This window comes from Telopea speciosissima, chromosome 11, assembly GCF_018873765.1.
Source record: "Telopea speciosissima isolate NSW1024214 ecotype Mountain lineage chromosome 11, Tspe_v1, whole genome shotgun sequence".
NCBI lineage: Eukaryota > Viridiplantae > Streptophyta > Magnoliopsida > Proteales > Proteaceae > Telopea > Telopea speciosissima.
Window position 1 is genome coordinate 50,554,695 of NC_057926.1, and position 127,077 is coordinate 50,681,771.

Below are 127,077 nucleotides of genomic sequence, written 5' to 3' on the forward strand. Positions count from 1 at the left end.
TAAGAGGAAATCTTACACAATTTTGGTTATTCGGTTTGATTTTTGTTAAATGGAATGGCTGGCGTTTTCCGTTGAAATAGCTTCGAATATGTTTGATCATTTGTTCTTTGAATGCTCTAAGTCGTACTTTTTTTGGGAAGGAATTATCCAAAAAATGCTGGTCCAATGTGAGGATTATTCGGGAACTGGAGTATGAATGGTGATGGGTTCAATCCACCTTTGATGGTAATTCGTGGTGTGATCCAATGGGGAAGTTAGCTTTTTGCACTACGGTTTTCCATGTCTGATATGAGAGACCTTAGAAGCTAGACTCACAAATCAAGAACTTAAAAGTTTATTTGGGACTGAATTGGTTCGAGATCAAATGTAAACTTGCCTCAAATAATCTTGTGGTTCCTGACTTTCTCAGAAACAAGCATATTGTGTCAAGTTGGTGTCTCAATGTTTCATTCTTGAGTGTTTCGTCACCTCCATAGGGTTTGCCAGATTGGGCAACGCCTTACTCCACCCCCTTCCGTATTCTTTCACCTACTTGGGTGTCTTGTATTTCCGCTTCATTGAATATAAATTTTATTCACCCAAAACAAGATTTTGGTTCAATTCAAAATTTAAGATTCAAAAATCAAAATCAAACTAAAATGAGAATAAGAACACACTTTCAAAACCAAAACAAAACTGACTCGATTTTGTCTTCATATTCAATTTAGATTTTGTCACCCAAAAAGACATTTCACCAATGTCCGGTTTTATATTCAGTATTTAAATTGTGGTTGATTGTAACCCTAGCCTTTGTTGTAGCAAGGGTAGAGGCAGAGGTGGATGCTCCTACATTATTTTAGCAATTAAAATCTTTGTAGAGTATTAAGCAATATGCGAAGTCTACATTATTGTAGCAATTAAAATCTTTGTAGAATAATAAGCAATCTACAAAGCCTGATCAAGGTATTACTCCATGGACGTAGGAAACTTGACCGAACCACGTAAAACCTGTCTCCAATGTAATTGTATCTTCTTACATATTTGGATTGAATGGTTCTTACAAAGTGGGAGTGCATACCCTGGCAGGGCTGGCTACTTCTGTGGTAGCGAAGTTGGGTTGCACACGAATTAAATGTGATTGGTTATTACAGTGAGCATTCATCAATTGGATTAGATAGCGTGACAGTCTGCATCATCGATCAGTTAACTTCATTGCTAAATTACAGCTAATCAGAATTAAGGGTTGAAATTTGGAAGAGGTTTAGAGGTCACTGATTCACCCCTCTCCTTTCACTGATAATTTGGGAACAATAATAAAATAAAAAAGGGTAAATTATACGACACCCCTTGGTTTTCAAAGGAAACTCAGATCACCCCCTGGTTTTTGAAAAAACTCAAATCACCCCCTCTACAATAACGGTATTAGCCTGTTGTTAGTTATTGGTGTGAAAGGACTATTTTATCTTTATACTTAAACATTAGAATTAAATTTATAATACTACCCTTCCTTCATCTTCAACATTGGTCAAGGGTAGTTTAGCGATTTAAATTTATTTAACTAGCTGACATCATCACTTAACAGCATAAAACTAACGGTAGGAACTAATTTGTCATATTGGAGTCTAAACCAGGGGGTGATTTGAGTTTTTTCAAAAATCAGGGGGTGATCTTAGTTTCGTTTGAAAATCAGGGGGTGATGTGTAATTTACCCAATAAAAAAAAAGGACGTACCCAATGCACTCACGCTACAAGCGATGAGGCATAAAACATCCCACCTATCGGGAGGTCGCCACGTGGCCGACCCGACCTCCCGTCAGAAACGAGTTGGGCCGAGCGGGAATGGGCCGACCCCATCTCCGATAAGTCACTGACAAAGCCGAGTGGAGCGAGCTAGCTGGTCGAGGCCGAGATTGCGGGTCAGCCATAGACTCCTAGCCGAGCTCATGGCCGAGACCAACCTCCGGGCCGACCTCCATTGCCGACCCCATGGGCCGACCTCGTAGGCGAGCCCTCCTCCATTGAAGCTCCCATAGCACCCCACCGGGATCTCGACCACGTCGGCACATCCCGAGAATCACGGGATAAGGACCGAGCCACGATCCTAGCGCATCACGAATCGCACTCTACATGGACTCTTACCTTAATAAGAGTCCGACCCGAAAATAACTCTCCACTCCGCTCCACGCGAGAGACCTTCGAAAGAAGGACTCCACCATACTAGGACTCTTCCAACCGTCTCATCTCCTCCTTACTCTATAAATACCCGTATGGAGCACTATTCCTCCTGGCTTTTGATTACGTAATTCTGCTGTCGCGTTGGAGACCGACTTGAGCATCGGAGAGTCCTAGGTCGGAGCCACACCGCCCTCTTGCCCTCATTGCTTGGTTTTGCGGTTCATCCACGGCAACCAAGCACCGGAGGTTTTCACACGCAACAACAACAAAGTTTAACGAGGATCATAGTGTACACAACCTTACCCCCGCTTCGCGGGAAAACTGGTTACCGACTCGATACACCAAACTGGCATGACTATTGTTGTCTTTTTATATTCATATAGCCAAAGGCATATGAAACAACAGTTTTAGGTCTACTTTTCTTTCCACTGATCCCGTGTAATAATAAGTCAAAATAACAAATCATCAAATATGGGGTAAGTTTTCCTTCAACCGTAGAGTAGGGTTCACCGACCGTCCTAGGGTAAAGACGTTGCGTCGACTTGACAAATGAAACTTAATTTGTAAGACTTCTTAGCCGGCCATGCTTATAAATGGGGGGCCTTTAGCTTTTTTTCTCACCATGTAAGAGCCGTTCATTGTAAGCTGGTTTATCATTCCTTTACCAGTAATATGGCAACTCTGAATCGTTTCTATTTGATCTCTTTCATTGTTTTATCAATCTGTCTTGCATCTTCTCTGGTTTCATCTGCTCAACCCAGAAGTGGATTTCGAGATTATCTCACCAGTCCCAGCATCAAACTGGATTCAAATTTTGTTAAAGTGGAGTATACCTCGGAAGCTCTGGTAATTAGAGAGTTTTTTATTCCTCAGAAGCTTTTAAATGAAGGTCCCGGGGGTAGTCCAAGTGGTAGTGGGCCGAACGGCTCGAATTGAAGAGCCCTGGCACTCACTTTTAGTCTTAATTCTCTCCCTTCTGGTCCTAAATCCTACGTAATGTTGAGCTTTGACTCATTTGCTACACGGTCGTCCATAAGTTATATCAGCTTTTAATAGGTATTTTCTTCAGTAAGAGACTCTGCTTCTACTCGATCAGAGAGAAAAATAAATAAAATCCAACACTTTTCTTCTCCGTGATCTTTTTAGTGGTATTTGTTGATAGAGATATAAATAGATAGTCAAGAATCTGTGTTGGATTTGTGTTGGTATGCATTTTGAAGAATTCTTAATTGAAAAAATAGGTTTTCGAAAATTATCTGAATTCGTTTGAAAGCTAATCAAATACGGATATGGATGTTTCGATTCCTGTTTAGATATTATCTGATCCGTTCAAGTCCGATTATAATTAAAAGTGTGATTAGATAATAGTTTTATCATAATAATTTTTAATATTGAAGAGACAGAAGGTTCACTGCCTGGTAGCGTGGCTCCTACGTCAACATAGGGGCTAATCACAGCGTGTGCGAGAGCATTATCAAGGACAACTTTTTTTTCATTTTAGGAAGGGCTCAGTGGTCATTTCACCTTGGGCTGTGTCTGAGCTTGGAAGCCACGTTGCAAGGCAATGTTGTTTTTTCCAATTTTAAAATACACTTATCAATTTAAGAAATTAATGAAAACCAAAAATTAATGAACATGTACATATATATCATTTGGATGGAGATCGAGTGCATCCAATATGGACTGAAAGACATGATGTCCGGATGAGCTGATCTTAAGGAAACAATTCAACGGTTCAAAATACTTAAGGAAAGTCTAACTATAGGTAGACCATATAATTATTAAAATTCCCCAAGCTCACTTCGTATTTAAGGAACCTCTCCTAGTTTTCCAAAGGGGGAGTTAGGAGTGTTCTCTGCATGGGACATAAGGGTCACGTCGCACACGGAAGCCAATGAGAGCCCGTGTTTTAGCACATTGAGGGTGAAATTTCCACCATTCAGAGGCACCGGTCAATTCCAACCCCATGCGTCTGGGCGTGGTGGCCCTTATGTCCCACGCAGAGAACTTCTTCAAAAGTTAAACTTAGCCAATGATATGGATTTGGGTTCCTTTGTTGCATCAAGCAACCTGGCCATGTATGCCAATTAATGCAGCAAGTCATTATGGAATTTAACTGTCACGAACAGAGACCTTACACATGTTATGATGCAATTGCTGATTGCTGCATCAAGTCAAGGAAATTCGTGTATAAATAAAGAGAAAAGGAACACTACCTGGTAATATGTGGCCAGCATGTGTCATGCGCTTAGGCACAGTTCCGCCTTGTCCCCATGAAAAATATCGCCCTACCCTCATGAAAAGATGGAAATTCTATCCAGATCAATGCTTATGTGCGCTTCCATTGGCCAACGTACATGTGCATGCTCCAGAGGCCCAGCCAATGTTCTCTCACCCATAAATAAAACAGAAAAAATTATGAAATGTTAGCCTAAATAATCCTAGATAAATCCAGATAAAACAAATAAAATGTGGAAAAATAATGGGAAAGCAAATCCATGATAAAAGATGATAAATCATAGAAAACATTAGATTTAAAGGGTTATTCTTTAGGCCATGTTTGTAAAATATTTCATTAACATGTAATTATTATTTATAATTTTTATTTTTTATATTTTCTACAATTTAACATTTTTCATTGGACACGTCCAAGAAGAACATTTAACCATGATTGAATGAGGGGAAAAAATCCAACAATTTGATGGGCTGGAAATTTTGAAGCTCCAAATAAAAGACATAATAAAGTGCTTTATGGTGCGAAGCGTACCAATGATCAATATATCATTATTATTTGGGAAACAACATTCTAAATTTTGAAATGGATGTTGTTTTCCAACTGTTTAATACTCCATCCCAATAAAATATTTTTCTCTTTCTAATCCTTAAAGTTGCGTTTGGTTGCAAGGGAAACTGAAAGGGAAGGAAAGTGAAAATTTTCAAACTTAAAAAAGAAATTTTTGTAATGATTACCCCATGTGAATGTATAAACTACTTAAATTTCTTATTATATTTAGTGATTATACATTTTACATGTAATTTCTATTTTACTTTTTAAACCAATGGGAATTGGATGCAAAGTAAAATAAAATTTAATAACCAAATATGAAATGATTTGGAGTTAGTGATATAGCTACATGGGATAATGATTACAAAATTTCTTTTTTAGGTTTAAAAATTTCACTCCCCTTCCCTTCGATTACCCTTGCAACCAAACGGAGCCTATATAATTTATGGGAAAACTACTTCCCCGATACCTACACTCTCTCATAGTCTTTATCCTCACTGACCATTCCCCTGCCTTGGAATCAAAAGGTTCTAAGATAAGTAGAATGAAGATGGAGTATATAGTTTGTAACTTTGGTTATACTAGGATAGATAATGAGACGGTGACAATTGTGAGAGGGACATTTTCTGCAAAGTGATAGTTTTAGGTTTCTAGATCAATCATAAATAAAGAAGGTGATATAGAGAATGATGTTTCACGGAGTTAAAATAGGATGGATGAAATGGAGAAGTATGTTCGGAGTATTGTGTGATTGACCTACTCCTTTAAAACTTTATAGGAATGACACACAATTAAGAAGTCCCATATAGATGATAAACTCAGTGTAGTGGAGAAGAAGATGTTGAGATAGATGAGTGGTAAAACTAAGAAGGATAAAATAAAGAATTATCATATTAAAGCTGAATTGGGAGTAGCTTTGATACATGATACGCTATTAGAAAATCATTTGAGGTGGCATGACCATGTTCAACGGAGGCCTGTGGATGCTCTAGTACGAAATAATGATTTGATTCAGATTCAAGGAACTAAAAAAACTAACAACAAACATAAAGTTAGGAAAAGTGATGAATAATGAAGAAATGCGTAGCTTAGGCTCTATCAAGTATAACCTCGAAACCTCAAATAGAGCTGTTTCGGGGCAAGGATCCAAGAGCCAACCCCATTTAGTTGAAATAAGGTTGAGTTGTTGTTGTTGAGACAAAATAAAACAACACAAAGTACTTCATATTGCCAAGACTAGCAATGATCAAGATATTACCATTATTTTCATCCAAAAAAAAAGAAAGATACTACCATTATTTTGGAAAAATAACATCCCAAATTTTGTAACGAATGTTATTTTTTTTAAAACTTTTTGTATTGCATTTCAGAAATTATTTTTCCTTTTTAATCCCTATATAATTTTGTGTGTGTAATTATATTAATGTCTTCAATTCTATCTGAATTATTCTTGTACCGTTATAGTCTCTCAATCTATAGCCAGAATTTTTTTTCCTTTGGTCGATAATACGTTTAATTATTCATTTCCAGTTAGACTTACATATCTTTTTTTCGTCCTCATAGGTGTGAACAGTTCTTGCATTTTTTTTTCTTCATAAGACCATAAAGGATTATATTAAACCCAAAAAAAAATAATTTACAAGATATTAACTTAGACATACCCAAGGATTACATGAAACAGAAAGAGAAGACTGGCCCCACCTACGGCATTACCATCAGCAGGACCAATCAAACCCCAAGATTAATTACCAAATTTGAATCTTGGCAACCCTAATTTCCTCCTTTCTATGATATGGAAAGTCGCCAATGATGGAAATTTATCGTCCCCAAATATCTGCCCCTTCATTTTTTCCAATTCCTCTAATAGAGGGGAGTGGACCCCACCCGGGCAGTGTGTTCGGGCAAAGGATGGGTGGTCATTTCCGCCCCCCTTATGAGAGGAATTGAAAGAAATAGAGGACCCGGGGCAGATAATTGGAGACGATAAAGATCCTGCTAACAACAACGAAATCCCACATTTCGCTACCTCTTTTGATAAGAAATCTCCTACAGGGATTGAAGACATGTAAGGTTGTGGAGCAAATCAATTTTACCAAATGAATCAAGGGAAACAATCTTACTGTACCAAACAATCTCTAGCACCGAATCACATTCCAACCCATAGATTTGAAACAGTTATCCCTAAAGGAAGGAAGGAAGGAAGGATTCAAAGTTTTTACTTGTATCTGAATTATTTTAGCATGGGTTAGTCTTGCGCCGTAATAGTCACCCAATCTTGACTAATTTAGCTGGAAATTTGTCTTTGGTGTTTTTTACTCGACGACAACCACTGAGACTGACAATCGAAAAAGTCAGAAGTCTTTGATAAATGACCATCCAAGAGGATTGTTTCTTGCTTAGTCACAATCATTGAGATTACACTTGGTTTCAAGGGATCAACCTCGAAGTTGTTTTACCCTTGCACCCCTCAAAAAAAAAAAAAAATTCCCTTGTAATTACCAGTTAAATCACACTTATTTCCATCCAAGGAAGAGCGGAAAATTCTTGGTCAATGATAACCACTGAAAGTATTTGTCTTCAAGCCTTTGTTTCTTTGTGAATTTTTACAGCCACTTGGTTAGACTGAAATTTGATTCGTGAGGTCTAAGTCATTGCCTAATGATGAGAGAGTGAGAGAGTGAGAGAGTGAGAGAGTGAGAGGGTTCAAGTCATAATGTTTACGGATGAGAGAGAGAGAGAGAGAAATTTATGTGCAACCCAATCTAGTGTATGTGTGCTAGATTGGACCAGGCTAAAATAGGATAGGTTAAAGGATTTGATTTAATACGTCCGATTAGTTCTGGAGTTTTTGACATATCAGTTAAGTACTTATCATTTGGTATAAAAAATACACACTACGTCACGGATTCAAGTCATAGAAAGGGATACCGGGAGTAGAGTGAAAACTGTGAAGAAAGGATTATCTGCCACCAAAAAAAAACTCTGGAGGAGAGTGGAGCCGCTTGAAAATAGCTACCTACTACCAGAATGAGAGTGAGAGTTGCTTGTAAAAAGGCCACCTAGCTGTATAGTTCATTCTCTTTAACCATTATTAGACTTCAAACCTTTGGGAGGTGGGGGTAAATGGACCCACAAAATATTAAGATTGAGAAGATAAAATGGCAAAAATATGTTAAATAAATAGTCGGTTCAGAGTTTAACATCATGGATGAAAGTCTAGGGCTCCGTTTGGTATGATTTTCGACATAGAATGCATACCAAAGGCAGCCTTGCCAACCAAACCCAATGGAAAAGGTTGAGACAAATTTCTATACACCAAACATGACCCTACAAGAGGTTGCTTTCACTTCACACAGCCAAAAGTTTCATTCCCTATATAAAGGGCTTCCTTAGCTTCTCTTTCACCATGTAACAGCTTTGAACTTTGGGTTATCTATAAATCATCCTTAATTTGCCAGTCAGTAATGGCGACTCTTAATCGTTTTTATTTTATCACTTTGATTGTTTTACTAATGTGTCTTGCTGCATCTTCTCCAGCTTCATCCGCTCGACTCGATGGTGGATTTCGCGATTATCCCGCCAGTCCCAGCACCAAACCGGATCCAAATATTGATAAAGTGAAGTATACCGGGGCTCCGGTAACTGAAATTTTGGTTTCTCGGAAGCTTATAGCTCATGAAAGTGATTATGGTCCCGGGGGACGTCCAGGTGGTGGTGGGCCAAACGGGGTTGCGCCTGGCGCACCCCGTTAATCTTAATTCTCTCTCTTGTGCACCCCGTCTGGTCGTAAATCCTATGTAATATGTTTACCAAAAAAAATAAAGAATCCTATTTAATGTTAAGCTTTGAGTTTATTAATAAATAGGTATCAATAGGTATTTTCTTTAGTAACATACTTTTCTTCTACTCTGTAAAAGCGAAGAGTTTCTTCTCTATAATCTTTGTTGTGATGGTTAGAAGTGCTTTTGATCAGTAAAGTTGCTATTCACCCAAAAAACAAAAAAATGTGCTTTTCATGTAACCATGCATAGCCCCTCACACACCGACTTCAAATTGGAGATTGGAGATGCTATCCTAAATCATTTTGGGGGAAAAAATCAAAAGGATGTGCAATTTGACCCCAGTTACTGAAAATTTTTAGCCTAAAGCATTGGAGATGGATAAAAATGTGAAATAAAAATTTGGGAGAAAGAATGGCACCTGGTCGCATAGGGTTAACCTATTCTTTCCCTGCACTCAGATACAAGGACACGTAATGATTGTTACATCCCCTCGAAAGATGAAAATGACCAAAAACCATGGTCTAGACATCAAGTTCCATCCGTCTCCTGCTTCTTCTTCCACTGCCTGTGTCTCCAGCACGAACCAAAGAATCGTAACTTCAAGAAACCCTAATTATTAATGCGATTTTCATTATGATTTACTGAACAATTTCTCTGTTATTGATCTCTTATTGACAAAATCTATGCAATTGGACCCAGTCTTTAAATGAGGATTCTAATTCATAGGTTGGTTCAAGCATGTCACCCGGTTTATGAGATGGACCAGCCCAAACCAATTGTGGAAGTAGGTTTGGGTTTTGGGACAATACTATAAGTACTATTAAGAGGGCCCCTGCAATCACGTCATTCACTTTCTCTTTTCTCCCACAAGAAAGAATGTTCTGCGGGTGAAGAACGAGAGGCTGAGAAGATCCCTTCAAAATTTGATTCATCTAGGGCTGCGCAAGGAGATTGCTTGAGGATTATATTTTATTGTTCTTCATCAACATACGAGGTGCAATGTACTTTTAATCCCTTCATTTACGTTTATGTATTCGTGTTCTAAGTCATTGTGTGGAGTTAGGGTTTCGAGTTTGAAACTCACATTTTTTCATCTAATATAACTCGGATCTTCCTCCCCTAGCGGATACAATATCTCAATCCATATCTCTTAGATCATGATTCTTTTTCCTCATATTTTATAACTTGTTGAATCTTTGAAAACCCTCAAGATCATTATTTACTTAATTTTTTATTATTAAGTCTTTGGATTTTTTTCGTATGGACTTTTATCGAAGTATTCGAATTTTTTCGGATATCTCTAAGCGAATACGGATGTCCCTAAACGGATATGGATGTGAATCAAATTTGAATTTTCGATTATCCATTTACATCCCTACTCAAAGCAACAAACCAAGGCTTGACCACCTGGAACCAACCGCTGTCTAACCGAGTGGGTTGAGTGACATTAATGTAGCAAGAATAATCCATATAATAATAAATCAAGGAAAGTAAGAAAAGCTTAGAAAGAAACAAAGACTTACAATCAACCAACAACGCCTAAGCGTGGTTGGTGAGTATGGTGCGCTTCATGTTCATGCTCTCCAAGAGGTCTCGAGTTCGAATCTCCGGCTGGTACCTTCCCCCTCCCGGTTCGACAACCCCCTCTATAGAAAATATATATATAAAGCTCCCAATTCCAAAAGAAAAAACAAAGACTTACAATCTGGGCAAAGAAAAAGTGTATTTTCGGTCGTCCTCATTGGGAAGGACCATCCACGCCACCAACACGGATCTTCTACGGCACGCTGCCCTGTCCTGCGTGCTACGCAGACGCAGGGCCTTGCGCAATGACCGCCTTACCCTTGCTCGGGCAAGGCGCTCTGGCAGGGGCAAGACTGTCAATGCACGCCGCCTTGTATCTGTGCAGCACAGCAGGACGGGCAGCCGCGCCGTAGAAGATCTGGGTCGTCACGCCTCCATGGATGTAAATAAATATGAGCCCAACTCAATAAATGTCGACTAGCTATCGGACAAACATTGGTATTAGGAAAGAAGAATTAATGGGAAGGACTTTCAGGTTAATTGATCATCCCTTCAAAACAAGTTTATTCAATTCTCAGTAATTTTATTTTATTTTATTTTTTTGGTAAACAATTCTCAGTAATTATTATCGAACAAGGGCAATCTTTTTGATGGATCCCACATTTCTCTATCACCTTTAAAAACCAAAGACTTCTTTTTTTTTCTTTTGAAACAAAGACTTTAAATCATAGAAAAATAAATGATCTTGAATGATTTCATACCTTATAATAAAACTGAGTTGGTGTGTGAAAGAGGGAAAGATGATAAGAGAGCGTTACATTATGCAAATTTTGAATGCTTTTTACATGCCACCGTGGTCGGACGATATCATTTTGGTACCATAAAGCTCCCGGCCATTGCTCTTCATTCAATCACTGAAGGCAACCAAAAACATGGCATTCTGCAATCGTACTTTACTAGATTGTCTGGATTCTCTCTCCTTCAATAATCTTTTCCTATCCTTCCTGTTCTTCACTACTTTGCTTCTTGCTTCTTCCAACTCCTCCTCCTATGCCTTGAGTTCCGACCAAGCTGATGCTCTCCTCAAATGGAAAGCTACCGATCTCAACAACCAAAGCCAATCTGTTCTCCATTCATGGAAAGTAGTTGATGATTCAAATTCCACCAATTCCTCTATGCGATCTGACCCCTGCATTAGTTGGATTGGAATTGCTTGCAATCAAAGGGGAAGCATCACTCAAATTAACTTAACAAGTATGGGCTTGCAAGGTATGATTAAGAACTTCCCCTTTCCCTCATTTCCTTCTCTTACACACCTGAATCTCTTTAATAATTCACTTCTTGGCACTGTTCCATCCAACATTGCTAACCTTTCTGTCGTCAACTACCTGGATCTGTCTGTGAATCAGTTCTCAGGATCAATTCCATCTGAAATCTGCTTACTTACCACTCTTAATATCTTGTATCTTGATCATAATCATTTCAGTGGATCCATACCTTACAATATGGGAAGATTGAAAGACCTTACTACTCTGACCATGCACTCCAACAACCTCTCTGGTTTCATACCTGAATCTCTTGGTAATTTGACCAGTCTAAGGCAGCTCTCTTTGTATGAAAACAATCTTATTGGTTCAATCCCTACATCTATAGGTAAGTTGAGAGATCTGTACTTTCTATACCTATACCAAAATCAACTTTCAGGTCCCATTCCCAAGGAAATAGGAAATATGACACAGCTCAGATTTTTAACCCTGGAAAATAATAATCTAATTGGTTCCATTCCTCAAGAAATAGGAAATTTGAAATCACTTACTGATCTGTACTTCCTTTTCAACAATCTCAGTGGTTCAATCCCTGTTTCTTTAGGTAATTTGAAAAACCTAACTATTTTATTACTCTCTAAGAATCAACTCTCTGGTAGGATTCCTATAGAAATAGGGAACTTGACAAGTCTGAGTGACCTAGAATTGACTCTCAATCAACTATCAGGATGCATCCCTTCCACTTTGGGAAACCTAAAGAAGCTCACCAATTTGAACCTACTGGAAAATCAATTTTCTGGATCAATCCCTGAAGAAATAGGAAATCTTACCAATTTGGCTAACTTACAATTGGGAGATAACCATTTCTCAGGTAGTCTCCCACAAGGGCTATGCATGAGTGGATCACTTGAAAACTTCACTGCATTTAACAACCATCTTACAGGTCTTATTCCAAAAGGCTTCAAAAACTGCACAAGCTTATTTAGAGTTCGACTCCAAAATAACCAACTTGTTGCAAACTTATCAGAAGACTTTGGGGTTTATGAGAAGCTGAATTACATTGATTTGAGCAATAATCAATTGTATGGTGAACTTTCATCAACCTGGGGTCAATGCCAAAACCTCCAAACTCTACATTTGGCTGGGAATAATATTACAGGTAAGATACCTCCGGAGCTTGGGATGTTAACCCAACTGCATGTTCTTGACCTTTCTTCAAATTACCTGGTGGGTGAAATTCCTATTAAAGAATTTGGTGAGTTGACATTTTTGCTAAATCTGAGTCTGAGTGGCAACAAACTTTCTGGCAATTTACCATTAGAGGTTGGAAGGCTATACAGCCTAACATATCTCGACTTGTCAACAAACAGTTTGAGTGGACAAATACCAAAAGAAATAGGGAACTGCTCCAGCTTATCATATCTGGATTTAAGCAACAACAATTTGAATGGAAGCATTCCCTATCAAATTGGCAATCTGGTTCACCTTCAAATTCTATTGGATCTTAGTCAAAACCGGCTCAGTGGAGAGATACTGTCTCAGTTCAAAAATTTGGGGAACTTGGAAAAGTTAAATATCTCCCACAATCAATTCTGTGGTAACATTTGTTCTGCTTTTGATGGAATGGTTAGCTTGATATCCATTGATATATCTTACAATGAGTTCGAGGGTCCAATTCCGAACAACAGAGACTTTCAAAATGCCGCTACAATAGAAGCTTTAAGAAACAACAAAGCATTGTGTGGCAATGCCAGTGGTCTGCAACCATGCAAATCATCCTTGTCCAAAGGAGAAAAGGGAAAAACAGACCACAAAATACTGATTATTGTTGTGGTTCCGTTGGTTGGTGTGCTATTTCTTCTGTTTGCCATTCATTGTATCGCTCGTGTTGTTCACCAAAGGGTAAGAATCATTGAGACAAATCAAAGAGCAACAACACGTAATACAGATTTATTTTCTGTATGGAATTATGACGGACGAATGGCATATCAAGAGATTATCGAAGCAACAGAGGATTTTGATGCAAAATATTGCATTGGAATGGGAGGATTTGGAAGCGTATATATCGCAAAGCTGTCAACGGATCAAGTAGTTGCTGTCAAAAAGCTTCACCAATCAATTCAAGAAGAATGTGATAATGCCAACATTCAGGCATTTAGAAATGAGATTTGTGCATTGACAAAACTAAGACACCGAAACATTGTGAGACTATATGGTTTTTGTTCATCTAAGCAGCACTACTTTTTGGTTTATGAGTATTTTGAAAGAGGAAGCTTGGCTAAGATCCTCAATAACAGGGAGCTTGCATCGGAAATGGATTGGACGAGAAGGGTCAATGTTATTAAAGGTGTGGCACATGCTTTGTCTTACATGCACCATGATTGTTCAGCACCAATCATTCACCGTGACATATCAAGCAGCAACGTTTTGTTGGATGAAAAATATGAGGCTTGTGTCTCCGACTTTGGTACTGCTAGGCTTCTAAAGCCCGATTCATCCAATTGGGCTTCTCTAGTAGGGACGTGTGGATATGTTGCTCCAGGTAATAAATTCATCATTTCCCTAGTTATAAATTAAGAAAGATATTTATAGATAGTACTTGTATAAAATATTTTTCTTTTAATATCATATAATTGTTTAATATCATATAATTAATTCTTCATTTCTTCTTTTTAATATTTTATTTAGTGAGATTTTACAATTGATTAGATTTTCATTGATCAATCCATTTTTATTAGAAGTTTGAACATTTTTTTTTCTTTATCATAAGCTTCAAAATTGAGTTATACAAAAAAATAAATAAATAAATAAACAAAGGAACATGGCCCATTTTCATGGTCCAAAACCAGCGGCCCAGAGTCTAGACACCCAGTTCCGCTGTTGACCCATCAGTCCAATCTCGTGCTGCTCACTTTTTCCTCACTTATAGCTTCAAGCAATCCTAACTATGCAATTGGAATATCTGGGTCAAAGGAAAAAGATCCTGATTTCTTAAAATGGTGACAAGCGTATCTGTGTCGTTGATTCTGTTGTCAGTAAGTTGCGCGTGGAGTTTCTTTCATCAATGACACTCTGTGAGAACAGAATATCCTTAGCCCTTTTTTATCTTTTTTTTTTTGCTTTTGAAATCCGATTATTTTAAACTTAGCCGATTTTTTCTTGAAGGATAGACGAATTTTAAAAACCGATTTTTAAAACGTACACGATCTTTAAAAAACATAGACTTTTTAACCGTATCCGACTTTTTCAAAAGTACACGAACCTTTCAAACCATGTGCGTTTTTCACCCGAATTTTTAATTCCATAGTACTTGTGTGTGAAGGCATATGACAGTACCAGACAGACGGAAATAGAGGAGTCGGATCCATAAAAACATACAACAGAACTGAATCATCATTCTTAATTCGGTTTGGCTCAAGATTTTGGGGACAGGTTACCCTTCTTTGGGTGACCCAAAACGCCCGTCCATAATCCTAGGAGGGTGTTCTTGTGTTACTACTAAAACTAGACATAAGCAACAATGGGTGCCTAAAGGGATGAGTTAAATTTGAACTTTATGAGAGAGGAAATCAAATGGAGTTAACGTGCGAAAGTAAATTGGCTATAATTCGATGATAAAAACATTAAATTTTTTTTCATGCATCAACAATTCAAAGAAGAGCCGGGAATCGTAGTGCTTCGTTGGAAGTTGACAATAAATGGATATTTGAGCTCCAAAAGATATTATTCATTATCACATTGTTAACTTCTATTTTGATCTCTGTTCCTCTTCAAGTCATTTAGACTAGGAAAATTTCTCTTGGATTCGAGTTTTCAAGTGCCCACATACTTTAGTATTCCAACGTCACATGGTATCTCCATAATAAGACTACTTCCTACGAAGCATAATCGAAGGAGATCTGATTTGCATCGCATTCCATGTAAATGTAGTTCTCCAACTTAGATTTGAAAATGCTTTGTCAGTTGGTTTGATCCGCATATTAACTGCACCTACCCTTTTATTACTCCAAGTATATACTGAGCCATGAGAAACCAAATCCATAAGCTGGCAACAGTCCACCATATCTCAAAATTGTAAGATATCTCTACCTCCTATATTGTTTCCTCCATCCGGCCTTCTCATACCACAATAAGAATGAGTAAACTCAATTGGATGATCTTGTCCCAAACTTGTTGCCTCTTGGATCTCACCGGATAGCGTATACAGGTCATGAAAAATGGAAGTTATAATTGTTTTTTGATAGTTAGGCCCAAGGAGATTTGAATTCATGACCGCTTATTTTTGAGTTGTTGGTCTTTGCCAATTGAATTACCCCCTTATGGCAGAAGATATAGTTGTTGTGTACATTAGATGTTGGCATTTAGGTAAAAAATCATCAATTTATATGAGTATGTTGTTGTTTTTTGAAATCCAAACGTTTAAAACCTATATTGTCCGTTTCCTTTTTTTGTCGTTGCATGTTTTTCTTATTATGGGACGTTTGTTTGATAGGGAGAATGGGGTGGGAATATTCTGGGATTGGGTCCCAGAGTATAGAACATGGGTGAAATTTTTACTTTTCCCATGAACAATATAACCGAAGTCCTTTCTTTGGTTTTTTTGTGGGACTTCATGGGGTTGGGATTTTCAAATGTCCTTTAACCAAAAAAAAAAAAAAAGGATTTTCAAGTGTCACGTTGATAAACAAAACATTTATTAATGTTGTTTCTTCCGAGTTTATGAAAATTCACATTAAACAAACAAGGTTGAGATAGGACTTCGAAGTGCCACATCAACACTTTCCCACCCCAATTCTCCCATCCCACCTAAGTCCTAGTCAAATGTTTTTTGACCATATGATACAAAGTTTGGTGACATTTAAAAATCAGATTGAGCTCCTCTCCAAGGAGCACAGGGCCCAAGGAATGCCCAAAGACGGCATCCAGCCGTTGGACTGTACCGCACAAATCCCAATAACTAACTAGGGATCCATGGCACTCCCTGGAGTGGAGCCCGATCATTAAAACCCATACCACCCGTCTCTCTTTTTTGTCATTCACATGTTTTCAATTTGAACTCAGTGGGTGGCTATGGCTATATATCAAATCAAATGCGCATCTAATGATAATCACTATAAACGTATAAAGAAGGATCATAGAGAAAAAAAGTCTTTCCTTTTATTTATTTTTTTCTCGGAGTACAAACATAGTATAGTATCTTACGAAAGAAATTAAATACCGTACCTATTGAAATGCTTAGCTAATGAACCGTGTAGCAGAGACTTTCTTCCTCCATTTTCGAGGGAGAGGGATGAACTACCAGAAATTTATTAATAATCTCAAAACTCAACCCATTATTAATTAATTATGTAGGATTTACAACCATAAGTGGGGATCAGACGCAAGATAGAATTATGATTAAAGGCGCGTGGGACTGGGAGGCCTCACCCCGTTTATTGGGCGACGCTCTGGACCACTCCCTCTCTGACCTGATTTGAGATCTTTACCGGGATTTGCACTTAAGAACTTCCGATGAATCAAAATCTCTGTTACCGGAGCTTCGGTTTTAAAAAAATCTGGATTCAGCTTGGTGCTGGGTGTGGTGAGATAATCTCGAAATCCACTGCCGGGTCGAGCAGATGAAGCTGGAGAAGAAGAAGAAGAAGAAGATGATGCAAGACAGATTGATAAAGCAATCAAAATGATAAAATAAAAACGATTGAGAGTTGCCATATTTACTTGCAAAGGATGATGATATATAAGCCAGCGTACAAAGCTGTTACACAGTCAGAAAGAAGCTAAAAGGAAGGCCGTTTATAAGCATGGCTAACAAATCTTGGAAATTAAGGTTCATTTATTTATCATCTTAATTCATTTCTTACTTCTCCGCCATGCGGTTGGTGCTACTACTTTACAGGCAATTCGATTCTTCTATTTCCGCCCGCCTCTATTGCCGTCTGCGCCTCACACAAAAGCAAGGCGGGATGTACCGCCTTACCCCTACTCGAACGGAGGTAAGACGATACTTTCCCCTACCCCACACAGGTGGCCGGAGAATAACTATTCTACTTTTTCCTCCAAACCCACTCCCCACAAAGACACCCGCGTTGGTCAAGATCGAGCAAGTGGATGGTGGGTGAACCCTTCTTTAGGGGTGAAGGAAAAATTTATCTTGTTTTTCCTCCAAACCCACTTCCCATAAAGAAAGAGATATTTCAGCATAATGTAGGGAGGGAGGCATTATTACCTCATCTCCATCTCCATAGTTGCAGCATCCCTGTGATATGAAGTTTAAAGAAGTGGTGGTTCACGTATGGATGAATGGGACCCATTATACCAAAAAAAATTTATCCCCCAAACGTAAACCAGGTTTACAAAAAAAAAAAAAAAAAGATCCCCCACCACTTGACTCTCGACGACCGGACTGAGACCAATTGGATTCACACCCTATTTGAAGAAATTGACTCAAAATGGGTTTGTCTTTTCTTTTCTTATCTTTATTTTACTTTTGATCATTGTGGAAAATCATATTTAATTTGATTTGATTTTCCTTTTAAAAGCTTCTTTCGATTCCCCTTCTTTCTTTTGATTGATTTACCTTTATTATTTTCAATGACTTTTAGCGTGCATGCATGCTTTGGTTTTATTGGAGTGGACCACAAAGGACTTGACTGAGTTTTTTTCTCTTTCCTTTTGATGACTTTAATTGTTATTGCCTTAAAAAGTTTTTCTTTTTCGGTAACTACTAACTACGAGGAAACCCCCAATGGACATGAGTGAGTTTTCCTCTTTTCTTCTTATCCAAAAAACTAAAGTTTTCTTAATCCAAAAAAAAAAAAGGGTTTTTCTCTTTCCTTTTGATGACTTTATTATTTACTTTCAATAATTGATTTAAAAGGTTTTTCTTTTTTGATAACTATGAGGAAACCCCCCAATGGACTTGAGTGAGTTTTCCTCCTTTCTTTTCAAGACTTTATTATTTACCAAAAAAATTTTCTTTTCCGGTTACTACGAGGAAATCCCCAATTCGTGGCTCATATACACTGACACTAACCAACCAAGTCTTTAGCTATCAAAAAGCAAGCTTTTTTACCATTGGAATTCTCAGCACCTTCCATCTCGTGTGAAGGACTTCGGTATCACCTTTCCTAACCTACTGGTTAAAAAAAATTGAATCATACTCAACCTAATTGACACTTCCAAAATCCAAATATCCAATATGGTACCAGTATTTCTCTCTATAAGCTCCCCCCCTCCCCCAACTCAGCCATTCTATTGTTCGTGGGAATTATTTAGCTTAATCTCGAAGGAATGTTTTGTTCATGAGGCTTTTGCTGCCTAGTGGCATTGGATAGATTAGAGAAATCCCTTGTGGAAATCCCAGTTGCCCACTATAACCTCCACTCCTCTTGCCGAGTAGCACATAAAATGACGGTATTGACACATTGATCTACCCCACTTAGGAAAGATCGACTGTCAAACATGTACGGTGCAACAGTAAGGCGAGGCATGCTCTTGCGAATTACTCACAGTGCAAAAGATGAAACTATTTAACACTAAAACAAATCCCACATGGGATTTGGATTCGTATGAACCCTACTCAACAAGTGGAGGAAAACTTTCCCAAAGTTCATTTGTCATCTTGACGTCTTACCACACCCCACTTTGTGAGGTGAAAGCATATTCAAAAGCTTTATTCCTTTCCCTTCCCCTTAATGTAGTCACTTCAAACATAAAGAGTCATTACATCATATTGTAGGGAAGCATTAATGTGAAACGTTGAAAAGTCTTTAGGGATTGTTTTAATTGCCTCTAATGTGGCACGTCAAGTTTCTTTGTGGTTCTATCATTATAGTAAAGTTGGCGGCATTTGTCCAAATGTGATGCTACCTAAGCTTAAAGGAAAATGTTACTGTTCTGTCAAACACATTATGATTGACAATATGTTGGTATATCCTTTTACAATGGCTTTGCCAGTGGGAGTGTTCAAAGTTCATGTTTCTAACATGAGTGTAATTGAATCTTGAGATGTTGGGTTAGTGAGAGCTTTGTATCCTCTTAACTATTTTATTTATATTAATTCGGAGTCTTAGCCTATAGGTTTGGGCATAGTTTTGATTAACATTGGTTATGATTTTTACCTTTATTTTATGAAGAATTATTCCATTGTTCATTTTATTTGGTAATTCTCATGGTTTTATTCAAAATTAATGTTGTCAAGGTGATAATAGCCAAAGTAATTAGGTGGTAATATAAAAGTTCAAGGAGGTAATGCCAAAGTTCAAGGTGGTAATAATCAAAATTTCAAAGCAGTAATAGTTACAGGCGGTTTGTCAAAGTTTGGTATTAACCAAAGTATATGACGGTTTACCTAAGTAAAAGTTAATATCAAAGTGTATGTCTATAAGGTTATTTAAGGCATTCAAATTTTATAATCAGGTATAGGATCTACATGAAGTTTTAACTTTGTGGTTATACATCTCAAAGAGGTTTATTTGACAAGTGTGCTTTGTTCGTGATGACAGAAAGTTGTATGTCATATATTGAGGTGTATCTTCTGTTGTTATTCAACATGGTATAATTGTTGAGTATATTAAAGTTTAGTGACATATATATGTAGAAGGATTTCATAGTCACATCAAGAGATATGGACTCTATAATTAATCTAGCCCAAGTGGGAGATTGTAAGAAATTTTCAAGGTTGTTTTTATGGGCTTAATTAATTATTGGACCCAGTCTTTAAATGAGGATTCTAATTCATAGGTTGGTTCAAGCATGTCACCCGGTTTACTGAGATGGACCAGCCCAAACCAATTGTGGAAGTAGGTTTGGGTTTTGGGACAATACTATAAGTACTATTAAGAGGGCCCCTGCAATCACGTCATTCACTTTCTCTTTTCTCCCACAAGAAAGAATGTTCTCTGGGTGAAGAACGAGAGGCTGCAGAAGATCCCTTCAAAATTTGATTCATCTAGGGCTGCGCAAGGAGATTGCTTGAGGATTATATTTTATTGTTCTTCATCAACATACGAGGTGCAATGTACTTTTAATCCCTTCATTTACGTTTATGTATTCGTGTTCTAAGTCATTGTGTGGAGTTAGGGTTTCAGGTTTGAAACTCACATTTTTTTTCATCTAATATAACTCGGATCTTCCTCCCCCTAGCGGATACAATATCTCAATCCATATCTCTTAGATCATGATTCTTTTTTCCTCATATTTTATAACTTGTTGAATCTTTAAAAACCCTCAAGATCATTATTTACTTAATTTTTTATTATTAAGTCTTTGGATTTTTTTTCGTATGGACTTTTATCGAAGTATTCGAATTTTTTTCGGATATCTCTAAACGAATACGGATGTCCCTAAACGGATATGGATGTGAATCAAATTTGAATTTTCGATTATCCATTTACATCCCTACTCAAAGCAACAAACCAAGGCTTGACCACCTGGAACCAACCGCTGTCTAACCGAGTGGGTTGAGTGACATTAATGTAGCAAGAATAATCCATATAATAATAAATCAAGGAAAGTAAGAAAAGCTTAGAAAGAAACAAAGACTTACAATCAACCAACAACTGCCTAGCGCAGTTGGTGAGCTGTGGTGCGCTTCATGTTCATGCTCTCCAAGAGGTCTCGAGTTCGAATCTCCTGGCTGGTACCTTCTGTCACGCCCCTATCCCAGACAAGGGATAAAATACATTATAAGGGGTGACTAGGACAACGCTTGTCATCCTACTAAGCTGCCAGGATCACTGACACAGTGTCCCAACGCACAGTCATAACTAATATTAAAACAATATAATATCAGAGTGCGGAAAGGGGAAATATTACATTCCAAATGATCAGTAGTTTTGCGGAAGCGTATAAAATCAATAGTTACAAGATGATCAAAGCCTAGATGATAAATCCGTAGTTAATCCATTTTTCATTACCATCTAATAATGATTAACAAGGGTATAAAATAAATGTTTTTACATGGGCCTACGCCCTAAAATAAACAAAAGGGAACAAGTCCCTAGAATTCTCACGGCCCGTAGGCACAATTGTCACAAAGACACCGTTGCCATGTTCCTCTAACACGCCTTAGGCTCCTTCGCACTGCATCATAATCTAAAAATTGTGTACACGAGGGGGTTAGCTCTCCACCGAGCAGTGAGGGGATGGGGATGTACAAACACACAATTCACATAGTCCAATGATGCATGCATATGTTAAGTAATTTTTCCACCTAACATCACAACTAAGTCAATGGCATATGCTACTGTGACAACTCGGGAGACATTGTGGGTCACTTAACTTATCGCCACAATGAAACCTCAATTGTCACCTGGGACCTACGTCGATCGAAGCCTCAAGACCACTCGGTGGCGGACCCACGATAACCAATACTACCATGACTAGCCTCTCCCACCTCCACGAGAATCCAGGTATCGATTACCCAACACCTAAACCCCTGTTGGTAAGGGTCGTAGCATAAGGGTGTAAAATCCTAGCCACGACTACATGCAAGTCCTATAGTCCCGAGAGGTAATCCGGCGCATCAACTTTTCATCGGTTTAGTGCCCGGTTACGACAGACGGCACGGCGCATACAGATTCAACATGACATTCAACATAATTTCTTCATAAATATATATATTATCCAGGGGTTCCCGACCGCACCCACCGCACCGAGACCCATCAAAGTAAAACATCTCCAATTAACATCATAACATTCATATATAAAAGTATGCAATATGCGCAAGCATGCTTAATAATTTATAATGATGACATAATATACAATGCAATAATAATATCAAGCCCAAACAACCAAACCCACTCACAATGTATATGCCAAGCACCAAGATTATAAGTTGTCGCCTCGATCAAGCAATAAGCCACAAGATGAATATATTAACCTAAACAAAGAGTGAAATAAGGTTAAACGAGCGAAGGAAAGGATCCCCAAAAGGTCTCCCATAATCACTTAGTATAAGGTTTCGAAACAAAGTGGTTGCAGGAGTGGTTTCATGCCCAAATCTCGCAACCACATGTAAATCCTAGGAAATCGGGGTTCGGGACGGTTTTAGTCAAGGTCGGATGCGGATGTGGTTTCGTAAAACTGAAACCAGTGTAAATCCGAGCTTCACGGGGCTCGGGACAATTTTAGTCAAGGTCGGATGCGGATGTGGTTTCGTAAAACTGAAACCGAGTGTAAATCCGAGCTTCACAGGGCCTTCTCGGGAAGATAATTTCGGGTGGTTTCTTGCTAGGGATTCATTTTCCAAGGGGTTTAAAGGTAGGGAGGCTTCAAGAAAGCTTCCTCCTAGGTCCATTAGGGTTCTAAGACTTCATTAGGTCCATGTAATCCCATGGATTTAAGAGGGAAAACAAAGAGAACCTAAATTAGGACATAATAGGGTAGAAACCTTAAATTTCTTAAATGGAAAGAGATTACTTAGGCTTAGGGCTTGTAATGGAGTGAAATAACTCCACTATAGTGTAGGTTTAGAGGTTCCATCGATTCCTTGGGTTCCAAGAGAACCCTAGGTCGAATTTCTCCCATTTCCCAAACCTCAAAACTCAAAATAGATGAAGAGATGTTGGTTTCAATGGCTTACCTTCCCAATGTAGAAAAGCTCCACGTAGAGGGCTTCACAAGGTGAGGTTCCAAGCCTTCAACCAAGCTTTTCCATTCCTCCTTCTCCTTTTCTCCTTCCTTCTTTCTCCTTTTCTCCTTCCTTCTTTCTTCTTTCCTTCTTTCTTCTTTCTTCTTTCTCCTTTCTCTCCTCTTTCTCTCCTCCACGATTTAGGTTAGATGGGAGAAGAAATGAAAATGAATGCTTCTCCCCCCCCTTTTGTCTTATTTATAGAAAATGGACTTGGGTCCTTTAAGTTAAATGGGTCGAAAATTAAATGGGTGGATCCAAGATAAATGGGTCATTAGGCCAAATGGATAGTTTAAGTTAAATGGGTCAAGAGGGCTTCATGGGTTGACCCATGGTCTTATTTAGGGTAAAGGAATGGGTTAACCCATCTTTGGGTCAAATAAAGTTAAATGGGCCTGCCCACAACCTTAATTAGGGAAAAGCCCATTCTTAGTTGGGTTCATAAGAGATGGGTATAAGTCCCCAATGTACTTCCTAAAGGTACGTGGGACCCGAACTTAAATTATTCCCTTCTCTCAAGAAATAGCTCGAGCGGTTCAAGCCCGGACCCGCACTTCGAGGTTACCAAGGGAAGAATAATTAATAAGACTTGAGGCTAGAACTTACTTTTCCATTGCCATGGTGTGTCAATGGTAAGCCCGTATCATGGTCAATAATTTGTAATCGGGTTTGACCACCGGTGAGAACAGCTCACCCGCATACGTGGCGGTGATAACCACACGTCACGGGGAAAAAATAAAAATTAATTATGATCCGAGTGCGGGTATAACATCCTCCCCACCTTACAAGAAATTTCGCCCCGAAATTTGAGGCAATTAGGGTCTCAGTGAGAAGGGTGTTGGATAACAACATCCCAAGTCACCCACATCTTGAACTAAGTCAAAGGTCGGGTCAAGATGAGGTAGTGCCTACGTGGCACAGCAAGTCGAGTTCCACAATTCTCTTTTCCTTACAGGGTCACATTACCACAGGGGTGTGGTTCACAATAACCCTAGAAAAACAGGGTTCCAACTACTAAGTTAAGTCTCAAGGAACAGAGTTCCCTAAATCTTCCAGATCGGGTGATACCATTCTAGCCTTCACTACTCGGTGGCCTTGGGTTACAGGATTTAACTTTGTCCATGTCCCAACATAGGGTTCACATTCGAAGGCTTTCACATCCGGTTGTCTCATTACCTAACCCAACTTTAGAATGATTTGGAATATTGATGGAATCTCCTATTGTTCACTCCTCATGACGGAGGGAACGCATTTGGTGATCCATTACCCCATTCATATCTGTCGTTGGAGAAGGTTTTGTTACATCCTTCGATTTTAGCTTTCACAACCTTTAAACCTATAACACGCTTATCCCACAGGAAAGAGTCCACATCAGTCCTCTTTCGAGAACCAACAACCATTACTAGCTTTTGTCCAAGTCAACTCTTCAAGCGAGTCTCCATAATTTAACCTATCCGGTCATTAAATTCATTCTTCATTACCCTAAGGTTTGGTCAACCAAGGTCGGGGCTCACTAGTTTCACAATAAGGTCGAGGTAAGTCATACTTGTAGTACCGGAGAATCACTCTAGTCACACAAGTCCAGGGTTCTAAGGGATATCTATATATATTTATCACACCAATATGTAGGCATAGATTCAATAATTACATTCAAATCCCTATGGACATATCTCATCATCTAGATCAATCCACGAACAAGAAGTTCTCGAGTGCACGGCTCACTAAGTCTTTTTTTTTTTTTTTGGAAAGTCAAATCACAGTGTAGGACTTTCTCTATGAGTCTAAACAAGGTTTGGATGGACCAAGTAAAGTTCAAATAGAGTCGTCACTAGCTTGAGGTGTTATGAATGACTTCCAAATACACGTGACCTTCATGGTTTACTCAAATAAACCAGTCTATTACTTTCCTTTCCTACGCACCCCATTGAGGGTCTCTACCCGTATAGGTTTAGGTTTCTCTATCCATAAGGTTCGGGTCTTTAAATTCATAGGATCGAAGGTCTTTATCCTCAAAGGTAACTCTTCTTCCTTTATGTAAGAGAGGAGTCACGGCGTTACCAATGCCTGCTACTTTTTATTAGCTGGCCCAATCGGGTACAAGTCCTAACCTCTTTCAATTCAAGGTATTGACTAGACTTAGGTGGTTCCCACAAATGGGTCACACAACGGGTGTCCGATCTAGGGTATAGGCACATAATCATCACATATAAGTGTAGTCAAAGGTCTCCAAAACAAGCTAAAAATCCTAAAAGAAATCGGGTGGACTCACGAGCGGTGTCGCACTCGGGTCCGTTCGTGGCTCCTCTGCGAAAATAGGGAAGCGGACTAACAAAGCGGATGTGGAATGCGAATCCGTTCGTTTGTCCAATCTCAAAAGTCTCAATGGCCGAGAGGGTTTAAGTCAAACGGATTTACGGACGGATGCATGAGTGTGGATCCGTTCGTTGATCCGCATGATTTATAATGATAATTTCAAGTTTTAGTTGTAGTAAAGTCCTCAATTCACAGTATTTTGGGAAAACTCTCCAAGTTCAAATCTAATTCTTTTACATGCCATAAATTCTCATAGAAAATTATCACATTGTCTTATCTTCAAGCATATTCTCTTGTACACATGATTGTTGATAAAATCCTTAAAATCTTTCCTCTTTTCCTCAAATAAATAATTCTTGTCTCTTGTTGAGGTATTTTCATCCAACAATTTGCTTGGTTGGCATTGGTTGGAATGTAAAGTAGCCAAAAGTACATGTTGTTCACATTGATCTCATTATTCACATCCACACATTAGGAATGTCACATGAATTTTACATGTGCATTGATCTTATTCATTTCTCTTCACTCCAAACATCTTCCTATGGTTATCATGTCTCATTTCCCTTATATGCTCTTGTCACAATACCATTTTCACATCTTGTATACATTTCACTTCTATACTTTTATTTGTCAAGCATAAAGTTTAAGTTACCGGGGTAAGATATGCCACAAGAGGGGCGAGAGAAACATCAAATAGAGGTAATAAAAGCCTAACATAGGTTGGTTCATCAAGACAGGGCAAGAAAATCCTTTACGGCTTGGCGGTTTAGGTGTGGTTTCAGTAAGTTGCAACCACGGGTAAATCCGAGCTTTTACAAAACCAATTTTGTTCTCGAGAAATTCGTGGATTCTCAATGGGTTTCACAAAATTGAATCCGGTGAAACCGCATGGCCCAAAAATTAAAATTTTAAAACCCGCAACTTAGGGGTTTATTTTCCTCCTTGAAACACAATCCTAATACATTTGAAGAACCAAAAGCCGTGATCGTTCTTGCTCTCTCTTCCCTCGGTGGATTTTAGTGCTCCCAATTACTCCTCAACAACATCCAATCGCATTCGGGTAAGATCTCTCTCTCTCCCATTGATTTCTCTCAAGGAGAAACCCCAAAATCGATTTCGGGTTTATAAAACTTGGGGTTTTTGTTTCCTTTTGCTTGGTAGGTTACTCACAACCTAATCTTAACCATTTTCTCATCATAAGCAACCTATACAAGGGCTTGCATACAATCTTGGCATCTAACTCAAGGATTTAGGTTGGATTTTGGAAAAACCAAAACCTACTCGAATTTTCCTCTTCTCTTTTGCCATGTATGAATCGGTCTTACTAGATAGGGCTTAGTTTACATCCTTTGAGTGGTCACAAGCCAACTTTACTTGTTTCTCAAGATTCAAACTTCCAATCACAAAATCTGAAATTTCTTTTTGAAGCCCAAGGCATACTCCATGATCGAACAAGTCTACTTCTTGTTTGAACTTACTACTTTGTATAAAATATCATGTCCTAGGCATAATATGACCATGAATCTTCATTATTTATCATGTCCTTCACATAATGGCCATGCTTTTCCTTTTTTTCCCCAACTTCTTAGATCACAATTGGATAAAATCAAAATTTTTTTAGCCTAAGAATCCTGCTGAAATTTAATTTGCTTTGGAAGGAAAATCAAGGGCTAGATTTTGAACTTCACAACCTTACATTGATCATCTACTTAGGCCTTAGCATTCAAGGTACAAATTTGCTATCAATCTTGGCTTTTACCTGCAGGTTAAAACAATCAATGGCTCCAAGCACGTGGTGTGCATGCGTGGAACAAGTTGCACCAACTGTCCTAGATCCACTATGGTTTCAAAAGATAGAGGACCAAGAGCTTTACCAAGACTACTTCCGCTTCAAAAATATAGTGGAAGGGCGGGATATAGTGTTGGATGATCTCAAAGCTTACATGGTGGGACAGAGATTCAAGGCATTGGGGTGGACCAACATTCTCAACCTTCCTGAACCATACTACCGAAACTCATTCGCCATTTCTATGCAAATCGGATACCGAGAACACGAGCACACAAAACTATCGGGTTGTTTCATGTGTCAAGGGGGTTCCTATAGCCTTCATTGCGACACGGTTGGCAGGCGTTATCAACGTGTCCATTGGAGGAGCAAGGACCTATTATTCACTTAGAAGGAATCCCTATACCTTAATCAAGTGGGAGGTATTGACATTCGACGACCATCAGCGGCTAAACCTGTGAGTGGTGGATGGCTTCGATGAGGTCACGAAGCAACTCTCCAATCGACTTGGCGCCTAGAGGGTATTGAGAGAGGGTAGATGACATCGACACCTTTCTTGGTCGTGGTGGTGGCGGTGGTGCAAATGTCAGCTCACTTTCTCTCAACAATTAAAGTTATCCCGGATCGGTTCTTCTAGTTCTTGTCTTAGGATGAACAATGGGGACTTTTAGAATTGGTAGGCTTATATATTTAATCTGAGATGAACAGAATCAAATGTTTTGAGTTGGAACAGATGAGATCTTGCATTTTGAGTTGAGAAAGACACAGCTTACGCCAAGGAGAACTGGAACAATCATGGTGTTTAGATAAGTATCTTTTGATTGAGCGGGATAGAATCATATGTCTTTGTTGGAATAGATGAAATCATGAATGTTGAAATGGGAAGGATATGATTGCCTCCCAAGAAGATTTGGAATAATTGAATATTTGTAATTAATCTTATATGTATCTCTATGTATTTGCTTAATTCTCTCTTATTTAAATCATTGTTGATAATTGTGCTTGGTTATGATTGATTCATTATTGTTTATGAATTATAACATATAGTTACCCATTTATGACCTACTTAAGGCTCAACCAAGCAATTATATAGTTGTAGCTTTACGACCTATGGTTCAAGTCCTAAGTGCCATGTTGCCTATTATCTTCTAAGTTTTTGTTTCACCACAACCAGTCTTCTCCTATGTCTGCACACAATCATTTATGTTCTTGAAGATTTTTAGTTTAGAACCTAATTGTGGAGAGTAAATCAAGAGTCCGCGAGATGTGGTCGGTGCAGCAGCATCATTGCTCGATACCACTCACATCACGCCCTATCCTGCATAAGGGATAAAATACATTATAAGGGGTGACTAGGACAACACTTGTCATCCTACTAAGCTGCAGGATCACCGACACGTGTCCCAACGCGCGATCATAACTAATATTAAAACAATATAATATCAGAGTGCGGAAAGGGGAAATATTACATTCCAAATGATCAGTAGTTTTGCGGAAGCGTATAAAATCAATAGTTACAAGATGATCAAAGCCTAGATGATAAATACTGTAGTTAATCCATTTTTCATTACCATCTAATAATGATTAACAAGGGTATAACAGTAAATGTTTTTACATGGGCCTACGCCCTAAAATAAACAAAAGGGGAACAAGTCCCTAGAATTCTCACGGCCCGTAGGCACAATTGTCACAAAGACACCGTTGCCATGTTCCTCTAACACGACTTCCGCTCCTCCTTACGCATCATAATCTAAAAATTGTGTACACGAGGGGTTAGCTCTCCACCGAGCCGTGAGGGGATGGGGATGCACAAACACACAATTCACATAGTCCAATGATGCATGCATATGTTAAGTAATTTTTCCACCTAACATCACAACTAAGTCAATGGCATATCTCGTGACAACTCGGGAGACACTGTGGGTCACTTAACTTATCGCCACAATGAAACCTCAATTGTCACCGGGACCTACGTCGATCGAAGCCTCCAAGACCACTCGGTGGCGGACCCCGATAACCAATACTACCATGACTGGCCTCTCCCACCTCCACGAATCCGGTATCTCGATTACCCAACACCTAAACCCCTGTTGGTAAGGGTCGTAGCATAAGGGTGTAAAATCCTAGCCACACTACATGCAAGTCCTATCGCCCGAGAGGTAATCCAGGGCACATCAACTTTTCATCCGGTTTAGTGCCCGGTTACAAGACTGCACGGCGCATCTGATTCAACATGACATTCAACATAATTTCTTCATAAATATATATATTATCCAGGGGTTTTGCAAAGCACCCACCGACCGAGACCCATCAAAGTAAAACATCTCCAATTAACATCATAACATTCATATATAAAAGTATACAATATGCGTAAGCATGCTTAATAATTTATAATGATGACATAATATACAATGCAATAATAATATCAAGCCCAAACAACCAAACCCACTCACAATGTATATGCCAAGCACCAAGATTATAAGTTGTCGCCTCGATCAAGCAATAAGCCACAAGATGAATATATTAACCTAAACAAAGAGTGAAATAAGGTTAACGAGCGAAGGAAAGGATCCCCAAAAGGTCTCCCATAATCACTTAGTATAAGGTTTCGAAACAAAGTGGTTGCGGAGTGGTTTCATGCCCAAATTCTGCAACCACATGTAAATCCTAGGAAATCGGGGTTCGGGACGGTTTTAGTCAAGGTCGGATGCGGATGTGGTTTTAAAACTGAAACCGAGTGTAAATCCGAGCTTCACGGGGCTCAGGACAATTTTAGTCAAGGTCGGATGCTGGATGTGGTTTGGCGAACCGAGTGTAAATCCGAGCTTCACAGGGCTCGAGGACAATTTTAGTCAAGGTCGGATGCGGATGTGGTTTGAAAGCTGAAATCGAGTGTAAATCCAGAGCTTCACAGGGGCCTTCTCGGGAAGGTAATTTCGGGTGGTTTCTTGCTAGGGATTCATTTTCCAAGGGGTTTAAAGGTAGGGAGGCTTCAAGAAAGCTTCCTCCTAGGTCCATTAGGGTTCTAAGACTTCATTAGGTCCATGTAATCCCATGGATTTAAGAGGGAAAACAAAGAGAACCTAAATTAGGACATAATAGGGTAGAAACCTTAAATTTCTTAAATGGAAAGAGATTACTTAGGCTTAGGGCTTGTAATGGAGTGAAATAACTCCACTATAGTGTAGGTTTAGAGGTTCCATCGATTCCTTGGGTTCCAAGAGAACCCTAGGTCGAATTTCTCCCATTTCCCAAACCTCAAAACTCAAAATAGATGAAGAGATGTTGGTTTCAATGGCTTACCTTCCCCAATGTAGAAAAGCTCCACGTAGAGGGCTTCACAAGGTGAGGTTCCAAGCCTTCAACCAAGCTTTTCCATTCCTCCTTCTCCTTTTCTCCTTCCTTCTTTCTTCTTTCCTTCTTTCTTCTTTCTTCTTTCTCCTTTCTCTCCTCTTTCTCTCCTCCACGATTTAGGTTAGATGGGAGAAGAAATGAAAATGAATGCTTCTCCCCCCCCCTTTTGTCTTATTTATAGAAAATGGGCTTGGGTCCTTTAAGTTAAATGGGTTAAAAATTAAATGGGTGGATCCAAGATAAATGGGTCATTAGGCCAAATGGATAGTTTAAGTTAAATGGGTCAAGAGGGCTTAATGGGTTGACCCATGGTCTTATTTAGGGTAAAGGAATGGGTTAACCCATCTTTGGGTCAAATAGAGTTAAATGGGCCTGCCCACAACCTTAATTAGGGAAAAGCCCATTCTTGCTGGGTTCATAAGAGATGGGTATAAGTCCCCAATGCTTCCTAAAGGTGCGTGGGACCCGAACTTAAATTATTCCCTTCTCTCAAGAAATAGCTCGAGCGGTTCAAGCCCGGACCCGCACTTCGAGGTTACCAAGGGAAGAATAATTAATAAGACTTGAGGCTAAAACTTACTTTTTCATTGCCATGGTGTGTCAATGGTAAGCCCGTATCATGGTCAATAATTTGTAACTGGGTTTGACCACCAGTGAGAACAGCTCACCCGCATACGTGGCAGTGATAACCACACGTCACGGGAAAAAAATAAAAATTAATTATGATCCGGGGTGCGGGTATAACACCTTCCCCCCTCCCCGGTTCGACAACCCCCCCCCTCTATAGAAAATATATATATAAAGCTCCCAATTCCAAAAGAAAAAAACAAAGACTTACAATCTGGGCAAAGAAAAAAGTGTATTTTCGGTCGTCCTCATTGGGGAAGGACCATCCACGCCACCAACACAGATCTTCTACGGCACGCTGCCCTGTCCTGTCTGTGCTACGCAGACGCAGGGCCGCGCGCAATGACCGCCTTACCCTTGCTCGGGCAAGGCGCTCTGGCAGGGGCAAGACTGTCAATGCACGCCGCCTTGTATCTGTGCAGCACAGCAGGACGGGCAGCCCGCGCCGTAGAAGATCTGGATCGTCCACGCCTCCATGGATGTAAATAAATATGAGCCCAACTCAATAAATGTCGACTAGCTATCGGACAAACATTGGTATTAGGAAAGAAGAATTAATGGGAAGGACTTTCAGGTTAATTGATCATCCCTTCAAAACAAGTTTATTCAATTCTCAGTAATTTTATTTTATTTTATTTTTTTGGTAAACAATTCTCAGTAATTATTATCGAACAAGGGCAATCTTTTTGATGGATCCCACATTTCTCTATCACCTTTAAAAACCAAAGACTGTTTACCAAAAAAAAAAAAAAAAAAAACCAAAGACTTCTTTTTTTTTCTTTTGAAACAAAGACTTTAAATCATAGAAAAATAAATGATCTTGAATGATTTCATACCTTATAATAAAACTGAGTTGGTGTGTGAAAGAGGGAAAGATGATAAGAGAGCGTTACATTATGCAAATTTTGAATGCTTTTTACATGCCACCGTGGTCGGACGATATCATTTTGGTACCATAAAGCTCCCGGCCATTGCTCTTCATTCAATCACTGAAGGCAACCAAAAACATGGCATTCTGCAATCGTACTTTACTAGATTGTCTGGATTCTCTCTCCTTCAATAATCTTTTCCTATCCTTCCTGTTCTTCACTACTTTGCTTCTTGCTTCTTCCAACTCCTCCTCCTATGCCTTGAGTTCCGACCAAGCTGATGCTCTCCTCAAATGGAAAGCTACCGATCTCAACAACCAAAGCCAATCTGTTCTCCATTCATGGAAAGTAGTTGATGATTCAAATTCCACCAATTCCTCTATGCGATCTGACCCCTGCATTAGTTGGATTGGAATTGCTTGCAATCAAAGGGGAAGCATCACTCAAATTAACTTAACAAGTATGGGCTTGCAAGGTATGATTAAGAACTTCCCCTTTCCCTCATTTCCTTCTCTTACACACCTGAATCTCTTTAATAATTCACTTCTTGGCACTGTTCCATCCAACATTGCTAACCTTTCTGTCGTCAACTACCTGGATCTGTCTGTGAATCAGTTCTCAGGATCAATTCCATCTGAAATCTGCTTACTTACCACTCTTAATATCTTGTATCTTGATCATAATCATTTCAGTGGATCCATACCTTACAATATGGGAAGATTGAAAGACCTTACTACTCTGACCATGCACTCCAACAACCTCTCTGGTTTCATACCTGAATCTCTTGGTAATTTGACCAGTCTAAGGCAGCTCTCTTTGTATGAAAACAATCTTATTGGTTCAATCCCTACATCTATAGGTAAGTTGAGAGATCTGTACTTTCTATACCTATACCAAAATCAACTTTCAGGTCCCATTCCCAAGGAAATAGGAAATATGACACAGCTCAGATTTTTAACCCTGGAAAATAATAATCTAATTGGTTCCATTCCTCAAGAAATAGGAAATTTGAAATCACTTACTGATCTGTACTTCCTTTTCAACAATCTCAGTGGTTCAATCCCTGTTTCTTTAGGTAATTTGAAAAACCTAACTATTTTATTACTCTCTAAGAATCAACTCTCTGGTAGGATTCCTATAGAAATAGGGAACTTGACAAGTCTGAGTGACCTAGAATTGACTCTCAATCAACTATCAGGATGCATCCCTTCCACTTTGGGAAACCTAAAGAAGCTCACCAATTTGAACCTACTGGAAAATCAATTTTCTGGATCAATCCCTGAAGAAATAGGAAATCTTACCAATTTGGCTAACTTACAATTGGGAGATAACCATTTCTCAGGTAGTCTCCCACAAGGGCTATGCATGAGTGGATCACTTGAAAACTTCACTGCATTTAACAACCATCTTACAGGTCTTATTCCAAAAGGCTTCAAAAACTGCACAAGCTTATTTAGAGTTCGACTCCAAAATAACCAACTTGTTGCAAACTTATCAGAAGACTTTGGGGTTTATGAGAAGCTGAATTACATTGATTTGAGCAATAATCAATTGTATGGTGAACTTTCATCAACCTGGGGTCAATGCCAAAACCTCCAAACTCTACATTTGGCTGGGAATAATATTACAGGTAAGATACCTCCGGAGCTTGGGATGTTAACCCAACTGCATGTTCTTGACCTTTCTTCAAATTACCTGGTGGGTGAAATTCCTATTAAAGAATTTGGTGAGTTGACATTTTTGCTAAATCTGAGTCTGAGTGGCAACAAACTTTCTGGCAATTTACCATTAGAGGTTGGAAGGCTATACAGCCTAACATATCTCGACTTGTCAACAAACAGTTTGAGTGGACAAATACCAAAAGAAATAGGGAACTGCTCCAGCTTATCATATCTGGATTTAAGCAACAACAATTTGAATGGAAGCATTCCCTATCAAATTGGCAATCTGGTTCACCTTCAAATTCTATTGGATCTTAGTCAAAACCGGCTCAGTGGAGAGATACTGTCTCAGTTCAAAAATTTGGGGAACTTGGAAAAGTTAAATATCTCCCACAATCAATTCTGTGGTAACATTTGTTCTGCTTTTGATGGAATGGTTAGCTTGATATCCATTGATATATCTTACAATGAGTTCGAGGGTCCAATTCCGAACAACAGAGACTTTCAAAATGCTGCTACAATAGAAGCTTTAAGAAACAACAAAGCATTGTGTGGCAATGCCAGTGGTCTGCAACCATGCAAATCATCCTTGTCCAAAGGAGAAAAGGGAAAAACAGACCACAAAATACTGATTATTGTTGTGGTTCCGTTGGTTGGTGTGCTATTTCTTCTGTTTGCCATTCATTGTATCGCTCGTGTTGTTCACCAAAGGGTAAGAATCATTGAGACAAATCAAAGAGCAACAACACGTAATACAGATTTATTTTCTGTATGGAATTATGACGGACGAATGGCATATCAAGAGATTATCGAAGCAACAGAGGATTTTGATGCAAAATATTGCATTGGAATGGGAGGATTTGGAAGCGTATATATCGCAAAGCTGTCAACGGATCAAGTAGTTGCTGTCAAAAAGCTTCACCAATCAATTCAAGAAGAATGTGATAATGCCAACATTCAGGCATTTAGAAATGAGATTTGTGCATTGACAAAACTAAGACACCGAAACATTGTGAGACTATATGGTTTTTGTTCATCTAAGCAGCACTACTTTTTGGTTTATGAGTATTTTGAAAGAGGAAGCTTGGCTAAGATCCTCAATAACAGGGAGCTTGCATCGGAAATGGATTGGACGAGAAGGGTCAATGTTATTAAAGGTGTGGCACATGCTTTGTCTTACATGCACCATGATTGTTCAGCACCAATCATTCACCGTGACATATCAAGCAGCAACGTTTTGTTGGATGAAAAATATGAGGCTTGTGTCTCCGACTTTGGTACTGCTAGGCTTCTAAAGCCCGATTCATCCAATTGGGCTTCTCTAGTAGGGACGTGTGGATATGTTGCTCCAGGTAATAAATTCATCATTTCCCTAGTTATAAATTAAGAAAGATATTTATAGATAGTACTTGTATAAAATATTTTTCTTTTAATATCATATAATTGTTTAATATCATATAATTAATTCTTCATTTCTTCTTTTTAATATTTTATTTAGTGAGATTTTACAATTGATTAGATTTTCATTGATCAATCCATTTTTATTAGAAGTTTGAACATTTTTTTTTCTTTATCATAAGCTTCAAAATTGAGTTATTGCTCTCAATAATATAAATTTTTTATTTATTTGATACATCCCTTACCATTTACAAGTGACTGAATTCTAATCTTGAGTTTTAAGAATCTAATTAAATGTTTGTTGGTCTTCAATGCCTTGCAGAACTTGCTTACACAATGAAAGTGACCCGAAAATGTGATGTTTATAGTTTTGGGGTACTAACATTAGAAGTGCTGATGGGAAGGCATCCAAGTGAACTCATCTCTACACTATTATCATCATACTTAGTACTGCCATCAACAAAGCAAATGATACTATTGAGAGATATGTTGGACAATCGGGTCTCCCCTCCCACGATGGACATGGTTGAAGAACTCTTATCTGTTATGAAGCTAGCAATCTCATGTTTAGCCACTAATCCACAATCTCGGCCAGACATGCACTATGTGTCTGAGAAACTATCATCTTGAGGCCATCTTTTGCCTTGAATATGCTTCATTCTGATGGTATTCAAATTTTTAAAAAAGACATCAGGTTTCTTTGTAATTGATAAGAATATATGTCTTGTTTGATGATTTTCTAGATTTCGTCTGGTTTGCTTAAACAATTTCTTTTTCGTTGTCTTGTAGTATGATATTTGGTGGGCATCATTTTCCTGTGTAGGGCTTTTGAGGGATTAGTCAATTGCCCAGGACCAATTTCGTTGTATCTTTCCTTTTCATTTTAATAAATGCTTGAGGACAAACTAGGGTCCTAAATGATTAATTAGGGATTAAAATTGTGTTCTTGTAATCCAATTAATCCACAAAATTACATGATTATTACATGATGATGCTAGCTCGCAATGTGTACGCGTTTAGTTTTGCTATCAAGTTGTTGACTTTCTTAGGGACAAATTGTTGACTATGATATTATGAAGTGCGTAATCGTACTTGTATGTGTCATTGGATAAATTTTAAAATTTTTGATTAGATATAATTTTATTGTAAATTATGATAAACAATAGAGATTATTAATGGATACTCTAAATCATTTAATAAAGAGGTTTTAAAAAATGTAATATTTTTTTTCTTTCGGTAATAAGGTAATTTATTCATCAGAATTACGTGGGAAACACATAGCCTCTTGAGCAAACACAGAATCCTTGAATTTGCCACAATACTTGCCACACTCCGGGATTGACTTCATCATAAGTCGTCACCCACTGCACGCACTGCCACCCTCTTAAAGTTTACAAAAACTGTCGCCTAAAGGCCTTGGTTTTTTTTATTATGTATGGACCTCAAGTTCACTTTGAGAGTGAGTAGATCCTCTCTTGTTGAGTTAGTGAGTCCCCAAGTTATGCTTATATCCTTGTATGCTTCACAATTGTAAATGAAATTCTTCCAATTTGATTCATATTTCATTTTCTTTATCTTTTGAGGTTATCCAATATCAACTAACATTTGGTCTAATCCTTGAGTTCCCTTTACTCAAGACCTAAGAGTTTTGTATCCTAAGCCTACTCATTGCAATCTTGAATTTGTTGTTGATCTTATTGACCCTAGCTTTAGGGAATAGAATACTGACCTCTTGCTACATCTAACTTTGCTTTTGAGCAGGTAAAAATTCTGTTGAGCTCTACTATCTTTGACAATTGCTGGGGTCTAGACTTATGATAGGAAATGCGTTTTTTCGGTCAAGTCAACTTACTACGTTTCTTAATCATCCTCTCCTTCTACTTAGATCAATCAGACATAACCCTCTCCCATCTTTTACCCTGAAATCAATTTGGAGTTTGGATCTTCCCCGTAAAATTAATTCCTTTGTTTGGAAAGCCGGTCATAATGCTTTGGCTATTAAATTTAACTTAGTTAAGATGAATCAAATCTATGACCCCTCTTGTCCAAGTTCCAATGAACCTAACGAAATTTTTGCTCATGCCCTTTTATCACGCAAGCATGCCAAGTTTGCTTGGTTTGGTTCCCCTTTTTGCCTTAGGCCTTCTGTGTCCTACAATAGATATGTAGAGTGGGTTAATTTTTTGTTTGAAGTTCCTAATTCTTTTAAGAGAAAATGCGAAAAGCTAGACCAATTGTATGCTATTCTTTTTTGGGAAATATGATGCACAAGAAATAAAAAAAACTTTTAAAGATGATTTAACTAATCCAATTGAAACTTTATTCTTTGCTAATACGACGAAGCGGCTACCATCCCCCCCCCCCCCTCTTCCCCCACCCATCAACAAACTAAATTCTGAAAAAAATTATTGCTGGTTACGATGTTCTCATCTGAGATGATCATGGTTATTTCTTAGCCAATAGTGCTCTAAAAGATATTCCCAGATCTGCACTCTATTTTGAACGTGCTGCCATGAGGCTAGCTCTTCTGTTTATCTTAGAGTTGGGGAATCAAGATCAAGTGGTGGAATCAGATTTCGTAGAATTAATTCAGTATACCATGCATTTTTCTTATCCCCCATAGAAAATTTTACGCTCATACATGACATTTGGAGCCTATTTTTCAACTTTAACTCAGTTATTCTACTGTATGTTTTCAGATCTACGAATTCTAATGCACATCTTTTAGCACTGAAAGATTATACTATTTATATACATACTTATGCACACCTGTGAATTTTTTAAACTTATTCTATTCTATGTTATACTTTCTGTTAACTTTGGATGTAAACATTTAGGTAATAATTGCACAATTTATGTATAAATATTAATATTATTTTTGGTGACTTATGTACACTTTCACCCGCAAGGTTTGGGAAATTCCACATACTTCCCTGGCTTTTCAAACTAAGTAACAAAAACACCCACCTCGTTAATTGTAGACGTTAAACATTAGAATTTTGATTTAAATGACCAAATTACCCTCATCTTCTTCGCCAAATCGTTTCCCCAAAACATAAAACTTTAAACCCATTTTAGCATTTCAAAACCCCACTGCCGCCTTTAGCGGCGTCCAAACCAGAGGACCGACGGCCTGCATGTTACTGGCGAAGGATGGCCGTGCTCCGACGACTGCAATGCTGACATCAGATCCCCGCGAAAGTGCGCGCAGAGCACTAAGAGAACAGCTTCGAAGCCTGCAAGAGATGGGGTTGGATCGTCGGACGCTGCGGATACGATGCAAGAGAGATAGACTCCTGTGACGAGAGGACTCAATCATTCCTTTGCAAATATCGCATAATGGACATGATATGAAAAAATAACGCCAATCAGGGTTCATAGAAACCCTAATTCGTTCTAATTCGAAGCTTGCTTGTCGATAAATTAGTCAATCATAGAATACAATACAGACAAGAGTCAAGAATAGATTAATGGATACAAAGTATACAAACAGAGACGAGAAGAGAAAAGAAAAGAAATCTTTCTCTCTTCTACAGTGCCGTCTTAAGATCCGACAAGGGTAAAGAGTGACGAGGGGGACTGTGGGAGCATGGTTTCAGTAGGTATGGAGCAGAATCGGCGGAATTGAGAATCATTCGAATCAGGATCTTCGAGTTCTGTTCAAGATGTACAAAGCCAAAATCGAATACAAGCCTCTTTTTCAAACCAGCCAAACTGAAAACCAAAATCCATTCGGTTTTTATTTGATTTTCACTAACCTCATTACAGAACTCCTCCACCAATTCTTTATCCTTCTTCTGCATCTTCCAATCCAACCTCTCCGAGAAAGCAAACATCGTCTCCTTCTGCTCCTAATTGAATTTCGTCTTGAACCGTTTCCGCCCGTCTGGGTTCGTCGTGGTTGCCGTCGTCATTGTTGTTGCTGCAACTATTTGATGAAAAAGCCTCACTCTCCTTGGCCTGAGATGCCGGTAACTGTACCCGTTACCGAATTAATGGTGGCCGGAGACCTGCGGTAGGGTTTTTCACGATTCCTATTTTGGCCGCTGCCACAAAGTGGGCAGCAAGCTGCAGAATTTTTTTTTTTTTAAAAGCAGTGAAAGGAGGGTCGCGGCACAGAGGTTGGAACCACTGTCACGGTTCTCTGCCTCAGTCGGATCCTTCGCCGGATTCCTTAATTGCCGGAATCAGCTCCTGCTTTCACGTTTAGGATTGAAGGGTTTGGAACCCTAAACGATTTGGGGAAGAAGATGAGGGCAATTTGGTCACTTAAATAAAAATTCTAACATTTAACATCTACAATTAACGGAGTGGGTGTTTTTGTTACTTAGTTTGGAAAGCAGGGGAGGTACGTGGAATTTCCCAAACCTCACGGGTGAAAGTGTACATAAGTCATACCTCAGGGGAGGTACGTGATATTTTCCCTTTTTAAAATGTTCGACCATTTCTTTTTACCACCACATTTAATTTTCAAGCCATTTTAAATGTCCGAACAAATTTTCTTTTACTGTTCCCAATTTCACGTCCAGTTTCCTATTTTCCAAACAAAGGTTCTTATGGAGATGCTGTGCTGATGGGCTTGCTACAGGAGATGCATTAAGGCGCATGTCTTGCAACATTGACCCACTATATATGCAATCGTTATGGAGGTGAAGAGGCTATTTTCCATATTCTTGGTTGGTGTAGTTGCGAAGGAGGTTTGGTTTGGTAGTGGATTGGAATATATTTCCCCTACATCAGGAGATCATCATATTTCTGGTTTTTTTGTTGAATTGGGATTCTTTTTCTACTCTTGGCAAGGAGCAAAGGCACCAACTCACTTCTCTTTGCTCTCATTTATTGGTATATATGGATTGCTCAATGTGATCATATTTTTGGGCGAAAAGATTGGCAGCTTGAGGAAGTAATTCGTGTGGCTACTAATGCTCATCGGGAATTCCTAAATGGTGCTATGTTACCAGCTTCCACTTCAAATTTTGTTTTGGATTGCAATGCTCTTTCACACGATCCAAAATGGACTCCACCACCTCAATAGTATATCAAGGTGATGAGTGATGCTAGCTTCTATCAAGGAACAACCAACGGTGGTCTTGGATTTATATTTAGGAATTCTACAGGGGCTTCTCTTCATGTTGTTTCTATGCCAAGTTCATTCACATTGGTACTTGTTGGTGAAGCCATGTCTATTCGGTCGGCGTTGTTAGAAGGTATTTCTAAAGGATATGAGCATTTGCTAGTGGAGGATCCTAGAGATTTGATGTCTTATCTCCAACGTGGGTTATATTACCCACCATTAGGAGTAAAACCTGTAGTGGATGATATTCTCCATTTGTCGTCCTATTTTACTTCTTGTTCATTTTAATATGTTCCAAGGGAGGTTAATAGTGTAGTTGACTTCCTGGCGAGGAAGGGTGCTATTGGTAACGTGCACAACAGTCTGGCCAAGTTCCGATTCATGGCCTTTTGGGATTGGTGTGTGGTTTGTGTGATTATACTTTCATAAAAAAAAATAAAATTCCGATTCATGGATCCAAGAGTTATGTTCAACTTCATCCATCTGTAAATCACATTGTTCTTAATAAAAGTTTCTCATGTTACTACGCAAAAAAATAGTCATTGTGTGGGTGGCTATGATTACACTACAACAAAATACACTTGTAGCTACACATAGTTAACTGCAGTTTTTTAAAATCGCAGTTATAAATGTCCTGTAACTGCGGTTTATTCTTGTGCAGTAACATGGGATACTTATTGCTGCGGTATTTACAAACCGCATTAACAAATGCCTTTATAACTGTAGAAACAAAAGTGCAGTCAATAATCGCAATAATATAGAATACGTATTAATGCGGTTTTTGAAACCGCAGTAACAAAGGATCCTCTAACTACAGAAATAAAACTGCAGATATAAATCGTAGTAATATGATATTTTTATTACTGCGGTATTTAAAATCGCAACAATAGAGGATACTATAACTATGAAAACAAAACCGTTGTTAAAAATCGCAGTAATATGAGATACTTATTACTACGGTATTTAAGACTGTAGCAACAGAGGACCCTGTAACTGCAGAAACAAAATCGCAGTTAAAAATTGCAGTAAAATGGGGTACTTATTGCTGCAGTTTTAAATACCGTAGCCACAGAGGACCCTGCAACTGCGAAAACCAATCCGCAGTTAAAAGTCTCAATAATATATGATACTTATTGCTGTGGTATTTAAAACCACAGTAAAAATTGCGGTAATATGAGATACTTATTATTGCGGAATTCAAAACCGCAATAAAAAGCGGACCCTATAACTACGGATACAAAATTGTAGTTAACAAGTGTAGTAATAGGGGATACTTATGGCTACGGTATTAAAAACCGCAATAATAGAGGACCTTATAACGGAGGAAACAAAATCGTAGTTATATGAGATACTTATTGATGCGGTATTTAACATCGCAATAATAGAGGACCTTACAATTGCAGAAACATAATCTTAAAAATCGTAGTTATATGAGATACTTATTGATGCGGTATTTAAAACTACGATAACTACATTTATCCCCCAACTTGTCAGCCCTAATTTCTCTACCTATCAAATAATATACTTTAGCGGACGTCTATGGTAGCGGTTGCCAAGACCGCCATTAAAGATAGGTCCACAACAACGTATATACATAGTGGAGGAATGTGGTTGTGATATCTGAAATTTTCGTTTATTATTTTTACACGGTGGAGAAATTTCCTCTTGCATAAATTTTTTTTTAATTTTTTTTAATTTCTAAAAATGTGGCTCTCACATAAATAATATTTTTTTTAAAACACATATTGGTGCAGTGTGCAGATTCCTCTCCACACCGTCTGTGTGGAAATCCTCTCTCAAATTAAAAATAAAAATACTTGTAGAGCCCTCACTTTTTGTAAGGGTGTGCGTACATGTGTAGATCTTTTGCCTAGTTGCGTAAGGGTGTCAGGGGTCCACACGCTGGACCGGACCAGGTAGCGTTCTCTTTCCCATTAATATATTATAGTATATTAATACATTATACTCTACCGAAAAAAATATCAATACATTATAATATATATATATATATATATATATATATATATATATATATATATATATATATATATATAGTATACATTATATTAATATTATTATTAGATTTTATAATAATAATATATACTATATTATAATATTATAGTATAATATATTATTTTATATATTGTATATTAGAGTATAGGAACCAAGCCGAATCGTATAAGAATTGATGTTCAGAACCGAATAAAAATCAAGTCGAACCGTATCGAGCAATTCGGTTTAAGTTTGAATCTCAAAATCCAAATCGATTTACACCCTTAAAGTTGCTTATACCTTTATATCGATAAAGTTGTATATACCTTTCTACCCATAAAAACAAATGCTTATACCTTTTTGAATTCCCATACCCAGCCATCGTTTGTGGAATTGGTATCGGATTGGCTGATTCGTATCAATATCGGTCTCCACCGATATTGATTCCTAAGTGTGTTAAACGGTCTAGTTTCGGTTAAATGGTTCGGTTCTGTTCAAACCGTTTAAGTAAACGGTCTCATTTTTTAAACCTTAACCGAACCATTTATTAAACGGTTTAACGTTTCAATTTTAAACGGTTCACTTCGGCTCAAGCCGTTTAACTAAACGGCCTCAATTTTGAAACCATAACCGAACCGTTTATTAAACGGTTTCACGGCTTAAAGGGTTTGATTCGGCTTCGTTAAACTATTTCGGTTTGATTTTGACACCCTGACCAACCCATATAAGCAGATCGGTAAGAACAAGGGTAAAAATATAAAAAAAATTTTGATTTTTGGAAGAATACAGGGCTATATCTATCCGATCGAGACCGTTACAGACCGATCTAGATCAGTGTCGAAACTGATACATTACTAAATCCATGTACCTGCTTTTTAATTAATTTTTTTGGTTAAGTAAATCCAAATACCCATCCCAACGAATTTTTTATTTGGGTAAGTAAATCCAAGTACACGGTGGTAGGTTAATCCAAGTAGGTGGTTGGTTAATCAACGAATTGTTTTGGGCAAGTAAATCCAAGCAAGATCTCATTCTCTTAGAATTTTTTTTTTTTGTTTTTTTTTGTTTTTTCTTAATGGGAGATCTCATTCTATTTTGATAAACTCAATTTACCCTTTAAGTTTCCCTCCTCAGCCCGCTTCCTCTTGTATTTCCTCGCTCAAATACGATCTCTTCTACAGCCCAACGTACACAATTTCTTTTTTAGGTTTAAAAATTTCACTCCCCTTCCCTTCGATTACCCTTGCAACCAAACGGAGCCTATATAATTTATGGGAAAACTACTTCACCGATGCCAGATACCCACACTCTCTCATAGTCTTTATCCTACCTAACCATTCCCCTGCCTTGGAATCAAAAGGTTCTAAGATAAGTAGAACGAAGATGGAGTATATAGTTTGTAACTTTGGTTACACTAGGATAGATAATGAGACGGTGACAATTGTGAGAGGGAGATTTTCTGCAAAGTGATAGTTTTAGGTTTCTAGATCAATCATAAATAAAGAATGTGATATAAAGAATGACGTTTCACGGAGTTAAAATAGGATGGATGAAGTGGAGAAGTATGTTCGGAGTATTGTGTGATTGATGTATTCCTTAAAAACTTTATAGGAATGGCGCACAATTAAGAAGTTTCATATAGATGATAAACTCAGTGTAGTGGAGATGAGGATGTTGAGATAGATGAGTGGTAAAACTAAGAAGGATAAATAAGGAATTATCATATTAAAGCTGAGTTGGGAGTAGCTTTGATACATGATAAGCTATTAGAAAATCATTTGAGGTGGCATGACCATGTTCAACGGAGGCCTGTGGATGCTCCAGTACGAAATAATGATTCGATTCAGATTCAAGGAACTAAAAAAGCTAACGGCAAACATAAAGTTAGGAAAAGTGGTGAATAATGAAGAAATGCGTAGCTTAGGCTCTATCAAGTATAACCTCGAAACCTCAAATAGAGCTGTTTTGGGGCAAGGATCCAAGAGCCGACCCCATTTAGTTGAAATAAGGTTGAGTTGTTGTTGTTGAGACAAAATAAAACAACACAAAGTACTTCATATTGCCAAGACTAGCAATGATCAAGATATTACCATTATTTTCATCAAAAAAAAAAAAAATAAAATACATATATATATACTACCATTATTTTGGAAAAATAACATCCCAAATTTTGAAACGAATGTTATTTTTTTAAAAACTTTTTGTATTGCATTTCAGAAATTATTTTTCGTTTTTAATCCCTATATAATTTTGTGTGTGTAATTATATTAATGTCTTCAATTCTATCTGAATTATTCTTGTACCGTTATAGTCTCTCAATCTATAGCCAGAATTTTTTTTCCTTTGGTCGATAATACGTTTAATTATTCATTTCCAGTTAGACTTACATATCTTTTTTTCGTCCTCATAGGTGTGAATAGTTCTTGCTTTTTTTTTTCTTCATAAGACCATAAAGGAATATATTAAACCCAAAAAAAAAAAATTTACAAGATATTAACCTAGACATACCCAAGGAATACATGAAACAGAAAGAGAAGACCGGCCCCACCTACGGCATTACCATCAGCAGGACCAATCAAACCCCAAGATTAATTACCAAATTTGAATCTTGGCAACTCTAATTTCCTCCTTTCTATGATATGGAAAGTCGCCAATGATGAAAATTTATCGTCTCCAAATATCTGCCCCTCCATTTTTTCCAATTCCTCTAATAGGGGGGAGTGGATCCCACCCAGGTATTGTGTTCGGGCAAAGGATGGGGTGGTCATTTCCGCCCCCCTTACGAGAGGAATTGGAAGAAATAGAGGACCCGGGGCAGATAATTGGAGATGATAAAGATCCTGCTAACAACGACGAAATCCCACATTTCGCTACCTCTTTTGATAAGAAATCTCCGACAGGGATTGAAGACATGTAAGGTTGTGGAGCAAACCATTTTTACCAAATGAATCAAGGGAAACAATCTTATTGTACCAAACAATCTCTAATACCGAATCACATTCCAACCCATAGATTTGAAACAGTTATCCCTAAAGGAAGGAAGGTAGGATTCAAAGTCTTTACTTGTATCTGAATTATTTTAGCATGCGTTAGTCTTGCGCCGTAATAGTCACCCAATCTTGACTAATTTAACTGGAAATTTGTCTTTGGTTTTTTTCCTCGACGACAAGCACTGAGACTTACAATCGAAGAACTCAGAAGTCTTTGATAAATGACCATCCAAGAGGATTGTTTCTTGCTTAGTCACAATCATTGAGATTACACTTGTTTTCAAGGGATCAACCTCCAAGTTGTTTTACCCTTGCACCCCCCAAAAAAAAAAAAATTTCTTGTGATTACCGGTTAAATCACACTTATTTCAATCCAAGGAAGAGTGGAAAATTCTTCAGTGATAACCACTGAAAGTATTTGTCTTCAAGTCTTTGTTTCTTTGTGAACTTTTACAGTCACTTGGTTAGACTGAAATTGGATTCGTGAGGTCAAGTCATTACTTAATGATGAGAGAGAGAGAGAGAGAGAGAGAGAGAGAGAGAGAGATGCCAATGGGACCCAATCTAGTGTTCGGGTACTAGATGAATTTTAATCCTTTCTCCTAGGGCTGCAAGTTTGGCCCTGTCGGCCCGAACCCGTCCTGACCTATCCTGAGCCCGAACAGGGCCTGGGCTAAGATTTCTGGCCCTGAGGGCGGGTTAGGGCCAAAAATTCTTGACCCTGAGTTAGGGTCGGGTCGGGTCAGGGTTGAGACCTCGGGCTCAGCTCGACCCTGATTTTGACCCTGATGTTCCTAAAGAAAATTCTTTATTTATTAATTAATATAAGGTATTATAAACATAAACAAGCGTGTAACGCACTTGGTTGTTTGTGGTATAAAAAACTAATTGCTATATGGAGGTCTTAGTTTCAAGCTTCCTCTTTCACATCTTCCCTACAATTGTTATTTTAATTTACTTATTGCAGGGCCAATCAGGGTGGGCTTGGGTTGGACTTGGCCCTTCAGGGTCAAGGTTAGGGTCAGGGTATTTAGGCCCTAAGTTAGGGTTAGGGCGGGCCTGGGCCCAGCTAAGGGGACTCAGGGTTGGGCTAGGGTTTTAAAAAGCCCGGCCCAACCCGACCCTGTTGCAGCCCTATTTTCTCCATTATTTTCTATTATTTCCCCTCCAGAGTATGACACGTGGCATACTTCAATCCAACGGTTTTAAATCACTCTCTCTATTTTAGTTGACACTTAACCCTGGTTACACCAACCACAAGCCTAACCCGGTTCAGTGTAACCTAACCAACCCTAAACCTATGGTTAAGTCAAAATTCAAAATTCAAAATTGAAAACCCTAGTACTCCGCTTTTCTTTCTCTCCTCTCCTATGCCCTCATTGCTCAACGTTCGCAGAAGCTCAACAAACAGAGAACAACGTTGCCGCTGCCACTGTCGCCGGAATCGTCGAGCTGCAAACGGAGATCTCATCGTATCTCTCTCTCCTCTCGTATGCCCTCATTGCTCAACGTTTGCAGAAGCTCAAAGAACAGAGAATAACGTTGCCGCTGCCGCTGTTGCCGGAATCGTCAAGCTGCGAATGGAGATCTCATCGTGTCTCTCTCTCTCCTCTCGTGTGCCCTCATTGCTCAACGTTCGCAGAAGCTCAACCAACAGAGAACGCTGTGCCTGCCACTGTCGCCGGAATCGTCGAGCTGCGAACGGAGATCTTTTATTTCGTTGTCGCCCCCATCTCGCCGGATCCTTCGTAGAGAACCGGAGTTGCAGTCCATAGAGGTTGGCTCCCCATTAAAGTTACTCTGATTTTTTTTTTTAGGTAGAGTTCTTTCTCTGATTGATTGTGTGGACTATTGCAGAATCTCTCTTTGCCTTTGTCTTTAGAAAACACTTTCCGGTACTCTATTTATTTTGTTTCCCTGATGTTTGAATCCAATTTCGAGAAGAAAAAAAAAGAAACCAACACCTCATAACAGGGAAGAATGGGAGAGGGAAAAAAAAAAAAAAACCCAGCAAGGCTCCTTCTCTGCAATAGATTTTTTTGGCTTTGGTTCGGCGCCTGTCTTGCCTCATTTTTCCTTCTTTTTTTTTCAGTTAATCCCCCCCCCCCCCCTTTTCATTTTGAAATGAGATCTCTCTACTGCAGGGGACAAAGGGTATATTTTAATAAGCTTACTGAGCTTCTCCTTCTGGGATTTGAGAAGGCAGCTTCTCTAGTTTGGAAACATCTGTCCAGTATAGATTTAACACATTTGAAATTTATATGCTTGAAGCATCAGGCTTATGCAGTTGGCATGCGGTTTTAAAGTATAAGCAAAGATTGTGTTTGCAGTGGTCTTCTTTAGTTTCAATTATAAGGACTTGTCAATGGTAAATGAATGAATGGTTTAAATTTACAATTGGTTTAGACTTGGATTTTTGGCTTCGTAGTTGAGGCTTTGGTTTCCTAGATAGCAAAGGGTGGAATTTTTTTTCCATTAGGAATAGTATTGGGAATAGAATAATGACTAATCCGTTGGGAAATTATTATTTTGGACATTTTTATGACATAAATCTATCTTGTTTCTACTTTCCATCTTCTCTATGCAGGACGGAGTAGTTTTTCTTTTTGATGCATTGTGGAGGTTGAAATAACACAATATGAAAATCTGTTCTAGTTTTGCTTCTCCGATCCACTCTGCTCACCTAAATCCCTATTGAATGCCTCTGCCCTCTGATGATTCCTGTGATGAACCAGTCTGTCCATATTTCACATAAGGCAAGAGAGGTTTGTTGTCTTAAATGAACACTACAGCTCAAGCTGCTTCCTTCAACTCTTGGTCATTACTCTTATCAGTTAAGGGCAGCAGAAATTACCATAGGAGATTCCCCATCATTGAACATCTAATTTGGGCTTGCAAAAAATTCCATAGGTTCACTGTAGGACAAAATACCCAGGGTCTTTGATCCATTTGTTAACTAAAATAGGGAGAAATGGGTTTCAAGAATCACAATGGAGAGAGCCACTATTTTATTTGACAGCCTCACCAAGAGAAATATTGACAATTTAGATTTTTTTCTGATTGATTGCTCCTTAACTAACATGGATTATGCAAATATATGATGAGTCTTTAGCTCAAAAGGAAGAGCACCTGGGTTTGTTCCTAGGAGATGATGGTCCGAGTCCATCAAGACTCATGTATGATTCAGTAGGTTATTTATTTACTGTTATTGGATTTCTCTTTAAATCTGGGTTCTTGATGATGGTGGTGAGACTATTTCCATGTACTCCTAGTCTAGTCTCTTTTACTGTGTTACTCAAGAATTCACTCAGTTTTGGGGTCGGTGATCCTATAAATCAGCAATTCACTGTTTTCAGGTATTATGAGTGCACTAGGTTTTGGGGTTCTTTTATAGATTTTTCTTTGTATTATTGGTATAATGTTTTTGTCTTTCCTTTTGATTTTCTTGGTGAATAAGATCTCTCAAAATGAAACTAGCTTGATCAGGTGTCTCAAGCTAATGTGAACCATTTTCGGATCTTTGATGGCACTTGTAGGAACATTAATGAGCTCAAGGGGAAGAAGATGATCAGCCTTGTGCTGGTCAATAGCATCAGTCTTTGAAAGTAATCGACACCAACAACAAAAAGAATTTAAAAAATAATAATAATAAAGACAAGGCCATTTCAACATTGCATGCTAGATAGCCATAGCTGGTAATGTCATATCAGGTTAGGAGTATGAGTCTTGATGGATTTGAACCATCATACCCTGGAATTCCCAGGTGCTCTACCATTTTGAGCTAAGGACTCACCATCCAATCATTAATTGATTGTGATCAGATGTGAAGGAAACTAAGTATCAACAAAATGATAATGAAATGCATGATGGATTTTTAGAAACAAAATGAACTAAACTGGTTCGGTTATCCATTGAAGACTACAAATTCTGAGATCAGATGGGCATATTTTAATTCAGTTATCCATTATATTCTTCAATTCCACTGTTGCTTATAACTCTTGATAAAACGAAGCAGTCCATGAGAGAGTTGTAATGGATTTAGTGAGTGCCTCCTTGTAGTTGAAATCACCATTGACAACACTACAAACAATAACCCTAACACATACATCCTTACGAGATCACTTCCCTATATGGGCAAGAGTTCTTTGTGGGGGAGGGGAGAGCACATGGAAGGGGGGGGGGGGGTGGGTGTGATTTTCACCTTCCATTGGGGGTAGGGTGGCTATTTCAACCCTCACTCTGTCTAGTTGTGGGTGGTACACTCCCCCACAAGAATCTCTTCTCCTCCCTATACATAGGGTTTGGATGCATTACAATATGGAGTAACTTTTATCCTCGATAATGCAAAATTACTCCCAATATAAACGACTACCAAAAAATTCAGAATGAGACCATCAATATTGGAGAAAAGTAACTAGAACTTCCTTAATCAAGCTTCACCAATAAAAATAAGTTTGTTGTGGCTATGGACCTATGGTACATCAAATGCGCATCTAACGGTCACTACAAAGATTATTATTATTATGATTAGCAGAAGCAGAGTGTCTTACTACATAAATTTACTATTGAGAGCTTAACTTATGGACTGTGTAGCAGATGACTTTCTTCTCTTTATATTCGAAGGAGCGAGATCAGTTACAAGGGATTTAAATTAAAAACACTCAGAACTCAACATTTCGTAGGATATAGGACCAGAGGTGGCGAGAGAGAGAGAGAGAGAGAGAGAGGCATGGCAGATGGTTTCCCATTTGGGCCCAGTATTACCTGGAAATGTCTCGCTACTTGCAACACTTCCTAGGTGTTTTCCCATTTGGCCCAGTTCCCCCTGGAGGTCCCCCGCAACCATCAACAGTTATAAGCTTCCGAGGAACCAAAAACTTTGTCACTGGAGCTCCAGTATACTCCACTTCAGAAATTAGTATCCAATTTGGTGTTGGGATTGGTGAGATAATCTCGAAATCCACTGCCGGGTCGAGCAGATGAAGCTGGAGAAGATGCAGCAAGACAGATTAAAAAAACAATCAAAGTGATAAAATAAAAGCGATTCAGAGTCTCCATTACTGACTGGCAAAGGATGATAAGCCAGCTGCCAATGTTCAAATCTCTTACACAATGAGGGAGAAGCCTCTGGCTTGTACATATACATATATGCATGCATTCTGATGTTGAATCAACGTTGAGAGGGTATCTTACGACTTAAAGGGTATTATCAACAATTCATAAATAAGGTCAAAGAAGGATGGTTGTCCTTTTTCTTTACCACGTGGTGAAGAAAAAATTCCCCTTCCATGCATAATTAGGAAGTTTTGGAAAAGGTTCATTTCTTTTACACCCCCACTTTGGGACCTAGCTCTCCTCTAGTCGTGGCGGGAGCTGAGGATCCAACCCAGCAAACACAAAGGGTGGGGTTTTGATCATTTCATAGGGGGGTACTCACCTGTGAAATGACCCAAACACCCCTATTTTTGCTGGGCTAGATCCTCTAGCTCCTGCCATAGCTCGGGAGATCCGACTACCCCGCTTTGTCAAGTGCACCCAAAGTCTTGAAAATGTTCATTTTGGCATCTTTGACTTCTTATTACATCCTCCGCTCTGTTAAGTGCACCCAAAGGTCACAAAAGTCTTCACTCTCGGTCGAGGGTGGGTAAACCCTACTCTATCGGTAGAAGAATACTTTCCCATATCATTTATCATCTTGACTTCTTACAACACTTGCTTCCTGAGGTGAAAGTAACATCTTGAAAAGGTTCACTTTTATCTTTTCATATTAGGGAGAAGCTCTGCTTGGTAACGTGATTCTTGCACCAAACACAGGAGCATGCAAAACTACTGTTCAACTCTCCTGAAATAAAAAATCTCATCTGTGTTCATGCTTTTACGTATGCTCTTATTTACACTCGTGCTAGTGCATGAGCAACATGACCAGGCAACGATCTCTTGCCTTTTTTTATTTGGTGGAAGGAGGAGGGGGGAGGGGGGAGGGGGGGAAAGAAATTTAGACCTCTAAACTGTCTTCTTTCATATGCCCTTGGTTATCAAAATAAAGATAACCATAGCCACAGTCAAAAAGCAATACCCTCACCTACCTGAAAATTACATCTCAAACCCTCATCTATAAGAGCTTAAGAGTGGTAATCGATGGTGACCCGATCATAAGCTAATCTCAATAACCACCTCGAGTAGTGGAATCCAGTCACCTTAATTGAAGGAAAGAGTAAACAAATGGACCAATAACATATGGGCTCTTCGGTGGGTTATGTTAGGCCCATTCTAGTTAAAGTGACCACCCCAGCTTACTTCAACTTGCTCCGTTGTTTTGAGTTCCACTTACAAATGAAGGGTATTTTGGTCATTTAGAACTTTATAATGGTAAGGTGGCATTTGTTGCTTTCGGAGAGGGTTTTCTGAGTAAGGTCATATTGATTCGGTTAAGAAAACAACGCCCAAGAGTGTGGCGATTTACAGAAGAAAAACGAAAGTAGAGACGACACACAACGCACAACACACAGAGTTTACGTGGTTCACCCTCAAGATGGGAAGCTGCGTCCACAGCCAAGCAACATAACAGATTTCACTATCTTTGAAATGTTACAAATCCTCACACCCAGTCCTCACAGAGATAAGAATAACATTATATAGAGAAGCCCTAACCCTGAAAGTATAGAAATACCTTAGACCCAAAAATGCCAAACTAGACAAAGTCGGACCAAAACATAACATATATTGAAAAATATACCGTTTCGAAGATCATTTCAAGGTCGAAACGGCCCTCCGAAGATCCTCTGAACCACTTTCTGAACCAAAATAAACCTTCACCAATAATAGGTTCCAGGGGGAAAAATCATCCGATACAACTCATCATGTATCTTTACCAAAAAAATTAAAAACTCATTATGTAAAAAAGATATCGGTATCGTTTTTGGAATGGACCGTTACGGATACCGTGAACTAAAAAAATCCACATCCTCTACTTTCGCCTGCCCTACTTCCATGTGCCCCCTACATACAACGGGGCACGGAAAGACTGCCTTACCCGCGCTCGGGCAAGGCGCTTGGGCAGGGGTAAGGCGGTCTTTGCGCACCTTGTTGTGTGTAGGGTGCACGTGGAAATACGGGCAGGTGGAAGTAGAGGATTCAAACTCTGAACTAAAAACATTCTCACAATTTCCCAAGGCTCCGTTTGGTTGCAAGAAGAATTAAAGGGAAGGGAAGCAAATTTTTCAAACAAAAAAAAGAAACGTTTGTAATCATTACCCTATGTGATTGTATAAACTACTTAATTTTCTTACCATATATAGTAAAGATACATTTTACATATAATATTTATTTTACATTTATTTTACATTTTAAACCAAAAGGAATTGGATGCAAAGTAAAGTGAAATTTAATAACCAAATATGGAATGATTTGGAGTTATTGATATTGTCACATGGTATCATATGGGGTAATGATTACTAAAATTCCTTTTTTAAGTATGAAAATTTCCTTTTCCTTCCCTTTAATTCCCCTTGCAACCAAACGGAGCCTAATTAAAAAGAACCGTTACACCAAAAAAAAAAAAAAATCACAAAGGAACATGGGCCCATTTTCATGGTCCAAAACCAGCGGCCCAGAGTCTAGACACCCAGTTCCGCTGTTGACCCATCAGTCCAATCTCGTGCTGCGCACTTTTTCCTCACTTATAGCTTCATGCAATCCTAACTATGCAATTGGAATATCTGGGTCAACGGAAAAAGATCCTGATTTCATAAAATGGTGACAATCTGCGTCGTTGATTCTGTTGTCAGTAAGTTGCGCGTGGAGTTTCTTTCACCAATGAAGGTGTCAGTGACACTCTGTGAGAACAGAATATTCTTAGCCTTTTTTTTTTTGGCTTTTGAAATTCTATTATTTTAAACTTAGCTGATTTTTTTTTCTTTAAAGCATAGACGAATTTTAAAAACCGATTTTTAAAACGTACAAGATCTTTTAAAAACATAGACTTTTTAACCGTATCCGACTTTTTCAAAAGTACACGAACTTTTCAAATCATGTGCGCTTTTCACCCGAATTTTTAATTCCGTCGCACTTGTGTGTGAGGGCGTACGGCAGTACCGGGCAGGTGGAAGTATAGGAATCAAATCTGTAAAAACGTACAACAGAACTGAATCGTCATTCTTAATTCAGTTTGGCTTGAGATTTTGGGGACAGGTTACCCTTCTTTGGGCGACCCAAAACGCCCGTCCATAATCCTAGGAGGGTGGGTGTTCTTCCAGTGTTACTAAGTAGAACTAGACATAATTAAGGAACAATGGGTGCCTAGAAAGAAGCTCTGCCTGGCTCTATTTCTCATCAAATTCTTTCACTCACTATCTTGTTGTTAATCAGGTGCTATGTTGAGGATGGACCACATTAGGAATCTAAAAATGGAGCTTGAACTTATCCAAGGTACCCCCCCCCCCCCCTTGGATGGACCACTTCTTTCGTAGGAAGTTGACAATAAATGGATATTTGAGCTCCAAAAGATATTATTCATTATCACATTGTTAACTTCATTTTTGATCTCTATTCCTCTTCAAGTCATTTAGACTAGGAAAATTTCTCCTGGATTCGAGTTTTCAGGTGCCCACATACTTTAGTATTCCAACATCACATGGTATCTCCATAATAAAACTACTTCCTATGAAGCATAATCGAAGGAGATCTAATTTGCATCGCATTCCATGCCGAAGAGACCATATAGGAACAATCCTAATGGTGTAACCAAATTGGCTGGAATCTGAAAGGGCATTTATCCTAATGCGAGTCTCAGTGTCAACAATTAGAGTACCTCATAAAATGTAGTTCTCCAACTTAGATTTTAAAATGCTCTATTAGGTTAAATCCACATATTAACTGTTCCTACCTTTTTATTACTTCAAGTATATACTGGGCCATGAGAACCCAAATCCATAACCTGGCAACGGTATAAGAACAAGTAAACTCAGTTGGATGATCTTGTCCCAAGGAGATTTGAATTCATGACCTCTTATTTATGAAGTGTTGGTCTTTGCCAATTGAGCTACCCCCTTAGGGTAGAAGATATAGTTGTTGTGTACATTCGATGTAGGCATCCAGGTAAAAAATCATCAATTTATATGAGTATGTTGTTGTTTTTTGAAATCCACATGTTTAAAACTTATACCGTCCGTTTCCATTTTTTTGTCGTTGCATGTTTTTCTTATTTATGGGATGTTTGTTTGACAGGGAGAATGGGGTGGCAATATTCTGGGATTGGGTCCGAGAGTATAGAACATGGGTGAATTTTTTACTTTTCCCATGAACAATATAACCAAAATCCTTTCTTTGGTTTTTTGTGGGACTTCATGGTGGTGGGATTTTCAATTGTCCTTTAACCAAAAAACAAAAAAAGGATTTTCAAGTGTCACGTTAGTAAACAAAACATTAATTAATGTTGTTTCTTTCGGGCTTATGAAAATTCACATTAAACAAATAAGGTTGAGATAGGATTTTGAAGTGCCACATCAGCACTTTCCTACCCCAATTCTTCCATCCCACCTAAGTCTTGGTCAAACGTTTTTGGACCATACTATACAAAGTTTGGCGATGTTTAAAAACCAGATTGAGCTCCTCTCCAAGCAGCACAGTGCCCAAAGAATGCCCAAAGACGGCATCCAGCCGTTGGACTATATCGCACACATCCCGATAACTAACTAGGAATGCATAAGGATGTGTATGGCATAGCCCAGCCCTTGGATGCCCCTCTGGACACTCCCTGGAGTGGAGCCCGATCATTAAAACCCATACCACCCGTCTCTCTTTTTTGTCATTCACATGTTTCCAATTTGAACTCAGTGGTTGGCTATGACTATACATCAAATCAAATGTGCATCTAATAATCATACTATTATATAAAAGCACGTTGTGGCAAATCTTTCAGTTACCTATTCTACCCTTCATTCCTATCTAAAATTCCATTCTTCAATTCTTAATCTTTATGTCATTCTTTTTTATAATTTCATAATCTTAAGTACCCTTAATATTAATTATTACTACTTTAAATTAGTGGCAAATCTTTCATAAATTAGATTTACCAAAAGTAAATCGATTAACAATTATGGAGAGAAAATCTCTCCAATTCGCTCTCATAAAATTAAGGCAATAAATCATACTATTATATAAATTAATTAATATTAATAATATTTATTATTACTATTTAAAGCAAATCTCTCCAATTCTCTCCACAAAATTAGATTTGCTGAAAGTAAATCAATTAACAATTATGGAGAGAAAATCTTGCCAATTCTCTCTCATAAAATTAAGGTAATAAATCATACTATTATATAAATTAATTAATATTAATAATATTTATTATTATTTAAAGCAAATCTCTCCAATTCTCTACACAAAATTAGATTTATCAAAAGTGATTCTCTTTCTCTCTCTCGACCTTTCTTCTCCTCCATCTTTGCTACGCGGTTGGTGCTACTACTTTACAGGCAAATTCGATTTCTCTACTTTTGTCTGCCTCTATTACCGTATGTGCCCCACACAAAAGCAGGGCGGAATGTACCGCCTTATCCGAGCGAAGATAAGACGATATTTTCCCCTACCCCACACAGGTGGCCGGAGAATAACTATTCTACGTTTTCCTCCAAACCCACTCCCCATAAAGACACCCGCGTTGGTCAAGATCAAACACGTGGATGGTTGGTGAACCCTTCTTTAGGGGTGGAGGAAACATTTATCTTGTTTTTCCTCCAAACCCACTCCCCATAACCCCATAAAGAAAGAGACATTATTACCTCATCTCCACCTCCATAGTTGCAGCATCCCTGTGATATGAAGTTTAAAGAAGAGGGGTGGTTCACGTATGGATGAATGGGACCCATTACACCAAAAAAGAAGATCCCCCAAACGTAAACCACGTTTACAAAAAACGAAAAAGAAGATCCCCCACCACATGACTCTCGACGACCGGACTGAGACCAATTGGATTCACACCCTATTTGAAGAAATTGATTCAAATGGGTTTTTTTTTTCTTTTCTTTATTATGGAAAATCATATTTAATTTGATTTGATTTTCCTTTAAAAGTTTCTTTGGATTCCCATTCTTTCTTTTGATTGATTTACATTTATTATTTTCAATGACTTTTAGCGTGCATGCATGTTCTGGTTTTATTGGACTGGACGACAATGGACTTGACTGAATTTTTTCTCCTTTCTTTTGACGACTTTATTTGTTAGTGACTTAAAAAGTTTTTCTTTTTCGGTACCTACAACTACCAGGAAACCCCCAGTGGACATGAGTGAGTTTTCCTCTTTTTTTCTTATCAAAAAAAAAGTTTTCCACTTTTCTTTTGATGACTTTTTATTTACTTTCAATAATTCATTTACGAGGTTTTTCTTTTCCGATAACTACGAGGAAACCCCCCAATGGACTGGAGTGAGTTTTCCTCTTTCCTTTTAAAGACTTTATTATTTACTTTCATTAATTGACTTAAAAAAATTTTCTTTTCCAGTTACTCCGAGGAAACCCCCACTTCGTGGCTCATATGGATCCGACTCCTCTACTTCCGCCTGTCCGATACTTTCGTGCACCCACACACACAAGGCGGGTGAAAAGTACCGCCTTACCCCCCGCTCAGGCAAGGCACTCGGGTAGGCGTAAGGCGATACATTCCACCCGCCTTGTATGTGGGGTGCACGGAAGTACTGCCCGAGGCGGAAGTAGAGAAGTCTCATCCGGCTCATATACACTGGCACTATTCAACCAAGTCTTTAGCTATCAAAAAGCAAGCTTTTTTACCACTGGAATCCTCAGCACCTTCCATCTCCTATGAAACACTTCAGTATCACCTTTCCCAACCTGCTAGTTTAAAAAAATTGAATCATATACTCAACCTAATTGACACTTCCAAAATCCAAATATCCAATATGGTACCAGTATTTCTCTCTATAAGCTCCCCCCCTCCCCCCTCCCCCCTCCCCCAATTCAGCCATTTTATTGTTCGTGAGAATTATTTAGCTTAATCTCGAAGGAATGTTCTTTTCATGAGGGTTTTGCTGCTTAATGGCATTGGATAGATTAGAGAAATCCCTTGTGGAAATCCCAGATGCCCACTACAACCTCCACTCCTCGTGCCGAGTAGCACATAAAATGACGGTATTGACACATTGGTCTACCCCACTTAGGAAAGACCGACTGTCGAACATGCACGGTGCGACACTAAGGCGAGGCATGCTCTTGCAAATTACTCACAGTGCAAAGGATGAAACTATTTAAAACGAAATCAAATCCCACATGGGATCTGGATTCGTATGAATCCTACTCAACAAGTGGAGGAAAACTTTCCCAAAGTTCATTTGTCATCTTGACTTCATACCACACCCCACTTTGTGAGGTGAAAGCATATTCATAAGCTTTATTCCTTCCCCTCCCCCTTAATGTAGTAACTTCGAACATAAAGAGTCATTACATCATATTGTAGGGAAACATTAATGTGAAGCTTTGAAAAGTCTTTAGGGATTGTTTTAACTGCCTCTAAAGTCCCACGTCAAGTTTCTCTGTAGTTCTATCATGATAGTAAAGTTGGTGGCATTTGTCCAAATGTGATGCTATCCAAGCTTAAAGGAAAATGTGCATGCACACAATTATGGAAAGGAATGGTTGTCTAGGGGTTCTATATGCACAAAGGTGGTATGATTCCTAAATTATCATTTTTTTCATCGTAAATGTGAATTTATGAAAGGACCAGTGCATCTTTTACTCCAAAGGGTAAAGATGTTGGTCGGTTGTGACTTTCATGTAGTTTATGTGGCTAGTATTTTGTATTGTCTCCTATGTTAGTTAATTTACTCGTATTTTGGTGTGTTTATATCATACCCAAGTTATGCTCCCATAAATGACAGGATATAATGAAAAAAGACGGTTTTGCTTTTGATAGCTCAAATTAAACCAGTTTAGCCCAAATCGGTTCCCCTTATCGGGTCACATTCTGATCTAGATTGTCATTTTCAACGGCGCGTGGAGGCATGAGGGAGCGCTATTTTTACATTGTTTTCTCCATGTTTATAAATATATGTTTTACAAGCATCAAAGATTGTTGTGAATTTGTTTAAATTTACATTTATTAAATGTTGTGCATATTTGATCATGGTTTTGATTGTTTTATCATCTTTATTATGATTGTCTGTTTTATATAATAAGCGCTTGTAGCACATGATTAGCTGCATGGTACATGTTTTTGAAAAACCGTTAAAGGATGGGGTAAAACTTACCAAAGTGGCACATCCAATTCTTTTATGATTTTACTTTCGCAGCAAAGTTGGTGACATTTATCCAAAGGTGATGTCATCAAAGTTAAGGAAATACATATGCACACATTTGCCCATAGGTGATGGGATTTTTGAATGTTACTGTTCTGTCAAACACATTATGATTGATAGTATATATGTTGGTATATCCTCTTACAATGGCTTTGCCAGTGGGAGTGTTCAAAGTTTATGTTTCTAACATGAGTATAATTGAATCTTTTGATATATTGGGTTAGTGGGAGCTTTGTATCTTCCTGACTACTTTATTTATATTAATTTGGATTCTTAGCCTATATATTTGGGCATAGTTTTGATTAACATAGGTTATGGTTTTTACCTTTATTTTATGAAGAATTATACCATTGTTCATTTAATTTGGTAATTCTCGTGGTTTTATTTAAAACTAATGTTGTCAAGGTGGTAATAGCCAAAGTTAGATGGTAATGTAAAGTTCAAGGCGGTAATTAATGTCAAAGTTCAAGGTGGTAATAATCAAAATTTCAAAGCGATAATAGCCACAGATGGTTTGTCAAAGTTTAAAGACGGTTTACCAAAGTTTGGTATTAACCAAAGTATATGACGGTTTGTCTAAGTTAAAGTTAATATCAAAGTGTATGTTTATAAGATTATTTAAGGCATTCTGATGTTTAATCAATTTTGAGAGGGTATCTTACGACTAAAGGGTATTGTCAATAATTCATAAATAAGGTCAAAGAAGGATGGTTGTCCTTTTTCTTTACCACGCGGTGAAGAAAAAATTTCCCTTACGTGCATAATTAGGAAGTTTTGGAAAGGTTCATTTCTCTTACACCCCCGCTTTGGGACCTAGCTCCCCTCTAGTCGTGGCGGGAGCTGAGGATCCTGTCCAACAAATACATGGGGGTTTTGATCATTTCATAGAGGGGGACTCGCCTGTGAAATGACCCTAACACCCCTATTTTTGCTAGGCTGGATCCTCCAGCCTCTGCCATAGCTGGAAGAGAGCCGACTACCCCGATTTGTCAAGTGCACCCAAAGTCTTGAAAATGTTCATTTTGGCATCTTTAACTTCTTATTACATCCTCCGCTCTGTTAAATGCACCCAAAGGTCACAAAGTCTGCACTCTAGTACGAGCGTGGGAGAACCCTACTCTATCGATGGAAGAAAACTTTCCCATATTCATTATCATCTTGACTTCTTGTAACACCTGCTTCCTAAGGTGAAAGTAACATCCTGAAAAGGTTCACTTTTTTCTTTTCCTATTAGGGAGAAACTCTGTTTGGTCACGTGATTCTTGTACCAAACACAGGAGCATACAAAATTACCATTCAACTCCCCTGAAATAAAAAATTCCATCCGTATTTATGCTTTTGTGCGTGCTCCTATTGACACCCGTGCTAGTGCACGAGCAACACAACCAAGCAGCGATCTCTTGCCTTTTTTTTATTTGGTGGAGGGAGGACGGGGAGGGGGGAGTAAGAAATTTAGACCTCTAAACTGTCTTGTTTCATATGCCCTTGGTCATCAAAATAAAGATAACCATAGCCACAGTCAACAAGCAATACCCTCACCTACGTGAAAATTACATCTCAAACCCTCATCTATAAGAGCTTAAGAGTGGTAATCGATGGTGACCCGATCACATGCTAATCTCAATAACCACCTCTAGTAGTGGATCCAGTCACCTAAATTGAAGGAAAGAGTAAACAAATGGACCAATAACACATGGGCTCTCTGGTGGGTTGTGTTAGCCCATTCTAGTTAAAGTGACCACCCCAGCTTACTTCAACTCGCTCTGTTGTTTTGAGTTCCACTTACAAATGAAGGGTATTTTGGTCATTTAAAACTTTATGATGGTAGGGTGGCATTTGTTGCTTTCGGAGAGGGATCCGACTCCTCTACTTCCGCCTGCTCGGTACTTCCATGCGCCCACACACACAAGGCGGGTGGAAAGTACCACCTCACCCCCGCTCGGGCAAGGTGCTCGGGCAGGGGTAAGGCGGTACATTCTACCCACCTTGTATATGGGGCGCACGAAAGTACTGCCCGAGGCGGAAGTAGAGAAGTCTCATCCTTCGGAGAGGGTTTTCTGAACAAGGTCATATTGAATCTGTTAAGAAAACAACGCCCAGGAGTGGCGATTTGTAGAAGAAAAACGAAAGTAGAAAAGATACACAATGCACAACACACAGAGTTTACGTGGTTCACCCCCAAGATGGGAAGCTATGTCCACGACTGGGCAACAGAACAAATTTCACTATCTTTGATATGTTATAAACCCTCACACCCAGTCGTCACAGAGATAAGAACATTATATAGAGAAGCCCTAACCCTGAAAGTACAGAAATACCCCCGGACCCAAAAATGCAAAACTAGATAGGGTCAGACCAAAACATAACATATATCGAAAAATATACTGTTTCGAAGGTCTTGACGAGCCCAACACAACACATTACCAGTGATGTAAGTCCTTTTTTATTCATCCGAGGTCGTTTTGAGGCCGAAACGGCCCTCCGAAGATCCTCTAAACCACTTTCTGAACCAAAATGAAGCTTCACCAATAACAGAATCTAGGGGGAAAAATCATCCGATCCAACTCATCATGTATGTTTACCCAAAAATAAAAAACTCATTATGTAAAAAAGATATCGGTATCGTTTTTGGAATGGACCATTACGGATACCGTGAACTAAAAACATTCTCACAATTCCCTAATTAAAAAGAACCGTTACACAAAAAAAAAAAAAAAAAATCACAAAGGAACAGGGTCCCATTTTCATGGTCCAAAACCAGCGGCCCAGAGTCTAGACACCCAGTTCCGCTGTTGACCCATCAGTCCAATCTCGTGCTGTTCACTTTTTCCTCACTAATAGTTTCAAGCAATCCTAACTATGCAATTGGAATATCTGGGTCAAAGGAAAAAGATCCTGATTTCAAAATGGTGACAAGCGTATCTGCGTCGTTGATTCTGTTGTCAGTAAGTTGCGCGTGGAGTTTCTTTCATCAATGAAGGTGTCAATGACACTCTGTGAGAACAGAATCTCCTTAGCCCTTTTTTTTTTGTTTTTTACTTTTGAAATCAGATTATTTTAAACTTAGCAGATTTTTCTTTAAAGCATAGACGAATTTTAAAAACCGATTTTTAAAACGTGCACGATCTTTTAAAAACATAGACTTTTTAACTGTATCCGACTTCATCAAAAGTACACGAACTTTTCAAATCATGTGTGCCTTTCATCCGAATTTTTAATTCCGCCGCACTTGTGTGTGTGGGCGTACGGCAGTATCGGGCAAACGGAAGTAAATGAGTCAGATCCATGAAAACAAACAACAGAACTGAATCGTCATTGTTAATTCGGTTTGGCTCGAGATTTTGGGGACAGGTTACCCTTCTTTGGGTGACCCAAAACGCCCGTCCATAATCCTAGGAGGGTGGGTGTTCTTCTTGTGTTACTACTAAAACTAGACATAAGCAACAATGGGTGCCTAAAAAGAACCTCCGCCTAGCTCTATTTCTCATCAAATTCTTTCACTCACTATCTTCTTGTTAATTAGGTGCTTATCGGTCGGGTTTGATAGAGAGAATTAAGATAGCTATCATCATCTAATCCCAAATTTCAGGTCGATTGGATCAGAGATAATTGATAGAGATTTCTCTCTCTTGCATTAACAGGTTTCGTTTTCCGATATGGGGTTATTGACGCAAGGAAGAAGACGAACTCACTCTTCCTTATTTGTCTCTTCTTAAGTTGCACCCCTTTGGAGTCATGTGGATGACCCATCCAAACTGTAAGAAAGTTATCGAAAAGGAATGGCAAAGATCTCATACTGGTTCAATCATGTTTGGGATTTGTCAAAAGCTAAATGCAGTTAATCACGACCTCAAATCTTGGAACAAGACCGAATTTAGCTATGTTGAGGTTGATGGACAACATTAGGAATCTAAAAATGGAGCTTGAACTTATCCAAGGTAACCCCCCCCCCCCTCCCCCCTTGATCTTTCTTCTATAGAGTATAGAGAAAGAAAAGCAGTTCTTGGACAATTTAGATTTGAACTTTATGAGAGAGGAAATCAAATGGAGTTAACATGCGAAAGTAAATTAGCTATAATTCGATGATAAAAACATTAAGTTTTTTTTTCATGTATCAACAATTCAAAGAAGAGCCAGGAATCGTAATGCTTCGTTGGAAGTGGACAATAAATGGATATTTGAGCTCCAAAAGATATGATTCATTATCACATTGTTAACTTCTATTTTGATCTCTATTCCTCTTCAAGTCATTTAGACTAGGAAAATTTCTCCAGGATCCGAGTTTTTAAGTGCGCCCAGACTTTAGTAGTCCAACGTCACATCGTATCTCCATAATAAGACTACTTCCTATGAAGCATAATCGAAGGAGATCTAATTTGCATCGCATTCCATGCAACTGTAGTTCTCCAATTTAGATTTGAAAATGCTTTGCCAGGTTTGATCCGCTTATTAACTGCTCCTACCCTTTTATTACTCCAAGTATATATTGAGCCATGAGAACCCAAATCCATAAGCTGGCAACAACCCACCATATCTCAAAATTGTAAGATATCTTTGCCTCCTATATTGTTTCCCCCATCCTTCTCATGAATTTTTCTCCTCTCAGGTTCCTTGCCCGGTCAGGTTCGTAGGTTCCTCTCATAGGGAGGGTAGAAATGACGATCTCACCCCACCCGGTCAGTGTGTTTGGACAGGGGGTGAGGTCTTCATTTCCGGCCCCCGTTTATTGAGTGATGCGTTGGACCACTCCCGTCACCGGGAAGGGGACCCTCCATTAAGAGCTTCCGATGAATCAAAATCTCTGTTTCCGGAGCTTCGATTTTAAAAAAATCTGGATTCAGCTTGGTGCTGGGACTGGTGAGATCATCTCGAAATCCACTGCCGGGTCGAGCAGATGAAGCCGGAGAAGAAGAAGATGCAACAAGACAGATTGATATAACAATCAAAGTGATCATAAAATAAAAACGATTGAGAGTTGCCATATTTACTTGCAAAGGATGATGATATATAAGGCAGCGTAGAAAAGCTGTTACACAATGAGAAAAACGTTAAACAAGAAGGCCATTTATTTATAAGCATGGCTAGCTAACAAGTCTTGGAAATTAAGGTTCATTTGTTTATCATCTTGATTTCTTACATCTCCGCTACGCGGTTGGTGCTACTACTTTACAGGCAAATTCGATTTTTCTACTTTTGTCTGCCTCTATTACCGTATGTGCCCCACACAAAAGCAGGGCGGAATGTACCGCCTTATCCGAGCGAAGATAAGACGATATTTTCCCCTACCCCACACAGGTGGCCGGAGAATAACTATTCTACGTTTTCCTCCAAACCCACTCCCCATAAAGACACCCGCGTTGGTCAAGATCAAACACGTGGATGGTTGGTGAACCCTTCTTTAGGGGTGGAGGAAACATTTATCTTGTTTTTCCTCCAAACCCACTCCCCATAACCCCATAAAGAAAGAGACATTATTACCTCATCTCCACCTCCAGAGTTGCAGCATCCCTGTGATATGAAGTTTAAAGAAGAGGGGTGGTTCACGTATGGATGAATGGGACCCATTACACCAAAAAAGAAGATCCCCCAAACGTAAACCACGTTTACAAAAAACGAAAAAGAAGATCCCCCACCACATGACTCTCGACGACCGGACTGAGACCAATTGGATTCACACCCTATTTGAAGAAATTGATTCAAATGGGTTTTTTTTTTCTTTTCTTTATTATGGAAAATCATATTTAATTTGATTTGATTTTCCTTTAAAAGTTTCTTTGGATTCCCATTCTTTCTTTTGATTGATTTACATTTATTATTTTCAATGACTTTTAGCGTGCATGCATGTTCTGGTTTTATTGGACTGGACGACAATGGACTTGACTGAATTTTTTCTCCTTTCTTTTGACGACTTTATTTGTTAGTGACTTAAAAAGTTTTTCTTTTTCGGTACCTACAACTACCAGGAAACCCCCAGTGGACATGAGTGAGTTTTCCTCTTTTTTTCTTATCAAAAAAAAAGTTTTCCACTTTTCTTTTGATGACTTTTTATTTACTTTCAATAATTCATTTACAAGGTTTTTCTTTTCCGATAACTACGAGGAAACCCCCCAATGGACTGGAGTGAGTTTTCCTCTTTCCTTTTAAAGACTTTATTATTTACTTTCATTAATTGACTTAAAAATTTTTTTTTCCAGTTACTCCGAGGAAACCCCACTTCGTGGCTCATATGGATCCGACTCCTCTACTTCGCCTGTCCGATACTTTCGTGCACCCACACACACAAGGCGGGTGAAAAGTACCGCCTTACCCCGCTCAGGCAAGGCACTCGGGTAGGCGTGGGCGGTACATTCCACCCGCCTTGTATGTGGGGTGCACGGAAGTACTGCCGAGGCGGAAGTAGAGAAGTCTCATCCGGCTCATATACACTGGCACTATTCAACCAAGTCTTTAGCTATCAAAAAGCAAGCTTTTTTACCACTGGAATCCTCAACACCTTCCATCTCCTATGAAATACTTCAGTATCACCTTTCCCAACCTGCTAGTTTAAAAAAATTGAATCATATACTCAACCTAATTGACACTTCCAAAATCCAAATATCCAATATGGTACCAGTATTTCTCTCTATAAGCTCCCCCCCCTACCCCCTCCCCCCTCCCCCAATTCAGCCATTTTATTGTTCGTGAGAATTATTTAGCTTAATCTCGAAGGAATGTTCTTTTCATGAGGGTTTTGCTGCTTAATGGCATTGGATAGATTAGAGAAATCCCTTGTGGAAATCCCAGATGCCCACTACAACCTCCACTCCTCGTGCCGAGTAGCACATAAAATGACGGTATTGACACATTGGTCTACCCCACTTAGGAAAGACCGACTGTCGAACATGCACGGTGCGACACTAAGGCGAGGCATGCTCTTGCAAATTACTCACAGTGCAAAGGATGAAACTATTTAAAACGAAAACAAATCCCACATGGGATCTGGATTCGTATGAATCCTACTCAACAAGTGGAGGAAAACTTTCCCAAAGTTCATTTGTCATCTTGACTTCATACCACACCCCACTTTGTGAGGTGAAAGCATATTCACAAGCTTTATTCCTTCCCCTCCCCCTTAATGTAGTAACTTCGAACATAAAGAGTCATTACATCATATTGTAGGGAAGCATTAATGTGAAGCTTTGAAAAGTCTTTAGGGATTGTTTTAACTGCCTCTAAAGTCCCACGTCAAGTTTCTCTGTAGTTCTATCATGATAGTAAAGTTGGTAGCATTTGTCCAAATGTGATGCTATCCAAGCTTAAAGGAAAATGTGCATGCACACAATTATGGAAAGGAATGGTTGTCTAGGGGTTCTATATGCACAAAGGTGGTATGATTCCTAAATTATCATTTTTTTCATAGTAAATGTGAATTTATGAAAGGACCAGTGCATCTTTTACGCCAAAGGGTAAAGATGTAGGTCGGTTGTGACTTTCATGTAGTTTATGTTGCTAGTATTTTGTATTGTCTCCTATGCTAGTTAATTTACTCGTATTTTGGTGTGTTTATATCATACCCAAGTTATGCTCCCATAAATGACAGGATATTATGAAACAAAACGGTTTTGCTTTTGACAGTTCAAATTAAACCAGTTTAAGCCAAATCGGTTTGACTAAATCGGTCCCCTTATCGGGTCATATTCTGATCTAGATTGTCATTTTCAGCGGAGCGTGGAGGCATGAGGGAGCTCTATTTTACATTGTTTTCTCCATGTTTATAAATATGTGTTTTACAAGCATCAAAGATTGTTGTGAATTTGTTTAATTTTATATTTATTAAATGTTGTGCATATTTGATCATGGTTTTGATTGTTTTATCATATATATTATGATTGTCTGTTTTATATAATAAGCGTTTTTCGCAAATGATTAGCTGCATGGTACATGTTTATGAAAAACCGTTAAAGGATGAGGTAAAACTTGCCAAAGTGGCACATCCAATTTTTGTATGATTTTACCTTCGCAGCAAAGTTGGTGACATTTACCCAAAGGTGATGGGATTTTCAAAAGTTACTGTTTTGTCAAACACATTATGATTAACAGTATGTTGGTATATCCTCTTACAATGGCTTTACCAATGGGAGTGTTCAAAGTTTATGCTTCTAACATGAGTGTGATTGAATCTTTTGATATGTTGGGTTAGTGGGAGCTTTGTATCCTCCTACCTATTTTATTTATATTAATTTGGAGTCTTAGCCTATATATTTGGGCATAGTTTTGATTAACATTGGTTACGATTTTTACCTTTATTTTATGAAGAATTATTCCATTGTTCATTTTATTTGGTAATTTTCATGATTTATTTAAAACTAATCTTGGCAAGGTGCTAATAGCCAAAGTTAGGTGGTAATGTAAAAGTTCAAGGCGGTAATGCCAAAGTTCAAGGTGGTAATAATCAAAATTTCAAAGTGGTAATAGCCACAGGCGGTTTGTCAAAGTTTAAAGGCGATTTGCCAAAGTTTGATATTAACCAAAGTATATGGCGGTTTGTCCAAGTAAAAGTTAATATCAAAGTATATGTCTATAAGGTTATTTAAGGCATTCTGATTTTATAATCCGGTATAAGATCTACATGAAGTTTTAACTTTATGGTATACATCTCAAAGAGGTTTATTTGGCAAGTGTGCTTTGTTCTTGATGACAGAAAATTGTATGCCGTATATTAAGGTGTATCTTCTGCTGTTATTCACCATGGTATAATTGTTGAGTATATTAAAGTTTAGTGACATATATATGTAGAGGGATATCATAGTCACGTCGAGAGATATGGACTCTGTAATTAATCTAGCCCAAGTGGGAGATTGTAAGAAATTTTCAAGGTTATTTTTATGGGTTTATTTAATTATTGGGCCCAGTCTTTGGATGGGGATTCTAATACATGGGCTGGTTCAAGCATGTCACCCGGTTTACTGAGATGGGCCAACCCAAACCCATTGTGGAAGTGGGTTTGGGTTTTGGGACAATACTATAAGTACTATTAAGAGGACCCCTGCAATCACGTCATTCACTTTCTCTTTTCTCCCATAAGAAAGAGTGTTCTCTGGGTGAAGAACGGAAAACTGCAGAAGACCCCTTCAAAATTTGATTCGTCAAGGGTTGCGCAAGGAGATTGCTTGAAAATTATATTTTATTGTTCTTCATCAACATACGAGGTGCAAGGTACTTTTAATCCCTTCATTTACGTTTATGTATTCGTGTTCTAAGTCATTATGTGGAGTTAGGGTTTCAGATTTGAAACTCACATTTTTTTTCATCTAATATAACCCGGATCTTCCTCCCCTTAGCGGATACAATTCATCTCAATCCATATCTCTTAGATCATGATTTTATTTTTTTTCATATTCTTTAACTTGTTGAATCTTTAAAAACCCTCAAGATCATTATTTACTTAATTTTTTATTATTAAGTATTCGGATATTTTTTTTGGACGGATTTTTTTCCAGATATCTCTAAACAAATACGGATGTCCCTACACGAATACGGATGCGAATCGAATTCGGATTTTCAGTTATCCATTTACATCCCTACTCAAAACAGCAAACCAAGAGTTGGCCACCCGGAGCCAACTGATGTCTAACCGAGTGGGTTGAGCGACATTAATGTAGCAAGAATAATCCATATAATATTAAATCAAGGAAAGTAAGAAATGCTTAGAAAGAAACAAAGATTTGCAATCAACCACCATCTGCCTAGCGTAGTTGGTGAGCTGTGGTGCGCTTCATGCCCATGCTCTCTAGGAGGTCTTGAGTTCGAATCTCCTGGCTGGTACCTTCCCCCCTCCCCGGTTCGACCTCCCCCCCACCCCCCCCCTCTATAGAAAAAAATATATATAGAGGAAGGACCATCCACGCCTCCAACACAGATCTTCTACGGCGCGCTGCCCTGTCCTGTCTACGCTGCACAGACACAGGACTGCGTGCAATGACCACCTTACCCCTACTCGGGCAAGGTGCTCAGGTAGGGGTAAGGCTGTCAATATCTGGATCGTCCATGCCTACATGGATGTAAATAAATGTGAGCCCAACTCAATAAATGTGGTCTACCTGTTGGACAAATACTGGTATTAGGAAAGAGAAATTAATGGGAAGGACTTTCAGATTAATTGATCCCCCCTTCAAAACAAGTTTATTCAATTCTCAGTGATTATTATCGAACAAGGGCAATCTTTTTGGTGGATCCCACATCTCTCTATCACCTTTAAAAACTAAAGACTTCTTTTTTTTCTTTTGAAACAAAGACTTTAAATCAGAAAAATAAATGATCTTGAATGATTTCATACCTTATAATAAAATTGAGTTGGTGTTGGAAAGAGGGAAAGAGGAAAAGAGAGCGTTACTTCATGCAAATTTTGAATGCTTTTTACATGCCACCGTGGACGGACGATATCAGTTTGGTACCATAAAGCTCCCGGCCATTGCTCTTCATTCAATCGCTGAAGGTAACCAAAAACATGGCTTTCTGCAATCGTACCTTACTGGATTGTCTGGATTCCCTCTCCTTCAATAATCTTTTCCTATCCTTCCTGTTCTTCACTACTTTGCTTCTTGCTTCTTCCAACTCCTCCTCCTATGCCTTGAGTTCCGACCAAGCTGATGCTCTCCTCAAATGGAAAGCTACTGATCTCAACAACAAAAGCCAATCTGTTCTCCATTCATGGAAACTAGTTGATGATTCAAATTCCCCCAATTCCTCTACCCCTGCATTAGTTCGATTGGAATTGCTTGCAATCAAAGGGGAAGCATCACTCAAATTAACTTAACAAGTATGGGCTTGCAAGGTATGATTAAGAACTTCCCCTTTCCCTCATATCCTTCTCTTACACACCTGAATCTCTTTAATAATTCACTTCTTGGCACTGTTCCATCCAACATTGCTAACCTTTCTGTCATCAACTACCTTGATCTGTCTGTGAATCAGTTCTCAGGATCAATTCCATCTGAAATCTGCTAACTGACCACTCTTAATATCTTGTATCTTGATCAGAATCATTTCAGTGGATCCATACCTTACAATATGGGAAGATTGAAAGACCTTACTACTCTGACCATGTACAACAACAACCTCTCTGGTTTCATACCTGAATCTCTTGGTAATTTGACCAGTCTAAGGGAGCTCCCTCTGTATGAAAACAATCTCATTGGTTCAATCCCTACATCTATAGGTAAGTTGAGAGATCTGTACTTTCTATACCTATACCAAAATCAACTTTCAGGTCCCATTCCGATACTGCTCAGATTTTTAACCCTGGAAAATAATAATCTAACTGGTTCCATTCCTCAAGAAATAGGAAATTTGAAATCACTTACTGTAGACACTGAATTTTGTCACCCCCTGGCGATAATGACAACAGAACACAGATAGACATCGGTATCTCTCTCAAGAAGGACTCTTGTCCCTACATCTAAACCAAATCACCCTAACATCCTTAAAATGACTTACAAGACCCTTTTACTAAACGCTGAAGGAGGTACTGCTCACCTTCTCCAAACACGGCGGTTCCGCTATCTAGCCAAGGGTGAGGGTCCTCCCTCCCCTATAAATAGGAGGGTCCCCTTCCCTCCAAAATAGGGTTTTTTCGGGTAGGGAGACCCTCCCAGCTCATTCTTTGGCCCCTTTTTCCCAATTCTCTCCCTCTTGAGCGTCTGTTGGAGCGATACTCCGAAGGTATGGGTAGATCATTCGATTACCCATTCGAGTAAAGAGCGGTTCTTATCCCGCAACTTCATTATCCCGTCAGTGTACGGATAACGAAAAATCCCCTTCGCAGCCGTTATTCTGTCTGCATACAGATAACAAGAATCCCTTATATAACCGTTACTCTACCCGAAGTTTGAGTAGCGAAACCCATCTCATATAGTCCTTACTTTGTCCGACAAGAGAGACACAAGCCAATCGTCCGTCTCCACCTGAGCCGTGGGACATCACATATTTCGCACTCGGTGCGCTTTCATTTATTTTGTGTATTTCTTGACAGGTAGCCAGCCGTCTCTTTCCTTCTTATTATTTTTTGGCATAATGTAGACAATTAAAGTAACTCATTTTAGTGTACATAGTAAATGAATTTTCCTTCTTTGTCCTGATTAGTGCATCATAACTTAGCCTTACATGTTAGTATAGGATATATTATTAAGGGAGAATATTCGAAAACCAGCATCTAGTAGAAAGACCGGTTTATCCGGGCGAGGTGGGTGCCTAACACCTTCCCACCCTCGTAACCTGACTACTTACCCTGAATCTCTGATCAGACCATATGGAATCACGTAGCCATTTTCGCTAACCTCGGATGGGGCTACACTCATTGGGTCCTAAGCCCTAATCCTAGGTGGCGACTCCATTTCTTTATAAGGCATGATCCCAATCCCCATGATGATATATCGGAATGATACGCCGTTATTCATCGAAGCCAATTCTTGTCGCCAAGAGGCTGAGGAACCCTCGTCCTGAGGACCACGATACTTACAGTGGCGACTTCACTGGGGACATGTCAAGCTTTCAACACTAGATGCTCTCGTTAAATGCAAGAATATTCTCCCTTATGCATTGTTTGTATGATAACATGTTTGGCTAACCCTTTTGCTTGTATTAACTGCATCATGCATAGTGCTAAAAGTGAAATCAAACGACGAAGGTACTCCCTGTCGTACCTCTACCTCCGGGGAGGTGAGGTACGTCATACTAAGTACTCTGAGATCGGATGATAGCCGCTTCCTATACTACTTTTGTGCACACACGCACTTGCATGGGAACACTCTTATCCCCGTAGTTAGTCGTTGGACCCCATGAGTAGTCATGGGTAATTTGCTGTGGCTCTGACCTTTGATATTTCTCGTACGAGTTTAGAATCACCTGCGAGGGTCTTCACTAGTGTGCTGTGGGATGCTTTAGCCATTCAAAAAAGGCACTAGCATGATTACTCTGAGATTGAGTGACCTACTCTCCAGGTATATTAAAAGAACCACATACCCGCAATTCGCAACCACGAGCGATAGGTATATCGGTTCTGTCAAGGGTGACCTTTTTCTGTCCTATCAAGCCTACCCCTTACATGCATTATGTAGGAAAATAGACCATATATGATTAGGGTGCGACACAAACTAACCCTTGTTAGCTGTAAGAAAGACTGAGTTTAAGGTTGCTTGATGATTAATCTGGCCTCAATACGAGACGCCGCCCAAAGTAAGGAATTCCATAGTCCCGCGATAGCCCCTCGAAGAAAGATGGGAGCCTACTCCCGTATGATGGATTCCTACATGTCCCTCGAAAATGGGGCACCTCGAATTGATTTAAGATATAATCATCAAGAACCTGAAACTCGGTTTTCTTCTTTGTTTGTTTATTTTTCTTTTTTAAGAAATGTTTGGGCGACGATGGCATTTGAAGTATGGTCTGAGAAAACTTCTACAATATCGGAAGCTCCGATGACAACTTCGATTACTTGAGCCAAATAAAATACAAAAAAAAAAAATGATGATAAAATACAAAAAAATGATAAAAATAAAATAAAATAAAATACAAAAAAAAAAAAATTTTACATACTCAAGTAAATTCCTTGTGACCTGAAATAATTCTCTCTGACTTATGGAAAGCACAATTCACATCAAAAGACTTCCTGTTACCCGCGTGAGCCCGTTATGACAATAGGATAACCCAAATTGGTCTGATCCAATCCAGAGGTGTTCAGGACTTCCCCTTCTCCACCCAACATCGTGAGGCAAAGTTCGATCAGGCTTTTCCCGGATAGAATCACCATGGATTCGTTAGGCAGTGATCCACCCGAAGTACGGTTGGGTCGAAAAATGGACCAATTACAGGCTGAGGTGGCAGAGATGAAGCAACTTATGGTGCAAATCTTGCAAACAGTACAAGACATGGCCCAAGGAGGCACAATACCTACTTTCAGGGAGCCGGAGCATGCTCAGCCTATGACTCGTAGAGTAGTCCTGACAGTGCCTAGGGTACGCACAAGGATTATGATGGAGGAAGAAGACGCCATAATCAACGCAACTCAGGAGTATCCCGAGGCTGAAAGGGAGCGCATGATGAGGGAGAAAGTTGAAAAGGTTGAAATTGCTGTCAAGGACACGGTTCGCGAGAAGCCTGAAGATAACTTGGTGTTCTTCCATGAAGGAAAGATACCCAAAGACTTCAAATGGAAATTGGATAAATTTGATGGTTCAGGTGATCCTAAAGCTCATCTCAAAATCTTTGCTACAGTGGCTAAATCTTGGGGCCTCACGGAAAATCAAATGGGGCAGACTTTTCTCTACTCGCTTGCTAGATCTGCTTTGCGATGGTTGACACAGTTAGATCAGGCACAGACTCAGACTTGGTCAACGGTGGTGAAAGCCTTTGCAAAGCAGTACTCATACAACACTGAAGTGGATGTCACACGGAGAGAGTTGGAGACACTACGGCAAGGCCATACTGAAGGGTTCTACAATTTCATTATGAGGTTTAGAGAGAAGGCCATAAAGATGTGGAATCGCCCGACAGAAGCAAAACAGGTGGAGATGATCCTGGAGAATCTGTACGGAGAATATCACGATTGTCTTTACTACCAACACCTCAAGACTTTTGAAGAGCTAATGGCCGTAGGGAAGCGTATTGAAGACAAATTGTTTAGAAAGGCACATGGCCAGTATAGCCACACAATGCAATATTAGAGCCAAAATTCAGAGGCGAATATGACAAATTCAAGACAACGTGAGTTCATCGATTTGGGTGTGGCTAGGTCTCTTGCATATGCTGAATTGAAGAAACTGGGACTTCTGGGCACGGTTCCTCCGCGACCGGACAGGGATCCTCCACCATCTTGGTATGACCCAGATCAATACTGTGACTATCACACCCAAGAGGGGCACCCCACTGATGAATGCATTGCACTCTGGCATGCTATCCAAGACCTGCTGGAAACAGGAAAATTCAAGCCAGGGGCAAAACAATAGTCTGTTAATCAGACAATCAATGCCCTCGAAGAAGATTTAGAAGGGTTTGATCCCACCTCCTTGATCCAAGCTTTGCCGGTTCCTTTAGAAAAGGTAGTGACAGGTCACAAGTCTCCATCAATGATGTTCGCCCAGGATGTTCATGAATCCTCTCTTCCTTCAACAACTGATATGACCAAGCTGAATGGGTTTGAAGGCCATGAAGAGATCTAGGAAAAAGAGGTTTTGGTAGGATTGCAATATCGGATTGACTTGTTACCTTTCCATCTCCAAGAATAGATCATGCATCAGGTCTTACAATCAAGGAGTGAAGATTACCTTGATCTGTTTCATGAAATTACTCTCCTCAACCGTGGGAATGACGACCTCCTAGGACTTCCTGTCCATCCAGATTATCCTTTCTTCAATATCTTCGGGATAAGAGACCTCTACCAGTTGTCTACTGAAGCCCTTTGTTTCCTTTTCTACCTTTGCGAAAGGTATGTGGTAGCATTCAACTTTCGTGTTCCAGAATTGTTGACATATATGAGCCAGGACGAATTGCATCCAAAATTTGTTCCTCCTCGGTCAAACACAATGAAATTTCTTCTTCGGTTTCAGACACAGACTCAATGGCTCGAGTAATTATTCAGTTGTGCAAATTGGAATGTTCTTTATACCCTCTACAATCCTTATTGGATACAGGAGTCGCGAGAAAAACCAAATGCGAATCTGATCATGCGTCGACCTCACTGCACCTTTCATTTTGCTACAGCATTCAATTTGGTGGATTTCTTTAATAGAGGATACAGAAAGGATGATTGGGAGAAGACAAAGAATCATTTGTGTGAGGTTAACAGAGTCCCTAAGGAGCAGATTCCTCCATGTTTATGGGAAAATCCTTTTGATGCTACCACCAGTTTTAAAAGAGAATACTTCTTTTACATTGCCAGCCTGCAAAGTGGTAGAATCGTCGAAGAAAGTTCTCCAAATTTCTCCGAAGGAACAGGTGCCAGACACTGATTACGGTCATTAACTTGACGAGCATTAGTCTTGCTGACTGAAAATAGTTCCAGCACCTGGCTCTAGTTAGAGGGGCACTTTTTTATAGTACAAACTACATAGTCCCGTGACAAAGCAGTGACAGTACTTCACTCTTGTGTAGACAAGATCGCACTGAAGACATCATCGGGTCTGCATCCCTTAGGTCTTTAGGTCTTTTTATTCAGTCAAATTTCCTTCTGTAAACTCAACCATCGTGTATTTTTCATTAGCCGTCAATGAATATGTTTTCTTGTCTATCTACTCTCTTTCTTTTCTCTTTCATCCAAATAACAGCTTATGATGATCTCATGACTGATAATTAAAAAAATAAAAAATAAAAACCTACTACCCATTTTTCCAATGTCAAAGTCTTGATGGTCAAAGATCTGGAGCTTTCCATACATCTGATCTCCTTCCAGCGAGTCGGAAGCCTGGATGAAGATTTCATCTCATAAAGCCTGTTAAAGGAGGCCCCCTTTGGCCGCTAGTCATCTCAAATAAACCCTGAGATAATAAAATCCGCTAGTCCCCCAGTTGTGCCTTAGCCTTTCCCTTTAAAAAAAAAAAAAAAAAAACTCTCTTTGGCCCACCTACACCTCATTATCCATATATCCTCTTGCTCATCAAAATGTCCCATTAGCTTCTAGGGTCTAACCGGAAGAGGTCTCTCGGTGAAGTAAGATGTCACAAGGGCAATACGCCTCCGAAGGATTTAAAATAAAAAATAAAAAAAAAATGGTAGCCCTGTCTCCACAGCCAAAATTGGGCCAATCTCAAAAAGAAAAAAAAAAAGAGATAAAAAAAAAAGAGAGTTCAAAAAAAAAAAAAAAAAAAAAAAGAGAGAAGAGAGGATGTAGTGGCTCAAGACATAGCAGATAATTGGGAGCACTTGAACTATGGGGCAAAAATAGCCACTTTTCCTTTAGAGACAATATTGTCAAAATTATCAAGGTTAAAATTACCAAAGTCTTCAATTGAGACACAAGAGGGATCGCCAAGCTTCTTGATTGCATTATTAAAAAGAAGATATTCCCCAACAAGTTCAGTTACCAGAATCTTGGTAAAGTTTTGGGAGCAGAAGTGTCGAGTCATGGTTAGACCCTAGGGGCACATTTGAGCCTTTACCATCCTTTGGAACCCAGTCCTAAGCCCCATTACAACCTAGTAAAGCCCTCCTGGGCCAAATGGTGATGAGACTCTCGTCCACAGCTTCGAGATCACCCGGCTATGATGGAACTTAATCATCAAGGCTTTGATGTTAAGGCAACTTTGTCCTGAACTACGTTCGATCTGATCCCTATTTAGGGTACGTAGGCAACTTGATGAAGTAATAATCAAGTTCGGTCCTCCCACATGGACAGTTTTCCATTCGTCCATGTACAACTTTTCATTTTTGCTCACTTGCATCATATCTATCATATTTCTACTTTTTCTCCTTTCCCACTAGTATCCCTCTCTCTTTGATGCGATCCGATGATGTAAAGAAAAAGAAGCACGTCTACCAAGATCATGAAGATTTTTGAAGAGATGATTAGGGGATTAAATGTCAGTAACATTGTACTCACCCTCTCAACCAGTAAGACGACCAGAAGAATTAACTTGTCACTGGGGCAATCCCTATCCAAGATAAGAAGGACAATGGAGCATAAGGAAAAAGATTTTTTTTTTGGGGCAATCCACCAGACAAGAGCATGTGAAATTAAAGGGGCATGTTGTCTATGAGGATCGACTCCCAATCATGAAGAGTCTCAGCCTAAAAGATAAAATGACCGTACAAGCAGAGAAGGAGGATACTGTCTGGGATAAACTGTCAGGACTCTCCATGAAGGGAGGGAAGAATGACCTATCCACCCATCTTGTTCATACACATTCTCTCAATTTACCCCTTTGACTCGCTTTGTAAAAAATTCACCCCACACCCGTTCAATGTTGGACAAGCGATGTTTGACGAGTCTACGTGTGTAACGGGATGAGAATAATATGTCTATGTGGAATTGTACATTACTAGGTCAAAATGTGAATAACCATAAGTTTTCAAAATAAATTTCTCTCACAAATAAAATTGTTCCTTAAAAAAAAAAGGGTTTGAGTGAATCTCAGATTTCCCTGCCAAAGTTTTTTTTTTTGGTAACGTATAATTGTGCACTAAGCTTTTGTGAAGGACAAATGTTGTGCAACACAAAAATGGATAATATTTGGTAAGTGTCTATGGTTGTATGTGATTACTTTTCACTTGCTTGTATTTGTGTCATAAACATTTGCATAGAATTGATTACTTGCATAGGGTTATGTTTTCCTTTTTGCATGACATAATTTGCATTAGGACTGTGATTGCCTTTGCATACTAAAAATAAAAAATATATATAAAAATATGAAAAATTGCTTGCATAAGATTGTTTTTTTTGTTGCATTTTGGATCATAATGCAACTACCTGAGTTTTAATGGTAGACTCCCTTTCCATTGTCATCATGGACACTGCACATGCATAGAATTGTATTTTCCTGACCAATGCCTTGATCATATACCATCTAAATCCTTATTTCCATTGACAAAATTCGTATACAGTCTGGGCTCTGATCATTTAGTTCCATCGGACCCTCGTAGTTCCTGCACTCACGTGTAGTTGGACTATTTGATCACTGTTGAATTCATGTACAGCTCGATCTCCAATGATTTGGCCCCATGTACAGTTTGACCAAGTCCTTAACCACTTCTGCACTCATGTGCATTTGGTTTTTTGGATCACTGTTAGTTTGATCTTTCGGTTATATTAGATTCACATATGGTTCCACACTCTCGTGCAATTTGATCCTTTTGATCCCTACTATACTCGTGTATAGTTCAATTACCATTCGAATCTTCTGGTCCCAGCTGTACTCGCATACAAATTGATTGAACCTTTGACCCTATTGAACCCTGCTATGCTTGTGTATAGCTTGATCATTCATTGTATAGCTTGATCATTCATTGTATAGCTTGATCATTCATTGATTTTTTCGATCCCACTATACTCACATATAGTTTGATCACTCTGTGACCTTTCTGATCCTTGCTATATTCGTGTATAGTTTGATCATCTCATTAACCTTTCGATCTCTGTTGTACTCATGTACAGATTGATCCATCATTTGATCCTTCTCGTACTCGCGTATAAGTTAATTGTTAAACTTTCTGACCTTCACTCTACTTGCATGTATAGTTCAATCATACCATGAATCTTCGGTCTCTGTTGATTAACTATACTCGTGTGTAGTTCGATCACCCCATGAATCTTTCGGTTTTCGATTGGCCTATCATCTAGTTCTCCTTGTACTCGTGTACAAGTTAATCACTGACCCTTCTGATCCTCGCCATACTCGTGTGAAGTTTGATCACCCCGTGAATCTTCAGTCTCTATTGTACTCGTGTACAGATTGACCCATCATTTGACCCTCATAGTACTCATGTACAAGATTGATCCATTATCTGATCCTCCATGTACTCTTATACAAATTAATCATTGAACTTTCTGATCCTCTCTATACTCGCGTGTAGTTCGATCACCCAATGAATCTTTCGATCTCCATTATACTCGTGTACACATTGACCCATCATCTTGATCCTCTTTGTACTCGTGTACAAGATTGATCCATCATCTGATTTTCCTTGCACTCGTGTACAAGTTAGTCATTAACATTTTTTGATATTCACTATACTCGTGTGTAGATCGATCATCTCATGAATCTTCAGTCTCTATTAGGGATGCAACAGGGTCGGGTTGGGCCGGGCTTTTTAAAACCCTAGCCCAACCCTGAGTCCCCTTAGCTGGGCCCAGGCCCGCCCTGACCCTAACTCAGGGCCTAAATACCTTGACCCTAACCCTGACCCTGACGGGCCAAGCCCAGCCCAAGCCCGCCCTGATTGGCCCTGATTGGGTCGGGCTTGGCCTAATGGCCCTGGCCCTATAATAATTAAATTAAAATAACAAGTCAAGAGAAGATGTGAGAGAGGAGGCTTGAACCCAAGACCTTTTGATAGCAATTGGTTTTTTCACAACACAAACTACCAAGTGCGCTAAACACCTGTTTATATTAGTAATAGCTTCTATTTTTTAATAAATAAAGAAATTTCTTCAGTGCCAAAATCAGGGTCAAAATTAGGGTCGGGCTGAGCCCGAGGTCTCAACCCTGACCCGACCCGACCCTGACTCAGGGCCAGGAATTTCTGGCCCTAACCCGCCCTTAGGGCCAGAAATCTTAGCCCAGGCCCTATTCAGGTTCAGGGCGGGTCAGGGCGGGTTCGGGCCGATAGGGCCAAACTTGTAGTCCTAGTCTCTATTGTACTCATGTGCAAATTCACCCATCATTCGATCCTCATTGTACTCGTGCACAAGATTGATCCAGTATCTGATCTCCCTTGCACTCGTGTTTAAGTTAATCATTGACATTTCTAATCCTCGCTATACTCATGTATAGTTCAATCATCCCGTGAATCTTTAGTCTCTGTTGTACTCGTGTATCGATTGACCCATCATCCTAATCCTCTTGGTACTCGCGTACAAGGTAATTATTGAATTTCTTGATCCTCACTATACTCACATGTAGTTCGATCATCCCATGAATCTTCGGTCTCTGTTGTACTCGTGTACAAATTGGCCCATCATCCTGATCCTCTTTGTACTCAGGTACAAATTAATCATTAAACTTTTTGATCCTCTCTATACACGTGTGTAGTTCGATCATCCTATAAATCTTTCGGTCTCCATTGTACTCGAGTATGGATTGACCCATCATCCTGATCCTCTTTGTACTCGTGTACAAGATTGATCAATTATCTGATTTTCCTTGTACTCGTGTATAAGTTAATCATTAACATTTTTTGATATTCACTATACTCGTGTGTAGATCAATCATCCCGTGAATTTTCAATCTCCATTGTACTCATGTACAAATCGATCCTTTTTAGTCTAAACCCATGGACAATTTATCATCCAAATCATTATTTTATCTGGCCACTACCGGAGTCATGTATGGTCTGATCGTCGTGATCTCTTGACCACTTCTGCACTTGCGCATAATTTTATCATCCAACCATTGTCAAAAATCGTGAATGGCTCATTCCCCAGTAAGCATTTCAGATGAGACCCGTCCCTCACTGAAACCATATCTTTCCCTCGGAACGACTGGAGTGTGTCGTTCCACAGGTTAGCCAGATCGGCTATAAGTACGTCATACCATTGTCTTAGATTGACTGAAGAGTGGCTTTCCACATGCCATCATCGACAGAATGATGCCTATACCATGTGAGCACCTTCTCTACGCCATAATACTTCTTCGGCATCAGGAGGGTCTTACCCTATAGAACAAAGAAAAAAAAACCTAAAAGAAAAATATTTTCAAGAAAGGCCCTAAAAAGGGGAAAAACCCTAAATGTTGAGGAAAAGTCCTCATACATAAACTCCAATCATCTATCATGAATCACACTAACTCTTGTTCATGATGTTAGCGCCAAGATCAGTCGAGTCCTCTTGCTCCCAACCAAGATCAGTTGAGTCCTCTTGCTCCCAACCAAGATCAATCGAGTCCTCTTGCTCCCAATCAAGATCAATCGAGTCCTCTTGCTCCCAACCAAGATCAATCGAGTCCTCTTACTCTCAATCAAGATCAGTCGAGTCCTCTTACTCTCAATCAAGACCAATCGAGTCCTCTTGCTCCCAACCAAGATCAATCGAGTCCTCTTACTCTCAATCAAGATCAGTCGAGTCCTCTTACTCTCAATCAAGACCAATCGAGTCCTCTTGCTCTCAATCAAGACCAATCTAGTCCTCTTGCTCTTAATCAAGATCAATCAAGTCCTCTTGCTCCCAACCAAGATCAGTCGAGTCCTCTTGCTCCCAACCAAGATCAATCGAGTCCTCTTGCTCCCAACCAAGATCAATCGAGTCCTCTTGCTCCCAATCAAGATCAATCGAGTCCTCTTACTCCCAACCAAGATCAATCAAGTCCTCTTGCTCTCAATCAAGATCAGTCGAGTCTTCTTGCTCTCAATCAAGACCAATCTAGTCCTCTTACTTTCAATCAAGATCAATCGAGTCCTCTTGCTCTCAACCAAGATCAATCGAGTCCGCTTGCTCCCAACCAAGATCAATCGAGTCCTCTCGCTCCCAACCAAGATCAATCGAGTCCTCTTGCTCCCAACCAATATCAATCGAGTCCTCTTGCTCTCAATCAAGATCAGTCGAGTCTTCTTGCTCTCAATTAAGACCAATCTAGTCCTCTTGCTCTCAATCAAGACCAATCTAGTCCTCTTGCTCTTAATCAAGATCAATCGAGTCGTCTTGCTCCTAACCAAGATCAGTCGAGTCCTCTTGCTCCCAACCAAGATCAATCGAGTCCTCTTGCTCCCAACCAAGATCAATCGAGTCCTCTTGCTCCCAACCAAGATCAGTCGAGTCCTCTCGCTCTCAATCAAGATCAATGGAGTCCTCTTGCTCCCAATCAAGATCAATCGAGTCCTCTTGCTCCCAACCAAGATCAATCAAGTCTTCTTGCTCTCAATCAAGATCAGTCGAGTCCTCTTGCTCTCAATCAAGACCAAACTAGTCCTCTTACTTTCAATCAAGATTAATCGAGTCCTCTTACTCTCAACCAAGATCAATCGAGTCCTCTTGCTCCCAACCAAGATCAATCGAGTCCTCTCGCTTTCAATCAAGATCAATCGAGTCCTCTTGCTCCCAACCAAGATCAATCGAGTCCTCTTAATCAAAGATCAGTCGAGTCCTCTTGCTCCCAACCAAGATCAATCGAGTCCTCTTAATCAAAGATCAGTCGAGTCCTCTTGCTCCCAACCAAGATCAATCGAGTCCTCTTAATCAAAGATCAGTCGAGTCCTCTTGCTCCCAATCAAGATCAATCGGTTTATCAAAGGATTTCATCATGATTAGCTGCCTGTTTGGCAACTCTGGTTGAGTGGTACCATATTCCCCTCTCATAATAAAGATTTGGTTTTTCCCAAATTTTTCTTTTGAGGTTTATCGAAGGATTTCATCGTGATTAACCACCTGTTTTGGCAACTCTGTCGCCTTTGAGCAAAGCGTCAGCAATACATGCTCTTGGTGACAAAATTAGTTGATCTTTTATCTTTACCCTTCGGCTGTTAGCACAGGCCTCGGCCAAAGAGGGGCAAACTGTAGACACTGAATTTTATTACCCCCCGACGATGATGACAACAGGACACGGATAGACATCGGTATCTCTCTCAAGAAGGACTCTTGTCTCTACATCTAAACCAAATCACCCTAACATCCCTAAAATGACTTACAAGACTCTTTTACTAAACGCTGAAGGAGGTATTGGTTAACTTCCCCAACCATGTGTACTTGATTTCTACGGCGCCATAAAGGGGTGTGACATCAGCCTGCTGACGTCATACACGACGCCGTGGAAAAGTCCCCCACGGCACCGTGGAGGACTTATCTGGCCAGGGGTGAGGGTCCTCCCTCCCCTATAAATAGGAGGGTCCCCTTCCCTCCAAAATAGGATTTTTTGGGTGGGGAGACCCTCCCAGCTCATTCTTTGGCCCCTTTTTCCCAATTCTCTCCCTCTTGATCGTCTGTTGGAGTGAGACTTCTAAGGTATGGGTAGATCCTTCGATCACCCATTCGAGTAAAGAGCGGTTCTTATCCCGCAACTTTGTTATCCCGTCAGTGTACGGATAACGAAAAATCCCCTTCGCAGCCGTTATTCTGTCTACATACAGATAACAGGAATCCCTTATATAACCGTTATTCTACCCGAAGTTTAAGTAGCGAAATCCATCTCATATAGTCCTTACTCTGTCCGACAAGAGAGAGACAAGTCGATCGTCCGTCTCCACCTGAGCCGTGGGACATCACATATTTTGCACTCGGTGCGCTTTCATTTATTTTGTGTATTTCTTGATAGGTATCTATCTCTTTCCTTCTTATTATTTTTTGGCATAATGTAGACAATTAAAATAACTCATTTTAGTGTACATAGTAAATGATTTTTCCTTCTTTGTCCTGATTAATGCATCATAACTTAGCCTTACATGTTAGTATATAATATATTATTAAGGAAGAATATGCGAAAACCAGCATCTAGTAGAAAGACCGGTTTATCCAGGTGAGGTGGGTGCCTAACACCTTCCCACCCTCGTAACCTGACTACTTACCTTGAATCTCTGACCAGACCATATGGAATCACGTAGCCCTTTCTGCTAACCCCGGATGGGGCTACACCCATTGGGTCCTAGGCCCTAATCCTAGGTGGCGACTCCATTTCTTTATAAAGCATGATCCCAATCCAAATGATGATATATCAGAACGATACGCCGTTATTCATTGAAGCCAATTCTTGTCGCCAAGAGGCTGAGGAACCCTCGTCCCGAGGACCAAGGTACTTACACTTACTGATCTGTACTTCCTTCTTAATAGTCTCAATGGTTCAATCCCTGTTTCTTTAGGTAATTTGAGAAAACTAACTATTTTATTACTCTCTTTGAATCAACTCTCTGGTAGGATTCCTATAGAAATAGGGAATTTGACAAGTCTAACTGACCTACAATTGACTCTCAATAAAGTATCAGGATTCATCCCTTCCACTTTGGGAAACCTAAGGAAGCTCACCAATTTGAACCTACTGGAAAATCAATTTTTTGGATCAATCCCTGAAGAAATAGGAAATCTTACCAATTTGGCTAACTTACAATTGGGAGATAACCATTTCTCAGGTAGTCTCCCACAAGGGCTATGCACGAGTAGATCACTTGAAAACTTCACTGCATTTAACAACCATCTCACAAGTCTTATTCCAAAAGGCTTCAAAAACTGCACAAGCTTATTTAGAGTTCGACTCGAAAATAACCAACTTGTTGCAAACTTATCAGAAGACTTTGGGGTTTATGAGAAGCTGAATTACATTGATTTGAGCAATAATCAATTGTATGGTGAACTTTCATCAACCTGGGGTCAATGCCAAAACCTCCAAACTCTACATTTGGCTGGGAATAATATTACTGGTAAGATACCTCCGGAGCTTGGGATGTTAATCCAACTGCATGTTCTTGACCTTTCTTCAAATTACCTGGTGGGTGAAATTCCTATCAAGGAATTTGGTGAGTTGACATTTTTGCTAAATCTCAATCTGAGTGGCAACCAACTTTCTAGCAATTTACCATTAGAAGTTGGTAGGCTATACAGCCTAACATATTTCGACTTGTCAACAACCAGTTTGAGTGGACAAATACCAAAAGAAATAGGGAACTGCTCTAGCTTATCATATCTGGATTTAAGCAACAACAATTTGAATGGAAGCATTCCCTATCAAATTGGCAATCTGGTTCACCTTCAACTTCTATTGGATCTTAGTCAAAACCGGCTCAGTGGAGAGATACTGTCTCAGTTCAAAAGTTTGGTGAACTTGGAAAAGTTAAATATCTCCCACAATCAACTCTCAGGTACCATTTCTTCTGCATTCGATGAAATGGCTAGCTTGACATCCATTGATATATCTTACAATGAGTTCGAGGGTCCAATTTCGAACAACAGAGTCTTTCAAAATGCTACTACAATAGAAGCTTTAAGAAACAACAAAGCATTGTGTGGCAATGCCAGTGGTTTGTAACCATGCAAATCATCCCTGTCCAAAGGAGAAAAGGGAAAAACAGACCACAAAATACTGATTATTGTTGTGGTTCCATTGGTTGGTGTGCTATTTCTTCTGTTTGCTTTTCTTTGTATCGCTCGTGTTGTTCACCAAAGGGTAAGAATCATTGAGACAAATCAAAGAGCAACACCACGTAATACAGATTTATTTTCTGTATGGAATTACGATGGACGAATAGCATATCAAGATATTATCGAAGCAACAGAGGATTTTGATGCCAAATATTGCATTGGGATGGGAGGATTTGGAAGCATATATATAGCAAAGCTGTCAACGGATCAAGTAGTTGCTGTCAAAAAGCTTCACCAATCAATTCAAGATGAATGTGATAATGCCAACATTCAGGCATTTAGAAATGAGATTTGTGCATTGACAAAACTAAGACACCGAAACATTGTGAAACTATATGGTTTTTGTTCATCTAAGCAGCACTACTTTTTGGTTTATGAGTATTTTGAAAGAGGAAGCTTGGCTAAGATCCTCAATAATAGGGAGTAGCAAGAAGATTGATGAGATCCTTAGTTCTCAAAGATCAACTCACAACAAATTCAGTCTTGGATTTGTAGGAGAATCATCAAAGAGTGCCAAGGGAAAAGGAAAAGGCACAGCTCAAAATCCTATTACTGTGAAGGATAAGAGAGTTGAGAAAAACCAAACTCCACCCCATAAGACTAACCATGCTAGACAACAACAAATGGCATGGCCAGGCAGGAGAGTAGAGAACTTTGGTTATTACTATCCTTCTCAACAGAAAGCTAGAAATGTTGTTGATCATAGGGCTCAGTACAAATGGCAAAGAGAGCCAATGAGACAAAGACAGTTCTTTCAAGGTCATTGTTTCAAGTGTAATACTTTTGGACACAAAATTTCAGATTGCAAATTCAATCTTGGTCCACCAAGCTTTGTTGATAGGAATCCTTTTGCACCCTTGATGGATGTGATGGTTGAGTGCTACAGATGTAGTAACTATGGACATATTGCTAGGGACTGCAGAACTGTATTTCCTCCACAGAGATCATATAACAGAGATAGACAGGGTAATGTCAGAAGTGTTAAAGCAACCAAGCCTAAGAAATAGATTCCTAGAGAGAAGCAATTACAGAAACCTCAATCAAGAAGCAGAGTTTGGGTTCAGAAGAGCAGTGCAGAAAAGGGCAACAGTTCTATGGTTGTACAAACAGCTTTCAGAGCTCAAGGGGACTCAACACCATGGATTGTTGATAGTGGCTACTCAAGTCACATGACAGGAGACAAGAAGAGGTTTGAGAAGTTAGAGACCTATGCAGGTGGGTCAGTGAAGTTTGGGAACAATGATGGTGCTAAAATAGTTGGAAAGGGTACCATTAGTCTCGACAATGGGAAGGTGCAATCCCAAGATGTGTTGTATGTGGAAGGGCTTAAACACAACTTACTCAGTATCAGTCAAATCTGTGATAGGGGACATGAAGTGGTGTTTAGTAGCCAAGGTTGTGAAATTAGAAGAACAAGCCCAAGGAAGTTGATGGCCACAGGAAAGAGAACTTCAGGGAATCTCTACACTTTGACAGAGACAGTTAAAGACACTTGTATGGTAAGCATAGAAGAAGAGACATGGTTATGGCACAGGAGGCTTGGACATATTGGGTTTAACAGTCTTGAAAAAATTTCTTCAAAGAAGGTTGTTAGAGATATACATATTTTGAAAAAACCATCAAACCATATTTGTGGTTCTTGTCAGAAAGGGAAACAGACTAAAGTATCTTTTAAGTCAAAAGAGTATCATACTAGTCAACCATTGGAGTTGGTGCACACTGATATATGTGGTCCTATGAGGACACAGAGCATCACAAGAGAGAGATATTTTATCTTATTTATTGATGACCACTCCAGAATGACATGGGCATATTTTTTGAAGCACAAATCAGAAGCATTAGAAATGTTCAAAGTCTTCAGAAAACAAGTTGAGAAACAAACAGGAAAAGTGATTAAATGTCTAAGATCTGATAGAGGAAGTGAGTACACCTGGACAAACTTCAAAGAATATTATTATGAAAATGGAATCAAAAGACAGACCTCAGCTGCAAGAACACCTCAACAGAATGGTGTTACAGAAAGGAAGAACAGGACTATTCAAGAGATGGTAAGGACCATGTCGATTGAAAATGGCATGGGTAACAAATTTTGGAGAGAAGCAGTACACACTGCAGTAAATATTCACAACAGGTGTATGTTGAGAGTTCCTGAGAACAAAACTCCCTATGAGATTTGGTTTGGTAAGAAAGCTACAGTAAGATATTTCAAAGTCTTTGGTAGCAAGTGCTACATCAAAAATACCAATCAAGATTTGGGAAAGTTTGATGATAGAGCTGATGAGGGCATCTTTCTAGGCTATTCCACCATAAGCAAAGCCTACAGATGCTACAACAAAAGACTTGGAAAAATTATGGAAAGTGCAGATGTCAAGGTTGATGAGAAAAGAGATTCCTCTACTAGCTCAGGAGTTGATTCTATTGAAGTTGAAGACCTCACTGAGGTGAGTGAAGCAGGTGAGGATAGGCAAGAAGGAAGAGATGAACATGGGCATGAACATGACAAGTCTGACACTGAGGCAGATGAGCAGGAAAGGCAAAGCAGGACTGTTAAGAATCATCCAAAAAATCAAATTATAGGTGATCCTAGTGCAGGGATGAGAACCAAGAGTACATGTAAGCAAACTAGAAGAGTGTACTCCAACACCTACTCTCTTCTCTCACAAGTTGAGCCAAAAACTGTTGAGGAGGCAAGTAGAGATGAGAGCTGGATGAAAGCCATGAATGAAGAGCTTGACTATATTGAAAGAAATCACACATGGGATTTGGTTCCTAGGCCAGTTGATAAAAATGTAATTGGCACAAAATGGGTTTTTAGAAACAAACTCAATGAAGATGGTCAAGTTGTAAGAAACAAGGCTAGACTTGTATGCAAGGGATATGCTCAAGTAGAAGGTATTGATTTTGAGGAGACTTTTGCTCTAGTGGCAAGACTTGAGGTAATTAGATTATTCCTAGCACTTGCAGTTCACAAATGTTTCAAGGTCTATCAGATGGATGTTAAGTCTGCTTTCTTGAATTGCACATTGGATGAAGAAGTCTACATAGAGAAACCGGATGGATTCCAATTTAGTGAAGATTCTACACTTGTCTGTAGGCTGAGGAAGGCTTTATATGGGCTGAAACAAGCTCCCAGAGATTGGTATGCTAGATTGGACACCTATTTATGTCATTTGGGTTTCAAAAAGGGCATGGTGGACAGTAACTTGTATGTGAAATCAACTGTGGATAGTCAGCTTGTGGTAGTTGTGTATGTAGATGACATCATTTTTGGTGGCCACAAGGATGAGATGTGTAGAGACTTTGCAGAGAAGATGCAGGCTGAATTTGAAATGTCCATGTTGGGTGAACTCTCATTCTTTTTGGGGTTGCAGATCGCTCAGCTAAAAGAACGAATTTTTATCTGTCAATTCAAGTATGCGAGAGAAATGTTGAAAAGATTCACCATGAAAAACTGTAAACCTGTCAGTACACCCATTGACTAAAGATGATGCATCTCCGTCAGTTGATCACACCACTTATAGGTCAATGATTGGAAGTCTCTTGTACTTAACAGCTAGTAGACCTGATATTTTACAGGCCGTGTGTATGGTTGCAAGATTTCAGGCTGGGCCCAAAGAAACTCATGTAGCAGCTGTGAAGAGAATTTTTAGGTACTTGAAAGGTACCATTGACTATGGCTTGTGGTATCCCAAAACCAAAGACTTCACATTATCAGTTTATTCAGATGCAGACTAGGCAAGTGATGTGGATGACAGGAAAAGCACTAGTGGTGGTGCATTCTATTTGGGTGGCAGTTTAGTGGCTTGGCATAGCAAGAAACAAGATTCGGTCTCCCTTTCTACTGCAGAGGGTGAGTATATAGCAGCCACATCATGTTGTACACAGGTGTTGTGGATGAAACAGATGATGAAGGATTTGAGTATTGAGGTTGATAGACCTGTGGTGATTTATTGTGATAATACAAGTGTTATCAACATCTCAAAGAATCCAGTCATGCACTCCAGGACAAAGCACATTGCAATCAGATATCACTTCTTGAGAGAGAAGGTCACAGAAGGAGTAGTGACATTGGAGTTTATCCCCACAGCAGAACAGTCAACAGAAATTTTCACAAAACCATTACCCAAGGAGCAGTTTGAGTTCCTCAGACAGAAGTTGGGAGTGGTTCTTATTCCCAAGCACTAAGATTCAGAGGGGTAGGGGGAGCATGCTTATTGTAGATGATTTGCTCCCATTATGGGCTCAGGGGGAGTCCTTGTACATCCCTTTGTACTTGTTGTCAAAGGGGGAGAGAGAGTCCTCATCACTGTATGGGGAGAATTCATGTCCTTAGTAGGGGGAGAAAATGCAGGTTTTCCAAGCAGGGGGAGTTTGAGTATATGTTGTGTATGTTTGTTGATGGAGGCACACAGTTGATGAGAAGGTTGCCAACAAATCCAAAGGGGGAGATTGTTGCATATAGGTTGTCATTGTTGGCAACCAAGTGCAGAGCAGTGTTGAGATGGCCAGTCTTGATGCTATGACAGTGTCCAGTGGCTCAGGAAACATTGTTTGGTAGTGATTCAATGTGTTTGAAAGTGTTTGGTGGTCTTTGGATTCACTCTTGTATCCTAATTCATAAGTCACCATGGCTGTGCTACCTTCAGGGATTTTTTCAGTCGGTCCCGTATCAGAATTTGGAAGAGCTTTGAACTAAAAAAAGTTAGTTCGTCAAGTCTTCTTTCCATCGGTTCAAACGGTTCATCAATCCGACGTCAGACGAGGGAGTTATGAATTTTCTTGTATGGATGCACAGAATAGAAACAAATCTGAAAATTTCTGGATTTCATCTCATGCTCTCGACCAGCATCACAGATTCGTTTGTGTCTCAAGGGTTTATTTTGTAAATATATTTAAAATATGTCTACAATAACATAATTAGGTAAAACAAAGGGGTGTCTTTTGAAATTAATTGGAAGTTGGTGATATAACGTTTCTTTTGAGAGCAATATAGTTTAAAATATTCCATTTGAAATTAGTTCTCCAAAAAGCTCTTTTAGCAATGCCCTCTGTGAAGATTCTTTTTGTGAAGATTTGATTAGTTCATCTCAAAGGGTTATTTTGGTACTTTTTCTCAAAGCCTTTTATTGTAAAAAGAGATGTGGTTTTCTTCTCAATGGGTTTTTGAAGATTGCAACTTGCTTATTGAAGTATTGTTCATGAGGAAATTGGGGTTTGATTGGTTCTTGAAGAAATCCAAGAAGAGGAAGAGACAAGAAGAAATGAGCTATCTGTGGTCCCCTTTTGGCAGTGTGCGCTTGAAAACCCAAGTCTCTCCTTGCAAGGAAAGAGTTGGTAGTTCTAGTGGGCTCGATCACATCTGAGATAGATACAGACAAATGGTTGTAAGGCTTCTTATCTTCTATTTTTCTTTGTGATTGTCTGTGCTCTCAATTATTACTAGTGTTAGGTGATACATGTTGATAACCTAAGCTAGTCTGAGCTTGATTGTAGAGTATTACTATAAAGCCAACTCTATTGATTTTTATTCTGTATTTAGTGAGTGGTAAATACTAGGAATGGGTGCTCTCAGGCAGTGGGTACTTTTTGTACTGACATTAATTGCCCTCTCAGTTCTATGCTGAGAAAAATTTTGGGTGTAGGTGCTCTTAGCTGTAGGTGCAGCGAAGTTGAGTATTGGGCAAATACGAAGCCTTTAGTGGCATTGCTCCGTGGATGTAGGCAACTTGCCGAACCACATATACCTTGTGTTGTGCGTGTGGATTTTTGCATTATATTTGTATTAGCATTTGAAGTGTGTGGGCTACAGGATGGGTGTAGACACTTGGTAGAGCCTTTGAGTCTAGCTGGGGTGTGTACACGACTTTGTGATTTGTATTCAGATCCGTCCAGTAATTACCAGTGCCAGTGAGGAAGAAATTAAAAAATTGGATCATTGATTCACCACCTCTCAGTGATAGCCATCGAACAACATTTATTCTATTTATATATATTCGAGGGAGCGAGATTAGTTACAAGGAAATTAATTATAAAAACTCAGAACTCAACATTAAGTAGGATATAAGAGCAGAAGAGGCATGGCAGATGGTTTCAGATTTGGGCCGACCCAATATTCCCTGGAATATATATATAGATATATGCATGGATCTAGTGTTCTTTTAACCACGGTCAAGGGATTCTGATGTTCAATCAATGTTGAGGATATCGCATAACTTAGAGGGTATTATCGACCCTTCATAAATAAGGACAGAGAAATATGATTGTCCTTTTTCTTCATCACGTGGTGAAGGAAAAATTCCACTTATGTGCATAATTAGGAAGTTTTGGAAAGGTTCATTTGTCTTACACCCCGGCTTTGTCAAGTCCACCCAAAGTCTTGAAAATGTTCATTTTGGCATCTTTGACTTTTTATTACATCCTCCGCTCTGTCAAATGCACCCAAAGGTCACAAAGTCTTCATTCTAGGTCGAGGGTGGGTGAACCCTATAATCTATCAATGGAAGAAAACTTTCCCTCATTTATCATCTCGACTTCTTATTACACCAACTTCCTAAGGTGAAAGCAACATCTTGAACATGTAAAATTACCGTTGAACCCTCCTGAAACCAAAATCCCATCCGTGTTCATGCTTTTGCATGTGTTTTCATTGACACCCACTCTGGTGCACAAGCAACACAATCAAGCAGCGATCTCTTGTCTTTTTCATTTGATGGAGGGAGTGGTGGAGGAGAGAGAAATTTAGACCTCAAACTGTCTTATTTCATATGCCCTTGATCATCAAAATAAAGATAACCATGGCCACATCACTTTGGTCAACAACGAATACCCTCACCCACCTAACAATTACATCCTCAAACCCTCTATCTATAAGAACTTAAGAGTGGTAATTGGTGGTGCCCCTCATGTTCTAGTTGTCAAAATATTTCTATCTAACACAAATTTTGTCTATCAAACAAAACACAAAAATCTTGGTGCAATGTTGAAGGATTATATATTAATTAATTCAATGTATGCTATGACAGAGAGATGTCTCTGTGAATAGTAAGTGCTCTCGATCATTGGCTAATCTCAATAACCACCTCTAAGTAGTGGAGACCACTCACCTTAATTGAAGAGAAAATGTAAACAAATGGATCAATAACATATGGGCTCACCGGTGGGCTATGTTAAGCCCATTATAGTTAAGTGACCACTTTCAGCTTGCCCTGTTGTTTTGAGTTCCACTTACAAAGGAAAGGTATTTTGGTCATTCAGAATTTTATGATGGCAAGGGAGCATTTGTTGTTGGGTAGATGGTAGCAGTGCGTATGTTCCGTGACCTTATTCTTACATTTCTTGTATTGTATCCGTATATTTGAGATGAGGGTAATCATAACCGTCCAATGAATTTTGACTCAATGACTGGTTCCTAGATGTTCTGGTGAGAACCCCTCCTATCTTCATCATCCCCATCACTTGATATCGAGGCCTGTCTTTGTCCGTCCTGCAAAGACCTAACGAAGCCACCGCTGCATCTCTAACCCCCCCCCCCCCCCTTTCTCTCTGGAATTTGGGAATAACAATATTTACTGCTGCCATCATTGTTTAGAACTGGTTACAAAACTGGGAATCTCAAATCTGCAATAAATTGTGATTATGTGAAGAATTACAAGTTCGTTGCAATGTTTGATGCAGATTTCAACCAAACCCAGATTACCTTAAAAAGGATGGTTGGATTTATTGAATAAAAGACACAAGGTTTAGAGTTTCACAACTCCAGATACCTTCCTCCACTATGGTGTTTTCCTTTGTTTGGGTGTTTGTAGAACCTTAACCCAAAGAAAAAAGAAAAACTTTTAACTCTTTTTTTTTCCCCCTTGCTGCAGGAATGAAATTAGAGTTTAATAGGGTCTTTAGATTTCTGACTAGGAGATCTGGTTTTTGGTATTGCAACCTTAAATAATTTCTCATATTTTTCATGTTTTTCGAGATCTGACCCTTCTGGGTTTTTAACATTTGTTGGGCATTTCAACATTTTAGGGTTCCATTTCTTGCTTTTTTTTTAGTGTTTCGTAACTTTTGTTTTCTACGTTTCTAATCAATCAGAGAGGGGGGGGGGGTTTAATGGCTCCAAGATCGGATTTTTGTGTTGGTGGACTAAGAAAACAATTAATGGAACTCCATGAGAACCTAAACTACTCTATTGTGGAGATTGATGGTCCCAAAGGATCGGTGACGCTGAAATCCACTGAAACAAAGTAGAGTGTCACACCACCACTGTGAAAACCAGAAAAACCAAGGGGGTGGGGCAAAGGGCGGATGTAGGGCCGGGAAAAAGAATGTATAGTGGTAAAGGAGGGAGGTAACAGGTTGAGCGAGAATCACAGTCTAATATGGGAGTTGCAGAGAATAATTAAAGATAAAAACAGTAACTGCCTATCTCGGTTAATTGAGAGAAACATATTCAATGACTACGATTTAGTGTAACTAAATCAACGGTTGGGTTTGATCAACGTCCTGTATACTTATTTTTACACACGTCTTGCGACCTTTTAGTGCGCCTTTGTTGTTTTCTAGATCCACGAGTATGGGTTTCTTTGGCCAAGACAGGTATTTTTTTTTTTCTCTCCTTATTTATTTATTTAATTAATTTATTTTAAGTATATAAATAATTAGTTTAATTATTGGAGCATAATTAGACTAATTTGTAGTTAATTAATTATTTTCATGGTGTACATATTCCTTTTTACTGTCCTTTCTCAATTATTTTTCTCATGTCATTGTTAGTCAGAATTTTTGTAACGACTTCCAGAATATTCTTTTTACACAGTTGTATCGTCAAAATGAATTTCTTATTACACAAATATCATGCGGATTACGTTAGCCAATCCCAACCCTCCAAACAGAATCTTTTATTGTGGAGTCCGATTAACGCCTAATCTGTGTCACTGGATTCCATTTACTGTAAATACGTAATTTTGACCCTCGGTGCCCCAAAATTCCTTGCAAATCCCGTCGGGCAATCTCAACCTTAGTTAGTAAGTTCGGGAACAGCAATTGAACGGGAACGGATACGTACGGCAATTAAACGGACTAGACGGTAATAATACTTTTCAAAAATCCGGTTTAATAAAATGCATACGGTAATAATACGGTACGCATTTAATACGGGTATAATACGGCATAGACGATAATAATACTTTAAAAAAAACGGACATATATTCATTATATAACATGCATTCATCACCTAATAAACAAAATAATATCATGATTTTATGAACTAAAATAAACACAATAATATAATATGCTATATAACATCTCTAAGATTATCATTTAACATACCAAAATATCAATAATCTACAAGAAATGAATGTAGATTGTCTGAAAATGAGATGAGCAAGTTGATTACCTTATCATTAAATCATTCTTTCAACATTACATTTCTTATTATCTACAATGAGATAACCATATATTTTTAACCAGATGTGTTCTTGTGAAGGGGGGATGAGTTCCCACTTCCCACTAATTAACCAACACAAGACAAGAGGGAGAGTTCCAGATATGGATCTCCACTGTACACATTAGCAACAAGAGACAGAAAAACAAGAATAAAATAGAATAGAGATTGAGCCGTTCTCGCCAATATCACACCAGATTCATTTGCTTCACTACCACCATCAAAGTTTAAAGACCAGAGAAACAAGAGGAGAGTACAAGACTTAAGTGCTGCTTTGTTGAACGGAGATGTGGAGGATGATTGGAGATGGAGGGCGGCTACTGTTGCCTGCTACGGTTGGATGTTCAACGCAAATCGAAAGGGACGAAAGGGAAAGTGAAATCATTTTCCTAAATTCTAATCTTTTGGGTATTTTTTTTTTATTTTAAAAAAAACGTATAATATGCATATTATACGGGTATAATACTCGTTTGATTAAAAAACATATTTTTTAATAAAAATATGGGAAAATATGGAAACGTGAGTATTATACGTTTAAAAATATGGGGACGCATATAATACACGTATTATACCCGAATTTACTAACTAAGATCCCAACCCTCATAAGAGAAAGGTGTCAGTATATATACATTAATGTCGAAAGTTATAGTTGTTTTGATTAGATGCAGGTATTCAGGTAAAAATTCATTAATTTATATGAGTATGTTTTCATTTTTTGAAATCTACATATTTAAAATTATTACCATCCGTTTCCATTTTTTCGTCGTTATCTATTTTTCTTATTTAGTGGTCGTTTGTTTGATCGGGAGAATAGGGTGGGAATGTTGTGGGATTGGATCCTACCTTTTAAAACAATGGTGAAATTTTTACTTTGCTCATGAATAGTAACCAAAGTCCTCTGTTTTTTGTAGGACTTTGGATAGCATAGGACTGAGATTTTCAAGTGCCACGTCAGCAGATAAAACATTTAATGTTGTTTCGTGAGCTTTTGTAAGTTCATTACTCTTAGGTTAAACAAACAAGGTTGGAGTAAGATTTTAAAGTACCACATTAGTATTTTTCCACTCCAATTTTTTCATCCCACCTAAGTCCCCGTCAAACAAACAGGTTTTTGATCGTAATATTCAAAGCTTTGTGGCATTTAAAACCCATACCATCCGTTTCCTATTTTTTGTCATCCACATGTTTGCAAACTATGATTTGGACTTCAAAGCACATCTAATATCTATTTACTAATCTCCAATTTGAACTCACCGTGTGGGTAGCTATGACGAGAATGGATCATGTATGTGCAAGTGAACATACATTTTAGAGTCAATCATATGTTTATTTTGTTTCCATAAATATCCGTCCTCTCGTTATAAATGACAAAAATAAGATAGATGATTGCCGAACTCGGCTATGACTTTGCATCTAATAATCACTATAAAGATCATAAAAAAAAAAAAGTCTTTCCTTTTATTTATTTATTTTTCAGAGTACAAGCATAATATCTTACTAAAGAAAATACCTATTGAAATATAGGCTTACCTTATGAACCATGTAGCAGAGACTTTCTTCCTTCATTTTGGAGAGAGAGGAATGAACTACCAGAAATTTATTAATAAACTCAAAACTCAACATTATTAATTAATTATGTAGGATTTACAACCAGAAGTGGCGGGCACGCAAAGATAGAATTAAGATGAAGGAGGAATGCGACGACTCAACGAGCCGTTTATTGGCCCAGGATCTGGACCTGTTCCGGGACCTTGATTTAAGAACTTCCGATGAATCAAAATCTTTGTTACCGGAGCTTCGGTTTTAAAAATTTCTGGATCCAGTTTGGTGCTGGGACTGGTGAGATAATCTCCAAATCCATTGCTGGGTCGAGCAGATGAGGCCGGAGAAGAAAGAAGAAAAAGAAGATGCAAGACAGATTGATAAAACAATCAAAGTGAACTTTTAACTGAATTTTAAAAATCAGACAACTTTTTAACCGTACCCGACTTTTTCAAACGTACCCGAACTTTAAACCAGATCCGAACTTTTCAAACCCTAATCGAATGTTTAAAACATTAGACGAACTTTTTGTCCGACTTTTTTTTTAAACTTTTAGTCCCTCTTCTTCATCTGATATTTCCTCTGTTTCGCTCGAGATTTTGGGCACAGGTTACCATACCTTGCTTGGCCGACCCAAAACCTCCGACCTTAACACCAGGTGAGAGTCTCTCTCCCTCTCTGATTCTTTCTCATTTTCTACCCAGATAGACATAAGCAGCAATGGATGGCTAAAAAGAACCTCCGCCTGCCTCTCTGTTTCTCATCAAATTCTTCCAATATTGGCAGAGATTTCCCTCTGTCTCTCTTGCAACAAGTCTGTTTTTCCGCAATGAGTTCTTCTTGTTAAATCAGGTGGTTATCGGTTGGGTTTGATAGAGAGAATTAAGATAATAGCTATCATCATCTAATCCCGAATTTCAAGTAGATTGGATCAGAGAGAGTATTTGCAGAGATTTCTCTCTCTTCCTTCTTCTTTGTCTGTTAGTTTCACTCTTCTTGTTCCATACATGCCCTTCACTTTCTACTTGAATCCTTCTATTACTTGGGTTTTGCTCAATCAGATGGGTAAAGCCAAATAAGGTATTACTTCTTTCTGCATTAGATAGATAGGCTAGTATTAATGGACTGTGATAAGGCATAAATCACCCCACCAATCAGAAGCTGAAACATGGCTGAGCCGAGGACAGTTCGCCTAGCAAATAGACCCGTGCGGGGTCGAGCCGATCCGACCACTAACAAATCGGACATTCGGACTTCCGTGTACCGATCACCCATGCCCAGGCGCCGCCCTCGGGACCGACCTCACACCGTGGCGAGGTTGGGCCCGAGCATTGAGGCCACGGCCACGGTGGTGACCACCTAGGGACCGGAAGGCCCCCCCCCCCCCCCCCCCCCCCCCCCCCCCCCCCCCCCCCCCCCCCCCCCCCCCCCCCCGACCAGAACGGCCGACCACCGAGGCCGAACCCTTCACCCAAGCTATCTTAACGGCCCGTCGGAAATCACGGGGCCACGTCAGCACAACCCGAGAATCACGGGATGAGGATCGAGGCACAATCTTGACGCGATACTGAATCGCACTCCCGTCAGGACTCGTACCTTAGCGAGAGTCCGACTCCGAAAATAACTCTCTACTTCGCTCTACGCGAGAGAGCCTTCCAAAAGAAGAACTCCTGTCATACTAGGACTCTCCCAACCGCCTCACCTCTTCCTATAAATACCCAGGTATGGAACTCAAACGCTCATCTCACTTTTCACTAAGCTGTTACGCTGTTGCACTGGAGACCTGACTTGAGCGTCGGAGATTCCTAGGCGAACCACACCGGCTCACTTGCGCTCACTCGGTTTTGCGAGGCTCATCGTGGCGAACCGGGCACGGAGGTTTTCTGCACGCTGTTGAAATGCATGGGTTGTGTTGTTGATAATAAAAAACAATAGAAAGCATGGAGATGGTAACTGATTGGCCTGGTGTAGGGTTGAGTGGAGCAGGGTATGGGGACGGTGTAATGGTGATTTAATGATGGGGGTAAATTAGTAAAATACAAGCAATTTGAGTCATGAACAAATGAATCCATTTCCCAGATTCACTTGTTCCATGGCCTTGGTTTTAGTTCTTTGGCTTTGCTGCCTATGGCATACTATATATTGCTCTCCTTCCATCAACAACCATTCTATGGGCAAAAATCATAACTAATGAAAATCTATTTCCCACACCCATATCATTGGTGATGCAATAGAAGACCCCACAACCATATCATTGGTTAAGTTCTGTTTTAGAAGAACTAGGGAGAGTGCCTTTAATATAAAATGAGCTTAGGAAATTAATGGGGCAAGTAACTTGAAAAATGTAATTAAGCCAGTGGAGAGTCCATGCAACCAATTGAAAATCGATAATCTGATAGATCAATCACCCTTTTGGTTGGTCACATGTCAAATTTTGATATTTTTACTTTTCCCCATATATAAGAGCTGATTTGTTTTAAAAAATTTCGCATGGATGGGGGCTGATAGACCTTACTAGATGCTAAAATTTGAGTACCAAATATGTTGTCATGTGGCAGTTATGACATGCATGTATTGCTTGGAAGAAGGATGGGTGTTTTATTGCCCCCTTCCATTAAAAAACACCATTATAAAATGTTTATCTCACATTTTATCCACTCCCAGTGCTTCAGGCTAAAATTTGTTAATTCCTTGGATCAAATTCGCACAGACAACTTATTTTTACCCTCCATATATTCGAGGGAGGATGCTGGACAAAATGGTCCTTTGATTTGTGATCAATGTTATTAAGAATTAACAATGCAATAGAACAACCATAGCAAAAAAGAAAAAAGAGGGAATTTGCACATACACACATAATAATTTACATGGTTCACCCAAAAGATGGGCTATGTCCTACATTAGAGCAAGCTTCCACTATTCTGACACAAAAATTACAAACCCTAACACATACATCCTTATGAGATCACTTTCCTATATGGGCAAGAGTTCTTTGTGGGGGAGGGGAGTGCACATGGAAGGGGGTGTGATTTCCACCTTCCATTGGGGGTAGGGTGGTCATTTCAACCCTCACTGTATCTAGCTATGAGTGGTACACTCCCGCACAAGAATCTCTTCTCCTCCCTATACATAGAGTTTTGACGTATTACAATATGGAGAAACCTTTATCCTTGATAATGCAAAATTACTCCCAATATAAACAACTCCCAAAAAATTCAGAATGGGACCATCAATATTGGAGAAAAGTAACTAGTACTTAGTCAAACTTCACAAATAACAAGTTTGTGGTGGCTATGGTTACATCAAATGCGCATCTAACGGTCACTATAATGATTATTATTATTATTATTATGATTAGTAGAAGCAGAGTATCTTACTACATAAATTTACTATTGAAAGCTTAACTTATGGACTGTGTAGCAGATTACTTTCTCTCTTTATATTCGAGGGAGCGAGATTAGTTACAAGAATTTAAATTAAAAACATTTAGAACTCAACATTACGTAGGATATACGACCAGAGGTGGAGAGAGAGAGAGAGAGAGAGAGAGAGAGGGAAATGTCTCGCTAATTGCAACACTTCCCAGGCGTTTTCCCATTTGGCCCAGTTCCCCCTGGAGGTCCCCCGCTACCATCAACAGTTATAAGCTTCCGAGGAACAAAAAACTTTGTTACCGGAGCTCCAGAATACTCCACTTCAGAAAAACTTGGATCCAATTTGGTGTTGGGATTGGTGAGATAATCTCGAAATCCACTGCCGGGTCGAGCACATGAAGCTGGAGAAGATGCAGCAAGACAGATTAAAAAAACAATCAAAGTGATAAAATAAAAGCGATTCAGATTCTCCATTACTGACTGGCAAAGGATGATAAGCCAGCCAATGTTCAAATCTCTTACACAATGAGGGAGAAGCCTCTGGCTTTTATATATAGATATGTGCATATGGATCGAGTTTTCCTTTAGCCACGGTCAAGGGATTCTTAGGTTCAATCGACGTTGAGGGTATCGTATAACTTAAAAGGTATTATCGACCCTTCATAAATAAGGACAAAAAAGGATGATATATTATCCTTCTCCTTCATCACGTGGTGAAAAAAAAATTCCCCCTATATGCATAATTGGGACCGCTTTGTCAAGTCCACCTAAAGTCTTGAAAATGTTCATTTTGGCATCTTTGACTTCTTAATACATCCTCCGCTCAGTCAAGTGCACCCAAGGCTCACAAAGTCATCATTCTAGGTCGAGGGTGGGTGAGCCCTAATCTATCAATGGAAGAAAACTTTCCCATATTCATTTATCATCTTGACTTCTTATAGCACCTATTTCCTAAGGTGAAAGCAACATCTTGAAAAGGTTCATTTTTTTCGTTTCTGGTAGGGAAGAACTCTGCTTAGTCTCGCGATTCTTGCATCAGACATGAGCATGCAAAATTACCGTTAAACCTTCCTAAAATCAAAATCTCATCCGTGTTCATGCTTTTGCGCGTGCTCTCATTGACACTCGTACTAGTACACAAGTAACACGTCCAAGCAGCGATCTCTTGCCTTTTTTATTTGATGGAGGGAATCGGGGAGGAGAGAGAAATTTAGACCTCAAACTGTCTTGTTTCATATGTCCTTGGTCATCAAAAAAAAGATAAGCATAGCCACACCAGTTTGGTCAACAAGTAATACCCTCGCCCACCTAAAAATTACATCCTCAGACCCTCTTAACTATAAGAACTTAAGAGTGGTAATCGGTGGTGCCCCTCGTGTTCTAGTTGTCAAAGTATTTCTATCTAACACAAATTTTGTGTATCAAACAAAACACAAAAATCTTTGCGCAATGTTGAAGGATTATATATTAATAGAAGGTGCCCACGGTCATAGGTTAATCTCAATAACCACCTCTAGTAGTGGAGACCACTCACCTTAATTGAAGGAAAAATGTAAATAAATGGACCAATAATATATGGGCTCTCCGGTGGATTATGTTAGTTAGGCCCATTGTAATTAAGTGACCACTTTAACTTGTTCTATCGTTTTGAGTTCCACTTACAAAGGGAGGGTATTTTGGTCATTCAGAATTTTATGATGGCAAGGGAGCATTTGTTGTTTTGTAGATCCAAGAGTGTAGGCTTCTTTGGCCAATACAGGTTTTTTTTTTTCTCTCATTTTTTATTTATTTAATTAGTTTATTTTAAGTATATAAATAATTAGTTTAATTATTGGAGCTTAATTAAACTAACTAGCAGTTAATTAATTATTTTCATAGTGTATTCCTCTTTACTGTCCTTTCTTAATCATTTTTCTCATGTGACTGTTTGTCAAAATTTTTGTAACGAATTTTAAAATATTATTTTGGGTAAATTATACGTCATCTCCTGATTTTCAAATGAAACTCTGATCACCCCCTGATTTTTTTAAAAACTCAAATCACCCCTGGTTTAGACCCCAATATGACAAATTAGTTCCTACCGTTAGTTTTATGTTATTAAATGATGATGTCAAGCCAGTTAAATAAATTTAAATCTCTAAACTACCCTTGACCAATGTTGAAAATGAAGGAAGGGTAGTATTATAAATTTAATTCTAATGTTTTAGTACTAGGGTAAAATGGTCCTTTCACACCAATAACTAACAGCAGACTACCACCGTTACTGTAGAGGGGGTGATTTGAGTTTTTTCAAAAACCAAGGGGTGATCTGAATTTCGATTAAAAACCAGGGGGTGACATGTAATTTACCATATTATTTTACGTTATATCGTCAAAATGAATTTCGTTTCACATAAATATCATGCGGATTATGTTAGCCAATCCCAACCCTCCAAACAAAATCTTTTATTGTGGAGTCCTATTAAAGCCCAATGTAAGTCACTAGATTCCATTTACTATAAATAGGTAATTTTAACCCTTGGTGCCCCAAAATTCCTTGCAAATCCCGTCGGGCAGTCCTGACCCTCGAAACAAAATCTTTTCTATGGGAGTCCAATTGATGCCCAATCAGTGTCATTGGATTCCACTCATAAAAGAGAGGTGCCAGAATATATGCATTAATGTCGGAAGTTATAATTGTTTTGAACATTAGATGAAGGTATTCAGGTAAAAATCCATCAATTTATATGAGTATGTTATCGTTTTTTGAAATCTAAAAATTTAAAACTTTTAATGTCCGTTTCCATTTTTTTGTCATTATATGTTATTCTTATTTAGTGGTCGTTTGTTTGACGGGGAGAATGGGGTGGAAATGTTGTGGGATTGGATCCCACCCTTTAAAATATGGGTGGAATTTTTACTTTGCCCATGAATAGTAACAAAGTCTTTTGCTTTTTGTGGGCTGAGATTTTCAAGTGCCACATTAGCAGACAAAACAGTTAATGTTGTTCCCTGAGCTTTTGTAAGTTCGCTATTCCTAAATTAAACAAACAAGGTTGGGGTGAGATTTTGAAATGCCACATCCCACCTAAGTCCCCATCAAACAAACAGATTTTTGACTGTACTATTCAAAGCTTTGTGGCATTTAAAACCCATAGCATCCGTTTCCTATTTTTTGTCATCCACATGTTTGCAAACTATGATTTAGACTTCAAAGCACGTCTAATCTCTATTTACTAATCTCCAATTTGAACTCACCGTGTGGGTAGCTATGACGAGAACGGATCATATATGTGCATGTGAACATACATTTCAGAACCAATCATATGTTTATTTTATTTTCATAAATATCCACCCTCCTCTTGTAAATGATAAAAATAAGACAGATGGTTGCCGAACTCGGCTATGACTACGCATCTAATAGTCACTATAAACATCATAGAGAGAAAAAAAAAAAAAAAAAAAAAAGTCTTTCGTTTTATTTATTTTTTTTTTCGGAGTACAAGCATAATATTTTACTAAAGAAAATACCTATTGAAATATATGCTTACCTTATGAACCATGTAGCAGAGACTTAATTTCTTCCTTCATTTTCGAGGGAGAAGGATGAAAACTACTAGAAATTTATTAATAAACTCAAAACTCAACATTTTACAACCAGAAGTCGCGGGAACGCAAGATAGAATTAAGATGAAGGGGGAATGCGACGACTCAACAAGCCGTTTATTGGCCCAGGACCTGGACCTGTTCCGGGACCTTGATTTAAGAGCTTCCGATGAATCAAAATCTGTGTCACTGGAGCTTCGGTTTTAAAAAATTCTAGATCCAGTTTGGTGCTGGGACTGATGAGATAATCTCGAAATCCACTGCCGGGTCGAGCAGTTGAAGCCGGAGATGAAGAAGGAGAAGAAGAAGATGCAAGACAGATTGATGAAATAATCAAAGTGATCATAAAATAAAAACGATTGAGAGTTGCCATATTTACTTGCAAAGGATGATTATGTATAAGCCAGCGTACAAAGCTGTCACACAGTGAGAAAGAACCCAAAAAGGAAGGCCATTTATAAGCATGGCTTGCTACGGGTCTTGTAAATTAAGGTTCATGTATCATCTTGATTTCTTACACCCTCGCATTGGTCAAGTGCACGCGAGTTTGATCAAGTCCCCCCCATGGGCGGACTTTTGTTTTGTTAGTGGGGAGTGGGGACCAAGGTACAAAATCCAGGTATTGGACTCGAGATCGGTCATGGCCGAAACCTTTTCATATCAGGATCGGATTGGTCCAAATCAGTCAAGATCGGTCGAAAAACCCCCCAAAATTGTTTTTTTATGGATTGGGTCATGTATCGGCCAGATTTGGTGGGTGTTGTGATCTCGGGATCGGATCGGCTGATATTATCTGGATCAGATCGGTCAAAATTGGTTGGCATCCGTCAGTATCAGTCGGTATTGGTCAAGATGATATAAAAAACTTAAAAACTTCGAAAAAATAAAAAATATTCAGTTGGATCGATCAAGAATCGGATCAGATCAGTCGATCCAACAGAGTTGGGCGATCCAATCACCGATCCAGTCAAACCTTGTTTTATCAGTCAAATCTCGGGATCGACCTCGATCGATACAGATCCGATCAGGCCAATATCGGCTGATCCAATCCAATACCTCAAACCATGGTGGGGACAGATCTGGACCTCCATGGGTTGTGATTGCACATGGAGGGTCCAGGTCTGTCCCTGGTTTGGACTTTGCGCACCCGAATTCCCCGATGGTGGTTGAACCCTACTTTATGGGTGGAGGAAAACTTATCTTTCTTTTCTTTCAAATCCACTCCCCTTTTTTATGTATTTTTTTTTTTTTCCGGTAAACCCCTTTTTTATGTATTGACTTAAAAAATAAAGAGTCATTACAGCATATTGTAGGGAAGCATTGGTTCAATCGAGTTTTCCAGCGGTCACATTTAAGGGATTTTCATAGAGATATCTCTTAGTCATAGCTTACATTGAATTAATATGACTGAGAGCTCTTGATTGTGAATAATCTCACTTTCATAGAGATATCTCTCAGCGGTCATAGAGATATCTCTATAAAAGTAATATCATAGAGATTGAGAGCTCTTGATTGTGAATAATTGTTGTGTTTAGAATACTAATTAAGAGGGTATTTATAGGCTAAGAACCTAGAATTAATTAGGAATCCAATTAAGGATCGGATTCCACAGTCTATAAATAATCCGGTATGCTGGATTACCTAATTTCCTTATGAAACAGTGGAGTAACGGTCATATTATAACAGTCCAATACTGATCCGGTATGCTGGATTGGGATCTGGTATGCCGAATCAGGGCAAAACCCAGCCAGAACTGGATCCGGTATGCTAGATCCTTATCCAACATGCTTAAATGAGTTACTGGAAGTGTTTTCCTGAGACTCCCATTAATCCGGTATGCCTGATCAGGATCCGGTATGCCGGATTGGGCAATATCAGTATAATTTAGTCCAATTCCATAGAGGCTTAGGTTTGGGGTTTCCAAACCTAAAAGGGCATATATCTTAGGGGTCAAATTGCCTCCTAGGGACAATCTATATGGATGCATGCGTGCGTGTGCATTACATCAAATGTGACTTAAGAAAATACAAAAGTATTTGTTACAAAGTCTTCAAATCTTCCAAAGCTTGCACAAAGTCTTTGGTCTTCCAAGGATTAATTTCTAAGTCTTGAAATGTCTCTTCTTGGGTATGCTCTTTGTATTTGTATACGCTCCCTCTCACTTGGTGCTATGCTTTGACTCTAAAACACTTAGAACACAAGCATTAGTCCAAGGATGGTCTTATTTGTTATCATCAAAATATCTTTGTATACTTGGACAGTATAGGGCCACGTGTACTTCCCTAACAATCTCCCCTTTTTTGATGATGATAAATAATCCATAAAAGATAATGGAGCAAATAATAATAATGCCTTGATCTCATTGCTTGGAGAAGACATCTACAAAGAAAAGGAAGCACAAGAATAGAATTAGAAAGTTACTTTTTGAAAAATAGAAGATTTATGTAGCTAAGATTTTTATCTCTCCCACTTTCTATTTTTCTCTTTTTTCTTGGGATTCAAGCTTTTTGTAAAGGAATGAGAAGAGAAACTGAGGAGAGAGGGTCGTTCAGGTCAAGGAGGCGGTGATCATGATCAGAGGAGAGAGGAGCCGCGACGAGAGGAGAGGAGAGCAGATTATGATAGGGACAGAGGCCGCCATGAAGAAAGAAGAAATGCTCTAGGACCAAGCAATACCAGGGGAGCCCCAATCCTCACTATAATGGGAGGACCAGGGCAGGAGTCTACAAGAAAGACAAAAGCCCATGCTCGGTTCGTAGGGATAGCAGAGATGCCGAACAAGGTAGTCAAGACAGAAACGGTAATCTCCTTCTTGGATGCCGACCTGGAAAGAATGAGCCTATCACATGAAGATGCCCTCGTGGTGCAGGTGGAGATAGCCAATCGAGCCATGCATAGGATGCTGGTTGACACTGGTGCGTCCGATAATGGTAGTGAATAAAAAAAAACATAAAATTGCATAAGCATGGAAGAATTAGAGACGTAGAGAATGAAAATAAAAATAAAAAGTGGAGAATTAGAAAGTCCTACTAGAATGGAGAGGATAGAGGGGATGAGTGTGAGATTAAAATAAAAACAATGGAAGAAGAAGATCGAAAACAAAGAAATAAAAGTAAGAACTAATACTCTATTTTACCAAAGTTGAAAGTGCATGAATTGATTAGGCTTTGCATGAATGTAATTGAAGAAGCTTGAATAACTTGAATAATCCTTGCATGGCTTCCTCTTCTAAATCTTCAAGTCTTCTCACAAACTTAGGAACTTACACTAGAAATCTTTAAAACTAAACTAGAATTAAGAGATTACAACCATATTGAAGACATTAATTAAAATTAAAGCTTGCATAAACTCATTACAACCATTGAACTAAGCTCATAAAATCAAACTAGAACTAGAGAAATCACAAATTAGAAGGAGAAGAAGAAGAAAACTCATAAAAAATTGAACTAAAAATTGCACTAAAATTGAACTAAATACAACCCCAAAGCAAGGGGTATTTATAGGGGGAAGGAGAGGAGAAGAGAGAAGAGGGAAGAGGGAGAGAGGCCTCCACAGTTTTGGGAGGCTCTCTCCTTCTAAAACCGTGGAGGGGAGAGAGAGAGGATTCCAAAAACTAAAAAATATTCCCCTCTCCTTCCTTACAAAAAGATTGAATCCCCACAGATAAAAAATATGGAAAGTAGGAGAGATACAAAGCTTAGCTCCTTAAACCTGCTATTTTCTAAAAAATGGACTTTCTAATTTTATTCTTGTGCTTTCTTTTCTTTGCAGGAGTCTTCTCCAAGTAAAGTGATCAAGGCATCTTTGATTTTTCAACCTTCTAAGGATAAGATAATATTTTCTAAAAGATATCTATCCATAGTCAAATTCCAAAAGTACCCTTCGAAAGTTGGAGGAGAGAGAGTGATGACTAGGATTCCACTCAACAATTAATAGAATGCCCATTATGTCCTCAAAAATCGTGGGAGCTTGTATTCTTCAAAAATCGTGGGGGCTTGTGGGTCCCCCCATGTGTGCTCAAAAAGATCTTGGACAATGTGGGTCCCCCATGTGTGGATGGCAGCTCTTCTCTCTCTTCAAGATTTGAAAATCGTAGACGGGGTCTTGTGTTTGCCGTAAATCTCAGTCCTTGATTAGAAACACCTTCTTTAATGTCAAAAGTAACCTTGGGAAGTGGTAGACAGGCTTGGGCTTGCATTCCAGCTCATTTCTGACCCATTATTCTTTCCTAGCCTGAGAAGAATAATTGCTTGCATGGTGGCCTAAACGAATGCGTAATTGCATTCCGTCAAATCCATCTTGCTTAAAATTTAGTCCTCTTTACAGCCATGGAAAGAAAAATGATGACTTTATGTGTAGATTCAGACATGCAGCTGCCGATAGCCTAGAATAGTATAAAATAGCCAAAAACCTAAAAAGCACATGAAAACACCGAAGTAACTCTGTCTAATGGTAAAATGCATGTTTTATGCCCTAAGATTTCACACATAAATGTGCTCATCAATGATACTTTTGATTTGATGAAGAGGTATTCATGTCTATCTGAATTGAAACCTTTGTGTGAAAGTGTTCAGAATTGTTTCCTTCTGAAGAAAATTATCTTTCGTATCTCGCAGGTGAGTTGTACATCTTAACGACGAGATGCTAATAATTTGAACTACATCACTTAATTTGGAATTTACTTTGACTTTTAATGACCTACTGACTTATGATATAAAATGTCTCATATAACATATATGAGAAATATTATGGCCGAAAAAATACCAAGTCTCAAACCTCCGTACTAATCATATAAAAACTTAAATGCTGGCCCAAATTTTCTCGGGTGGCATTGGATGTTTAGGGGCTGCAGGGGCTGACCAATGTTTAATAAGTTTATACTTTTATTTGATGAAGTGTTATTCATGTTTACGTGAATTGAAGCCTTTGTATGATAATGTTCGTAGGTGTTTCCTTCTAAAAAAAAAATTTCTTTCGTATTTCATCGGTGAGATGATAATAATATGAACTACATCAATTATTTTGGAATTTACTTTGAATTTTAATGCCCTAATGACTTGTGACATCAAATGTCCCGTATAAAATGTAAGAAGCATATCATGACCGAAAAAATATCAAGTCTCAAACGTCCATACTAATTATATAAAAACCTAAATGTTGGCCCCAATTTTCCTGGGTGACATTGAATATTTGGGGGCTCCAGGGCAAACCAGTGTGCAATAAGTTGATGCTTTTGATTTGATGAAGAGTTACTCATGTCTACCTGATTGAAACTTTGTGTGATAGTGTTTAGAGCTGTTTGGCTTCTAAAAACAATTTTTTTCGTATTTCGCTGGTGAGATGTACATCTTACCGGCAAGATGCTAATAATTTGGACTAAATCACATAATTTGGAATTTACTTTGACTTTTAATGCCCTAACGTATTGTGACATTAAATGTACCATATAAAATGTACGAGGTATTTATACCATGGCAGAAAAAATACCATGTCTCAAACCTCCGTACTAATCATATAAAAACCTAAATGTTGGCCCCAATTTTTTGGGGTGGCATTGGATTTTTGGGGGCTCCAGGGGCTCAGGTGCAATAAGTTGATGCTTTTGATTTGATGAAAAGGTATTCATGTCTACTTGAATTGAAGCTTTTGTGTGACTGTGTTTAGAGATGTTTGGCTTTTAAACAGAATTTCTTTCATATCTTGCTAGTGAGATGTATAGCTTACCTGCGAGAAGCTAATGATTTGGGTTACATCACTTAATTTAGAATTTACTTTGACTTTTAATGCCCTAACGACTTATGACATTAAATGTAACATATAAAATGTACGAGACATATATACCATGGAGGAAAAATATCAAGTCTAAAACCTCCGTACTAATCATGTAAATACCAAAATGTTAGCACCAATTTTTCTGGGTGGCTTTGGATATTTGGGGGCTCCAGGGGCTGATCAGTATGCAATAAATTGATGCTTTTGATTTGATAAAGAAGTATTCATGTTTACCTGAATTGAAGCCTTTGTGTGAAAGTGTTCAGAGGTGTTTCCTTCTAAAAAAATTTACTTTCCAATCTCACCCGTGAGTTGTACATCGTATCGACGAGATGCTAATAATTAGAACTACATCACTTAATTTGGAGTTTACTTTGACTTTTAATGTCCTACCGACTTTGACATCAAATATCCCATATAAATATATGAGGCATATAAAAACCTAAATGCTGGCCCCAATTTTTCCAACCGGCATTGGATGTTTGGGGGCTGCAGAGGCTGACCAGTGTGCAATTAGTTGATATTTTTTATTCGATGAAGATGTATTCATGTCTACCCGAATTGAAGCCTTTGTGTTATAGTGTTCGGTGGTGTTTCCTTTCAAAAAAAATATCATTCGTATCTCGTCGGTGAGATGTACATCTTACCAGCGAGATACTAATAATTTGAACCATATCAATTAATTCAGAATTTATTTTGACTTTTAATGTCCTACCGACTTATGACATTAACTGTCACATACAAAATGTATGTGGCATACAATGGCCGAAAAAATATAAAGTCTCAAACCTCCGTACTAATCATATGAAAACCTCTCAATTTTCCAAGATGACATTAGATGTTTTAGGGCTCCAGGGGCTGACTAGTGTGCAATAACTTGATGTTCTTTATTTGATGAAGAGGTATTCTTGTCTACCTGAATTAAAGTTTTCGTGTGATAGTGAAATCAATTAATTTGGAATTTACATTGATTTTTAATGCCCTACCGATTTATGACATCAAATGTCCCATATAAAATATATGAGGCATACCATGGCCAAAAAAATACAAAGTCTCAAACCTCCATGCTAGTCATATAGAAACTTAAATGCTGGCCCCAATTTGTAAGGGTGGCATTGGATGTTTGGGGCTTTAGGGACTAACCAGTGTGCAATAAGTTGATGTTTTTTATTTAACGAAGAGATATTCATGTTTACCTGAATTGAAGCCTTCGTGTGACAATATTCGAAGGTGTTTCGATCCAAAAAAAAAAATTTCTTTCGTATCTCGCCGGTGAATTGTACATGTTACCGACGAGATGCTAATAATTTGAAGGGAAACTACATCACTTAAGTTGGAATTTAATTTTACTTTTAATGCCCTACCGACTTATGACATCAAATGCTCCATATTAAATATTCAAGGCATACCATGGCCGAAAAAATATCAAGTCTCAAACGTCTGTACTAATCATATAAAAAATTAAATATTGACCTCAATTTTCTTGGGTGACATTGGATGTTTGTGGGCTCCAGGGGGTGACCAATGTGCAATAAGTCGATGCTTTAGATTTGATGAAGAGATCTTCATGTCTACCTGAATTGAAGCATTCGTGTGATAGTGTTTAGAAGTGTTTGGCTTCTAAAAAAATTTCTTCTGTATCTTACCGCAAGATGTTAATACTTTGGACTGCATCACTTAATTTGGAATTTACTTTGACTTTTAATGCCCTAAACATCAAATATCTCATATAAAATGTATGAGGCATATCATGGCCAAAAAAATACCAAGTCCCAGACCATACTAATCATGTAAAAACCTAAATGTTGGCCCCAATTTTCCTGGGTGACATTGAATATTTGGAGGCTCCAGGGGCAGACCAATGTGCAAGAAGTTAATGCTTTTGATTTGATGAAGAGGTATTCATGTCAACCTAAATTGAAGCCTTTGTGTGATAGTGTTTAGAGGTTTTTGGCTTCTAAAAACATTTTCTTTCGTATTTTGCCGGCAAGATACTAATAATTTGGAATATACTTTGACTTTTAATGCCCTAACATGTTGTGACTTTAAATATAGTATATAAAATGTACGAGCCTTTTATACCATGGCCGAAAAAATACCATGCCTCAAACCTCCGTACAAATCATATAAAAACCTAAATATTGGCATCAATTTTCTTGGGTGGCATTGGATTTTTTGGGGTTCTAGGGGTTGAGCAGTGTGCAATTAGTTGATGCTTCTGATTTGATGAAGAGGTGTTCGTGTCTAATTGAATTGAAGCCTTTATGTGATTGTGTTTAGAGGTGTTTGGCTTCTAAAAAAATTTCTTTCATATCTCGCCGTTGAGATGTACATCTTAGTAAGATGTATACAAAGGCCAAAAAAATATCAAGTCTCGAACATCCGTACGAATCATATAAAAACCTAAATTTTGGCCCCAATTTTCTTAGATAACATTAGATGTTTGGGGGCTCTAGTGGCTGACTAGTGTGCAATAAGTTAATGCTTTTGATCTGATGAAGAGGTATTCATGTCTACCTGAATTGAAGCCTTTGTATGATATTGTTTAGAGGTGTTTGGCTTCTAAAAAAAATTACTTTCGTATTTCACTGTTGAGATGTACATCTTACCGAGAAGATGCTAATGATTTGGACTGCAACACTTAATTTAAAATTTATTTTGACTTTTAATGCTCTAACATGTTGTGACGTTAAATGTAGCATATAAAATGTAAGGGGCATTTATACCATGGCCGAAAAAATATCAAATCTCAAACCTCCGTAGTAATCATATAAAAACCTAAATGGTTGCCCCAATTTTCCTGGGTGACATTGAATGTTTGGGGGCTCTAGGGGCTGACTAGTAAGCAATAAGCTGATGCTTTTGATTTGATGAAGAGGTAATCATGTCTACCTGAATTAAAGCCCTTTTGTGACAATGTTCAAAAGTGTTTCCTTCTAAAAAAATATCTTTCGTATTTCGCTATTAAGTTGTACATCTTACCGGTGAGATGCTAATAATTTGAACTACATCACTTAATTTGGAATTTACTTTGACTTTAAATGCCCTACCGACTTATGACATCAAATGACCTGTATAAAATATATGAGGCATATCATGGCCAAAAAAATACCAAGTCTCAAACGTCCATATTAATCATGTAAAAACTTAAATGTTGACCCCAATTTTTCTTGGTGACATTGAATGTTTGGGGGCTCCAGGGGCAGACCAGTGTGTAATAAGTTGATGCTTTTGATTTGATGAAGAAGTATTCATGTCAACCTGAATTGAAGCCTTTGTGCGATAGTGTTTAGAGCCGTTTAGGTTCTAAAAATAATTTCTTTCGTATTTCGCCGGTGAGATGTACATCTTACCGGCAAGATGTTAATAATTAGGACTAAATCACTTAATTTGAAATATACTTTGACTTTTAATGCCCTAACGTGTTGTGACATTAAATGTTGCATATAAAATGTATGAGGCTTTTAGACCATGGCCGAAAAAATACTATGTCTCAAACCTCCATACTAATCATATAAAAACCTAAATGTTGGCCCCAATTTTCTTGGGTGACATTGGATTTTTGGGGGCTCTAGGGGCTGACCAGTGTGTAATTAGCTGATGGTTTTGATTTGATGAAGAGGTGTTCATGTCTACTTGAATTGAAGCCTTTATGTGATTGTGTTTATAAGTGTTTGGCTTCTAAATGAAATTTCTTTCGTATCTCGCCGGTGAGATGTACATCTTACCGGTAAGATGTATAAAATGGCTGAAAAAATATAAAGTCTCAAACCTCCGTACTAATCATATAAAAACCTAAATTTTGACTCCAATTTTTTGGGATGACATTAGATGTTTGGGGGCTCTAGTGGTTAATTTGAATTTTCTTTGAATTTTAATGCCTTATCGACTTGTGAAATCAAATGTCCCATATAAAATGTATGAGGCATATCTTGGCCGAAAAATTACCAAGTTGTTAACCTCCGTACTAATCATATAGAAACCTAAATGCTGGCCCTAATTTTCCTGGATGGTGTTGGGTATTAGGGGGTTCCAAGGGCTGACCAATGTGCAATAAATTGATGTTTTTGATTTAATGAAGAGGTATTCATGTTTACCTGAATTGAAGCCCTTGTGGGACTGTGTTCAGAGGCATTTGGCTTCTAAAAAAATTTCTTTCGTATCTCCCCGGTGAGATGTAAATCTTACCGGCAATATGCTAATAATTTTAGCTACATCACTTAATTTGGAATTTACTTAGACTTTTAATGCCCTACCGACATGTGACATTAAAAGCAACATATAAAATGTACGAGCCATATATACCATGGCCGAAAAAATTCCAAGTCTCAAACCTCCGTACTAATCTTATGAAAACCTAAATGTTGGTCCTAATTTTCTGGGGTGGCATTGGATATTTGGGGGCTCAAGGGGCTGACCAGTATGCAATAAGCTGAAGCCTTGGATATGATGAAGAGGTATTCTTGCCTACCGAAATTGAAGCCTTTGTGTGATAGTGTTCAGAAGTGTTTCCTTCTAAAAAATATATGTTCCATAACTCGCTGGTGAGTTGTATATCTTACCGGTGAGATGCTAATAATTTGAACTACATCACTTAATTTGAAATTTATTGACTTTAATGCCCTACTGACTTATGACACCAAATGTCCCATATAAAATATACGAGGCATACCATGGCTGAAAAAATACCTAGTTTCAAACCTTCATACTAACGATATAAATACCTAAATGCTGGCCCCAATTTTCCCGGGTGGCATTGGATGTTTGGGGGCTCCAAGTGCTGACCAGTGTGCACTGGGTTTATGCTGTTTATTTGATGAAGAGGTATTCACGTTTACCTGAATTGAAGCTTTTGTGTGATAGTGTTCAAAGGTGTATGCTTCCTAAAAAAAAAAAATTTGTATCTCGCCGGTGAGATGTACATCTTATCAGCGAGATGCTAATAATTTGAACTACATCAATTAATTTTGAATTTACTTTGACTTTTAATGCCTTACCGACTTATGACATTAAATGTCACATATAAAATGTATGAGGCATACCACGGCCAAGAAAATATAAATTCTCAAACCTCAATATTAATAATATAAAAACCTAAGTACTGGCCCCAATTTTTCTATGTGTCATAGGCTATTTGGGGGCTCTAGGGGCTGACCAATTTGCAATAAGTTGATGATTTTGATTTGATGAAGAGGTATTTGTGTGTACCAGAATAGAAGCTTTTGTGTGAAAGTGTTCGATGATGTTTCCATTTAAAAAAAATATCTTTTGTATCTCGCCGGTGATATGTACATCTTACCAGTGAGATGTACATCTTACTGGCGAGATTCTAATAATTTGAACTACATCACTTATTTTGGAATTTACTTTGACTTTTAATGCCCTAACCACTTGTTACATCAAATGTCCCGTATAAAATGAATTAGGCATACCACGGCCAAAAAAATTCCGAGTCTTAAACGTCCATACGAATCATATAAAAACCTAAATGTTAGCCCCAACTTTCTCCGGTGACATTGGATTTTTGGGTGCTCTTGGGGCAAACCAGTATGCAATGAGTTGATGCTTTTGATTTGATGAAGAGGTATTCACCATGTCGACCTGAATTGAAGCATTTGTGTGATAGTGTTTAGAGCTGTTTGGCTTCTAAAAAAAATTTCTTTCGTATTTCGCCGGTATGTACATCTGTACATCTTACCGGCGAGATGCTAATAATTTAGACATCTCTTAATTTGGAATTTACTTTGACTTTGAATGCCCTACGTGTTGTGACATTAAATGTAGCATATAAAATGTACAAGGCATTTATACCATGGCCAAAAAAATGCCAAGTCTCAAACCTCCGTACTAATCATATAAAAACCAAAATGTTGGCCCCAATTTTCTCGGGTTGCATTGGATGTTTGGGGGCTCCAGGGGCTGACCAGTGTGCAATAAGTTGATGTTTTTTATTTGATGAAGAGGTACTTATGTTTACCTGAATTGAAGCCTTTGTGTGACAGTCTTCGTAGGTGTTTCCCTCCTAAAAATAAATTTCTTTCGTATCTCGCTTGTGAGATATACATCTTACTGGCGAGATGCTAATAATTTGAAGTATAACAATTAATTTGGAATTTACTTTGACTTTTAATTCCCTACCGACTTATGGCATTAAATGTCATGTATAAAATGTATGAGGCAAACCACGGCCAAAAAAATACAAAATCTCAAACCTCAATATTAATAATATAAAAACCTAACTGCTGGCCCCAATTTTCCTATGTGTCATTAGCTGTTTGGGGGATCCAGGGGACTGACCAGTGCGCAATAAGTTGATGGTTTTGATTTGATGAAGAGGTATCTGTGTCGACTAGAATTGAAGTTTTTGTGTGACAGTGTTCGGAATTGTTTCCTTTTAAAAAAAAATATCTTTTGTATCTCGCCAGTGAGATGTACATCTTACCAGTGAGATGCTAATAATTTGAACTATATCACTTATTTTACAATTTACTTTGACTTTTAATGCCCTAACCACTTGTGACATCAAATATCCCGTATAAAATGTATGAGGCATACCATGGCCGAAAAAATACCAAGTCTCATACGTCCATACTAATCATATAAAAACCTAAATGTTGACTCCAATTTTTCTAGGTGACATTGGATGTTTGGGGGCTCTAGGGGCAGACCTGTATGCGATAAGTTGATGCTTCTAATTTGATGAAGAGGTATTCAGGTCTACCTAAATTGAAGCCTTTGTGTAACAGTGTTTAAAGCTATTTGCTTCTAAAAAAATTTTCTTTTGTATTTCGCCGGTGAGATGTACATCTTACTGGCAAGATGCTAATAATTTGAACTACATTACTTACTTTAGAATTTACTTTGACTTTTAATGCCCTAACGTGTTATGACATTAAATGTAACATATAAAATGTACGAGGCATTTATACCATGGCAAAAAAATACCAAGTTTCAAACCTTGGTACTAATCATATAACAAATCCTAAATGTTGGTTCCAATTTTCCTGGGTGGCATTGGATGTTTAGGGGCTCCGGGGGCTAACCAGTATACAATAAGTTGATGCTTTGATTTGATGAATGTATTCATGTCTGTCAGAATTGAGTCTTTTGTGTGACAGGGTTCGGAGATGCTTGCCAACTAAAAGAAAATTTTCATATCTCGCCGGTGAGATTTACATCTTAACGGCGAGATTTTAATAATTTGAACTACATCACTTAATTTGGAATTTACTTTGACATTTAATACCCTACCGACTTATTACATTTAATGTCTCATATAAAATGTATGAGGCATACCATGGCGGCAAAAATTCCAAGGTGCAAACCTCTATACAAATCATATAAAAACATAAATGCTATAAACCCAATGTTCCTGGGTGACATTGAATGTCTAGGGGCTGCAGGGGCTGACCAATGTGCGATAAGTTGATGATTTTTTTTTTATGAAGATGTATTCATGTATACCTAAATTGAAGCCTTTGTGTGACAGTGTTCGGTGGTGTTTCCTTTCAAAAAAAAAAAATTCTTTTGTATCTTGTCGGTGAGATTTACATCTTAACGGCGAGATACTAATAATTTGAACTATATCAAATAATTTGGAATTTACTTTGACTTTTAATGCCCTACTGACTTATGACATTAAATGTCACATATAAAATATACAAGGCATTCTATAGCCAAAAAAAGATAAAGTCTCAAACCTTCGTACTAATCATATAAAAACCTGAGTACTGGCCCCAATTTTTTTAGGTGACATTGGGGTATACTATGGCCAAAAAATATCAAGTCGCTAACCTCCGTACTAATCATATAAAAATCTAAATGCTGGGCCCCAATTTTCCTGGGTGGCATTAGATATTAGAGGGGCTCCAAGGGCTGACCAATTTGCAATAAGTTGATGCTTTTGATTTAATGAAGATGTATTCTTTTTTTACCTGAATTGAAGCCTTTGTGCGACTGATTGCGTTTAGAGGTGTTTGGCTTCTAAAAAAATTTCTTTCGTATCTCGCCGGTGAGATATACATCTTACCGATGAGATGCTAATAATTTGGGCTACATCACTTAATTTGGAATTTACTTAGACTTTTAATGCCCTACTAACATGTGACATTAAATGTAACATATAAGATGTACGAGGCATATATACCATGGCAAAAAAAATGCCAAGTCTCAAACCTCTGTACTAATCTTATAAAAACCTAAATGTTGGTCCTAATTTTTCGGGGTGGCATTGGAAATTTAGGGGCTCCAGGGGCTGTTCAGTATGCAATAAGCTAAAGCTTCTGATTTTATGAAGAGGTATTCTTGCCTACCAGAATTGAAGCATTTGTGTGATAGTGTTCAGAGGTGTTTCCTTCTAAAAAAAACATCTTTCGTAACTCGCCGGTGAGTTGTACATCTTACCAGCGAGATGCTAATAATTTGAATTACATCACTTGATTTAAAATTTATTTTTATTTTTAATGAATGTCCTATCGACTTATGACATTAAATATAACATAGAAAATATTGATGTTTCCTTCCCAATTGAGCGACACCTGTAATGAATCTCGTAATTTTTGACCAAGCAGGTCTAGAGTTTGGACATCCGAACCTAATGTTTTTTTTGGTGAAATGGACATCCGAACCTAATATTGGGTTGTGCTTAACGACCTCTGAATGTAGCGGGTAGGTATTTTTTCATATACTAATAAGAATAAAACATTAAACAATGAGAAATTATATACAAACATTATTTTATGTCATAAAATCAGATAAAATTTGTATAGAATTTATAAAAAAAAAAAAAAAAAGAAATTGGGTAAAATGGTGAAATGATCAGAATACCCATAGCATGCACAGTGGCATATCATGCAACGAAAAAAAAATTCAAAAACATGAATAGAAAATTAATTATGAGAAGTCTAGGGTAATCTAATTAACGTTAAATAAGACTCAAAAAAAGTTGCATAATTTTTTTTTTTTTTTTTGATGAAAAGCAAAATCATAGTATTAAACAGCAGAAGGTACAAAACTTAGAATACAAGCATTCTTAGCCAAGTTCTTAACTATTGCCATACTAAAGCAACCTATTGTAAGCCTAAACTGTATATTTTGAGACCTATTAGATATATACAAAAAGTGGCGGAATACAGTTGCATAACTTTTTAAAACGGATTTAGGAGTTTAATGTCCAAAAGATCAGAATACACCTAAAAATACGAGTAAGAAAATAATATTTTGAAAATAGGAGTACATCCAGGAAAAATCTAGGAAAATTATATCTGATGCCGAACCAATTCCACTCCTGTACTTCTGCCCGCCCCTACTGCCGTGTGCCCCACACACAAGCAAGGCTGAATGTACCGCCTTATCCTTGCCCGAGCACCTTGCCCTAGCGGGGGTAAAGTGGTACTTTCTGCCACACGTGTGTGCGGCGCAAGGCAGTACCAAGCAGGTGGAAGTAGAGGAGTCGGATCCGATGCCTAACTGCCATTGGTTGTCATATGGCAGAGTTTGATAATTTTCAACTACTGGATTGGGGTGAACTTTCCAAATGACCAGAATAACCTTGTCTGCATGCAATAGTCTATCATAAATAAGACTTAAAAGTAAAAATCACATACTTTGGTGGTAAGATGTTGCCAATATTTTTGGATGTCGTAGTAATTAAAAAATCCTAAAAAAAGTAAAAGTAAAAAAATCTCAAACACTAATTTTGGATTTCTGAAAACCTTTGACAAATTGTCTAACTGAAATCGTATAAAATCGTATAGAACCATTTGACCGAAACTGTTTAAAAACCGTCCAAACAAAACCATTTACCAAATGGGTCAGATTTTGATTATGAGATCGATTATTAAACGGTCTGATTATGATTTCTACCCTCAAGCAACCAAAACCGAATCAAAAGTCATAAATAAAAATCGGACCGTTTAACACCCTTAGAGGAGTACTCATTGACACCCTTACAGGGAACGTAACCTGACAGTATTCCTTTTTGTTATTAAGGAAAATAATAATAGTTAACTAAAAACTTCACCCCTTTATATGTTAGTTAAGGATTTGGGCTATGGTCTGCTTGGGGTTTTCTTGGGCCCAACCCACATTAGTGAAACTTATGAAAGGGAGAATCGGCTCGCTGTCGCGTTAAAAGAAAAAGAAAGAATCAAGTTGGAAAAATATCAGGCAGAGCGAGAGTGAAATAAGTGAGTGTGTAAAAGTGAGAAGGTGAGAAAGTGAGACGGCGAAAAAGGAGCAAGAGACAGAAAAATCTCAGGCACCTTTGCATTTTCTTCAGCTCAACCATTGTCGACTTCGTTATTAGGTCTTTAATTTATTGCGTGAAATCTTTCTCATTATTTGTTATTTCATAAATGTTTGAATTGATCTGTCTTATATTCTTTATTTCATAAATACTTTGTATCGATATGCCTAATATGCTAAGATGTGATTGAATCATTGAGTTCCCGTCTGTTCTCATCATTCATTATTTCATAAATGTTTGAATCGATCTGCCTTGCATTCTTTATATCATAAATATTTGTATTGATATGCCTGATATGCTAAGATGTGATTGAATCATTGAGTTCCCTTCTATTAATTAGCTTCCATCCATCTATGGGAATTCTGGTTTACATATTATTATTTAAAATGAATATTTATGATTTCTGTAGTAATCGATGCTTATGGTCATTTTGCTTTTCTTTTTTCTTTTTCCTTTTAATATTCAGTGTGTAATATTCAGACCAGCAACCTGATCACTTCTCCGGTATTTCTTTCACTGGATTCTTACATCATTTATCATTTCTGCATTGAGATTGTTATTATTCATGTCTCGTAGATTTAATATATTGACAAATATTATGAGATAATAACTTTTACTTAAATTTATGTAGCATGTTTTTTATGGTAATCATTTCGTTAACAATCCAATTAAAAATGATTTTTGCCCACCTCTTCCAATGGTAGTTCAGCCGAGATGATTTGTAATAATAAATATTCTTTATAATCTTTCTTGATTAAATTATAACTACGAATATATGATTCTATTAGCATTTTCAAGTTCAATCTTCATGGCTGATTTTTTGTTTTGAATCTCAAGAATTTGAACATTACCTTTTCCTACCCCCAAAGATCTTACAGTTCGTTAATTATTTGTTCTGAATCTCACGAATTTGAGCTTTCACATTTATGTTAATAATAATTTTTTCATTTCTTTATATATTTTTTTATGATATAATTCCAAGGACAAGAGCACAACTTGTGTTCAAGACGAGGTATGAACTTACCAGAACCTTAGAAGCGCAATTTCTAATTGTAAAAGGTAAGGTTGATCAAATCCTTTCTCCTGACGCAGAGTTCCATTTGATAATTTACTTTAAAGCGAACTGATGAATAACTCTACCATTCATTGTATATAACTGCATCATGCTGCAGTAAACTAAGAGTGAGACTTGAACAAATGGCAGAGTTATTCAGCAGTTCTGATTGTTTCACTCCCCTCTTCTATTAGAGAGTTCCGATTGGTCTGTGATTTCTCGACTCTGGTTATGGAGGTTAAAAATCTCATACCAATAATGTGCTACTTACCATCCGTATATCTACTATTATAGTATTATCTATGGGGTCGGGGGAGAGAGAGAGAGAGAAAGGGGGGGCGGTTGGAAACAAACTACATATCCTTTTAGGCATCAGAAGAGAAGTAAATAACAGGGTTTGGGGAATGAACCCATTGTAGATCATAACAGAAGTCTGAAAAATTCAACTACACTCGTAACCACACAATTCAAGCAGATGTTCCCATTTAGATAGGCTTGAGCCCGGCTTGTTTCACGTTTATTAAACGGGCCGGTAGGTTCATGCTTTAAGCGGTCCATCTCGATTGAGTCTATCGGCACGGGCTTGAAATTGACACCCTTACTCTCTCTAATGGAGTATGCCTTCTTGTACTATATTTTGACTTGTATCTGTGAAGTTCATCAAAAGTATCTGTTCCACTATTTATATTAAAAAAATAGTTATATACACAAAAGAATTGCCTGAGACCTCTGTCCAATCCTCTACTGGGAATAAAACTATAAGAATAACGGAACAGTCCTAGCTAATCAGGGGTATTGTCTTTAGCTAACTCCTCAATCAAACATAATCAAAATTAAAATTCAGCAATATATATATTCTATTGTCATGACACACTTCTCAAACCATTCCAATCATACACGGCATCCTAAAACAAACAATTCAATAAAAAATTTTAAACCCATTTAGCATGATAGTAACCTCTCATGAGCAATGGGTGATATCTTGGTCGATCTAACACTTTAAAGGCATAACAACTCTCTAATTTCAGGAACTTGATCATATACAAGAAGTGATCCTAGATTGGAGATCCTCATTCATGATAACACATCATTGAATGGTTACTTAACATAATCCAACTTCCTCATGAACCTCCTGATTCTAAAATTCAGCAATGTATACCTTCTCATAACCAATTAAGTAAACACTAAATCCCGTGAAATATATTCGAACATATTATAAGATATCAACCCGCTCTTGTTACCGACCTCAACCAAGACCACAACAACTAAATGAATATGAAACCACCTATAACACATACACATTGAGATCTTTTTAAACAAAATAATAGAAATCTAAAAATTTTAACACTAGTACTCCTAGCTACTGTTCTTTTCTTTCCTTTCTTCTTACTTCTTCTTTTTTTAAGACGGTAGCTGAGGCCACAAGAACCCCAACCCAACTCTAAAAAATATTTACATAAACAAGACAGGGGAAGGGTTTGCTGGCTGAGCTCCCCTGCTCCTATCCCACACTTCAAACATCTATTCTACTCTTCTCTCTTATTTTCTATCTTAATTTCTCTCTTTTTTTTTCCTTTTTTTTGCAACTATGGCTGAGGTGACTTGGACCTCAACCAAATACACTCACACTCAATATTCAACAAGACCCAAATACTCATACTCATAAACACACACACTTGCATATAACACAAACACAAACACTAACCTCATTCCCTTACTCTCCTTTCTCTTTTCTTTTTCTTTTCTTTGTTACTATTTCTCCTCTCTTTACACATCTGCATATAACACAAACACTAACCTCATTCCCTTATTCTCCGTTCTCTTTTTTTTTTCTAATTTTTTCCTTTTCCTTTTCTTTCTTACTATCTCTCTTCTATTTGCTAGGTATGGTTGAGGCACATGTACACTCACACCATAGACACACACACACACACACACACACACTTTCTCATTGCCACATGAGCAGCAACCCACACACCCAATCAGACATAAATACACACTCCCATCTCATATAAACATGACCACAACACCAGGACAGCAACACACACACACACATTGACACAATCAATAGGTTACCCACATCCATGTATAACGTTCCTTAAAATCTCCTTTCATTAGTCTTCTAGGTTGTCAGTACTCTGTAACAGCCCAACAACTATAGAGTTTCACTTACATATACATTTCTTGAGAATTCCAAATTTTACAGAGATCCAACTCATCCTTAGGTCATGCTCTCCACAAAAAATCAGGTCTAAATTCCATTTCTAAGTGTCAGGTTTCTACCATTTCATTTTTTGGATTTCAATTCTGTCCCTGACAGCACATTAGACCATAGTTCGTAATTAGCAGACCTATCAAACTAGCTTGGATGTAACTTAAAATTGATAGGATAATTCATACATCTGCCATACTCATCCTTGTAAAAATTTGGGACTCAAATTTACTCTCTCACTATGAGATACACATTTTCCCATCGGTGAACAGATTCTGTCCAAAACAGAACTTACATGGTCAGCATGGTTTCATCTAACCATACACGAGTCCAAATTCTGGGAATCATACCCGCTTATTGAGCTCACAGCTGAGAACTTCTCAATCAAAGCTTGAAATTCCTCTTCTTGGTTCAAAACCCTATTTAATCCTTCATCAATTCATGAATCCCACAAGAAATTTTTTCTTTCCCCTTGCAATATCAGTGGGTTCAAGCCCATTATCAACCATTACTTGAAATAACTCAAATCTTGGAAGAAATAGTACATGGTCAGGGTTTTACTCACTTTAATCTCTTCTTTACTTCAATTTCATTTCAATCTTTGCAAATCCCTTCTAAATTCTCAGAATTTCAGCAGAAAATACCCATGGTTCAAGCTTTCCACAACATGTAACCCCTTTCTTAGCCTTAGAGGATGGAGAATGGTGTTCTCCCCTATTTCCTTTGTTTCTTTCAAACCGCAGTCCAATCTCCATCAATCCTTTTATTTGAGTCGTCTATTATTCTAGTGGGCCCATAAGCGATCCAATTAGGGTTTCTAGACCCCAGATAAGATCAAAGAGGGAGTAGCTGATACCATCCCATGGCCGGTACCAGCAGTGGATGAACCATTAACAAGAATGACAATAGAAGCAGAATTAACAGTAGACAATTCTGCCTTACCGATCAAGTGGGTAGAGGCCCCGAAGTCAATAATCCACGAGGTGGAAGAAGTGGTAGAAAGAAAAGCAGAAGTACCTGTGCGGGCTAAAATAGCTGTAGAACAGGAAACTTAAGTCGAACTCTTAAGCTGTTGAAGACGATTGAGAATTTGAACGTAATCATCTCGAGACATAAACTATGGAAAAGGCTTCAGATGTAGACGTAGTAGATGTATCTCCAGTAGAAACATGCCACATATTGTTTTCAGTAGTTGCAACATTGGCTAATGCATTAGCTCAATCTGGTTTGTCCTGCTTGGCCCAACAAGTATCAACACTATGATTAGGTTTGTTGCAAAATGGGAAATGACGAGAAGACTTGTTATTATAATGACCACTGGTACCTCGACCACCATTTCCTTGACCACAGCCTCTAGAGGAACCACGACCCCCCTTCCATTAGAGGAGCCACATCCCCGAGTAGTTAAAAAACCAGTCCCCCCAGTTCAAGAACCCCTCTAAATCGTGAGCACTTTAATTACTTATAAATAAGATCATGATTTCTAAGAACAACATAAACCAATTGTGAGACTAGGTATATCATGAGAATGACCAATTCCAAGAACAGTATAAACCGTCTATTTTAAATTGTTTCAAACTTCCAGTAGCTTGCTTCTTCAGTTCTGCTCTGTTCTAGTTCTATGTTGATTTTTTATGACTTGGTATGGCTTAAGATTGATTTTTGATGACTTGATGTAGCTTAATGTTGATTTTTGATGACCTAATGTGGCTTAATGTTATAGATTCAAACATATTAAAAGATATCACCCCTCTCTTGTTACCAACCCCAACCAAGACCATAGCAACTAAATGAATATGAAACCATCTATAACACGTACTCCTAGCTATTGTTCTTTTCTTTCCTTTCTTCTTACTTCTTTAAGATAGTAGCTTAGGCCACAAGGACCCCAACCCAACTCTCAAAAATATTTACACAAACAAGGCAGGGGAAGGGGCTGCTGGCCGAGCTCCCTTGCTCCTACCCCACACTTCAACCATCTATTCTACTCCTCTTCTCCCTACTTTTCTTTCTTACTTTTTCTTCTTTTTTTTTCAGATGGATCCAGCAGCATTTAGAGGAATAGTACAACCACCACTTGGCTATAGGCAGGAAAATAGAGGGAGAAGGAATAGAACAGCAGAGGTTCCGAAACCAGTGTTCACATGTTTCCACCCGAACTGTGGGGAAAAATTTGATACGAAGGAGGGGAGAGACCACCAGAAGAAATGCAAGGGGTAGACCAAATTTGCTTACAAGCTTTGTTTTATATGTTTTAGACCGAATTTGCTTACAAGCTTTTTTTTTATGCAGGCGTAAGAGAAATCAAATGGAATAGAAATTCTGAAATAGCTGGGGAGCTGTTTCAGAATTTCTATTTCATTTTATATCACTCTTGCTCTTTAATGAGCACATGGTTAATTAGATGGGCAAATAAGTCCTTTCATGCTAAAAATAGAACACCACCTAATGTAGTCCTAGGTGGCAAGGAGACCAGCTAGGAGCCAAGCAACATGATCTGTTATGAACAGGAAATCCAATTGGGCAGAATAAGGGTTTTAGTACAAATTAGGGTAGGGTTAGGGTTAGGGTTAGGTTAGGGTTTGACGGAATGGTTATGCTAGGCAGGTGTAGGGAAATCTAGCAGGGGAATTTTTTTATTTTGAAAATTGTTTGATTTGATTTTTGCACCTTTTGTCAGTGAAATAGAAATTATGAAATAACTGAGGAGCTGTTTCAGAATTTCTATTTCATTTGATTTCACTCTTGCTCTTTAATGAGCACATGGTTAATTAGATGGGCAAAGTAGTACTTTCATGCTAAAAATAAAACACCACCTAAAGTAGTCCTAGGTGGCAAGGAGACCAGCTAGGAGCCAAGCAATAGGATTTGCTATGAACAGGCCGCCCAATTGGGCAGAATAAGGGTTTTAGTTCAATTTAGGGCTAGGGTTAGGGTTTGATGGAATGGTTATGCTAGGCAGGTGTGGGGAAGTCTGTCAGTATTGGTCCAATGATGTTTGGATGATTGGAAGTCAGAGAATTCAAAGGACAGCAGGTTAGGATTTCAGGTTTTTAAAAAGATGGACGTGAGGGGATCTAGGGTTTAGAGATGGAATTAAGGCAGGTGGTCAAAGTCAAGTTCTCTAGTGGTGGTGAGACCCACTCGGCCAGGATATGGGGGTCTGTTAATGGTTGGATATGGCTAGGCTGAATTCACAAGAGTATGGACACCCATCTGAACATCCTATCTACAGGTCCTACCCAGGTCTACTAAGCCTGGATTTTAGGTGAAAAACCATTGACGAAGCCCTAGATTCTCCCAAACCACCACCTTTCCCTCTTCGAGTCCTCCTCTATTCGTTTCTCTCTGCTTAACTCAAAAATTAGGTTCTCCTTTTACCCCCTCAGATCGACGACCCTCTCTCACCCCTACCACAACCCTGCTAGTTCTCTCTCACATTCTCACAGCCCCACGAGTACCCCACTCCCTCATTCCACCGCCCTAATCGATTTCTCCTATCAGAGACCCCCTTATCCCCCATCACAGCCACTTGCACGCTTACCCCTCCCTATGCTTTTGACACACACTCCACTCACCTCACCGATTGCACACAGACACAAACACTAATCTCATATAAACTGACCAAACCGACCCTAAACCGACTTCCCACACACCTACACTGATTGGACACAGCCACAACTACTACGCTCTCATCTACTATTAACACACACACATACAGCCACCACACCAACAACAATCCACGGTATTTTACTGCAACCATCAGTGGAGCTGCTTCGGAAAGCTCCTTTTTCGGTTAATGGGTAATAATTAGGCCATAGATCATCACTTCTGTAAGATTCTTCAGATCCTTGGAGCAAAGGGCACTGTGTATTAACCTATAGATCATCTGCAGGTGCTACCCGTGTCTAGTTTATTACTGTGGCCTGTTTCATTACCTTTAGCACTATTTCTTTACCTCTTGACTTGTCTATCTTGTTGGATGCTATTTCTTTACTTCATGAGTGTCTATCTTGTTGGCACCATTAATTTTGGTTTGATTACTCTGATCCGCCCTTGCACCTTGGTTCTATTACATACTTTTACTTTGTTGCTGATCCTGCTTGTAGTTGAGTTGCATCACATAATTATTCATTTGTTTACATGTATTGTTCAATTATTGATACTATGTTGTCGATCAAGTTTGCATGCTTTTTCCGACTGTCTTTTAATGCTTTAAGGACCCTTCTGTATAATTTTATCTAGTATATACCTATTTTCCTATAGTGGTGTGTCAGGTCGGCAGCCAGCACTTTATTTATCCAGCCAATCACCTTTTCCATAGATCCCCTTATGTTATGATTTTCGTATTCTTTTCTCATTATCATGTCCTATTGTCCTTATTTGGCTCGGGCGTCCCCCGTATCCGACTTGCAACATCGACGCCTAGAAATGTAGGATTAGATTGGCTACTTGGAACATTGGATCCTTAACAGGTTTGAGCATGGAGTTGATAGATGTTATGAGGAGACGAGGGATTAATATAGCTTCTATCCAAGAGACTAGATGGAAGGATAACAAAGCCAAAGTGTTAGACAACCTCAAACGTTGGTATTCAAGAGACCAAAGTAATAGAAACGGTGTGGGGATATTAGTGGATAAAGATCTAAAGAAAGATGTAATGGAGGTCAAAAGATTGGGTGAGAGGATTATTTCCATCAAACTAGTGTTGGAGAAAGACGTTGTCAGTATTGTTTGTGCCTACGCACCCTAGTTAGGATTGGATGAAAGTAGTAAGCACCAATTTTGGGACAACTTGGCTGAGTTGGAGTAGGGCTTTGGCTAAGATGAAACGATTATTAATGAAGGTAACCTGAACGGCCATGTTGGGAGTGATTGTAAAGGCAATGAAGGTGTCCATGGAGGCTTCGGAGTTGGGGAGAGGAATGAGGAGGGGGGAACACTTAGTTACCTACAAAAGTGGGATTCATACCAATCAAATAGATTTCTTTCTAACTAGAAGGGTAGACAAAATGTTGTGCAAGGACTGTAAGGTTATTCCTGGGGAGAGTCTAACTACCCAGCATAGACTGGTGGTCTTGGATATGTGCCTCAGTGCATAGAAGCATTTAAGGAGGAAATCTATGTACCATAAGATAAGATGGTGGAGACTAAAAGGGGAGCCCTTAAGACATATTTACTGAAAAATGTGGTCAAGCAAGGAAAGTGGAACTTTGAGGGAGACACCAATGCGATGTAGAATGAGATGATGACTTGTATTACGAGGGTTGCTAAAGAAGTGTTAGGGGAAGCAAAGGGCAAGCGTCAGGCCCCTAGGGAGACTTGGTGGTGGGATGAGGAGGTCCAAGCAGCCATCAAAACCAAGAAAGAGAGGTTTAAGACATGGCAATGGACTAAAGAAACAGAAGATTAAAAGAAGTATAATGAGGCCACAAAGGAAGGGGGAAAACTATCTATAAAATAGCTAAAATGAGAGAAAGGAAGAGTAGAGATTTTGACCAGGTGAGATGTATAAAAGGAGAGGATGGAAGAGTGTTGACAAGGGATGAAAACATCGTGAGGAGATGGTATTAATATATTTGTGAATTTCTAAATGGAGA

At 38.6% G+C, this 127,077-nt stretch overlaps 1 protein-coding gene across 1 annotated transcript; it reads left to right on the top strand.

Annotated features, from left to right (window-relative positions):
* Positions 1-11,177: 11,177 nt before the first annotated feature.
* On the top strand, positions 11,178-84,143 carry LOC122645294 (probable leucine-rich repeat receptor-like protein kinase At1g35710). The gene is made up of 3 exons (XM_043838615.1): positions 11,178-12,396; positions 33,377-33,448; positions 83,194-84,143. The coding sequence occupies exons 1-3, from the start codon at positions 11,178-11,180 to the stop codon at positions 84,141-84,143; spliced, it is 2,241 nt and encodes a 746-aa protein (XP_043694550.1).
* The last annotated feature ends 42,934 nt before the right edge of the window (positions 84,144-127,077 follow it).

Excerpts from the sequence above, each read along its gene's own strand:
- LOC122645294 (XM_043838615.1), top strand. The coding sequence starts at position 11,178 with ATGGCATTCTGCAATCGTACTTTACTAGATTGTCTGGATTCTCTCTCC. Across the intron at positions 12,397-33,376 it reads CTCAGGTAGTCTCCCACAAG|AAATAGGAAATCTTACCAAT; the intron begins GGCTATGCATGA and ends CAATCCCTGAAG. Across the intron at positions 33,449-83,193 it reads CTCAGGTAGTCTCCCACAAG|AAATAGGAAATCTTACCAAT; the intron begins GGCTATGCATGA and ends CAATCCCTGAAG.